General features: G+C 40.4%; 3 long non-coding RNA genes across 3 annotated transcripts; 1 reads left to right on the top strand and 2 right to left on the bottom strand.

Moving 5' to 3' along the window:
- Nucleotides 1–56,514: 56,514 nt before the first annotated feature.
- On the bottom strand, nt 56,515–57,304 carry LOC144586023 (uncharacterized). Its single transcript, XR_013540702.1, has 2 exons — nt 56,938–57,304; nt 56,515–56,877 (listed from the first exon to the last, which is right to left on the bottom strand). It is a non-coding gene; the product is annotated as an uncharacterized LOC144586023 (long non-coding RNA).
- Nucleotides 57,305–68,437: 11,133 nt separating this feature from the next.
- On the top strand, nt 68,438–73,791 carry LOC144586024 (uncharacterized). The gene is made up of 2 exons (XR_013540703.1): nt 68,438–73,152; nt 73,731–73,791. It is a non-coding gene; the product is annotated as an uncharacterized LOC144586024 (long non-coding RNA).
- A 14,468-nt stretch (nt 73,792–88,259) lies between these two features.
- LOC144586025 (uncharacterized) lies at nt 88,260–109,668 on the bottom strand. The gene is made up of 3 exons (XR_013540705.1): nt 107,321–109,668; nt 93,829–94,003; nt 88,260–88,563 (listed from the first exon to the last, which is right to left on the bottom strand). It is a non-coding gene; the product is annotated as an uncharacterized LOC144586025 (long non-coding RNA).
- Nucleotides 109,669–144,179: the final 34,511 nt, after the last annotated feature.

The raw sequence follows: 144,179 nt of genomic DNA on the forward strand, positions 1-144,179 counted from the left end.
AAACACTTTATCTAGTCTTTTATTCAATGTTCTTTCTTTTCCCCTTTTAAAAATTTTATTTCTTTCTTTATTTTTAAACTACCATTGTGATCCTGCCTAGTGGGCCCTCAGTCCACTAGCTGCAGTTATTTGATGACTGTTAACTTTCAAATGAGTGTGTGTGTGTGTGGAAATGGCATGCAAATATCAAGCTAATATATTTGTGATACATAGAAGTTCAAGCCGAAAGGTAAAGCTGCATCTTGTTCACAATGAACTAGCACAGTGCTCCCAAACTTTAGGTCACCAGATGTTCTTGGATGACAATTTCAAGAAAACCTGATCAGCACAACTAGTGGTGAAGGCTTCTGGGAGTTTTAGTCTGGGGGCCCAGAACTGGGAACTATTGAACAAACACTTCCCTACTTACACCTCTTTAGTTTTTATCTCCAGCTTCCCCAAGTGAAATAGTCTTGCTGCATGGCTACTCAGAACTATGTACATCTTGTACAGTGGTACCTTGACTTAAGAACTTAACCCATATAGGGACTGCATTCTTAAGTCAAAACATTCTTAAGCTGAAGCACCATTTCCCATAGGAATGCATTGAAAACAATTTATTCCATAGCTGCTGTTTTTCCTTCTTAAGTCGAGGCGCTATTCTTTAGTCGAAGCATTAGTTCCTACGGTTAATCCATATTTACCACCAGGGGGTGAAATTTTTTTCTTCTTCTTTTGACCTAAGGTGAACTTAGGTCAAAAAAGGGCAGGAAAGGTTTTTTCTCTCTCTTTTTGGTTCTTATGTTGAGGGTCTGTTCTCAAGTTGAAGCAACTTTTTGCAAACAGAGCCAATCTTAACTCAAATCATTCATATGTAGGGACATTCTCAAGTTGAGGCACCACTGTACTCTACTTGGTCCAAGGACAAATAAGAGAAAGCATGGCACTTCTGTCCAGTTGCAAGCTCTTTCAGATTCTTTAAATCCTTTAAATTTTATAATTAATGACATCCTTGCCTGTTAGGAACCCAGCTCTCCTAACTTCAGGGCTTAAGTGAACCCTTCTACTAGTAAACTGACTGTAATAAATAAGCTTTAAGCGTTGTGATTAGCTTTTGTCATGCTAGTTAGTATCCTGTTGCAGAGCTATGCCAGCATAATTGGAAATGAAGCCACTGGCATAGGCAAATTAACACTAATGAAGGAGTCCTTGCTTTGATGTTGGTTGCATGCAACCCAACATTGTGTTATGATTTGGCTAGTGGCAATTTGCTGCCATTGGTGATGTCATGTCCACAGTGTATGCACAGTTATGCAACAATCATTGATATCAATGGGTAAGCCTTAATTTAAATCAACTTGTTTAAGTGTAATTATGGATCCAAATGACTGCCTTGTGTTTTTACTGCTGCAGATTCCACTGTAAACTTTTTCAGTGACACTGAAGTCTGAAGCAAAGCTTTCTTCTTTTGATACACACAGTACAATCTGTGTGACAGGACACCCCTTTCCATAAAAACTGCACCGTTATCCAGTACACCTTTCTGCATTAGTGCATCCTTCCATACACTAAAGAATTCCAGGTTTCTATCATTTTCAGAGACAAGAGATACTAACAGTTCTGAATTTTTCTACTGTAGAGAAAAGAAAAGCTTCATTTGAACTGTACAGGTAAAAGATTTTTTAAAAACTACCTTCCACTTTGGAAGCACCATGATTAAAGATTTTTCCCCTCCTGGAAAGCAGAATGGTGGGTTAAAGAAATGACCCAGAGAGGATCAGAAATCACTGTTTACCAGCAATTATAAGTTATTTTTTTTTTTAAAAAAAAATAAGTCTACCAAGGATTCAGATAGACCTTGCACACTGTAAAAAGAGTATATATGGAAAAAATATGATTAAAGACAGCAACACATGACTCAACATTAGATAAGAAGCTCTGAAACTCTGTGACACTCATGTCTGATCTCTCTAGGAGTTTGTATTCATTCCTCCAGATTAGAATTCATCTCTGGGGGAGAGGGGGAAAGATCAAAATATACCCCCCACATACATTTGAAATCATTAAAGATTTAGAATCATAATTGATATGGGGATATCATAGTCATATCATAAAGAGTTAAGTATTAAATATATCAATTGATGATGAATTTATATCACATTAATTTATGCATAGACCTGTATTTTATTCTGCTTTGCTTCAATTGGTCTATTTCTGCTTCTGTATTGTCTATAACCAATGAAGAAAAACAGTGTGGAATGGGCAACTTTTTGGATGTCTGTCAGTATGGACCAAACCAATGCTGAATTGGTGGCAAATGATTGCCACTGAAATTTATTGGCATTGTGGTGCCTTGTCATGGTATATTAAGATTCTAGATGTCATTATGCACCATGCAACTAGGCACTACCACAGAGTGGAGGGTTCCCTTCCTGAGGTGAGAAAAAAAAAGGAAATGGAAGCAAGGAAGCTGCTACAATGTCAGCTCTGTAAATATATTGATGGTGACAGCATATACTGATTCTGCACCAGCAAGGGTGATGTGGAATGACTAAAGGGTACATGCAGTCCATAGTCCAAATGCTGACCCTCCCTAAATTAAAAAGTTAAGAGGATTTAAATAGTTTCTTCGGAATTCATAGCATACGTTCCTGTCTTCGGGGGAGTTGCTGGTAACATCTGCCGTCCCCAGGCACTGGGTGAGAGACAGTGCCTGGGAGTATTTCTGGCCTGCACTCCCCTACCCTTCAGGACCGGGACCCTGCTGCTGCTGCTGCTGCTGCTTTGGGCAAACCCACCCCTTCCTCAACACCAGCCACCTGGCTGGGAGGGGAGGGAAGCTTTAAAAGCAAGAAGCCGGTGCCAGGGCTCTCTGAGAGCAACGTTCCTGTCTTTGGGGGAGTTGCTGGTAACATCTGCCGTCCCCAGGCACTGGGTGAGAGACAGTGCCTGGGAGTATTTCTGGCCTGCACTCCCCTACCCTTCAGGACCGGGACCCTGCTGCTGCTGCTGCTGCTGCTTTGGGCAAACCCACCCCTTCCTCAACACCAGCCACCTGGCTGGGAGGGGAGGGAAGCTTTAAAAGCAAGAAGCCGGTGCCAGGGCTCTCTGAGAGCAACGTTCCTGTCTTCGGGGGAGTTGCTGGTAACATCTGCCGTCCCCAGGCACTGGGTGAGAGACAGTGCCTGGGAGTATTTCTGGCCTGCACTCCCCTACCCTTCAGGACCGGGACCCTGCTGCTGCTGCTGCTGCTGCTTTGGGCAAACCCACCCCTTCCTCAACACCAGCCACCTGGCTGGGAGGGGAGGGAAGCTTTAAAAGCAAGAAGCCGGTGCCAGGGCTCTCTGAGAGCAACGTTCCTGTCTTTGGGGGAGTTGCTGGTAACATCTGCCGTCCCCAGGCACTGGGTGAGAGACAGTGTCTGGGAGTGTTTCTGGCCTGCACTCCCCCTACCCTTCAGGACCGGGACCCTGCTGCTGCTGCTGCTGCTGCTGCTGCTTTGGGCCACGCCACCCCTTCCTTAACACCAGCCACCTGGCTGGGAGGGGAGAAGGGGCATTAGAAGGGGTGTGGGTTTGTTCTTGTTTGTTTTAACTGTTAGTATTATTAATTGCCATCAGGTTGTATAAAGACCCACAGTGGACCTGATGGAACAGGAAGGGGGGAGGGCGTTGGAGGGGGCAGCCATTGAGGTGGTGCTGGGTAGGGGAAGGAATGGCGGTGGGGGTAGAACACGCCCGCGTGGGAGAAGAGAGGTTAGATATCTTACATCTATCCCCTCTTCTAGTCCTACCTCCAACCAAATGGTATCAGGCGACCATATCAGCAAACCCTCGAGCCACACGGTGCTGTTGATGAACGCCAGGTCAGTACAAAATAAAACTGCCCTCATCCATGATGTAATTCTGGATGAGGGTGCTGACCTGGCGTGCATTACTGAGACCTGGGTGGGAGAGGAAGGTGGTGTCCCCCTCTCCCAGCTGTGTCCTCCTGGGTACTCAGTCCAGCACCAGTGTCGCTCGGAGGGTCGGGGAGGGGGAGTTGCTATAGTCTATAGGAGTTCTATCTCCTTGACCAGGCTTCCTGTCCCTTTGAGAGGAGGTCTTGAGGGCCTGTATTGTGTGTTGGGCTTACGAGACAGATTAGGGATTCTGTTGGTGTACCGCCCACCCTGCTGCGTACCAACGGTCTCCCTACCTGAGCTGACGGAGGTTGTCTCGGACCTGGTGTTGAGGACTCCCAGGCTGTTGGTGCTGGGAGACTTCAACATCCATGCCGAGGCTGCCTTGACTGGGGCGGCTCAGGACTTCATGGCCGCCATGACAACCATGGGGCTGTCTCAATGTGTCATCGGCCCGACACATGAGAAGGGCCATACCTTGGACCTGGTTTTCTCAACGGGACTGGAAGGTGGTGATTTGGATGTGGAGGGGCTGGTTGTGACCCCATTGTCATGGTCAGACCACTTCCTGGTCAAGTTCAGTCTATTAGCTTCTTCTTCCCTCTGCAAGGGTGGGGGATCGATTAAGATGATCCGCCCCCGGAGACTAATGGATCCGGATGGTTTCCTGAATGCTCTGGGGGATTATCCGTCTGATATGGTCGGCGCTCCTGTCGAAGCTCAGGTCACCCTATGGAATAGGGAGATGACCCGGGCGGTTGACACGATTGCGCCTAAGCGCCCTCTCCCTGCTCGCCGAGCCCAGACAGCTCCTTGGTATACTTCTGAACTGCGGGCGATGAAGCGAGAGGGGAGACGGCTAGAGCGCAGGTGGAGGAAGTCCCGCTGGGAATCCGATCGAACACGACTTAGAGCCCATTATCGGGCCTATTTCGTGGCAATACGGCTGGCGAAACGGCAATATTTCTCCAGCCGCATTGCTTCCTCAGAATATCGTCCAGCAGAGCTGTTTCGGGTGGTCCGGGATCTTCTTCAACCGGGAAACCTGGTGGAGGTCCCGGACTGCTCATCAGCTCGCTGTGATGAGTTTGCTATTCATTTTGAGGAAAAAATCGCTCAGATTCGCAGTGGGCTGGACTCCACTGTTACTGCAAAATCGGAAGATGTGTCCAGTGTGCCATGCTTAGGTCAAACTTTAATGGATGAGTTTCAATTGTTGAGACCCGAGGATGTGGACAGGGTGCTTGGATCTGTCCGTTCTACCACCACGCCGCTCGACCCTTGCCCATCTTGGCTAATTGGAAGATCTGCCAGGGGGGTTCGCACTTGGGTCCAGGAGGCCGTGAACGCCTCTCTGAGAGAGGGAGTGGTCCCTACCGCCTTGAAAGAGGCGGTAATTCGACCACTCCTTAAAAAGCCTAACCTGGACCCAAGGCTGGTGGTCAACTACCGACCAGTGGCGAACCTCCCTTATTTGGGCAAGGTGTTGGAGCGGGTTGTGGCCGGGCAACTCCAGGCGCTGCTGGATGAAACGGATTTTCTGGATCCATTTCAATCGGGTTTCAGGCCGGGTTTTGGTACAGAGACAGCCTTGGTCGCCCTGTATGATGACCTTTGCCGGGAGAGAGACAGGGGGAGTGTGACCCTGTTGATACTCCTGGACCTCTCAGCGGCTTTCGACACCATCGACCATGGTGTCCTTCTGGATAGGCTGGCTGGGTTAGGAGTTGGGGGCACTGTTTTACGGTGGTTCCGCTCCTTCCTAGCTGACCGTGTCCAGAAGGTGGTGCTGGGGGACAGTTGCTCTGCCCCATGGCATTTATGTCATGGGGTTCCTCAGGGCTCGATACTGTCCCCCATGCTGTTTAACATCTACATGAAACCGCTGGGAGAGGTCATCAGGAGGTTTGGGCTGAGGAGTCAGCAATATGCTGACGACACTCAGCTCTACCTCTCGTTTTCCACCAATCCAGGTGAGGCGGTTTCTGTGCTGAACTCGTGTCTGGACCTGATAATGGACTGGATGAGGGTTAATAAATTGAAACTCAATCCAGACAAGACGGAAGTGCTGTTAGTGGGTGCTTCGCCGGACAGGTTGGAGGGCCATTTCCCTGCCCTGAATGGGGTTACACTCCCCCTAAGGGACAGGGTCCGCAGCCTGGGGGTGCTCCTGGACCCCAGTCTAACTTTGGAAGCCCAGGTGGACTCGGTGGCCAGAGGCGCCTTCCTTCAGCTGCGGAAATTATACCAGCTGCGGCCCTACCTGGACGAGCGGAGTCTCATGACAGTTACACACGCACTGGTAACATCTCGTATAGATTATTGCAATGCGCTCTATGTGGGGCTGCCTTTGAAGACGGTCCGGCGACTGCAACTGGTCCAGAATCGAGCTGTGCGGCTGGTGAGTGGTGGAGCCGCTAGAGATCACATCAAGCCAATTCTGTTCAATTTACATTGGTTACCAGTTGCTGCCCGAGCCCAATTCAAAGTGCTTGTTTTGACATATAAAGCCCTAAACGGCTTGGGCCCTGGATACTTGAAGGACCGCCTCCTTCCATATGAGCCTACCCGGCAGTTAAGATCTAGCCAGGGGGCCCTTTTGAAAGAGCCATCCCTCAAAGAGGTAAGAGGGATGGCTTGTAGACAAAGGGCCTTTTCGGCAGCTGCCCCCAGACTATGGAACGCCCTCCCAACTGAAATCCGTCTGGCGCCGACGTTGATGACATTTCGGCGCCAGGTCAAAACCTTCCTGTTCCAGAAGGCTTTTAATTGAAATAACAACTGTGGGTCCTGATGATGGCAATTTTAATTGTATTTTAATTGTATTATAATTGTATTTTAATCATCTTATTGTATTGAATTTTAATTATTGTAAGCCGCCCAGAGACCTCTGGGTAGAGTGGGCGGCATATAAATAAAATAAATAAATAAATATAAAATATGTGTGGGCACAAATTTAGAAATAACTATACTTTAAACAGAAACATATCACATCTCAGCATAATGAGGTAGACTGACCAGGTGATCCATATGCTTGATCAGACTATAGTCTAAGGGCTAACTATGAGTTAGCATCAAAACTCCTACTGTCTCTCATGATGGTCCTTTATATTTAAACTAGCTTTGAGCTAGACAGTTGTCCAGAGATTGCCTACTGTAAAGCAGGCCACATGGCCTCTCTAGTATTCGCAAAGTGCTTCAGATCATAACTGAATTTAACACAACCATTGTCCAACTATATAAAATAGCCACTGGCAGGATAGCTTACTGAGTTGGGATACCTGACTGCCAAGCCAAGGATTGGGAATTTGATTCCACGTTATGACTCCCTGGAGAAGAGTCAGGCTATGTAGCCTTCAGAGTCCCAGTGCTCCCAGATGAAGGGAATGGTAAACCATTTCTGAGTGTTCTATACTTAGAAACCCCTGGGAATGGTTGCCATATGTGAGGACTGACTTGATTGATTAGTAGTAGTAGTAGTAATAGTAGTAGTAGTAGTAGTAGTAGTAGTAGTAGAAGAAGAAGAGGAAGAAGAAGAAGAAAATAAGTTGTAGTTGTTGTTGTTGTTGTTGTTCTTCTTCTTCTTCTTCTTCATTATTATTACTATTATTATTATTATTATTATTATTATTATTATTATTATTGATGCCTGGTGTGGTTTAGTGGATAGGGTGAGAGGATTCAGGAGGCCTGTGTTTGAATCCCCATTTGACCATGGAAACTCAAATGGGTATGGAACTGGTAATGCCATTTTAAAAATATCTCACTTATCTTGAAAGGACTATTAGGGATGTCGTAAGTCAGGTCCAACTTGATGGCACATAGCAACAACTATTATTATTAGAGATGGGGACGAATATAGAAACGGATTGGTTTTTCCAATGAATATAGCAGATTTGTTAAATATGCATCAATCTGTATTTGTGGGTTCCAGAGACCCCAATGAATATGAAGGGATGAATATTTACCCAATTTTATTCATCCTTCATATTAAAAACAAAACAAAAAAACCCCACACCATTCTGCCTACCGGCCGCCGATCAGCTGATCGGAGGCAGAAAGGCAGCCACTCCCCATAGCCACCTTAGGCCCCACGCCACCCCACTCCACCTCCACCCTCTTACCTTAATTGCTGCTGCTGAGGTCTTCTGGCCTCAGAGCCATGCATGTAAAAATGGAGACTGGCTGCCCTTTGCAAAGATGGCAGCTGCTGCTTCATTTAGGGTAGGGAAGCTGCAGCTGCCATCTTTGCAAAGAGCAGCCTGGATTCCCTTAGCCTGCCTAATGGAGACCTGGCAGCAGCTATTAAAGTAAGGGGGTGTCAGTGGGAGTGGGGTGGGGGCTAAGATAGGGAAAGGAAAAGGGTGCGGGGATAGGCTGTTGGGGTGGCTGGCTATTGGCTTCTGATCAGATGATCGGCGGCCAGTAGCCAGAATAGGTTTCTGTGCCGTGCAGTAAACTCTCCTGGGAGGACCCAATTTGACAGCTATGTCACTGCCAAATGTGATTTTGCTGAAAACAAACTCTACCTCAATGCTTCGTGTTTCTGTGTGCCTGCCAGAGACAAATCATACTCCTTTAATGTCATCTGTTTCTGTGCCACGTAGTAAACTATCCTGAGGGCACCCAATTTGCGGGTGAATAACTTGGATGTCCTCTATCCAATTTCCACCAACGTTAGCAGGCATGTTGGGGAAAGACATAGGAAGCTCCGTTGTGATTCTGGAGACTGTAAGTATATGGGGGGAGCTTTTCTGGGAGTGTTCTCTTTGTGACTATATAACTCAGGGATCCATAATCCAATATTCACCAAACTTTCAGAACTAGTAGTAAAGCCTCCGAGGAAGCGTCCCTGCAAATTTGGTGTCTCTAAGTCACCAGGAGCCAGTGTTATAGTCATTTAAAGCGAAGACAAATTGACAGATTGATTTGTCAATTTGTCAAAGAATATTCGTATATTCGTATTCATTGATCCGTTAACCTTGATGAATAATGGATCAAAACGAATCACAATTTTTATTTGTCCCCATCTCTAATTATTATATAAAATAGTGATGTAGAGGAGCCTACAAAATCTCATGGATGTTTTAGAAATAGAGAATTTTTTCTAGCCTCAGAGCCAAATTCTCATTTGGAAAGAATTTCAGGGCCAATATTTCATTGGTGGGTGGGTCTAATGATACAAGGTAAGACACAGCAAAGTAAACAAGCAAAGTAATTCTTACTAGTTTCAGCACATTCCTACTTGCCACTCAATGCATAGCTCAATTCCATGTCTACACATGGGTAAGACCTCATGTAACATACTTGAAACATGCGAAGCACTGTGTCACTCTGTGCATTTCTACTCAGGAGAAAGCCCTAGTGCCACTGTTTCCTGTGCTACAAAGCATGGCTTAATGGTATGCAGCAGTCTTCCTAAACTGCAAAGCAGAGTTCTGTGAAACTGTATTGTGAACTGCAAATCATGACTCGAGCCTATGCAGCAGCTTTCCAGGCAGCAAATCATAACTCAGTTCCATACAATAGCTTCATTGGCTTTAAATTACTATCTTAGCTTCTGTTAGAATAACAAAGCAAGCTATTGGGCTGGACTGATATTGTAGAAAAAGTCACAGACTTCTTTGATACTATTGTTAGGAGATGAACCATTGTCCCTTTAAGGGTGTCTCACACTTTTCTGCCCTCTTGATGACTATACATGTAGTTACCTAACAAACCACCATGATTGCGGCCAATTTTTACTTACACCAATAAAGGTTTTATCTATCTATTAGGCTGGATGAGAAACCTCATTTTCCATCTTTCTAGATGGGGTGTGGTTTCACAGGGTATTCATCAGGGGTCTTTCAGCAGTTTGCTCCTTGAGATCCTTTTTCACTTAGGCATTGGGGGCTATACCTAGGATCTTGTTTGTAATCTAAACATGTACTCTATTCCAGGCTGTGTTCCTTCACCATGAAATGATACTTCTCAAGGTTAAGTACTGTTATGAATCAGCTACACCACAGCAAGAGAAAATTTATAAGATCAGAATGTAAGATACTTGGCATGGGTTCTCAATCTCATGTTTTTCCTACTCTGTCTACTGGAGTGTGCACTGGGTGGTTCTGTAAAATACCACAAAGATATCAGTTTTGTGTTTCCTTATCTAGAATAGTGGTGTTCTTGAGGGAACAGTTGTATACATGATAGGAAAGCCATGTCTCATGTATGATTAATTCAATAATCTTGTAGGCAGTCTCATGTAGGTCAGCATCAAAACTGGAAAAAATGAGGTTAAAAACATCTATCTTTTGGTTATTGTGAGACCAAAAATTATATGATGTAGCCAGCAGTCCAAATGCAGCTGCTTTCAGCCACTTTTAATTTTGAAAACAAACAAAATACAATAGGATCACAGGGATAGATTTTGAATATCTGGGGAAAATCAGCTTGCTTGTGTTCATCCTCTTACCTTCAGTTTTATTTCTAATGAGTCAAAGACTATTGAGTTGCCATATGAACTGAGTGGGGTATTGTTTTCTGCTGCTCCTGAACAATAAGATCTAAACAATAGATTCAAATGACATGAAAGGAGAGGATGATTAAAATTTGGAAAAAACTTGTGTTGGGTTTCTTGCATTGCTTTGAGGTTGGGTCATATGGTCCTTGTATCCCCTCTAAATCTAGAGTTCTATTTTCTCATGACAGAATGCCATAGGGATTCTGGGAATCTTAATCCAAAAATCAAATATTTCTCTTGTGTATGAGTGGTGTGCTTTGAAAAACACTATAATCAAAATCTCAATATGAACTTTTAAAGAGCCCTCTCTGCTGATCATCCGTTTCAAAGAAAATGTCATCCTCTACAAAAGGTGCTGGTGCATTCACTGGCATCTGGACATCTCTCTTAATAGCAAAATACACTTTTGTACATATAAGAACATTTTTCTCACATGACAATGGAAGCATGGAAATTATGCCCTTATGCTCGTAAATGAAAAATGTGTGTATATATGCTTCCTGCTTGGCATTACCTGCATATACATTGTTTCCCTATTAGAAAATAAACATCTCTATAGAACACAGGAACTCTTAAAAATTAAGCATTACTCACATGATGGATTATAATTTAACCTGTGGCTCATTTATAATCATTTTGCCCAAAGCTACTGATGATAAGCCATCAAGATAAGACCACATAGAGATACATCATAAGCCATTGTGGCAACATCATAAGTGCAAGGAACAGCTCTGTTGACTTATCAGTCAAAGCATGCTGTCAGAGTACCTTGGAGACAGATTTTAGTAAAAGTGTGCCTTGACATGTCTTACATTAATAATTTGTGAAATGAGAGCAAGGGAGAGAGGGAAATGGATTTACCACTTAACACTTTCTTTGCTATTTTCTCTGACATTTCTCTTGCAGCTTGTTGATCCACTGCACTGCTAAAGAAAGGTTACACAAAGATTTACAGCAAATAAAATGTTTGGATGAAAGGCAGATGCTGTTCAATCAGTAGCCAACCATCTTTTATTGCTCTAAGAGCAAATTTGCCTTGGAATTCCTGTGCCTTCACCTAGAAGTGAAGGAAGGAAGGAAGGAAGGAAGGAAGGAAGGAAGGAAGGAAGGAAGGAAGGAAGGAAGGAAGGAAGGAAGGAAGGAAGGAAGGAAGGAAGGAAGGAAGGAAGGAAGGCTAATAACTGATTATAATTCTTCATTGTTGAGACTGTGAACAAAAGTGTGCACACTTCTTTCTCTTTTCCATCACTGGGAGGAGTTCAGATGCATTTTTTCTTTGAATTTTGAACACATCTAGTAGAAGGGAAAGGTTTTAAAATGGTACATGAACAAAATGAATCTTAATAAAAATGTTTTAAGAGCATGCTCACTGGGAAAAGGCATTTGTCAAAATATGTACATATTTCCATTGAGGAAGAAACCTGATCCCCAAAACACCTCACAATCCAATTCAAAATAAAGTCAAGAAGAAAATGCAGGCGGGATGCAAACTGTGATAGATATTTTCACATTCCTACCATCCTCCCACCTTTTCTTGGTCTGATACCCATTTTCAGCTATGTCCTTCAGAAAACTGAACCACCCCCACCCTATTTTGGGATTTTGTGCTGCTGGTACATGAGAGCCCATTTTAAGTGATATTTGAGGAAAGTTTGCTTTGTCCTATACTCCTGAAATATTTCTAGGACAAAAAAGGGCAACTTTTGCATAAAAGATCACTCCTCTCACTAATGCAAGAACTCTGAGAGCATCAGGAAATTCCTGGCTGTCTTTGCCAAAAAGGAGGAGAAAGTTACAGTTTCCCTTCCTCTTGTCTGAGGAGAAAAGAAGCAAGGATTTACATCTTTAGTTGGATTCAAAGGAACGGACTGTGACTCAATGGCACAGCATGTATGTTCTACACAGTGCACACGTGTTTCATGAAGACCATCCTGGTTTCAATGTCTGGCATCTCTAGATAGGAAAGAATCTTGCCTGCAACCAAGAAAAGCAGCTGCCATTCAATAGCATTACTGGGCTAGATGGATTAAGGTTTTGACTAAGAAGAAGGTAACCTCCTAGGTTGCTATGGATTGGGAAGAACCTCTGCACTGGGGTGGGAGTGGGAGAGAGATAATAATGAGTCAAAACTGCTTATGTCTGCAGCAGCCAATGTTATTACCTATCAAATAGTGTAAAGAAGGCAAATGCCACTGGAATACCATTACATTAGTGCACTGTATGAGAAATTTTCATATAGAAAAGGTGATGATAGGCCTATAACCATTGTACTTTTTTCTTGGTATTTTACTGAAACCATAGCCTGAGTATACAGTGAAGTATACTGAATTGTGAATTTCGTTGTATGTGTATATACTTACAATGACAATAAATTATTATTATTATTATTATTATTATTATTATTATTATTATTATTATTATTATTATTATTATTATTATTATTATTATTATTATTATTATTATTATTATTATACCTGTGCAGCTGTCCCACCGTTTGTTCCAGAGGTCTGCTTAGCACTTCAGACCAGATCCCAAATTAGTCTGAAGAGATTCAGCTCCCATTTGACTTAATTCATAGCCCAAATCACAAGCCCTCTCATTGATAGGCACTGGAAAACTGAAATCACTATATATCTCTTTGTTTTATGTTTTCACTGATGTATATGAAATACCATGGGATGGTAAACCTTAAACAGGGGAATAAACTTGTCAAATTTCAGACAGTTTGTGGGGTTCATGTACTAGGCTCCTTTAATGTTTGCTGTTTTAAAACAACAACAACAACAACAAAAACAACAGAATATATTTCTCAAAAGCCTGTACAGTCAGTTGAGTTCTTGGTCCTGTCTTCATGCTGCTTGTGTCCTCTCACTGTCTGCCTTGTACTGAGATCATTTCCTAGAACCGTTAGAAAATCGCCAAGGTTTGCAGCTGAATAACTGCCTCAAAGAAAAACCAGTTCTAGAACAAGTGTTAGACTGGGTTAAAGTCCTGCAGCAAAAAGGCAACACAAGACTCATTAGATCAGCAGCAGTGCTTAACAGAGGTGGGCAAGCACAAAAGATGTGTGGCAGGTATCTGTATCAAAGACAATTTTGCCAGGTGGGCATAATTCACTTGGTGGTGGTGGGTCACCATATAAGAACTCTGAGGAACATGTCTAGGTTCAGAGGTGAAAGACGTGTCAAAGACCAAATGGAAAGTCATACCTGAAGCTGCTGTAGTGGTCACTGGATGGAGGGAGGCACACAAACAGTGGAATAGTTCAGATCAATAATTGGATGCATCTTCACCCCCAAGCACTGTAATCACACGAACCACAGCGTTGGGAGGTCAGAGGAGCTATACATGACCTGTGATTGTGAGGGGACTCACTGAAACCTGTTCTATCCACACTACCCACCACAGCATAGGGACTAGCAATGCTAAGTCCCATGCCCACCAACCAACCTCCAAGGCTTCATAGGCAGGCCCCCCTGGATGTCCTTAATATATAAATCCAAATCTCTGTCTGAGAGGTGTACTCTATCATGCTACAGAACTCCAGTTGAGCCATGCTTATTTCCTGGTGACGATTCACCAATCTAAGGCCATTGCACAGTGCCTGATGCACTTCACTGTCAACACTCCTCCATGCATTATTAAGATGCTGGGCATTCCAAAAGAGCGTGGGCCAAACCACGTGGATCTCCTAGTGACCAATCACCGATCCATGGCCATTACATCTGGCTCTGCACACTTCTCTGTTAACACTCCTCCACGCAATGTTAACTTGCTGAACTCGGCATTCAGTTCTCCACTCAAGCCTCGGGATGGTCATGAACCATATAATACCAACTAGGGTCAGTTGCCCTAAGACGTCTGAGGTCACGTAGTACATCAAGATCAAGGACATTCAGCTCTACAGGCCTGATCATTACCTTCCAAGTATATTAACACAATTGGGAGGTAATGATCTTGGAAGTTGCAAGCCAAATGCTGCTAATCACCATAATGTGTAGTCGCCTCTCCATCACTACTGGACCTGCAACAACAAAAAGAACCAGGCACCTGCCCAGATATGAGGGAGTGTTCTGACATATTCACAATAAACTATTGAACAACCACTGTCCAAGCCTTTGAAAATCATCAGGATGGTAGACTAGGGCAGCTGCAGTTGAAACAGCACCTATTCTAGCAGAATGTGCACCAAACCTTCAACCTTGAAATTGCCACTTAATGCAATGTGCTTCACTTAATGCAGTGCCATGTCTATGATCTTCCATGACTGGTATTCTGTTAAAGGAGAACGTCTTAGTGCACAAAGAAGTAATCCTGTCTTTGCCTCCTGGCTTCTAAATATGCACCTTCCGCTCTTGCCGGGCACAGGTCCACCATAGGACATGGTGCTAAAATAAGATTAGCACCTCTACCATGCTTTTTGGCCTTGGATCAGCGAATGTGTATCCCAACCATACTGTCCTCTCGCCTAGCATTTTGTCATTGTAATGTTCATTTGGTCAAGTCACTCTTTTGTAGAGTTACCGGTTCACCAACCCTTAATGCGCCAAAGTATGTAAACAATGACGCTGCCCTAAATAACATTGCCTCGGATTCCTCTTTACAAATGGCAACCCCCAACGGCCAATTTCTACAATGCTGGGTACATGGGTAGCCTGTTATTCTTAACCTGACCCCTTTCTTTAAACCATTCTGTAATCTCTTCCTGTGCATAAATCAGAGGTGTGATCTTGATATCCCCAAATCCTTGTGTGGTAATCTATGCTGACATCCTGTCCCTTATAGATCCTGGCAATAGTCCTTTCCTATGTGAACAACTATAAACTACCACAAGTGCTCCGCCAGAGCAGGCCAAATCATTTCCAAGTCCATTAGGTTCTCAAACTCCTGCAATAATACTCACCACCAAATACCTGTTTCACATCCTTGGGGTTGGGCCACAAACCTAATGCTCTTCCCGCATCAGTATACCAATTTACCAAAGCTTGTGAAAGAGTCTCGGGAATTCATTGACTACTCCGATTCGCTTCTGTCATATATATGGCACCATTATTTTAAAAAATTAGCTAAGCTGGTAATAAGGCCAGGAATGTGCTTCGCTTAAGCTGTCATACCGTAAAGCATGCAATGTAAATGTGCAGACTAATGCCATAACTCATTTAAAGAGCAAAGTGGGTTGTTTATTGAAACTCACCCTTTGATTATGGCCCTGGAAAGAACTACACAGTTAGCCCAAATGTATGTCCATGACCACCAAGTACTTATTATCGTAAAATGTTAGCAATGTAGGATTCCTGGTGATACCCTGCTGGTGCTATCCTTCAGGCCACCTTTCTGCACCCTGTCTACCTTGTCATTATATCCCCTACACCTAAAGAGCCTCCCATGCCTGTCAGAACTCTGAATTGGCCATGTGTTTTGTCTCAGATCTCCGAAATGACAGACTTGTACTAAAAACTAACTCCAAACACGTTCTCCTGCTTCACACCCACTATAACACTCATCCTATGGAAAGGCAGCGAGACCCTTCTCAGTATCGTATAGTCCACGAAGGAATGAACGACCCGATACCACTAGCCTACGGGCACCATTTTTTTTAAAAAAAATTAATTATTTTTATTATAAACTGCAAGTTCCTGCAGGCCTTAGTAACATTCTCCCACTTTAATATCAAACTGATTTGAACGTAAGGTCGGCTCATTTGCCACCTGGCAATCTAGAAAGCCCCCTACATAGATTGCTGCCTTGTCGTGGCAAAGGGGCTTGAGTAATTCAGAGAAGATATGGGCTATGCCGTGCAGGGACACTCAAGACAGACAGGCCACAGTGGAGAGTTCTGACTAAACGCAATCCACCTGGAGCAGGAACAGGCAAGCCACTCCAGTGCCTTTGCCAAGAAAACCCCATGAACAGAAACAAAAGGCTAAAAGAGATGCTGCTGCTGCTGCTGACGAACGACGACGACGACAGTAATAATAATAATAATAATAATAATAATAATAATAATAATAATAATAATAATAATAATAATAATAATAATAATAATAATAATAATAATAATAATAATAATAATAATAAACAGCAACCTGAGGACTGGCCAAGGCTCATCCCAGTTCGGGTTCTCCTCTTTCAAGCTCCTTATGTCCAACTTAAAAAGCTGAACAAGGCTACGTGACCCCAATCCATATTTTCATTGGTAGCTAGAGTGAGGTGATCCCCAAACAGCATGTCGTGATCTCCAAAAGGCAGAGCCTTTAGAGGGACAAAGTCGCATCCAGTGTTGGGCACCAGAAGGTAAGGCCAAACCCCCACATGTATGGTCAACTCCATTGTGCTAGAAAATTAATTTATGAATTGGGAGCCATCCGGCTTTCTACTGGCATGCTTGAAGTAGGCAGGGATTGGATGGACCCTAAACCCTTGTAGAATGTGTGTTGTGTAATGGTGTACTACTCTGACCACTGCCCAGCCAGAGCCTGGTGGCCAATGTTAGGAGGGTGTCCGGTGCAACCACTAGCTCACCTGCAGTCAGATTGTTGCTGAACTATGCTCAGCCTGGACAACTGTTGACCTGCTGCTGCCTCTGGGACTCACTTCTACTGATTTCTTGCTGCTGCAGCTAACTCTGCAACCGCCGATATCAGCCTCCCTTGTTCCTCCTCTTTGCCCTGGTGCTGCGGCATCACAAACTGATCTCCCAATGCAGCATCCTCACTTTCATCCTGCTGGCCTCTTAATTGCAGCTGATGACCAATCAACTTCCAGTGTCTGCGTCCCACACTCCTCATCCTCATTCTGGCACTAAAGCGTTACTATTGGGGCATCTGACCCCCTTCTGGAAAGCCTCAAGGCCTGCTGGTTATCCTCTAAAGCAGCAAAGTGAGACACTAAATTCACAGCCATGGCCTTTAGCCTAGCCCTCCTATGACTCTCTGCATCTCCCACTGATCGGCCTGGCTGTGGCTTGCTATGCTGTGCCACCCTTTGTGCTGGTCTTTCGGCCTCTAAGGCCAAAATTTTATCTTGTAGATGTTGCCAAGTAAGCTATGCCTCCTCATCCAAAGACGACGGAGGAAGCGAACCCTGGAGAGCTGCATGCTTTTTGCTACCTAGACCCTTCCTAGAAGCCACACCAACAACTTTAAAGTTTAAAGCAGTTTAATTCTTTAATAAGGCACATCAGAACTAACATTCACCACAAGGCGCTAGTATAATATGTCACCTTCTTCTTCTTCTTCTTCTTTAAAAAACTACCTCTTAAACAAGGTCTACCCTGCTCAGCCTATTAAGCTGCAGATAATAACGAATTAATATAAGGCCCATTGAAGCCACTCCATTGCACCATCCCTGGCTTGAATATTTTGGCCTCCTTATTTTATTGATTGATTGATTGATTGATTGTAATAAAATCAATTAAACATGGTTCTTTTTTATTATATTATTTATTTCATTTTATATTATTCATTATTTATTTTGATTAATATTGTGGGATCTCTCCAATTAATTTCAACCTTCTTCCAAGCAGGAGCAGCAAGTTCGAAATATCCACACTCACTATGAATTGAAGTTATTTATTATTAAAATTTTAGATAATTAATATAGCTATTTCTATGTATCATAAGCAATCAATAACTGCAATATGAAAAAAATTATTGTTATTAATAATAATAATAATAATTAATACTGTGATGATTGCCCCACGTCACTCCTGTCACTCACAGTCAGGATCTCATTTGCATGAGCCTATGAGAGAATTGGAGGATCAGAGTCAGAGGATATAAAAAGGTTTGGCAGGATAAGATAAGAGGGAGATAGAATTTGCAGAGAGAGAGTCAGATAGTCAGAGAGATTGTGAGAGAAGAGAGAGAAGGAACAGATACTAATAGAAATAAGCTGGTCAAGATAAATAGATAGAGGAGGTGGTGACTGGTTATGTGGCAAGATATGTGGTATTTTAATGATTTGATTGTGTACGATGAATGTCTGAAGAACATCTGTGATTATGATTAAATTTGATGGACTTCAATAAACAAGTTCTGTTGGCAGTTACCAGACAAGTGTTTGACTAAGGTCTTTTATATTGTGGATAAAGGAAATCCACTGGTGGCAGTGAGGAAAAGAGAAGACTGAACCCTTTGTGAGGACACAACACCTAGGTGTATCAAAGGAGTGAATGTCACAATTGGAGTCAGCTGGTGAGATGACACAGTGCGAGCTCTTTGTTTGGTGAAACAGGCAGGGGCCACGTGGTAAACATCATAATTGGTGTCCAGCAGCAGGATACAAAAAGATTCCAGTAAAGCCAAATTTTAAAGCGAATTTTTCTGAGTCAAGAGTGCCTTTTAGTCAGAGGTCTGTAGTGAAGAAGTGGGTGACTCCCTAGAGCTTTTGTGGAAAAGCTTAGTGGTGGGGCGTCTGAACCCAGATCTTGGGGGGACTAAAGATAGGGAATGACTCTGAGGGAAAAATTCTCTTTGAGGTTACCTCAGGATTTGAACAGACCCAGTGGGCTAGCTTACAATCCAAGGCTCCAAGAGTTAAGAGAGCGCTTGTGGAGAAAAAGTGGAAGCCAGGGTCAAAACAGGTCTGAGGTGATAGGAACAGGCAGAGGCTTGGAAAAAATCAGAATTTGTTTTGTGTCTGGAGGCAAGAAGATTGTCTCAGACCAAGGAACATCATGGCTGGCATGGTGCCAGAAAAAGTATAGCCATCTTTAGCTGCCAAGGGAGAGCTACATAGTATCACTGAAAAGGAAAAAAAGTGTTTTAAAAAGAGGCTTCACTACTCTGCAATATAAACCAGCTCTTATCCAAAGAAATACACATACTTATGCCACCTAAAAGAAGTAAAAAGCTAGTAATGGAGGTAATAGATTCTTAAAAGGCACAAGGTCTACCTCAGGAAGTGGAGGGAAACTGAGTTCCTCTATCTGTGGAACAGGAAGAGACTCATGAGGGTGCCTCAGGGAGACAAAATGATCTAAGCTCTCAAGAGTTTGAAAAATGGAGGTTACAACAGGAATTCAAGCTTAAAGAATTAGAGATCAAAGAAAGAAACAAGTAATTAGAAATTAGAGAAAATGAGAGAGCTGAAGCCAGACAAATAGAATTAAGAGAGAGAGAAATGGCATTCGAGCAAGAAAAAAGATAAATGGAATTTCAAATGGAACTGAAAAGATTAGAATTGACTGCTCAAAACATTAATAGCAATAATAACAGCAGCACTAATGAGGGAAATCTCTCAAAAATAGATCTAAAGAAATTTTCCCAATATAGAAGAGGTGATTGCCCAGAATCTTTCATGATATCATTTGAAAGAGCATGCTGGGACTTTAAAATTCAGGATAATGAATGGATGATAGTTCTGAGATCCCAAATAAATGGAGATTTAGCTGATCTCTGTTCTCAGAAGCCTCTAGAGCAGGCCAGAGACTTTGAGGCTTACAGAAAATTGGTATATTCTAGATTTGGCATCAGTGCAGAACACCTCAGGTGAACATTTCATTCCATTACTAAAAAGCATGAGGAATCTTATTCTCAAGTAGGGGCTAAGCTTAGTCTCTGTTTGGAAAAATGGATGGAGTGTGAGAAAGTCATTTTTTAGAACAAAAATGGGAGGATTATAGAGAGGATGATCCTAAGTCAGGTGTCCAATACATTGATGAACTCCTTGCAATATATGATGGCTCAGATTCTAATGCTTTGAGGTGGGGAGAAACTAGACAGGAAGTAAGTATATGACGATCCAATATGATTTTCTTGCATATACTGACCATAGAACAGTATCATGGAACAAGAGGAGGAGGTATTTAATTACAGAAAATCACGAGCTGGTAATGTCATCTGGGACCACGGATTTTTGGTAATTAAAGACTTCTGCCTCCCTTCTTGCAGCATCCATGGCTTCCATATGATGAAAGAAATTGAAACTGAATAGAAGCAGGATGTTTTTAATTGCCAAAAATCATCCCTGTTGATGACGTCATCACTCTTCTGCAGATAAATTACAGAACAGGATTTCAGTCTATAAATTAAACATGCAGTATAATCATAATAGCCAAGATTCTGTTAGTTAGTCACGCCAGTGCAAGTGCAATGATGTAAATTATAGCAACAAACTGTTAATGAATTGCCACTGTATCCCTTGTCACATTTCAACTCATGTGACTGCCAAATAACAAAAGATACAAGCAATAACTTGTTATCTAGTGGCAGTCCACTACTGCAATTTATAGAACTATAGTTGGTATAACTAACCAAGAGGATTCTGGCCATTACACGTACTTTGTGAATCAATAGTATAACATGCTTCCTGCCAGAATTTAGATTAATACACAACTGTGTGTGTGCATATATTTATGCTCACATGCATGTGTGTGAACATGCACATGCACACACACACACACACACACACAAACAATAAAGTAATAACTTGTAGAGAAAGTTTATTGGACAACTGACAACAATTAGGGACAGTGGGACAGGTGGGGGGAGAGTTTCCCTACCAAAAATATGCATATACTCACACATAAGAAACAGATTCTTATAGAAAGAAGGGCAGGCAAAGGCTAAACTATTATAATTAATGTGACAAAATACTGGAAAGTTAAGGGATGGTGACTCCTAGCAATCGATGACACTACAATTATTCTCCATTACATCTATGTAATGGTAATTACTTTACCATAGCACTGCAAAGTACTACATCAACAGCTAAATTCAACAGTTAAATGAGCAAAGTCAGCATGAGATAGCCAACTATATAACTTCAGTGACCTTACACATTTGTTTTTAATTTTAATTAATTTGTTTTTATTATTATTATTATTATTATTATTATTATTATTATTATTATTATTATTATTATTATTATTATTATTATTATTATTTATTTGATTTATAATAATAATAATAATAATAATAATAATAATAATAATAATAATAATAATAATAATAATAATAATAATAATAATAATAATAATAATAATAATAATTTATTGTCATTGTAAGTATATACACATACAACGAAATTCACAGACACCCAGAGACCAGACACATCCCCAAACACTCCCCACCCACTAAAAGTCCCCCACTAAAAATACAAACATCTACACCGCAGGCCAAGTAACACCCCACCTCTCTGGACTACGAGTCCACTCTTAATTGAGTCGTTGATTTTTTTATTTAATTTTTTTTTTTGCCACAGCCTCAGGTTCCCACATGGTGAAAAACCAGTAATAAATAAGTTGATAAACCCTGCATGATATGGAGGATGTTGAAGCCCTAAAGGGTGAATAGGAGGCTAATATGAAGGAACACATGCTTGAGAAATATTATTACTGGATTTGGATGCTCAATTTTCCCTTGAATTCATTCCAGGTATGCAGCAAGGATCCTATGAGAAATTATTAGACCAGGGTAACCTGAGAAATTAATAAACCAAACAGATAAATTTGATATATTTCTTTTCTGTGCATGAGTAAAAGATAAGCATTTCTTGTAGTACTCAATAATACCATTCCTTCCTCTGCCTCTCCCTTCTTCAGCCAGAACATCTTGAGGCTGTGCTGCTGCCATTTGCTGCAGGAGAAGGCAACTGTCAAGGTCAGAAAGGTGTTCCCCAATTAACACTTCAAATTACACTTGTGAGGCCCAAGCTTCTTTGCTTTACTCACAGCTGTCAGAGCTGCTTGGAAAAGGGCTGTCAAGGAACAACCTGCAGAGAGTTGTCTGCCCTTGAGTGTCATTGACAATGTAAATGTATTTAAAGGTGTTCAGAGGGGTAAGAACATGGTGTAAAATCTGTGGGGGTGGCTGATTTTGTTAAATCAGAACCCTTATTCCCACTTCTATTGCAGCTTTACTGTTAAGGAGAATTAAAAAGACTGAAAAATGCGCATTTTTGTTTATTTTCTGGCAAATATTCTTCTGGTCATGTCAAAACCAAAAACCACAACCTTTAAGTTATTTGGAGTTTTCTGTGCCCTTTTCATATAATTTGTCCTGATTTGCCTTCCATGTTGGGAAATGGTTGCCAAATATGACTATCTATTTATTCATTCACTTAATTTACACCCCACGTTTTTCCCTTTCAGGATCCCGGAAAATATATACATATTTTAAAAATACAGCTAAACCCCCACAAAACATCAGAATAGTAAAAAACCAACAAGTACATTAAAAAGCAACACACAATAAAGTTTGGAACCACTTAAAGCATTTGAAAACACCACAAATGCTGAAACACCTGCTATGAAATGGTCCTGTTCAGGCACCAAAGGCCTGCTGAAGCAGAAAAGCCTTTGCCTGCTGGGAGGCAGGCTAGGTAAAGGTAAAGGTTCCCCTTGACAATTTTTGTCCAGTCGTGTCCGACTCTAGGGGGCGGCGCTCATCCCGCTTTTCAAGCCATAGAGCCAGCGTTTGTCCGAAGACAATCTTTCCGTGGTCACATGGCCAGTGTGATTTAGACACGGAACGCTGTTTACCTTCCCACCGAGGTGGTCCCTATTTATCTACTCGCATTTGCATGCTTTCGAACCGCTAGGTTGGCGGGAGCTGGGACAAGCGACGGGTGCTCATTCCGCTGCGTGGATTCGATCTTACAACTGCCGGATCTTCTGACCCTGCAGCACAGGCTTCTGCGGTTTAGCCCACAGCGCCACCACGTCCCTTCTGGGAGGCAGGCTAGTCTCCCTCAAAAGGGTTCCATAGCCTAAGAGCAGGCACTGAGAAGGCCTTCCCACATGGCTAAGGATTAGGTTATTTTAGTTTGTTTACTTTTTATCTTCTCTCTTTTTGTTGATTCTATCTGTTAGAGTTGTGCATAAGACTCCTAACTTGAGCTGCCCCAGGTGTGCAGCACTGGTGTGGAGCAGGTAGCCACCCCTACTGGGCAAGAACTGAATTGCTTTTCCATTTGGTTCATGGTGGTTCGTAGTTTGTAGCTAACCACGAACCACCACAAACCACAATTTCTCAGGTTTGTGCCCATCTCTAATTAGGATGTTTCAATTATTTGCTTGTTTGTTTAAAATGTTTCTATGCCACCTTTCACCCCAAAATAATATCTGTGTTACCGAGAACCCATGTAGAATCCAATAGAGTTAGTATTTTCAGGTCCAGAAGGCGAAATAAATCACTCAGACATGTTCAGCTTCTTCCAGCACGTGTATTTACAGTATACGTACAAGTGTAGAAAGCGGCAGCATGACAGCATGGCATCATCAAATGAAGGTGGAGGGTACATGTTCTCTATACAGTGCATATATATACAGTTGATCCTCTGCTCTTATTCAATCATAGCAGGGTCATGCAATATTGTACTCAGGTTGCATCATCCAAGGCACCACCTCTCCAGAGTCACTGTGATTCAGCAAATCACACACCTGTACATCATGGTAGCTCATTATTACTTCTGCTCTTTTCTTTTCAGGCCTGTAAATTTTCAATACTCTGATAATCTGCTTCTCACCGTTTCCTGACTGACTTTGAAGGTCAGCAATAAAATAATCTCCAATTAAGAATGAACTGATTTCAGCTGTTATCCAAATAGGATTATTAGTTGTGCACCATCATGTTCCTTAAGATTTCACAACCACTACCTAAGGGAACCATTGCTCTACCAAAAGCCAGTAATTATTCAGTAACTTCTAATTGCAGTTCCTTCTTGTACTTACAGTTTAAGAACCTCGACAGCATGTGTTGTCTTGATTCAACATTCCCACCCTTCCTCTCCCTTATAGTTATTAAGGTCACAGCCAACAATTCCTTTTTTAAAGTTCAGCACTAATTCAACAGGACGGCCTCACAACTGGGGTGGGAGTGGGAACTACTTCCAGTCTCTTATGGATAAGTTTTGAAAAATATTGTTAGAAGTTTACATTTTAAGCAAATCCAACAGCTTCTAGTTTATTATAGAAGCAACTAGAGTGTGTGTATCTCAGACCACTAAAGTAACCTATCATGCCAGGACCCACCCCTTGCTTATATGGAGCCTTTCCTGAATGATGGGATAACCTAACAATGGCAGTGGCATGGGCTCTTAAAATCCAAGATTTTGTTCATGTGGAGAACAGCAAAGTGTGCTGTTTATATACCACCCCATAGTGCTTAAAGTTCTTTCTGGACAGTTTTCAATTTAATTATGAAGGCTAACACTATCCCTACATAGCAAGCTGGGTAATCAGTTTATTGACCTTGGAAATATAGAAGGTTAAGTCTAGGATTGAACTCAGGTGATCAGCAGAGTATTGACCACAGTACTGCAGTTTAACCACTGTGCCACGAGGCTCCAAAGCCGTATTGCAGTCTAACTACTGCACCATAGCAACATCCCCCTCTTTAGACAGCCACATCTCTGTGCTTAAAGAGTTGATAAAGGGGTGCAACTAATCTGAGAGTCTAGCTCCCTGAATTTGAGCAGTTTCCACACATCTTAGAACATGACAGAATAGGGCTGTAGCCACTGATAGCCACATTTTCAGCAAATTGCCATTGTATGAATAGGGACTTCCTTTTATATGTCACCAATCTCTCCACATTCTGCTTCAATGAAGCAAACCTGAGTGAGGCCTATCAATTTCCACGACACCATAATAATTTTATATTCCTCTGCTTTCCTTACTTGATTTCGCTGAAAGCCAATAACCAAAAAGGCCTCTCTATATGTGATACTGTTCTATGGTCAGTATATGGAAGAAAATCATATTGAATTCCTGTCTAGTTTCTTCCCACCTCAAAGCATTAGAATCTAAGCCATCATGTATGGGACCCATTAGAAGTAAACATATGTGAAAAATCAAATTTGAAGTGGATTGATTTAGTAAAGGAAGTCATAGAAGGAGGAAGTACCTATTTGAGCACAGAGGGCAATCAAGGCACATACCTAGCTGTCTATGACAGGACTAGAAATGGGCATGAACTCCTGGTCTGTTGGTTTGTGCTGGTTCGTCCTTAGTATGAAGAGATGTTCAGCTCTTCCAAGCCCTACCTCCTTCAGCAGGCGCCCACTCAGAGGAAGCCAGGCAGGAAAGCTGGGGCACTGCCTCTGTGTGGCTGCTTGCCAGAGAAGGCAGGGCTGGGAACCGCTGAATATTTGGTCATCCAAGGGATGAACTGGCATAAACTGCCAGTTTGGTGGTTCATGCCTATCTCTGAACAGGATACAGTGGTGCCTTGCTAGACGATGATAATCCGTTCCACTGAAATCGCTGTTTAGTGAAATCATTGTCTAGTGAAAAGCATTTCCCCATTGGAATGCACTGAAACCTATTTAATGTGTTCCAATGGGGAAGAATCGTCGTTGTCTAGCAAAGATCGGCCATAGGAAAGCCGCTTTGCGAACTGCCGATCAGCTGTTTAAATCACTGTCTTGCAAAGCTTAGGTCCCGAAAACACCTGTTTTGCGAGCGCGGAGGAAGCTGTCAAAATCGTCATCTAGCGAAAATCGGTTTGCGAAGCAGGGACCAAAGATTGTCCAGAGAAATTCCCCCATAGGAATCACTGTAATGATTGCAAAAAGTCAATGTCTAGCGAAAAACCTGTCATGCGAGATAACTGTCTAGCGAGGCACCACTGTATTTTGGAGGTCGCTCATTCAGAGGGTCACCATGAATTAGAAGTGACTTGTTGGCACATAACAACAATTGTTGTGACAATCAGATCCAACTCTTCTATGCAGCAATGTTATTCCTCTGTTAAGCATCCCTTAAGGCTGAGAGGCTCAACAGAGGAATAACATAGGTAACACTGCATAAGAAAATAGGATCTGATTTCCTACACCATTTTTGCAAACACGTCATTCATACATACATACATATATACATAATTTTAATGGCTCAGTTCTATCTTATGTTGTTCTTGCTTGGAGCCTCTGTCTGACCCATATCTAACTATAAGATGTGTCTTTGAACACAGAGGTGGGGGAAATCAAGGAACATATCGAGCACTTAAAGATCAAATCCTAACCCAGTAAGTTCATTTGTTTACATTGATGTGTATGTGGCTGCTTTTGTGTGGTTTGGAATTCAAAATAGCTGTAAGGATTCTTTTTTTAAAAGTAGAATATTGTTGTGTATAACAGGATAAATGTGCAAAGCTCAGGGTTTTGTTGGAAATTGTGTTGCAGTCCCTGGACAGGTGGCATTGCATAATCTTCTGTATATAACTTAACTATAGACTGAAACCCGCTTCCTTCATGTCAGCAGAAGACAATATAGCTGAAGTGCATATCCATTTATTCGAGGGACAGGCAGACTGTATTTATTGCCTACTGGCTAAGGACAGATTGAAGTGGGAATTCAGAGGGTTTCTTGAGTAGTAGCAATTCATAGAGGTCAATGCTCAATATTCCTGGTTTTATTAATCTCGCAAGACTGATATGAAATGCTGCTGGATATTAACTTTCCCTGTATAAACTGCCTGCCTTTAACATCTCATTGTTGCAGTCCATGAAGTCCAAAGAGAAACTGATTCTCCTTGTAATATCTTTCATTCCCCTGTGAGGCTGATGGTCTCTTCTTTTGTCATTAGTTGCATAAATGCACACCTTACCTCCTGTTTTCCAGGAGATAAGGGGATACAAATGTAGTGGTGTTTGGGCTGATGCTAATGTCCATCAGATATAGCTTTGGACTTATTTCTAGCACCTTGGCCAGGAGATTAAGCCCAAGACTTTCTCAGAACCATTAAAACTCTCGTTTAACTTTATGTTGGCCCAAAGTCATTAAGGTAAGCTCAGGTGATAGGAACTGTTTTAATCTATTTGTTTTAGCAATAGATTTTATACATCTATTAATTCTGTTTTTATCTACCTTTCACTTTCAGGATGTAATCAACAGAAGCTAATGAATAATAGAACCCAATTCAGCCATGAATTCATTGCATGAAGATCTTACTGGAAATTATATTGTGAAGGCCTATATAAGTTTGCCTCATACAAACACCCCTGTACCTGTTTGGAATTGGGTGGAGTTACTCACACAGCTAGGGGCAAGTATTTGTGTAGATATATCAGGCAAAATAATAATAATAAAATAAAGAAGACAAAACCACTGTGGCACCTTAAAGACTAACTGCTATTGTGTTCAGATGGTGAACACAAAACTCATTTGAATTTTTGTGGGCAAGTCCACTTCCTCAGCCACAATGTTTCTGTCTTTATTTTGTTTTTATCTATTATCCTAGCACAGACTAATATGATTACCTCTTCTAAAACAACTATACGTACAGTGGTGCCTCGCATAGCGATCGCTCCGTATAGCAATGAAATCGCTTTGCGATGGACTTTTTGCCATCGCAAAAGCGATAGCTTTGCAATGGTCCCTATGGGGAAATTTCTCTTTGCGATGATCATAGGGAAGCGATCATCGCAAAGCCTTCATTTTTGGCCAGCTGATCGGCAGTTTCAAAATGGCCGCCGGGTAAACAAAATGACCACCCGCTGTGTTTCCTCGCTTAAGAGGCACCGAAAATGGCCGCCCCTATGGGGGATCTTCGCTTAAAGGTGAGTTTTCAGCCCATAGGAACGCATTAATCACGTTTTAATGCGTTTCTATGGGCTTTTTATTTTTGCTTAGCAATGTTATCGCTAAGTGAGACACTACTGTATGTGTAAAGTATCACACAATTATTTCAAAGAATGAAAGAGTTAGGCCTCTAAATTATGTCTGTTTGAAATTTGATAGAATTCATGCCTTCAGAATGCCTGCAAATGCTTCCTTTTTTCCTTTGATCTCTCTTGATACTGGTAGGAGCCTCAGATTGGGGATTTGGAGCCCAGGTTAAATCAGGTTGCATTGAATCAGTCTGAAGCAAATTGGGAACATCTAAACCACACTGACTCTTTTTATCTGTGCTACCTTTCATTCTCTCCACAACTCTTCTTCTCCGATAAAAGCAATGCAAAGGGAGATAAAGTATCTTCACTATCATAATTTGAGCCAGTATACATTGCTAACAGAAATTGAATTACCAGTTCACAGAAGTAGGTTTCCATACTTGTTCCTTTGGAGTGGAAAATCTGCCAAATTCATTTTCTCTTGCAAGTTCTTTATCTCTGAAATACATATGTGATCTGATAATTTGAGCAGATTTTCCAAAAGCAAATAGAAACAAAATTTCCACTCATTTGCATAGGCCAAATCGAATAAGAATATCTACTCTCAAATTCTAGTAGAGAATATTTAGGTGTTCACCAAGATTAGCAGGTGGCTGGGCTGCTTAGTGGTTTAGGTATCTGGCTGTAGAACGAGGTTGGGAGTTGAATTTCCCCACTATGTCTCCTACGAGGACAGCCAGTCTATGTGGCCTTGGGCACACTGCATACTCCCATGATGCCCCCAGAAGAAGAGAATGGTAAACCACTTCCGAGTATTCCCTAACTGGAAAACCCTGAAAATGGTTGCCATAAGTCAGAATTGACATGACAGCACATGATGATGTTGATAAGCACCCATTCATAAAACAGAGGCGGAGGTGGCGATTAAGTCATCATTAACATTAGTCCTATTCAGGTGTTGCTTATCCATCTGGTGAACACAGAATCACCTAACCCCTCCCCCACTGTCATCAATTCCTCCACAGGAAAGGTGACGTGCCTGTAAAGGAGAAGCTGCTGCTTGTGCATGTCGGACTAGTTATTTCATCATTACTTTCTGCATGTAAAAAAATCCATCTTTAGAGAAGAGGGTCCTACTTGTGTGTAAACTTTCTACGGGAGTCAAACTTGTGTGTAGATGTGTCTACAAAGTTAGAATAGGTCTGTTGAATCAGCAGAAATTTGGTGAGTAAATTCCTCTATAAGTTCCATTGATTCAGTTAGCCCACTCCAGTTACAACTTACTCTGAGTTTCAGCCATAATGGCTACACTCAAGTAGAGACATCTCAATTTCTCTGGGAGAAAATGATAATGGCTTCTAATGGAGGGCTAAGCATTCTCTGCTCATATGATGGATAAAGGTAGGGTGAGTAACACTTGAATAGGGCGAGGCCTAAAGACTTAAAACACTGAAAGACATGGCCGGCATAAATTAATCTGTCAGTTTCAAATTCTTCTACATTCAGTTTGATTACATGTTCCCCAACCCATCTTGAGTAGGAAGAAATCATGAGTTCTGGTATTCTGAATTGAGTTAGTGTATTCCAGGCTATACATGATCTTATTACTGATCTTAAAAGAAAATATATTTGAAAGGAAGGAAGCATACCATATTTTTCTCTGTATAAAATGACACTTTTCCCTAAAATAATTAGAGGAAAAATTGAGGGTAGTTTTATACACAGAAGTATGGGGGGAAGGGATCAAAGCACTTTGATCCCTGCTTTCCCCCTCCATGTTTTGCAAAGAAAGTGGAGCGGGAAGCAATTGCTGCTTTCCCCTCCACTTCCTTTTTCCCTCCATGTTTTGCAACAAAACTGTAGGAGGAAAGTGATTCCTGCTTTTCCCCCTCCACTTTTGTTGCAAAAATCTGCTTTCCCCCTATACTTTTGTTGCAAAAAGTGTAGGGGGGATGGAGCTTTTTGCAAAGAAAGTGGAGGGGAAAAGCAGGAATCAAAGTGCTTTGATGCCTTCCTTCCTCCTTCACTTTCTTGCAATGAAAGAAATTTTGAGTTAGAAAAGTGGGTGGCGTCTTATACATGGGAGTCTTATACATGGAAAAATACAGTATCTACGAGATCTCTGATTGTTTTCTTAAAAGAGAATACACTCAAAAGCACAAAGTGAATCTACTGTAAAGGAGGAGACCTCTGTGACTATTATGTCCCTACATCACACATTCATTGAGCTACTCAGACACAGTTGCCAAGGGCATGGGGTCACCACAGTACAAACATAAGTATTCTTTTTAACTTACAACTTTCTCGAACAATTTATATAATATATTTGAACTAGAAAAATTGGGTTATATGTTTGTTTAGTTTCTAGAACTGCTGTGAGCAGTGCCTCTGTAATGCAGAACATTCATCGTACATCTTCTGTATATGATGGCACAATCAATGGAAATAACTGTCATGAAACTGTTATGTAAAAATCATTTCTTGCTTACTACTTTTAGCTGGTAAGCCAGATTTCTCCAAAGTGGGGTCCTCTGGGTGAATTATTGTACATTTCCCTTTTGTCCTCAAATAGAATAGACATAGGCTGACACTAGACAATACCAACTAGGGGCAAAAAGTCCTCTAAGACATTATGAGTTGCCAGCAAAATCTTGAGGGCTATACAGTATATAGACAACTGTCAGGGCAAATGCATCTGAAAATGCTGTGGTTCTGCAGTAAGATTTTAAGAGCTCTGCCCATTTGCTTAGATTCATCAAGTCTCTTCTTAAAACAGTATGAGTTGAGACAGACTGTGATATCTTAAAACTAGGCATGTGCACTGACTTTGGATCAAATGAACTGAATCAAGATATGTGTGTATTTCTGAGATGACTATGCACTGGAGCAAAGAACCATTGGTCACACATAGATCCCTTGTATTATATCCTACATTCATGTAGTGATTAGAAGAAGAAAAAAGAAAAACTAAGGATTACAAAGGAGAGCATGTTCTTTACCTTAGAAGGAATCTTTTATTTTGCAAAATCAGTGGTTACATTACTAGGTATGGGGTTTTCAGATTGCCCCCCCCATGCACATATACACACACTGCTATCAGAATTGAGCAGGAATTTCCTCTGCTAGAATTCTGGTAGCTCTAACAAAAATAAATAAATAAATAAACCCAAATTCTCGGAGGAGTTCAAGAACCCTGGTATGTTTTCTTCTGAAGTTATGGTCACTTACTGTAAGCCACCCAGAGACCTCTGGGTAGTGCGGGCGGCATATAAATTGAATAAATAAATAAATAAATAATAAATAAAGCATGGGGAAGGACATGTGTGGAGCTTTCTAAGTTCGATGAGAACTGCAAAGTATTAGCAGACTAGTAGTTTTTTGAGAGGCACCTTTTACAAAGCCTCATGAGCAAAAGGACCACAAACCTCTAATAATTCGGAGTTTCCCCATTTTATTCATCCTTCATAATTAAAAAACCCATTCTGCCTACTGGCCACCAATCATCTGACCAGCAGGCTGATAGGCAGCCACCCACCCCCACAGCCTACCCCCACCCCTTACTCTCCATACCTTAGCCCCCCCCACTGACACCCCCATAATCACTGTTATCATGAAGGTCTACATTTGGCTTCCACAGCCACAGTGTGTAAAAAGGGAGACTGGTTGCCCTTTGCAAAGATGGCGGCTGTGGCTTCATTTAGGGTAGGGAAGCTGCAGCTTGCATCTTTGCAAAGGGCAGCCTGGATTCCCTTAGCCTGCATTAAGGGAATTCCCATCTCTACCCACCACCTTCACAGGTACTGGGGGGGGGGGGAAGGGACTTCCATACATGGATTTAACAAATAGTAGTTCTGGGGGAAAAATGATTCCTATAGGGTACATCAAGTTCTGTATGAGCTGACTTTCCTTGGCCCCTGCTAGTACTGTGACAACAAGCAAATTACTGGAGGGTGTGGGGCAAAGAGTCACAAATTCATTCATTCATTCATTCATTCATTCATTCATTCATTCATTCATTCATTCATTCGTTTAATTTATAAACTATCCCATTAGTGGGATGCAGTATTCTGGGCTGGGCATATACTGTTGGGCTATAAATAACCATTAAGAGGTTAAAAACATGAGATAGAATAGCATATGAGAAAAGGGAAATGTTGGATAGGGATGATAAAAGCAAGTGCAGATGTTCTATATGATCTAGGCAAGTCTGGGTCGTGACATTAGAACGTTCAAATATGTGTGTCCATTGGAAAGTCCTATTACAGAAAGGAAGTTACTTAAAGTGCTTTATAAAAGCATGCCTGTTTCTTTGTGTTGCTGGCCCTTGTATCTGGGACTGTATTGACACAGGTAATCAGTGCATTGCATACACGCTCTAATATTAAAGTGAAATGCTCTTAGGTTAAAATGAAATTAATACCTGCAAAGAAACAGTCTTTGTTGATTATTACTCAAAAATATTATTAGCAGTACATTTGGTGAGGTCCTTTTTAAAGAGAAAGGTGGGGTAAAAGAAAGAAATAAATGGCCACTGCTACAGAGATCCTTGTCAGATGTGTATACAGAAACTCTCTGAAAACTTTTTATTATTATTATTATTATTATTATTATTATTATTATTATTATTATTATTATTATTATTATTATTATTATTATTATTATTATTATTATTATTATTATTATTATTACTACTACTACTACTACTACTACTACTACTACTACTACTACTACTGTGTTCCCCTGGAAATAAAACAGTGTTATATTAATTTTTGCTCCACAAAATGCATTAGGGCTCATTTTCAGAGAATGTTTTTTTTTCCATGTACAATAATCTGTGTTTATTCAAATACAGTCATGTCATCTTTTTCCGGTTGCTACACAATGGTGGAGGGTGGGGTTTCACTTAACTGAGGCTTATTTTTTTGGAGTAGGTATTATATTATGAGCATCCTGAAAAATCATACTAGGGCTTATTTTCAGGTTAGGTCTTATTTTTGGTGAAATAGGGCATTATTATTATTATTATTATTATTATTATTATTATTATTATTATTATTATTATTATTATTATTATTATTATTATTATTATTATTATTATTATTATTACCAGAATTGTAACTGGCGGGAGTTAAGGCAGTTGTTGAGAAAAAAAATCCAAAAGCCCCATGCCTATAAATCTCTAAAGTCTTGTAGCTGTAGCATCACTCATTTCACGTCCAGGAATCAGGAAGTGTAGGAGCATAAAAAAGAATGGAAACTGTGGCAGCAAGTGCCCTGTGTTGCCTTTCTGACATCCCTCATTCTCTCTCTTCTTAATGTCTCTGTTAAGAAGTATTTATCCTAGTGGCAGGAAAAAGAAAAATAATACAACAGAGTGCCCCATTCTACAATCACTGCCACCCTTCTGGCTTGCCTTCAGCTTTCAATGATCTATTTGTAGGGGAATGGGATCTTTGTGAAAAATTTGGAATATATACATGTCATCACGGAGCCAGGTAAGAATTGGATCAGAGCATCAACCTGTTCTGGTGGCATTTATTTGGGCACAGAGGAGGTCACAGGGGGTGTGCATGCCCTTATTTAAAACCTCTGTAGATCATCTATCCATTACATTATCTGGCCTCTTTCTCATGTCACCTACAGCAAGGTGATTGAATATAACAGTTAGAGGGTAATTCTAGAGAATCTTATGGAGAGTTCTACCTCCTTCTGACTATCTGAATTAGCCGTCTTCAGAAGTATTTTTTGAAAGGCATGGCTTTCTACAAGGAAGATTGGGAATTGATGCCTGTCTAAGTACATGGAAATCTGAAGGAAAGCTTAAAACAAAATAAGTGACATAGAATAAAAAGGATTTATATAACTTCAGACATGAAACTAGACAGTAGTATTTATAAGCCTATAAATTTTAAAGCTCCCAGCCTAATTTGAAAGCAGTTTAGTGATACCAACGAAGGAAGACAGCATAAAGAGAAGGTTTCTTTGATTATCAGAATGTTTGCTCCTGAAAATTAGAGCAGTCATTTATCAGGTTTTGTCTCAAGGCTATAATCAGTTCAAGATATTAAAAAACCAAGGTAATTTAGCATGCTGCATGTCAATCAAGTTTGGGAGGGGGAACCAAGGCAGTGTGCAAATGTAAAGTTGAAATATGCATATGCTAAGGTGATGTGATGTGGTAGCAATGAATAATCACTCATCCAATGAGCAACAGTATCTTTAACACAACAGTTGTGTACATGTGAAGTGTAAATTGAAGGCAGATACCCACAATTTATTCTCCTGAACATTAATAGAAGCTGGACAGTGAAGTTTAATGACTTTGAAATATTAAATCACCATGAATGTCTGCAAGAAGGAATTACTTCATATACTATCAATATTCAAAGTTTAAAAAATGAGCCTGCTTCTAATGATATGCAATATTTGAGAGCTCAAAGTAGTGACCATAGCAGTTTTTGAAAACCTTTAAAGTAAGGGTGCAGTTACATGTTGAAAAAGGCTTTTATTTTTGAATCAGGATTAGCATGTTTGAACTTGATCTTTAGAATTCTGGCTACATGATGCACAGGGAAGCATGGAATATTTTTACCTGGGAAGCATGCTTTTTTGGGTTCAAAAGTAAGGTATTTTACTCAGCCACAAAAAGGTTGTTTATTTTAAGTAACCAGTGAAATCAATTTATTTTAAATCATTTTAGCGTATGTGAACACCTCTGTTGGTGTAAATTGTTTTCTGTGGAGTGTGTTAATAGATGCCAGGATCACAGTTTCTGGCTGCAGCAAAACCTTGAAGTCTGATCAGAGATAGAAAGGCTGGGTGGGGGAAGCGCTCCCTCCTTTGCAAGCTTAGAAGCTGCTAATCTTGTCAATTTATCTGGTCAATTTATGTTTGCCACTGGCTGCTGTGTCTTCCCTCTAGCCTGCTCCAGCTGCTTGTTCCCTAGCTACCTCTCCTTCTCCACCCTGTGTGTTTGTGTATGCATTCGTGTGCATGGGCACCTGTGTGTGTGCTCATATTCCTGAGCATGTGTTGGGCTGGAAGAAAACCTTGCAGTCCCACCTATTTTATTTTATTTTTCTATCTGTCATATTGAACTAGTGCTATGCCAGATTGCAAGAGATAATAAAAAATAAAAAAAATATTACAGGCAACACCAGAGAAGCAGCCACAGCTGGTGGCTGTGATAGGCAGCCAGATTGAGGGCAGGCAGGTGCAGGACAAAGTCTCAAATACAAGAATTTTAAAAGCCCATGCACTTCCATGCACTAATATATTGCACATCTTAAAATTGGATTACAAGTTGTCCCGTTAGGATGCACATACCTACAGAAAGACCATGTGATTGCCATGTGACTTTAAACCAACTTCAAAACTCCTAATCCATCTCCCGACTCATTTTCACAAAATAACCACACTGTTAGTCACTGTTATTATTCTGATACTGCAATGTCAGCTAAGGAGAACAGATCTTAGCTTATTTAAGGCAATCCAGTGAATTCATCACAGAAGTACTATTTGATACCAAACTTTCTGGTCAAGAATAGTCACTTAGATGTAATTACAGTATTGCCATGGTATTTTTCTGTCATTTGTGCTTCCTTGCAATATTATATAACAGAAGCCTTCAGATTTACATCAAGAACAATACACTAATGAAAGATGACTGCATCACCTGAACAAAGAGAAGCAATTTGCTAGTGTCATAAAAGATGTGTGGAGTGCTGTATTTCAAAATAGGTTTGTGTCTTTCATTTTTTAAAAAATCCAATAAAAAAATTAAGTGGTGGGAAAGCTGATTCCCATTGATATGTCCGAACTCTTCAAAGTTAAAAAAAAATCTATAAATAATTAGAAAATAAAGTATCATATTAAATTTAAAAGGCAAGATATGCCTGAGTCAAATCTGCTTTGTCCCATTTTTGGGCTGGGCTAATTTCAGTTTATTTGACACAGTTTTACTATCAGTTGTTTGCATAACACTGCTGACACACTTAACAGTCTTATCTCCCTCATTCCACACAAGTAGGTTATTTACTCATTTTCCTGATGAGCTACTAAAACAGAGAGATCTGCTTGTTTCAGTACTCATGGTGAGACATCTTAAGCCTGCAAAAGATGTCTGATTGCAAGCACTGAAGACTTTCTTATTGGTGGTAACATTTCATTTAAGATTCAAAATACTTGTTACTTTCCATCACTTTCACACCAGCTCCTTCATCCTCATATCACTGGGAATTAATTTTTTTTCTTGGTCTCTCCACTTTCAAGGTGGGGACACAGGACAGGGTCTTCTCTGTTGCTGCTCCAAACTCTGGAACAGCCTCCCTCAAGAAGCCTCATACTTGATGCCTTCCCACAAGCAAGCAAAGATCATTCTCTTCAGTCAGGTTTTCTCTTAGGGATTGGCTGCCTTAAAATGGGACTGTTGTTTTTTTGTTGTTTTTAATGTGTTTTTAGTACTGTTTTTATCTACTAATTTAAATGTTATACCTTTTCCATCTCTTTAATAATCTTATAATTTATTGTTCTTATCACTGAATACTGTTTTTTTAAATACTATAAGCTGCCTGGAGTCCTTTTCAAGAGAAAGGTGAGATATAAATCTTTTACATAAATAATAAACAAATACAAGGAAAAGATAACTTCAGCATTGCAACCAGTGAATAGTTTATGGCAGAAAAGTGCTTAAATAATGTGTGGAATCAGGGACCAGCCTTTGATGGATGGTGATTCCTCCTCATTTGTCAGGATCCCCATCATTCTATCCCATTCCATCCAGCAGTAGGAATAGCATTTCACGATACAGGAGACTAGAAGGAGGGGATGAGGGTTACACACACTTTATCAATGTGGGATCCCACCCATAAACAACCTTTTATTTCAGCTACACATTCAGCTGCCATTCCATTTCTGGGCACAATTCAAAGTGCTGATTTTAACCTATAACACCCTAAGTGGCTTGGGTCCAAGGTATCTAAAAGACTGCATCTCGCTCTATGAGCCTGCCCAGCTATTAATATAATCAGAGGAGGCCTTTCTCAATCCAGCCGCCCTCACAGGTACACTTGTTGGTGACACAGGAGAGGGCCTTCTGAGTTGCTGCTCCCAGGTTCTGGAACGCCCGCCCACAGGAGACCAGGCTGGCCCCATCCTTGCTGTCCTTCCACAAGCAGACAAAGACTTTTCTCTTCAGGCAGACTTTTTCTTGTTGATTGGCTGAGATGGATTTTTTTTTCTTTCCAAAATTGGATTGTTTTGCTCTGTTGCTTTTAAACGTGTTTTTAGTATTGATTTCATTTACCATTTTAATATGATACTTTTAAAATTATTTTTAAATTTGTAGAGTGGTGCCTCACAAGACGGATTTAATTCATTCCACAGTTAATGTTGTCTTGCGAAAAAATTATCTTGCGAAACATGTTTTCCCATAGGAATGCATTGAAATCTAATTAATGCATTCCTATGGGCAAAAAAAGTCAGAACAAAGTCAAATGTGGTTTACAAAGGGTTTATTAAGTGCTCTTTAAAGCCACACATATTGTGCAGATGATTTAAAAAAATTCAATCACAAAACTTTAACTTTTTAAACATCATAGAAAAACATTTAAAAATCAGCAAACATGAAGCAGGAACAAAAAACGGAAAACATTCTTCTTGTGAAGCACAGCCATAGGAACATTTGTCTTGTGAGTCATCAACACCATTGCCAAAACCATTTGTCTTGCGAGTTTTTTTGTCCTGAGAGGCATTTGTCTTGCAGAGCACCACTGTATACTTACTGTTTTTAGTTTTTAAATATTGTCCTTTTAATGATGTAAGCCACTTTGGGTCCTTTAGGGAGAAAGGTAGGGTAAAAACAAACAAACAAACAAACAAACAAACAAACAAACAAACAAACAAACAAACAAACATAATACTGTTTGACTTCAGAGTCTTTTTTTTAAAAATTATTATGCAGAAAATAAATGAGCAGAGCTGCATCTTTGAAAACTGGTGCATTTTCAGGGAGACTTGGTTTTTTACTATGCTTGCTGGATTCTTTCAGTTCGACCCCAGCAGTAAATCTGGGATGTTCGACTTTACTTTCTTAACCCTATTGTTTTGAGAATCCAAAGAAGAAAAAGGCCAAGCTCAGTATCATCTCAGCTGCTTCATGCCTGAAAAGGAAATGCTGTTTTCCTTAACAGGACATTAGGTTGGTTTCTTCTTAATTGTGGGAAGTAAATACAAGTGAAAAGTGTTATTAGCATGTAGGTAACAGTTTGCTTCTTCCAAAAGCTTCATAGACATAATTGGAAGTGACAAGCAGAGGGGTGAGGGTTATGAAAAGAGCACCCAGGCAAAACTTCACTTCATGCTTCCTTTCCTCTGATGATCTTTTCTAAATAGTTTAACAACTTTCAACATGCAGAACTGGGGAATGTGTGCAGAACAAAACTCCTAACATATTTGTAAGGAAGTGCTTCATTAAGACAGTGCTAAATGAATGGATGCCAAGCTGGGGGTCAAATTGCTTGGCCATCCTGTATATATATGCAAATATAGCATTCCATATTTAGCCAGTACTGTTGAAATGGTTTCTCAGACCATGAAACCACAAAATTCAGTTTCACACACTGCTTGGAACAACTACTGTGTTCTATAGCTGGCTTTCATTCTCTGTCTTTCATTCAGTAGCCTTTCTTAAAAGTATGGAAATAGGTGTAAACAGAAAGAATTGATGGAATAAGTCAATTATTCTTTTTTTTTTAAGTGTTTTGTCTCTTTTTAAAAAAATACCACATTCCTAACTATCATATAATGACAACATTCAAAACCCAAGAATGGCTTCAGATATTAGAACGATATGTTGCCAGTGGGGTGCCAAGCCATTCCAAACAAACATACACCAAAACATCTGCAGAGGCAATTAGCCTCAAACAACTTCAAAACTTCTGAGAATGAAAAATTAAACAGCACTTTATATACGTGTAAAAATGAATTGGCTCAGCACAGACGAGGCTTCAGAACATCTTTGTTTTTGGGATCTCTTGTTTTTTATTTGTTTTTATTTATTTATTTATTTTGTGTGTGTGTGTGTTCAAGGCTGAAAATAAACACATCTGGTTAAATAAAGAAGTGTGGTTTCAGGTTTTGTTTGATGTATGAGTTTCATCTTCCAGCACAGGTCTATGTGTATGCCTGTTTATGAAGAGAGGGGGAGATTTGCTCATTTCCATGTTACTTTGCATTGTCTAAAATCCTGTTTGTGATGTTATCAGCCAGGGTTGTTGTGGGTTTTTTTTTTTGGTTTTTTAATTTTTGTTTTAAATTAGACATTTCCCTCTCCTGTCCTTGGGACCTTGCTTGTCCCAAATAATCCCCTTTCATAATCAGGAACCTGTGGTAGCCATAGGAAGTGGGGGAGTCTTTATTTTCAAAAAAATAAAATAAAATAAAAAAATAAAAACTCAGCCGCTGGCAAAGTCATCCTTGCACTGGTGTGTTTGCTAAATTAAAGATTGCCCTGCAGCTCTCAATGACCTCCCAACAACAAAAGGAGACTGGGGGCAAGCTCAGAAATATTTGTTTCCAAAAAATTGCTGCTGCTGCTGACCTCATCAGCCTTATGTGGGATAGCTGCATGAACACTGGATTTAAGCTAGTGCGTACAAAATGTCCTTGTTGTTGCTGCTGCTGCTGTAGTTGTTCTTGTTGTTGTTTTTATTTATATACCACCCACCTCATATTGCTAAAGTGCTCTCTTGGTGGTTTGCAACATATTTATGCAAATGACACTGCTCCACCGAGCTCAGTATGGCAAACCCGTGTACTTCACAAGAATACAGAACTTGGCTAGTCTTGATTTATTTCAATTCAATTTGTGCTTCAATTTCAATGTCCTAATGAAAGTGGTTGTAACATTTTAATTGTTTGAAATGTTTAAATTGTTAACATCCTTTCAGGGATTGCATAGTTTGTAGTGGGAACTGCAGAATGAGATGCATGGTTGTTATTTGCTCATAGCTCAGAAAACATTTTAGGGACATAAGACAAAAACCAGAAATATGTACATACCTTCTGTAATTAACAGGTAGTAAAACACAGAGTTGACGAGATGTATGGATTATGAACAACTTTTCTTTTTGCCATTAACTGGTATACAGTGGTGCCTCGCATAACGATTTTAATTGGTTTAAAAAAACGTTATGTGAAACATCGTTATGCGAAACACCATTTTCCATAGGAATGCATTGTAAACCGGTTAATCCGTTCCAATAGGCATGGATTGCCGTCCTTAAGCGAAAAAACCCATAGGAAACATCGTTAAACGATACAATGTTTCCTCCATTTGAATGTATTGAAGCTGACTCAATACATTTCAATGGCTTTGCGAAGTCAATTTTTGCAAAATTAAGTGTGTCATAAAATGGTCAAAAATGGTTTTAAATGCTTGGATTAGCTTCTGCACCCTCTAAAACGGATGCAAAAGTTAATTTGGCTTTGATCTGACTTTTCGTTAATTAATGGTGAATTTTTCCCCCCAACTTTTGACAGCTGTCAAAATCTGACAGTTCCATTATTTCCTATGGGGGAAGAAAAAATTCACAAAAAATTAATGAAGACTCAGAAACTGTTCTAAATGCTTGGATTCGTTAGAGGACCCCCTAAGTCATGTGCAAACCTGATTTGGCTTTGATCTGAACTTTCGAAGTTTATGGCGAATTGTTTTCTCCCCCACAGGAAAGCATGGAGCTGTCAGATTTTGACAGGTCCATTGGTTCCTATGGGCCGGAAAAAAAAATTAACCATAAATTAACGAAAAGTCAGATCAAAGCCAAATCAGGTTTGCACATGACTTAGGGGGTCCTCTAACGAATCCAAGCATTTAGAACCGTTTTTGACCCTTCTAAGACACTTTTTAAATTGAAAAAAGAAACATCGTTAAGTGAAGCAGGGGACCTAAAATCGCATTCGTTATGTGAAGCATGGTCCCAAACTTCGCTAAGCGAAAATCGCCCATAGGAAACATCGTTATACGGTGCATATTATTTTCTAAAAAAACACATCGTTATGAGAATTCATCGCTAAACGAGGCAATCGTTAAGTGAGGCACCACTGTACTGGACAGCTCCCTTTATTTGCTGCAGTCCAGGCATGAAATTGACCTGTTGGACTTTCAACTCAGATTTAAGATCAAGTACGGCTTCCCATACGCTCAAACCCTTGACTCTAAGAGGCACAAAAATCTGCAAGCTATATTTCTCCTTCCAATAATTACTTAGGAGGAAGTGGGAATTCTCCACACTGTTTTTGGAAAATGCAGTCAGAGGCTTGTGAATATTCTACATTAATTATTATAGAGTGGTATGCATGCAGACAGGTTTATTTTTCTACTAATATACTCCAGATAGTTACTGAGAGAGGTTCACTAAACTGGATCAGAAACCAGCAAGGTTGTATAGATGTATTTAAGACCTTGACAACGTTTCAATTTCCTGAGAGATACTTCCATACATATCAAAGTTTTATTTACTCATCTATTCAAGAGCAGATGAATCCACCCGTCGGAATCAGTATATAAAAATATGTTACAATTATTAATAATCGGCCTCTTGGTTCAAAGATAATCAGCAGACCATAATTTAATAATCAGCTATTAGCATTTGCACATGGATTTGATGATTCTATGTTCTTTGTTTACAGATGGGACCAAATAAGATAATAAAGAACTAAAATCATAGGAAAATTGGTTGTTTTTTTTCCGTCCATATAGATGTTACCTAGCTATGCTTAGAATTTCATAGCAGATTATTTTTTTCAGAAGCAACTGTGGTAAAAGTGTTCCTTAGAACGGCCCTTACACGGGACAGAGAGGGATCCAGGAATGATCCGTCCCTATCTCCAGCAAAATCGGGTCCTGTAACTTTGCTCTAGGCGACTTCTCACCCTTTCGCCCAAGTCTGTCCCGATTTTAAATAAACAATGTCTAGGAGCTCTGGAAGATCTAATCTTCCTTTCATTAATTTAGGACCCTAATTTGGTAGCGTAATGTGGCCAGATCAAAACAATCCTAGTTCCAAAATATCCAATTTACTACAGTAGCTTAGTCTAAACAAGGAGACAGCTTACAGACAATTTGTCTTTTTATATTTTATTACAAAAGATATCGTTTCAACAAGCTCATTTTAACGTCATTCAGTATTTCCAAATTATTTCCAAAATAACTCCCAGCCTTAGCCACCAGTCATTTCCTCTATAAAGTGAAAATAATGAACTGTCTAACTATATCTTAAATAAGCATTCTTACGCAATCTCAAAATAAAGTCCTGTCAGCTGCATATCTCTCGGTGTGTCGTCTCTCTCCCTTCCATCTCTTCTCCGTCGCTTTTCCTCTCTCTTCGCCCATCTTTCTTAAGCCGTTGTGTCCTTGTCTGTTGGAGTTTTGATAAGATAAGGGTCAACTTGTTCTTCTTTACTTTTTTTTCTTCTGCTGGAAAAAGAACTGACCTTGTACAATTTTTTCTTCCTAATTAACACCTGGACATCAGTTAGCTTCTAGTTGTTTCGTTGCTGTAATGAAACAAAATCCATCTCTATTCTACTTTTACATTTTCCATAATCAAATTCATGACAGCAACAAATGCCAGAACTGTGTTCCAGGAACCAGTTTTAAGGGTTGTCTTGGGTATATCTATTGAAGAATACATTGTTACTGCATACAATACAAATATGGACTCCTTAGTTATTTTATTCATATCCTGAAAGTTCTCCTAGGACAGTGATGGCGAACCTATGGTACGCATGCCACAGCTGGCAAGCAGAGACCTCTCCCTGGGCACATGAGCAGAGTGCTAACCCCCCCACTTCCACCCACCCCCGCAGCCAAACCTCAAACTGCATGATTGTAAGCCACCTGTCCCTGCTACCTTCCTTGGTTGGCACTTGTAAATCAGTTCTTTTAGAGATCGGAGATAAGGCTGCTTTATTGTTTACAGCTCAGGCCAGTCAATCCAGCTTCTGAATTACTACTTCTGCCAGAGGTGACTGCAAGCAGGAGGGAGAGCTCCAATTAAGGCAGGAAGGAAGGTGCGAGAGAGGGACGGGTAGATTCATCAGCTTCTTTAAATGTAATCAGAGGAAACAGGGACATATTGAACTGATGCAAATGATTGCTGAACATTTATGGAGGAGGGAGGGAGGTTGTGTGTGAGAGAAACTGACTCTTTCGTGAAACCAAAATATGGCCCTGCAGTGTCTTTTTCTGGTAAGTATGGAAATTAACAAAAGAAGCCTAAACATGTTTGTCTTAAAACAGCCTTTGATGAAAAGATTTTTCTGCCCTCTGTACCATTTGAAATATTTAAATATCTAATATTTTATTACGTGATTATTTAATTGTTGTTATACTTTATGATCTTTTATATGTTGAATTTATTTTATACTTGTAATTATGTTTTTGGTTTGATTGTGTTGTGAACCACCCAAAATAGCCTGGCTAGATGGGTAGTGAAAGGAAGGAAGGAAGGAATTTACTTTTAACTTGGCAGCAATAGGTGAAGGTTTGAAAATTTATAGTACTATAGAAATATATCAGAAATATATCATTAGAGCTTCATCATATAAACAATGCTATCCATGTTTATACAAGTGTAATTCCCTTAGAGTCAATGGTGCTTATCCCCAGGGGGTTTATAAGAAGACAGGCTTGATAAATGATTATTCATTAATCTTTCTGGATTTTTAAAGGACAAAGTAATAGTATGAGTACTTAATCCATTAATTGGTTAAGTATAACATTCACAATGCCTCCACCTATCTTTAATTGAATTCAGTTATGCCATTTATCAGGTTCCTTAGGTGATCTTCGTTAAGATACTGATTAGATCTTGATCATCTGAGGCTTCAGCAAAGTCCTCAGACTCTGTTTTTGATTCCTAGAGTCCCCAAACTGGGAACACTGAGAAACACTGCCATGGTAGATGTGACCAGTAACAGGATACTCTGCAAAACAAACTGGTGAAGTGAAAACAAAAGTAGCTTTTCTAAAAAAAGTATACAACAGAGATAAGGGTTGAACTTTAAAAAACACTACTCTTCAGGGAGGCTTTTCAAAACAACCCTGTCTGAGTGCCTCCCATCTGGTCCTCATTATTGTGAAAATTTCTTGGTGCCATTGGCTTTTATGTTTTTGATTTGTCACTGCTGTTTCTGTTACATTTTAGTGTCCATAGTTTGTTTGTCCTGGTTTGTAATTGTCAGTAAGCTACCCAGAATAGTGCCTTGGGACTAACGGGGTGGTATATAAATTAAATATAAATAAAATAATGAAAAAAGGAACCTTCCAAACTTCATCTACACTGCATTTAGCTCTGCAATTCTTGCTGAGAACAGCAAGTACAATATTTCAAGATTCTGTTTAGATTCTAAATTGAACTGGGCAGAACTGGAATATTTAGCAGTCTCACTAACAGCAAACACCTAGTAAAAGACAACCAACTACCTCCGGGACTCCTGCTCCGGATTTTGCCTCGAGGTTTACTCCTGAAGCCTTTTCCATCAGTGGATATAGCCACAAGGCAGTGGAGGTTTGAAATCGGAATTTTCCTTCTCCTAGATGGGCTGCCTTCCAAGGCTAACGAGCACTTGACATTTTTCTAAAAGAGCTGTCAGTTGGAGGAGTCAATAAAGAACCAAAAGGACAAAATGTGTACATGACATGAGTTGTTTTTTCTAAACTAAAACCTCAGTATTCAGGTTTAATGGTAGTGTTGGCACTTCAAAATAAATAATTTGGTTTTGTGTTGTCGTTTGGACACTCAGCCTCAAAAAGTTTCGCCATCACTGTCCTAGGAGATCAGAATGGTTTCCATATGTTTTCTACTGTACATAGGGATCCATTCAGATTCTGGAAAGAGTCACCACCTTTAGTTTCAATAGTGGAACTGCAGATTTATCATGTTTGCACCAGCATCATACTGCCAATACATATTTAATGTTTCTTTCTTCTCCTGATGGGTTGGTTCCTAAAGCACAGCAATTCAGAGTTGATGCCTAGCAATAATAATAAATACAGACAGACAGACAGACAGACAGACAGACAACAATTCTAAGACCACCCACCTTCAAAACTAAGAGGAATAGAGAGAGTTGTAGGGAATAGGGGGTTATGGGGAGGAGAGACATGGGAGATTAACTGAAATTTGGTAGGCTTTTTGTTTTGCAATGTCATTGACTGAGTCTTTCTTTATATCTGATTTTTCTTCCACCACATTTGAGAGCTGCCACAGAGCATAGTGGATGCCTTCCAGAATGTTTTGGAGTTATATCATTGTGAGAGGGAGTGCCTCCACATGCACACTGATGGCAAGGGTTGTTCTCTGAATTACACTATTAAATAATAGTGTGATTAGTGATCCTGGAGAATTCCGGAAAAGGAAGAGTTTGGCGGAAGGTGATTGCTATAGAAAACTTTGTTAGTATCTATGACTGATTATAGAGGGGTAAGAACAATTGAGAAGCTACGATTGCTGCAAAATAATAACAGCTAGGGATGTGTGGAAGCCTCCCAACCTTGTCTGTGCCACAATACAGGCCACATAGATTGGAGCTAACCCATTCTGTACTCTCTTGGTGATACTCTTTTTTGGTGAGATATATCCTTGGCTATATATAGGACATAGCCAGGGACAACAGAAGACCACTATTCTTATAACAGCTATTATGGAATAATCTCCATCACTAATGGAAATTCTGATAGTCTGAGAAATGAGGAAAGCTTGAAGGACCCTTGGTACATCATATCAGCAAACTTGTTTTTTTTTTAATTAGCACAATAATATGGTAATAACTGCCAAATGCCACTATAGAATTTAAAAATTATATATCTGTATCTGAAATTCAGTGTGTCAAAAGATTCAAGACGTACCCAGAACGAAGTCATTTTGAACTTAACTTGTGTAAAAGAATTTTCTAAAGACTTTGAAACCTGCAGTAGACAAGGTAATATTGACGACCTTTACGAAGGAAGTGTCATACCCCACCACCAAGTTGTATGTCTTTGAGGGCAAGATGGCTAGAGGAGATGAAAGGATGACACAGCGATCACACACCAGATCAGATTGACAGCTTACGTCTTGTCAAAGGTCTAGCTCAAAGTCTATTCTCTTCAGTATAAAATTGCTTAAATGAACATGGGTTAGCTCTCCAGTGAAGATGTCACCCGGTTGAAAGCGATCACAGATGCGAAGGAGGAGCAATCTGGGCAGTTGAGGGCATCGGAGTATACTAAACTGCAGAGAAAAGTGAGGCACTGATGTTTTTGATACAAAGATGAGCTGCATTTAACCTTAGCACTCTACTTTTTCTTAAATAGCTATGGGATTCTTTGGCAACATTGATTTGCTTTACTGCCCTTGTATTCAGTAGAACATAGGAGAGACTTTGGGAAACACTTCAGGCATTCTTTGCCCAAGATACAATGACTACTTCAGTTACACAGTACACTGTTGGGGAACAGAGAGAAGAGGGGAGAGAAAGAGAGAGAGAATGTGTCTCTGTGCCTATACACTGAACCATTGAGAAAACTATGTTTAGTAGTTATTGTATTATACTAGGGCTCAGAAGGCCTAGGAAGGCCCTGTTCAAGGAGAAAGCTCCTTGGATTATCTCTATTATTCTTTTTCAGCCTAACTGACCTCACAGAATGGTTGTGAGAACACAAGAAAACCATATACGCCAACCTGAGTTCCCAGGGGGATGGATGAGATAAAAATGTAATTAATTAATAGATATAAAGATGTTAACATTCATCACCTTTTCTTGATGTGTTTTTAACATGAACAGGAGCTAAACATTTCTTTTGAAAGGAATCAGTTTATAACTATGGAGTAAACAGCCAACCGGCCAATTTGACAGTAGTCACAATCAAGCAATAGACATATTATCATGGTAAGGATCATGATATGACTGCAGTGAATGAAGTGTTCTGCATTAATCTGCTGTACAATGACAGATAATTTCTCCCTGTATTCCCTTTTGTATAGAGTCACCAAGGAATTCTCTCTGTTAATATTTTCCTCTTCCTCATGTTCTCTTCACCCATATGATGTATGTTGCTTTAAGATGAATGGCGTTTGCAAAGCCTCTTGGGCCACGTTCCATTTTATAACTTTTTTTTGTTAGACTGAAACAGTTGGTTAGAACAAGGGGCAATCAGGATATATCTTTATAAAATATCTATACATGCACAGTTGTTTTTGAAGTGTTCTGTGTCATTCCTATTCAAACATTTCAAAGATAATATAAAATGGGGCATTTTATCCATATGTTTCACTGTCACTTTTCAGAATTTATTCACTTCTTTAAAAAAGAAGTAGTAATGAATGGATTAGATCTCATAAATATATCTTTTGCTGTCTTTTAGTAATAGCTGTGTGAAGTTCTATTCGTTTAGAACCCGAGCTTGGAATGTTAAAGAGGTTATTTCTTAACCCTCACTCAAATATATAGGACAATTTATTTTATTTATTTATTTATTTATTTATTGTACTTATACCCCGCCTATCTAGACATTTCGACCACTCTAGGTGGCTTACAACAAATGATAACAAGTTCTAAAAAATTTATAACAATTAATTAATTAGATGATTCTATAAGATGGGAAAAATAAAAATAAATCAAATAAAGAGAGAGAAAAAAGGAAAGAGGACAGGAATTAACTGGAAGGCCTGCCTAAACATCCATTTTTTAAGTTGGTTCTTAAAAGTACCCAGCGAGGGTGCAGCGCGAATCTCCGGAGGCAGGTTATTCCAGAGACGAGGAGCCACCGCTGAGAAGGCCCGGTTTCTAGTTCGTTCTTTCCGGGCCTCCCTTGGCGTCAGGCTCCTCAGCCTCACCTCTTGGCTCGCACGGGTGACACAGGTAGAACTAGTTGGGAGTAAGCGTTCCGCCAAGTATCGAGGTCCTAAACCGTTTAGGGCTTTATATGTAAGCATTAACACTTTGAAGTCAATGCGGAAACGGATGGGCAGCCAGTGCAGCATGGCCAGAGTAGGAGAGATATGCTGGTATTTTTTCACTCCAGTAAGGAGTCTGGCCGCCGCACTCTGCACCACTTGAAGTTTCCGCATCAGCTTCAAAGGAAGCCCCACGTAGAGCGCATTACAGTAGTCTAATCTAGAAATTACGAGCGCAAGTACTAAGGTAGTGAGTGCCTCCGTGTCTAGATAAGGAGTACCTCAAACTGAACAAAATGTGGTGGGAAACGATCTTTTCACCAGCTTAGAACAGATAAAGGTCTGGCATACTTCTGCTAACAAAATACCTAATAAATATTGGCAACATTTAACAGAAAAAGACACACATCCACCTGCACCTTCTACAGCACACCAAGTGTGGGAAATCCACTTGCAAGGACTCCTGAGGCAATAATAATTCCATCATTATTCCATGATGAAGCAGTGCCATGCAGATGTCTCACTATGAAATGTGGTCAGACCATGTTCTTTTAGGTAGATGTCAGCTAGAATCAGCCTGCAGTGGTGAAGAGTTGGAAAAATAAAGACACTGAATGCCATTGTCAATTTCTGGTGCCAATCAACTCTTTGTTTATTTCATCCTTGATCTTTCAAGCCACCTCACATTCAGAGAAATTTTACAAAATCCATTCATTTCAATGGACAGTAAACTGAAGTTGACATCAACAGAAACACAAGCATACAGGCTATATAGATTTTAGTTGTTGCACTGAACAGATAGTTGGTAATTTTCGCTTTGACAGGACAGCTACTTCACAACCCCTGTTAGCTCACTGTCTTTCCACAGCTATTATTTTAATACAATTGGTTTGTATGACTCTTTAAAGGCTTCCCTAATGGGCTATCCAAAAGCACTGATTTAAACTTGATGACCACAATTATTTAGGTTTGAAAAGCCACTGAGTGCCTCAGAATCAATAGGAGTTAGCAGCTCCCACTAGCTGCATGATGCCAGTCATTGCTGACATCAGGAAATATACACTGTTTTTCCTTTCCTCGCTGTCCTGTGCCCACTGCCAAGTGTGAATGGAATTGGTGTTATTTTACCTCATACAATTGTCTTGGAAACAGTTCAAATGGAATTAAAATGATGAGACTTTAAATATTTAAACTTAATGATTTCCCATATTTCTCTTTCAAAAGCTTGGCCAAAGCTGTTGCACTGGCTAATAAAGATGAAAGTGTGAAAAGACATGCATTTGCTCTGTTTACCTTTAAACGGCTATGCCTTTTAGGGATATTAAAAGCATTTATAATCAGAGTTAAAATACTTTTTTCCCACTCTGAGACCTGAATTTTTTTTTTCTTCCAGCAATGCAGACATTACAAAAAAAAAATGCTTGAATTGAAACATGCAAATGAAGATGGCCACTTCTGGTTTAGATCCAAAGGAGAAAGTTTGGAAGGTTGGGGGTTTGTGGCATTCCCAGCCTGTCACTCTTGGACATTTCTAGGAACTTAACTTTACTCTCTCCTCCTCTCCTCTCCTTTGCTTTCCTTTCCTTCTTCAGATATGTATTACACTGCAGTACATGGCACAGCCTCAGAATCCAAGGATAAGGCTGGACCAAGTGAAGGCATGAGACTGATGGAAGCATAGCCAGAAGGGTGGTTAGATCCATGCTTAGAGGAGAGTTCTCTTTGGGAGAAAGGAGTCACTTCAAGTGCAAAGCCTTCCCCCAGAACACTTAACACAACAGTGTTTGCGCTTGAGGCTTTTGTATGGTTAGAGCACACAGCTTCTTCTACCTGTGAAGAGGGTAATATCCTGTTGTGTTTCCACTGAGCAAAAAGTTATCCCAACATAGCAATGGAGGACTGTGCCATTTGCACAAACATTGCCATATGCTAGTGGAGGGCAGGTCTTCTTCAGGAGGATCATTGCATTCAGAACAGTGATGCTCGTGCCAGTCGTACAATCCTACATTACTGTGCTGGAGTGACTTTCTGCTCAGTGGAAACTCAATAGGATGTTGTTTGAGGAACTTACAAACATACATAAAGGTCTTCAAAAGTCTATAGAGAAGTGGAATCATTACAGAAACCAACATCATTATTGAATTCAGCATCCTTTTGCAGTATTCTCTTTCTCCCGTGTGTGTGTGTGTGTGTGTGTGTGTGTGTGTGTGTGTGTGTGTGTGTGTGTGTGTGTGTGTGTGTGTGTGTGTGTGTGTGTGTGTGTGTGTGTGTGTGTGTGTGTGTGTGTGTGTGTGTGTGTGTGTGTGTGTGTGTGTGTGTAAATGTAAGACCGATGAATATATTAGACCTTGCTAAATATAGATGAGCTTAATCTGAGAACTTGAAAAGATTTTGCAAAAATCTGCATAGTAAGGTAATTACCCTCCTCCTGGTAAACTAAATTAGTTTTTTTTCCTGTCTCTAATGAATATACATATGCTGTTACTAAGCCTTCTCAACTATCTTCTCTTTGAGCTATAATTCTTTAGCATGTTTCTTCAGTAATGATTACATTAGAATCTTAAAACAGCAAGCTACATATAAAACTGTTGTTCTTTATTGAGGAAGCTGCCATAACAAATTAAAAGAATTTGAGGTGCTATTAAATTCTCAAAAGGAAAGGAATGAAAAATTGGCATCCCTTTTAATTTTTATTAGAACTTTGGCGTGACATTAGGATGTAAATTGACACCTGATCTCTGGGTGCTGCTTCGTATACAGTTCCAAGATCAGCTCCAAGACATGTAAGCACAGTTCTTATTACTGTGTACAGGCATTTGAAAATGTTAACCTCATATGACAAAGCCAAGGAGTATTCAGATTTCAGCAACAAAATTAGCTCTCAGTTTCCTAACCATCCATCCATTCATCCTAGTTATATTCTGCCTTTCTCCCCATACACAAACTCAAGGCAATTTATAAAATATTTAGCCACCTGTGCTAAATATTGAAAAAAGTATTTTTCATTACCATATAGCATGACACACACAAGATCAGCAGGTGCAAGAAAATCCTTCCTGAGCCAATGTTCACAAAGAGAACATTGACAAACATATTGAAAAATATCCTCTATCATTTTTACAAAATATGCAGCTGTGGCATTCCAGTAGTGACCTTAAGGGGAAAAAAGTCCCACTTAAAAATAGTATTACATGTTAATTCTAGTAATGCATTTCTTTCTGAAGTTAAAGCAATAATTTGCTTTCTGACTTTGCAGCTTAATCCATGGGTACAATCTAGAGAATCTGGAAGACCTAAGTATTCACGTATCTATTAAAGGGCCTTAGCTAAGATTTAGACATCAGCTGAATCCCAGTCGGTTCATGATCAAAGCTTCCATCAAGTGTCTGTAACACAGTTACTCTTCTTTGAAAATTCAAAGGAATGACATAAGCTTTGCAGATCAAATACAAAGAAGGCAAAATGAGCATTTTATTATGAAAAAGTGGATCTGTATTCTTGTCCAAACATATGGCTGCTCCATTTCTGTTCGGACATGAGCAGCAAGATAGCAAACTAAATGTTAAAAATAATATATATAATTGTAGGAAATGCTTCACAGAACTACTAACTTCTGTTCCTTTTTTCTAGTTCTTTCCTGTAAAAAGCAGAGTGAGTCGAGAAAAGGATTGAATGGGCTTGGATTTCAAGCCTGCTCTTAAATAATGAGCAGAGTTAGGTGCAAATGACATTTCACACTGATTACCAGGTTGCCTAGTTGCTGGTCTTCACAACTCAAGTGGCTTGCTGTTGCATATCATTTTATATTATCAGCACAATCTCGAGACATGTTTAGTCAGATGCTATGTCCCACTATATTTGGTTGGATTTATTGTTGGATAAGTATGCATAAGACTGTGGCCTATGTATCACTGATATGAATTTCGGGTATTCAGGATGTTTAGTAGCAATCCATTTGAACCAGAAGCCACCCATTAAGAATATATTTTAGTCATCTCTGAATATCATAAATGGTTCATGAACAAAAAAGAAAACAATTATGTCCCCTTTGTGGGTCATGGTAACTCTTGACTGTGATTAAGAACTGAGACAATGCCAGAATGTTTGTTAATGCACATCATGAATTGCACGCTCTCGCTCTCTCTGTACAACTATATCAAGAAGAACTGAAGAATTTAAGTTGAATGAGAGATACTAGCTTCTTAATTGTATTTGCCTGTTATTTTCTTCCTTATAGGTTGATGAAGAGGAATGCTTAAAATCCTCAAAGGAAGCACTGCCTGTTTAGATTCAGAACCATGAGACATTTTTGCTGACATGAAACATTTTATGCACCTTTGAGTGTTAAATAACAAACTTACATTAGGCTGAAGCTAAATTTAATTTCCTGAAATTTATAGCAGCTTAAGTGAAACAGTGCATGTGGGTGTTCATATCCGTGCATTTCTGAAAATTAAAAGACTCTGGATCTTTTTCTTTTTCTTTTTAAAGAATGTAATCCTAAACAATGCTTTCCTAACCCTAACCCAACTCTAATCCTAACCCTCATGAAAAATGTATTCATTTTTATTTATTTATTTGATTTATACCCCGCCCATCTGGCCTAAAAGACCACTCTAGGTGGCTTCCAGTACAATATAAACAATAAAATAACAGAAAATTTACAAAAATCATGCTATAACATACACAATACGAAAATAAAATAGAAAATAAATAAAGAGAGAATAAACAGAAAGATCAGGCATTAGCTGGAGGGAAGGCCTGAATGTATAGCCATGTTTTTAATTGACTTTTAAAGGTGCCCAGAGTGGGGGCCGTGCGAATCTCAGGAGGGAGATTGATCCAGAGGCGAGGAGCCACCACCGAGAAGGCCCGGTTTTGTGTTTTTTCCTTCCAGGCCTCTGTCGGCGTCAGGCTCCTCAGCCTCACCTCCTGGGTCGCACGGGTGATCTGGGTAGATCTTGGTGGGAGAAGGCATTCCACCAAATATCGAGGTCCTAAACCATTTAGGGCCTTATAAGTGAGCATTAGAACTTTTAAGTCGATGCAGAAACAAATGGGCAGCCAATGCAGCATGGCCAGCGTAGGAGAAATATGCTGATATTTTCTCACTCCACTGAGGAGTCTGGCCGCCACATTCCGCACCACTTGAAGTTTCCTCATCAGCCTCAAAGGCAGCCCCACATAGAGCGCATTACAGTGGTCTAATCTTGAGATTATGAGTGCATGCACCAAGGTAGTGAGTGCCCCCGTGTCGACATAGGGCCACAGCCGGGCAATCCGCCATAGGTGGAAAAAGGCGGTGTGGACTGCCGACGTCACCTGTGTTTCCATGGTGAGCATCGGGTCCAGATGTACCCCCAGGCTGCGGACCCTGCTCTTCGTGGCTAGGGTCACCCCCCCCAAATGTGAGAGAGTCACCCAAGCCACCAGCCATGGGGCCACCCACCCTCAGAACTTCCGTCTTGTCCGGATTCAGCCTCAGCCCATTTTCCTGCATCCATTGCAGTACGGTCCCCAGGCAGCGCTGAAGGGACAGGATGGCATCACCTGAAGTTGGTGAAAAGGAGATGTAGAGCTGGGTGTCATCAGCATATTGATGACACGATGCTCCACACCCCCTGATGACCCCACCCAGCGGCCTCATATAGATGTTGAACAGCATTGGGGAGATAATCAACCCCTGTGGGACCCCACAATTGAGACTCCATGGGGCCGATACACTCTCCCCAAGCTGCACTCTCTGGGGATGGTCCTCCAAGAAGGAATGGAGCCAGGCAAGCACCAAGCCACCAATTCCCAACTCAGAGAGCCTCCCCAGGAGGATACCGTGGTCGACAGTATTGAAGGCTGCCGAGATGTCGAGGAGGCCAACAGAGACATTTTGCCCCTATCAGCCTCCCTCAACAGGTTATCGTACAGGGCGACCAATGTCATCTCTGTACCGTGGCGCGGCCTGAAGCCCGACTGAAATGGATCCAGGGTGTCTGTGTGGACCTGAAGCTGGTCAGCCACCACCCTCTCGACCACTTTGCTCATGAAAGAAACATTGGTGACGGGCCTATAATTGCCAATTTCGCCTGCCGCCAAATTAGGTTTCTTTCTTATGAGCCTAATGAGTGTCTCCTTGAGGGCAGATGGAAACCTGCCCTCAAGGAAAGATCCATTTATTATTACTGTGGCCCATTCTGTTGTTATCTGCCTGGCTGCTTTGATTAGCCAGGCTGGGCAAGGGTCAGGGGAGGAGGAGGAGGCCCGGCAGCGATCAAGCACCTTGTCCACAGCGTCAGGCGTCACCGACTAAAAGGAATCGAAAGTTACCGGGCAAGACGGAGCGCTGGACATCTCAGCTCGACTCACTGTATTCAAAAGAGGAGAGAGCTCCCGGCAGATGGCCTCCACTTTAGATTTTAAAAAGGCTGAAAATTGTTCTGGTGAAAAACTAAGGGAAGGCCTACCCGGACCAATTCCGGATAGGTCGCACACTATACAGAATAATTCCACCTGCTGATTTGAAGCTTTGCTTATCCGGTTAGCTAAGTATGTTAGACAAGCTACCTTAGACAGGTAAAGGTTAGTAATGACCCTAACAGCTATCCAATTATAATCCGTCGGGTTTTTTCTCCACCTACGCTCTAGCCTTCTCCTAAATCGCTTCATCGCTCAGAGGTCCTGGTTAAACCAGGGTGCTGGCCGGGCTCTACGCAGGAGAGGCGTTTAGGTGCGATCATGTCTACAGCCCTAGCGGCAGCAGTGGACCAGCTGTCAACCAGAGCCTCGACAGGAGCGCCAGCCAGGTCAGCCGTAACACCTCTCATGGCCTTCTGGAATCCAACAGGATCCAGTAGCCTTCGAGGGCGGACCATAGAAATAGGTCCCTGCTCCCTGCGAGTGGGAAGAGCCATTGAGAGGTTACATTTTACCAGAGGACAGGGGTTCTGTACCTTTAGTAGGGTACAGAAAAGAAAACAGATGTAACTTGTCATGCAAGCAGTATTTGTTAAAATTATTTGTTCACCATGACTATTAAACATTCAGGAGCCTTGTCCTGTTTTCCATGTGGCCACCCTGCTCTTAGGCTTTTCATAAGTAAAGAAGAAACCAGTATGACCTTGACATATAATCCTTAAATCTGGTCTTTAAGCTCACTAGTAAGTAAGGTAGTTATTGCAATAATTGTTGGAGGTAAACTAGCAAACTGGCTGAAATCAAGTTGTTGTTGTTTAGTCGTTTAGTTGTGTCCGACTCTTCATGACCCCATGGACCAGAGCACTCTAGGTCCTCCTGTCTTCCACTGCATCCCGGAGTTGGGTCAAATTCATATTGGTTGCTTCAATGACACTGTCCAACCATCACATCCTCTGTCGTCCCCCTCTCCTCCTGCCTTCACACTTTCCTAACATCAGCGTCTTTTCCAGGAAGTTTTCTCTTCTCATGAGATGGCCAAATTATTGGAGCCTCAGCTTCAGGATCTGTCCTTCCAGTGAGCACTCGGGGTTGATTTCCTTCAGAACAAATAAGTTTGTTCTCCTTGCAGTCCAGGGGACTCTCAAGAGCCTCCTCCAGCACCACAATTCAAAAGCATCAATTCTTTGGTGGTCAGCCTTCTTTATGGTCCAGCTCTCACTTCCGTACATCACTACAGGAAAAACCATAGCTTTGACTATTCGGACTTTTGTCGGCAAGGTGATATCTCTGCTTTTAAAGATGCTATCGAGGTTTGTCAACACCTTCCTCCCAAGAAGCAGGTGTCTTTTAATTTCGGGGCTGCTGTCACCATCTGCAGTGATCATGGAGCCCAAGAAAGTCAAATCTGTCACTGCCTCCATATCTTCCCCTTCTGTTTCCCAGGAGGTGTTGGGACGACTGGCCATGATCTTAGTTTTTTTGATGTTGAGCTTTGATGTTCAACCGTTTTTTGCACTCTCCTCTTTCACCCTCATTACAAGGTTCCTTAATTCCTCCTCACTTTCTGCCATCAGCATGGTATTATCTGCATATCAGAGGTTGTTGATATTCCTTCCAGCAATCTTTTGGGATTCCTCCAGTCCTGCCTTTCGCATAATGTATTCTGCATATAAGTTAAATAAGCAGTGGGCCAATATACAGCCTTGTTGTACTCCTTTCCCGATTTTGAACCGAGCAGTAAAAAATCAAGTAGTAAGTCACAACTAGCATAGGCCCATTGAATCATTAGAATTTACAGAGGAGTTGGCTAACTAAATTCCCAGTGATTCAATGGATGTACTTTAGTTGCAACTTACTACTGGATTTCAACACTGAATGGAATTCGCAGATCAACAACAATAACAATGCACACACAAATGCTGACTCCCAGATAGTATGTATGGCAGCCACGGAACTTCCAAAAATGTGTTTTGTATTCTCAAGATTACGTTTTAGCTGGCAATCTGTAGAAGACAAAGCATTGTGGAAACTCTGAATTAACAATATCCTGCAGGTGCAGTGAGAAGGTAAGAATACTCTTTGCTCCTTTCACTTCTACTTCACAAGTTTTCAAATTGGCCCCACTGCACATTATTGTTTAGTTTGTTCAAATGCTTTGAAACTGTTCTTTAAAAGCATTTGATTAGGTATATAGCTTTTGTATTTTATTTTTGAGATATTTTCAGTTTTGGTACTTTTAATTTCAATATTTTATTGTCACTTGTAATGAGGCAATGCATTTATGAGTTAGCGTGAAAGTTTATTGCCCTATAAAGTAAACTAGAAAAACTCCTTTAAACAAATAAACAAAAACATGCATAAAATTGGAGAGGGAAACAGAATTTACTATAGATAGCGGTATTTGTAAGAACTGGTGATTAACTGAAATATTAAATCAGCACTGAAATCAAACTGCAGGGCAATCAGATTGAATCCAATAGCCAGTATACTGTTTAAATCAGTGGTTCTTAACCTTTTTGAAAGAAACGCCCCCTTGAGCCATTGAGGAAGTTATCATCGCCCCCCTCCCTGAGGTGATGATATCTTACCTACCTACCTACCTACCTACCTACCTACCTACCTACCTACCTACCTACCTACCTACCTACCTACCTACCTACCTACCTACCTAGTCTCCCTCCCCACCCGGGTGCAAGGCAGCGCTTCACGGGGCGAGGATGAGGGCCCAAGAGACCCTTTCCTTCCACCCGATCCACACTCAGTGCTCCCCTAAAGGAGAAAGGCGAGACGTGGCAGGTAGAAAGAGCTGGATCATCTGGCGGCAGCAGCAGCACCGGATCTACTGCCAGCACTGCGGCTGCAGTCGCCTTCACAGGTTTGGCTCACTCCAGCGCCCCCCTACCGCCCGCCTTCTGTTCTTTCACCCCCACACCGCCCCTTTTCATTCTACCGCCCCCCTGAAAAATGAAATTGCCCCCTGGGGGGCATTATTGCCCACGTTAAGAACCACTGGTTTAAATGACCACATGTGATAGTAGAAGTGGGTGTGACTATGTAGCGAGGTGAAAACCAGGCAATTGAACCAAATTTGGTACACACCTCCAGCCACTTTGTGCTTTTATTTGCATGCATAGTAGTTTGAATGAAGTAGTGGCTGCTGCATTTCCTGCATTCTCATTCAATGAAAGCTGATTTAGTTCATACACCTCATTTTCAGCACATCATCATCTTAGAACTACAGAGCTGGAAGGGACCCTATGGATCATCAAATCCAGCCCCTATCAAGGAAGCACAGTGGGGAATTGAATCCCCAACCTCTGGTTCCACAGCCAGATACCTAAGCTGTTAGCGCAAAAATGCGGAAGAACAGCAGGTTTAGCAGAGTATTAAACAGTCCAGGTAGTCCAGAATAACTCACACACACACCAGCAGCTTCTCCTCCACCGTGTATTTACAAGATAGCATTCAGCATAACAGGTAGCATTCATCACAAAGCAGGAAGATAGATCAACTGTTCAGTTTCACACACACGCACACACACATATACATATACAGATCTGCTTGTGTCCAGTCACATTATGTGTTGCATCATGCATGAGTCAGCACTGCTGAATCATCATGACTCAGTTTCTACACATTTGTTCATCATGGCTGCTCATTAATATACTTTATTCTGATCAGACCTGTAAATTAACCTTGACATAAGCCACTGAATTATCCAGGGTATTCAAGAAAAGCGCATGGTGATTCCTTCAGGGGTGGTATTTCTTTAGACTGCAGACCAAAAGGAAAAAAAAGTTCATACTCCCTTGAGTAAGCAAGCCTCCCATCTGTCTTCCACAGATAAACATGTTACCAGGCTGCTCCCATTTTCTCCTTGTGCCTCCACTTTGGAAAACTATGTGCCAACCAATTGAGAAAATGGCATCAGCTCTATTGGGCAAGTAAAACCTGTAAAGATTATTTTACTTGCTATTTTATTATTTTACACATTATGTACAGGTAATTTAGTCATTAGTATTGTGCCCATCTGTAATCTTCCGTTCATCTACCAAGCATCTACCACAGTTTCAGAAAAAGAGAAAATTTAAAAATCTGTTAGTATTCTGGTCAAGCGGCAAAGATAAAGACACTGAACAACTCTGAAGGTACTTATTTGGTATCAGTTCTTTTCACAGAACTCTATGTTGGTTGGGTGCTATCAGACAGCACTTCTTCCTCTTCATTTGCTTTCTATGCTACCATTTTGTTGAGCTTGTCATATTTGTAGATTCTTCAAGGGAGATGTGGGAAGTGATATTAGCTTGTCTCATGGAGATCAAAGCACACAAAAAAAGTGACTCCTCTAAGTATTCAGTCTACTTTTGCTCCCTTTTAAGGCTCTGCTATAAATGTGCTGCATAACCTGGCACATGTCACTACAGATCACGAGTAAATTGTTCAGCATTGAAAGTGGAAAAGTACAATCACAGTTAAATAACACTTGGAGATGTAAGGTTGACACTGCTTATTGTAGGAGAAACCCCCCCCCTTTTTTTTTTTTTACTATCGGTACCTCTTGGATAATGGGGGTAATTGGGGAGAGATGGATTAGAAGGCTTTAAATCAGCCAGGAGTTTTGATGGTATCATAAAGGGAGAATAAAAAAGCATGAGCAGTTTGTAATGATTCAGGAACCCTATCAGAAGCCAAAATGAACAATCAGCAGTAAATCCTTCATGCAGCTCAACATGCTGTGTTATATATACACAATTTCCTTGTAACAGCAGAATAACAAAAGAATACCTACTGGGGAGTGAGAATTGAACAGGAACTTAGGCCATGACATACCTGTAAGGAAACATTTAAGCACAACAAACAATTATTTACTAATAGACCATGACAGCAACAACCTTCCTTAGAAAGGCCAACCCTACAAATTTACCCAGATGTAGAGATGAGAAAATTGATGTTATTTTTTTCCTTGCATTCATTTTTAAACTAGAAGCCTCAAGTTCTTCTAAGAATAAATTTGTATACTGTAGCATGTTTTTCAAAAAGGAACTGAACTGAAATTCTCCCTGTCTGCACAGTTCAGTAGCCATAAATATTCCCAGTATTAAGAGGACATGGACCATGATGGCTTATTGGTATTATGCTGGATCCACTATTTTGCTTCAGCAGCGCGGATCCTCTTTGCCTCCTTCCTGGAATAACGCGAGATACAGTACTTGGAGTCTCGCAGCAGTGTTTCTGGAAGGGAGGGGGGAACGAGCGAGCTATTTAATTGGTGTCCCCCCTTCCCTCCATCCTCTTCCTTGCTGGCAAGCCACCCACTCACTCTATTCTCTAGTGTGAGTTTACCTGGTCACCTTTGGGGGCTGGATAGGAATTTTTGACCATATCCTGATTGGCTTTTGTATGTGGGGATTTTTCGATTATTCTACACTGGAGCAGGTGCGATGGCATTTTGAGAAGTGGAAATATTTGGTCACACAGGCAGGTAGTGCAGATAGAACAGTTTTCAGTGAGTCCCATCGCAATCACAGATAATGTATAGCTCCTCTGACGTCCCAGCACTGTGAATTGTGCGATTACAGTGCTTGGGAGAAAAGATGTGCTGGGGCCACACTCGGACCAAAAGTCTACAAGGAGAAGGTGACTTGAGGTCCAGGGGTGATCAAATTTGGGCCGGCTGGGTTTTCACTGTCTTCACGACCACAAGAACTTGGGGCTAGGGACTCACCCATTTGTTTTGTAAGGGGTCTGTTGAGACCACTGTGCTTAAACCTGATTTGGTTTAAGGGCCTCCCTTTTACAGAGGGCAAGATGATTATTTAATAAAGTGTGGCCCATGTTTATCCTGTAATACTTGTCTCGCATTATTATTTCGGGGTAAGGCGGGAAATTATTTTGGAAGCTCCTTGTGGCATCCACCCTTAGTTATGCATTATAAGTTATACATTATTCATGGGTTGTATGTTAATGTGGTTGTGAGGTGGAGACAACGGGGCTGCTGAAGAGGTGGAGCCTGGGAGACAAGTTCAGTCAGTCAGCGTCAGAGAGAGCAAGAGAAGGGATAGTTTTGGGGCTTTTGAGTCAGAGAGTCTTTAAGGAGTGATTAAGCAGTGATTAGTCAGAGTGTGACTTGTGTTAATTAGAAGAGGGGATGACAGAGGACGAGATGGAGGGACAGTGTCATTGAAGCTACCAACATGAATTTGACCAAACTCCAGGAGGCAGTGGAAGACAGGAGGGCCTGGCGTGCTCTGGTCCATGGGGTCACGAAGAGTCGGACACAATTTAACGACTAAACAACAAAATATAGAAGAGATTAAAGAAAAATATTGAAGCTTTGTGGAACTTTAAGAATGTGCTTAAGAATTATTCCTGAAACCAAGTGTAATCAATAAACCTGTTTCTGTTAAAAAGTTAGTACTGGATGGAACTTGGTCTTTCAAAAGAAAAATAAGTTGATAAAGAGATCAACTGGTGGCAGTGTGTCAAGAGGCGTGTTGGGATACCTTTGTGAGCTCTGGGTTTGATGAAACAAGCAGGGGCCATGGGGTAAACACTACACTCCTGAAAAAAAATATTGATGACTAAAATTATAAATCCTGAACTGGTTCCTCCAGGTGCACTAAATGAGCCAGTGGGAGAATCTCTCTCTTTGCTGCAAGGGGAAGTGGGTAGGTAAGTTGATGATCTAAGACAGTGGTTCTTAACTTTGGGTTACTCAGGTGTTTTTGGACTGCAGCTCCCAGAAGCCTTCACCACCAGCTGTGATGGCTGGGGTTTCTGGGAATTGCAGTTCAAGAACACCTGAGTAACCCAAGGTTAAGAACCACTGATCTAAGATGTACTTTGTGCATTTTGAAGACCACTTTTTGCACAGCTCCATAAGTGAGAAAAATTTCAAAATGCAACAACTGTTGTCCTGCTGGATGGGCTGATGAAAACTTAGCAGTATGTTTCTCTTTCTCATCATTCGGCCTCCTCTTTTGTTCATGCTTTGTGTGCACTTAGTGATACAAAAGAAGATACGTTAGTTCTGTGTGAAAGCATTTTGCACAAATTGCCAAACATGTAACTTTTTAAAAGTTCTTGGTATTGCGTTAGAAGTGGGAACGCTAGTAGATCTTGGAGAGACCTGAACAAATAGTCTCCAGTGTTGAGCAGGCCTGTCTTAACTGATATTTCAGAAACAGGAAGATATTTTTACATTTTTCAGTGACTGTGTTGTGGAGGGATTTTTGTAGATATATTCTGAAAGTTAACTTTCCCAATAGAGATAAGGCTTATTCTGCTGAAGTTTCCAAAGACATTCAAAACCAGCCCCACTTAGAGCAGACCATCTGGATTAAGCTTCAGTTTATCACTCCATTACAACCAAAATAGTTTCCTTGGATTTAGATGGAAAGGAGAAATAGAGTTGAATGTTACACTCATATTACAGGCATCAAGCCTCTAAACTCCAAATAACCTCTCCTAGTGCCTTTACATACATGTTAAATAGAATGGGCACAAAAGAGAACAGGACATTGAACGAGAGCCCCCCAGCACCACCTTTTGAGTTTGACTCTCAAGAATTCAGAGTGGGACTCAAGGAGGATAGCAGTTTTACTAATGTCTTTTTAGATAAACCAGAACCCTGCCTTAATTTATTCCTCATATCCACTTGACTATAAGCCATGAAAGTCACAATCTAACACACTTAGGTTGGTTCTCATTTCTCCAAAGATCCTGTTCGCATCAGGACACAGAAACTGAAACCTTTTCATTCTGACTGGACAAGCAGTGGTCAAAGTTCCATTCACAAGATGTGTCAACAATAAAATCCAAGCCAAAGCATATCTGAGTGATTTTGTTCACAAAATATTGTGCCAATTCTTCACCTATCACATGCAAAATCCCTGCTTAGACATTACCCAGACATGGGGCTGCCAATATGAAGTAGAGGAGAAGACATATACCCATTCCCTTCAACATATACATGTAGCAACCTGTACATATACCATATTTGCTGGCATACAAGATGACTTTTTGGCCCTGAAAAACATGCCTCCAAGTGGGGGGGGTCATCTTGTACGCCGGGTGCACGTCCAGCAAACTTTCCCTCTCTCCCAGAGAAGTCACTTACCTGGTAGTAAGACTGAGTAGAGCCCCGCTCCTAGACTGAGAACAGCCTGACTCTAGCGCTGAACAGCTGACTATCAGGAACAGCAGAGAGGAGGCAGCCATTTTGAGATGCGACCACATGGCTGCTGCCTCTCAAAATGGCTGCCGCCTCTCCAAAATGGCTGCCGCCTCTCTGCTGCTTCCCCACAGTCTGCTGTTCGGCGCTGATGCTATCCTTCTTCCAGGAAACCCTCGCTCTCTCCCAGCAAAAGGAACCAGAATCACGAATAAGGAAGAGGCGGTAGTCTTATACAGCAAGTATATAACAAACTCTACATTTTGAGTGGAAATGTTGGGGGGGTCGTCTTATACGCCCAGTCGCCTTATACACTGGCAAATATGGTAGCTACACAATTCACTAAATTCTTCCCTTTCCAGAGTTTAAGTAAAAGTTGCATGAAATCAGGCTTTCAAACAGAGATTCTCCATTTTCATTTACTCGTATTTAGGCTGTCTCAGCAGGACAAGACACCTGATGAAGAATTTTCAAGCACCATGAGATTCTTCATCTGAAGCATGAGAAAGAGACAATAAGTTTTTGCCCATATAGGTTTCTGCACTTTTGGTACAATATCTACACAAAACTATCCTTTGTTTCTGCAAAGCATGCATACATGCACATACATGCACCATAACCACAAATTATAGGAAGCAATCACAGAAAGACTAATCAGTAGTTTTAAAAGATGCAAGCAACCCATCAAATGCTTCAGATTTTTAAAAAATCCATGAAATAAAGCAAAGGTCATTGCCCTCCCATCCTGGAATAATGAGGCAAGACTCAATGATGGGATGAAAACAGGACCACACTTTATTAATTATATCATTTTTCAACTCTCAGGCCCTTCTTCAAAGCAAATGGGGCCTGCGGTAGTGTCAAATGATGCTGGAATTGAAGGTCTCACAGGACCCTTTCTTGACAACAATGGGCGGGCGTCCAGCTCCAAGGTAGCATGCCCCTATGGCCAAGCATCCTCGGCTGACCATAGTTTGAACACCCCTGGGCCTCTAGCCTCCTATCTCTTGGTGGCCTTTGGTCTGGAGTTGTCCCCAGCGTGTCACCCCCCCTGGACTGTAATCTTGTGATATGCGGCTTTGAGGGTTCAGATACACTATACCCACTTGAAGTCCACAGGGAACTCCCTGATCCATCTCCATTTCGCACTACCAACCACTGCACAGAACTAGCCTAGCTATGTCCCCTGCCTGCCATACGATCCAACTCCAACCACAGACCCCTTTGGAGATCTTGTAAAAAGATCTCCAAATCCATGTCCAACAAATGGACCCTATCATTTCTAAATAGTTCAGACATCAGATTTATTGCTGAATGATCAATCACTGTACCCAACTCCTTGCCTACTGCTCTGCATACTTCACAGTGAACACTTTACAGTTCACAGGCCTTATTAATGCAAGGAGTGAAGCTATCTGCCCTCCACACCATCCTGGAAATTATCATGGACCACATGATACTGGTCCATGGGTAAGCCGCCTTCCAGGCCAGAAATCTTCTGCAATCACTATACTCAATGATTTGCCCATCAGATTTCCTAGTTCATTATCATCCAGGTATAAAAACAAGACACCAGGAGGCCTGATCTGTGCATCGTCCCATGTTGCGGCCTTAAATTCCTTCCACCTCATTCCTCTTCATCCTTTCCATTCTATAAAAATGAAAGCCCCTAAACCTAAGTTAGGCCTCCAAAATGATTTTCTGGCATAACGGGCTGCCCAAAACACGAAGCTATGGCACACAATCCAAATCCTCGTTTCTCTGCCATTGGCCCCTGGACCTGCAAGACAACACAAAAATGCCCAGCAACTGATCTACACTTGTGGTAGCTTATGAATATACGACTGGTATCTGTTTGATGCCCAATGCCCCATCCTTTAATAGCTCCTGGACCATGTCCTAAAGCAGCAGCTGTCAATGCTGCTCCTCTTCTAAATGAGTGCATCCCAAAATGCCTACCCTGCAACCCCATCCATTGGAGCACAAACTCCATTACTCTCCAAGACTGATATTAAGTAAGGGGAAGGCCATCTCTACAGGAAAAGAAATACCCACTATGCTCCCCTTTCAATTGCAAATAAGCTAGTATGGCTTGAACAGGGCATATTTCAATCTTCTCCTCTGCCAATGGCAGCCCCAACTCCTTAGCCTTGTCCTAGAAGGCCCTCAATAGCAGTAAACACTGTCCAGACCCGTTTTTCCTGCATACCAGAATATCATCCAAATAATGGGCCATGCTAACCAGTCCCAGCCTGTGCCTAAGGTTCCACTCCAAAAAGGAATTGAAATGCTGAAATGCAGTGCAGGAGATGGAGCAGCCCATGGGGAGGGCCCTGTCTATTAATACACACCTTCAAAAAAGAATCCCAGCAGATCACAATCACTTGGATGTACCAGCAGCAAACAAAAAGCTGATTTAATGTCTGCCTTCACCATCTCTGCCCCCAAACCACATGCCTTAATCATGTGCACTGCAGTGTGTCACGTTCCCGGGCTTACAACAGCCAAAGTCCAATAAACCAGTCCAGGGTCAGGAATACCAAGAATGCAAAGCCAGTGTCCATAAACAAACTCACAGAATGCAGTCCAAGGTCAGAGTCCAGAGTCCAATACACAGCGTAGCCCAGGGCCAGAGTCAGGAACACGGTTCACGAAGCGTGGATGCAAACCAGAGGTTTTGACTCGTTGCTTCCACAGAAATTCTGGCTGGCTAGAATAAAACAGCTCATTGAGCTGCTGGAAACCTTTCCATCCTGTTAATACTCAGGGCTAGTTGAACGGATATTTCTGTGGACAGCCTTTGAGTGATCCTCTGACCTTTTTGTCCTAAGTCTTTCCTGAAGCCTGACCCAAAGCTTGTCTGCTGGGGAAGGAGAATCTTGAGGCGGTTCAGGTGTTTCTGATCTCTCAGCATTCTCTTCAGCTTCAGTTAACCCTTCTGGTTCCAGGTCTTCGGCTGCACTCATAACACAGTGTCAAAGGATGTATAATGCTCTGAGCCCAATTCAGAGGCTATGGTATCACTCACTGAATCACTCTCCAAGGACAGATGATGTTTTAATCTAAACTCCCGTTCTGCCTTTTTGGAACAACACCTAGAGGTGAGATCCTAAGATGAGGCACTGGTGGCTGATTGAAGAGACCCCAAATCCTCCCCTCACAAACCTCCTTATCAATCTTATTTCTCACTACATGTTCCATACCTTTTATGGACCTCAGGTTCTCAGACTATGAGCCTTTCCTTTCTCCCACTACTGTTGTTCTAAAACCAAATTTAAATCCTTCTAGTAGGTATGCTGCCTTGTCCTTCCTAAGTCTGTAACCACCTTTCCAAAACTGCTACCTTAATGGGGCTAGAGTCCTTTTGAAGCTATTGGCTTTCTTTGCCCTACCTCCATCCTTGCCTCCAGCTCTCTGCCCTCTCCTAAAGCAATTGGTGCTGGCATGCTGGCCCCAAGAGACTGAACATTCATGCCTGTGTTGGCATGGCTTTCGAGAGCAGCTTCCCTGGAGTTAAATTCTCAACATACAGGGGGGTTATTAGGCTGGCCTGCTTTATGCATTAGATGTCCACTATCAAATCTGTCTCACTGGTGTCATGAACTGCAACCAAAGTCCCAGTTGTGGTTCATCCCATCGTATGCTTGGATGAATCGCTGCTCTCATCTAAATGCCTGATCATAAAGCAGCCATGCATGGTCCAGGATGTCTGCGTATGACCTACAGATTACTATATCCAGATACTGAACTAATGACAGGGCTCTCCAAGGTTGAGCTTTCATGATTACCCCAAAGTAAATGAGGTAACTGGGCAACCAATTTGCCCAGGTACGTTCCAGCTTCTTATGCTACACCTTTCCTTGTTCCTTTCATCCTCCTTTTCTATCTCCTTTACATCTATTTCTTGATTTAACATGTCAAAAAGGTCCATATAGATTCCTTGTCAAATTTTTTCTTTTGTGACAGGAGTCAGGTGATCACCCAGGGGCATGGCATAATCACCAAATGGCAGCAACTTAAGTGGCTCTGAGTTGTAACCTGTGTGGGGGTCTGGTGCCAATGGGTATGGCCAGGCCCCCAATCCTGAGGTAAGGCCAAGTGGACCTGGGAAGGTGGGTAAGGGGCACTCCATGTCCCTGCTGCTCATCCTTGTAATGGTAATGCCTGTTGCTGACCCACAGAACTCCACAGGCTCCCCACTCCATACTGCTGTCTATTATGTGTTTGCACCTTATCCATGCCCGGCCAAGACCAGATAACCAGTGCAGGGTTGGTGTCTGGAGCAACCGCTAGCCCACCTGTGAGGGGAACTGTGGCTGCATCCTGCTCCAAATACACCACATTTGTCTCCTGGGCCGATTCCATTCACTTATTGCACTGTCCAGCTGCACTGCTCCTACAATGTCTGGCTATGCTCGGTCCCAGCTGGTTGAAGGCATCGTCAACCTCCTCAGACCCCTCATTGACTACCAGTGATCAGGTTGCTTTTGAGGCAACTGTCTTAGATGATGCTTGCCTTTCTGCATCTAAAACAGCTATAAAAGACATAGACTATCTGCAAGTGCCTTCAGTTTGGCACACCTATGCCTCTTAGAATCCCTAGAATAATGACACGTCTGCTCATCCCCTGGCCCTGGGCAAACTTGAGCCACACGTTTGGCTTCCCAGGCCAAAATATTGGCTTGCACTACCTCCCAAATACTCCAACTCTCTTCATCTGAAGATGACCTGGGAGGGGAGACCTCCGGTGGAGCCTTGTGTTTTGCAAGCTGCTACCCTTTAATTTTACTCTGTCTCTTCTTGGGACCCAAAGTGGCTTTTGATACCCTTTGTGTGCACAGATTAGAACCCTCGTTAGGTAACTCAACTAACCTTAATTCTTCCGCTGCCTCCTTCCTATATCTCTAGATAAGGACACCATTGACTCAGTACTGAGACAATACTATTGAAGGTTATCCGCAACCTTGTTTTTTTTTTTTTAATTCTGGGTGGGAGGAGAGGTACCCCACCGCCTGGAATAAATTGAACAGCGACCTCTCTCAGTTGTTGTTGTTGTTATTATTATTATTATTATTATTATTATTATTATTATTATTATTATTATTATTATTATTATTATTATTATTATTATTATTATTATTATTATTATTATTATTATTATCATCATCATCATCATCATCATCATCATCATCATCATCCCCCACTCCAAGTAGTATTTTACTATTTTATTTCAACAATAATTCCTGCCTCAATCTCTTTTTCAGTCACACTCTCTCTTTTATTTATTTATTTTTAGTTTGTAATTATTTATTTATGTTTTCTGTTTTTATCTATCTATCTATCTATCTATCTATCTATCTATCTATCTATCTATCTATCTATCTATCTATCTATCTATCTATCTATCTATCTATCTATCTATCTATCTATCTATCTATCTATCTATCTATCTATCTATCTATCTATCTATCTATCTATCTATCTATCTATCTTTATTCTGTTCTCTCTCTCTCTCACTCCTTTTTTTATTATTATTGTTTTAATTGCATATGTGTTCCCTTAAGGGAGGGGGCTTGAGCCTGCTGCCTTCCCAAAGGGATTGGGACCCCTGTTTGTCGTTTTCCTGTCCCCCCTAATTAATACTCATGAGGCACAGCACTCCAATCCATGGCCTGCTGCTGCCCCTTAGCTGGGGTAGAACCCCTTAGTCCCACTGGCCCTATAACTCCCCCTCCCTCTTTGATTGCTAATACCTAAATTAATTAAAGCTATGTGAGAGCTAAAGATACAAGTCATGCCACTATCCTTCTAATTTGGTATATATGACTGCTATGGCCCAAGAAGTTTTTCCCATGACATGGAAAATGTGAGGTAAGATGCAGCCATGTTATACACATGCAGTCATACTGAGAATGGCTTCTGTGACAGTGCAGGAATTAAAGTCGAGTCTTGGTGCCACAACAGAAGTGGCAAGTAGTAAAGGAACAACATTCTTGTAATGAGTAAAGTGGTGGAAGTGGAAATGAGGAACCTAAGTTCAAAAATACTGTTTTCTTACTGCACTCTCCAGATGACAATTGTCCAGTAACTGTTCCCCAGTGTTCCATGTTGCTAACATAAAATGCAACTGAGCAACACCTCTAAAATGCAAGATGGAATGATTCTCCCCTTGGTTTGGTACTGGGAACCTGCCACAGCCACAATGAGGTGGTCTCAGGATTCAGAGTCACTGAGTCAGAATTGAAACAAGGGGAAAATTCCAAGCAAGCCACAGTATATGAAAAACATATTCTCAAATGATTAGAAGACTACTTTTTCTGATTAAGATTAACATGTGATCAGACTGTAAACATATTCTCAAAAGACCTGAGCTGACATGTTTTTTAAAAAATTTGAGAAAACCTTTTTTAACTGCTTTAGAAATCAGGTTGAACTGAGAAAACAGTAATCATATCCTAGATCTTTTGATCTTCAGACCATATACTGAGTACACTTTTTCAGAGTAGCCTTAAGGGCTTTACATATTAGATTCTAGAGGTCAATGTACAGAAAATCAAAATGACATGAGTATCTCTCTCTCTTTGTGTTTCCTTTCCCATTTGTATAAGTACCTGAAGGCCAGGATGTAAGTATTTTAAAGTAGGATGAAAACAGAAAACAAGGCAATGGCTTTTATCTATGGGAATTGTTTCAGCAAAGTTACATGGAGTCTTTTGAAAGTCAAGGTTATAAGCATTTCAGTTAAGATTACAAAATTGAGGTTTTGCAAAGCCCTGGTTGTTCATCCATAGTATAACATTTAACTTGGATGATACACATATTTATGCATATTGGCAAGCTGCCTAATGCATGCATGCATTTGTGGGTGAATTGGTTTATGAGGTAAACATTGCTATCTTGGACCATTTAAAGGAATGGAATTATAAGTGGTTTTCAGTGCTGCTGTAAACAATGCTTAATTCTTTCCAACCCTTGGGTCTGCTTTCAAAAATCATCACTCACTTGCTTTCAAATAATACGTTTTCAGAAAAGCTTCAGAAATTACTTTGAAGCATCTAATAGGGCAAAGACAAAGCAAGGTCATTTCTGCCATTATTACTATTATTATTATTTCTGTCATTATTACGTGTATATGCAATGTGAGCTAAAGGTTAGATCCTAAGAAAGAGTGGTCCTGGGACACAGTCACAGTAGGGTTTTTTTTCTCAACCATTCCTCTCATTAGGACCAATATCTATGGCATTGTAGTGTGTTACATATAGTATTTTGATTCCTTAGATGCCACTCCTTTTGCCTCCATGACACCTTTAATGCTCTTCCAGGTCTCATGACAACTGGAGCAGATTTTGAGGCAGTACTGTGGATGAGACCCAGCTCTATCTCTCCTTCCACCCCTCTGCAGAGGATGGTGTTCTGTCCCTTGCCTGGACACCATGGTGGGTGAGGGTTAATAGAATGAGGCTGAACCTGTACAATACAGAAGTCCTACGGGTGGGTGACCCTTGTGTTTGGAGATTGGGTGCTTCCCTCTCCTTCAAGGGGACTCTCTCCACTAAGGATGAGGTTTGCAGCTTGGGCATACTTCTGGACCCAGTGCTATCAATGGAGTCCCAGATAGTGTCTTTGGTTCGCTCTGCCTATTTTCATCTAAGGCAGCCAGACTATTGAGTAGTGTAAAGAAATACCAATATATTTCCCCTTTCTGGGTGCTCTGTACTAGTAACCTGTTCAGTTCTGTGGCATTTTTAAGGTGATGGTGCTAACTTACAAAACTCTAAACAGTTTGGGACCATGATACCTGGAAGAATGCCTTCTCCCAACAATATCTTCCCTTCCTGCATAGGGTTGCCAGATACATGTGTACGAAAAGGAGGACATAGAAAGCCAAAAAGGAAGACAAAGGAGGACATATTGGGGAGGCTCTGTGCATGGGGTGGGGTGGGGTGCATGTCACTTTTAGAATTAGGTATTGGGGAAAATAGCTGTTTGATCATGGGGCAATACCATAATCATTCAAGGTCAAGACTGGGAAAGTTACATTTTTTGGACTACAAAACTCAGAATCCACTGGCCACTCTGTTTTTGTGTTTTAAAAAATGTTTAAAAATAAAAACAAAACAAAACAAATCTACATATACACTTACTGGGCTCCCAGGACCAATGGAGACAATCTATTCCTTCTTTTAATGGAGACCCATCCCCCTTGTTTTATTTATTGATTTTTTATTTTAATAAAAGCATAATAAAGTGAAATAAAAAGTTTAAAAAGTTGTGTGACAGATTTGAAACATTTTATGAAAACCAGGAAAGAAAACAGAAGGCGTGGATTTCTCTTAGCTTGAGAAATGCAAAGGGTGGAGAAAATGGATTTGCAGGCGTGTGTGCGTGCGTGTGCACGTGCGCGTGCGCACACACAAAGCCATTTTCTCCACCCTTTGCAATTTCTCAAGCTGAGAGAAATCCGCTTGTGTGTGTATGTATGTGTTCCAGCTCCCACAAGCATAGGGGATAACTCTGCATATGCTCCTGAACCTGGAAACACACTCTGCACATGCCCCAGGGTTGGGGGGGTCAGGGCAGAAGGGGGGGATAAAAGTCCCTCCTGTTCCCTGGCTTTAGGAGGAAGGAGGGACCGGCCCAACCCCTATTTCCCTGGCTTTGAACCACCACCACCCGAAACCCCAGAACAGCTTCCCCTCCAGCAGGCAAGCAAGTGCACTCACTTCCCTCCTGTCCAGGTTTCCATCCAGCTCTCTTGCACCTTCCTGGCTTATTCAGCTCCCAGGCAGAAGCAGCCATCCACAAGCCCGGGATAGATTGCCCGGGGCTAGAACAGCCCTAATCTATCAAGCCGCCTTATCTCCCTCTGATCTCTCTGCAAGAACCAGAAGATTTACAAGTGCCCCAATCAAGGAAGTAACAGGGAGAGGTTCGGCTGCAGGGGGTGGGGTGGAGATACAAAAGCTGGACATTTTGGAGTTTTTTAGCTTTGCCTGCCAGATGGAGGACATGCTCCTCAAAAGTAGGACATGTCCTCCTTTTGCTGGATGTCTGGCAACCCTATTCCTGCATGATCTTCCCAGGCCAGGTGGTTGAGAGTATTGACCCTGAGAGAGGCCCAGAAAGAGAAGACTAGAAGATGGGCCTTCTTAGCAGTCGGTCCCCAATTCTGGAACAACTTCCCACCTGAAATCCACTTGGCCCCTTCACTGGGAACTTTTAAACAATTTCTAAAAACATGGGTTTTTAGATAGGCCTTTCCAGACCTTTTAAGAGCTTAAAAGAGTGGTTTTAACATTTATACTATAAGTCCTGCCACCTTGCTCCCATATAATTTTAATTATTTTCAGTTAAATTTGTTGGTATGTATGTGTTTCATTTTGATTCTATAATAATTATGTTTATTGTTTTAAATTCTGGTTTGATGGTATATTTGTTTAATGTGTAAACCACCCACAGTAGCCTTGGCAACCAGATGGGTGGTATAAAAGTCAAACAAACAAAGAAAGAAGCAAACACATACAACTATAACAAATGAGAAGGATGGACAAAGTTTATGAGAAAAAAAGGATTTGTCTTTCTTTGTAATTTTTCTGGGTAGTAGGATGTGCATCTTTCTCCTAAATGAGAAGGAATAGGAAAAGGTATGAAAATTAACTTGACAGTAGTGTGACATCTTCCATTATTGTTCTTCTTGTGGAGATCCGTCTCCAGAAGAGCATATTTTGATTTTTAAAGGTTGAGAAATATCTGGCTACCATACAAACTTTTTTCTTTAATTTTTCTTTTTCAGTAAAATCCAAAATTCAGCACTTCACTTGAAAGAGAAAGAGAAATTCATCTTTTTCTGTCTCTTTCAACAGAAAGAAAATCCCATTTATCTAACTGATCTTAGTAAAAGAGAAGGAAGATTTTCCTGCATGACAGGATTCCTTGTGAATCACAAAGATGCACGGGGGGGGGGGGAGTTCTGAAGGAGGCTGTTTCCATATATTCTAATGGGCACGAACTCACCTGCCCATGCACCTTTGTGGGTCTCAGGGAATCCTTGCAACTCCCACTGTGCAATGGGGTGCTCTTCTTACCGTCTGAAAAAAGAGCCACGAGAATGACATGGAGTAGAGAGGAGAGCTCTAATTCTTCAGTTTTTTTGGGGGGGGGGGCTTTCACTCCCATACGTTGGGTCTTTTTAAGGAGGAATGTGGGATAAAAATATTTGAAATAAATAAATAAATGACTTTGCCTTGTGGGTTCTGGCTGAATTATAGGAGTTAAGGTCCTGGGGTTTGAAAAGTCCCATTCCCCGAACTGCAGTTCCCAATCTTGGGTCCCCAGATGTTCTTGGACTATAAGTCTCATAATCCTTCCTCACTAGTTGTGCTTGCCAGGATTTCTGGGAGTTGTAGTCCAAGAACATCTGGGCACCCAAGGTTGGGAAACACTGCCCTAGAAGCAATCTCACACACAAAAACCAAAAGTTCCTTCTGAAATATTTACAGAGATAAGTGGGGTTGCTAGGGCAGAAATCCATGGGGTTGCAGCATGGATATAGACGGAAAAAACACTATATTTCTTTTTTTCTTTTTAATCAGGGCTTGTGCCAGAAAATATCTTGATAGGTTGTGCTTAAGAAGACACTGACTGGATTCTGGACTGTGAAGATAAGCTCTGGATAACATCTCACTTTGAGGTACACCATCAAAGGGATCCAGCTTTTACAAAGGTCAATCTTTGCTATTTAGGACAAAATATCTTAGCACTTGGAACAGCTTTGCCATTTGAAAACTATACGATGGCTTCCTATCTGCTCAATTGCAGGCTCTTTTACTCCAGTACTTTCGCAATTTGCTCCTTTTCAAGCACATTTTTTTTCATCAGCATCCCATCTCATCTCTTAAGATCAAACCTTCTCTAGTGACCCATATCCCAAAGCCCATCTCTCCCATCAGCTCCATCTCAGCACCTGCTCTTTAGCTTCAGTAGCAAATTGATTTCTCACATGCTTTTCTGATCCACAAACCATGCAAAATTCTTTGAAGGCTTTAAAGTTAGATGTTAAGGAGTCTGAATTAAACTGAAGTTCCACTTCAGGAAAAGACATACAGAGAGAGAAAGTGGGGGTGAAGGGAAAGAAACATTTATAGCTACTGATGGACTAGTGTCTACAGTTCTTTGCTTCCCATTTATTATACTTGCTTGGAAATCTTAAGCATGGTTAAACTATATTACATATTCAAATTTTCTTTTGTGCTTTCATCACACTGTTAGGGAGAATGAAAAGAAAAGAATGAAAAGATCAGCTTTCATCTGGTCAAGCTAACTTTCCATGGCACTCAGACAAAGGTAGGAAATGACTCCCACCTTGCAATATTTGTCTTTGAAAGAATTTTTTTAAACTAAATCAGGCAGTGTTAGGATAATGAATTGGCTGATAAAGGAAAATAAGAGCCAATTGTCATTTGATGCCTTAAAATAATAATTTTGATACTTTAAAAATAATAATTTTAATGTGTTTGTGTACAGCAGATGCTTATGCCATAATAAATTTGTGTCATGGGACTTCATATATTGTTGAAACTGGTATCATAGATTAATGTAGTTCTGGGTGAGGATGAAGTGAATTAATTGAACATAGACAGATATGGAGTACAGTGGAATCTGCTGAAGGCAGCAGTCAGTTTTCTAGCTATAAAGTTCAAAAATTAGCTGCAGCTATATTACATGTGATTCTCAGTGTGCTGTAGTGGGTAGAGCCTCTGGAAACCAGAGTTCGAATCCCCACTCAGCCATGGAAACTGATTGGGGGAGTGGGCCTGGTAAAATCACTTCTTAAATATCTCACTTACCTTGAAAGCCCTATTAGGGTCACTATAAGTCAGTTCCAACTTGATGGCACAGAACACACACACACACACACACACACACACACACACACACACACACACACACACACACACACACACATTCTTTACTGCTCAATCTCCATGTAAAATATATCATACAGAAAGCTAGACTATCTTTGGATAAAGGAGGACTGAAAATTGGTGGAAGAAACATCAATTATTTAAGATATGCAGATGACACCATTTGTCATGATGATGGGATATGTAGTCAGAGAAATGTAAGATGGACTCAGACAGGTTCTGTGTGAAGATGATTTGAGAGACATTGGAATGAGTTTTTTTTTAGTGCCATGAGAGTGTTTTTCTGAAGACCGTTACAGCCTGGTTCGAGATAGCGCTGAAGGTCGAACTGAGAATCCGTGGAAGACTTAACATTCCGAGCTAATTGGAGAAGAGATAACACACCTGGACTCTCATGGGAATCAAGGGAGGAAGAAGGTGGTACAGCATCTCGAGGCTAACTGGATAACAGCCAGAATTGTCAAAAAGAAGGGAGGAGTTAGAGAAGGTAGAAAAATGGACGATTATGTGGGTTATGTGAAAGTAGCTGAATGGAGATTCGAGCATTGTTCTGATCTGGATTCGATTCCATTAAGGAGAGCGGATGTAAGTAAAGGAGAAAGAAGAAGGTGGAGCTCGCCCACTATAGCCCACCTTAGCCTAGCTTATTAGTGTTTATTATTTTAATGGGAAATAGTTATTTTATTTAACTGCAATGATCTTTGAATGTGTTCTTTATGCTAAAGCTTGTGCAATATAAACCTATTCTAATGAGACTCTATTTTTCTAATAAAAATAATTATAAAAATTCTTACAAAAGGACTGGTGTCTTGAACAGCAGGGTCTGCCTAAACTCAGGAGGATGGAGAGGGCCACAAACTACCTATATTTGAGAGTCGTACCTAACTGAGCTGTTGTTAGTTCTAATGAATCATAAAGCCCATGTGTCCGTACTTGCATAGTACTGGACAAAAGTAAAGTGTTCTTTTAAGGTCAGACTTGTTGAAAAGGCTTATGCAATGCACTGCTGAGGTTGGGACTTGCCCAGGACTTAGGCAAGGCGGTGGTAAGTAAGCCGCCTGTTGAGCTCTCTGACCGAGTGCAACTTGCCCCTTAGGGGGATCTGGTGCACCACACCATCTTACAGACAGAAAGCAGCAATTACATGAAATGATTTTTTTTAGTGAAAGTAAAAGAAGAAAGTGCCAAAGAAGGAGTGAAGTTGAAAATTAAGAACACATCCATCATGACAATGGAAGAACTATACAGCTTTGACACTGGCAATGAAGAAACTGAAATAGTTTGAGACTTTGTATTCCTTCGTCCAGTCATCAATCCAAATGGAGACTGCAGCCAAGAAATCAGAAGACTGAGACTCGGAAGGGGAGCAATGTAGGAATTAGAAAAGATCATCAAGTGTATGGATGTGTCACTGGAAATCAACACCAGGATCATCCGCACTCTTGTATTTCTAGTCATCATGTATGGGCGAGAAAGCTGGACAGTACAAAAAAGCTATCAGGAAAAACTGGATGCATTTGAAATATGGGGCTGAAGGAGAGCTTTGCAGATACTCTGGACTGCAGCAAAGATGAACAAGTGGTCCTAAATCAAATCAAACCTGGACTATCTCTAGACGCAAAAATGTCAAAACTGAGGCTGTCCTACTTTGGGCAAAATTTTCTGGAAAAGACAATGCTGGGAAAATGTGAAGTCAACAGGAAAAGAAGAAGACCAAATACGAGGTGGACTGAGTCCCTAAAGGGTGCCACAGGCTTAAGTTTGCAAAAGCTAAGCAGGGCTGTTGAGGACAGGAAAATTTGTAGATTTGTCATTCACAGGGTCACCATACGTTGGATGCAACTTGGCAGCACATGGCAACAACAAAATATATACTGGTCATGGAACATGCCAGTTTTACAAATATACTGGTTTTGTATCATTTTAAGTATTGTGGGTTTCCACAAAGAATCAGATAACTTATTTATTATGGTAAAAAGACATTTGTGTTATCTTATCTTGCTGCATCAAATCATCTTTTTCAGAACTCCACAGAGAAAATCAATCACTGTTATGTTCACTTCAGTGCATAATACAGATTCATTTTCTTACTAAAATATTTCAGAATACTACAAAAGAGTGAATAGCATTGTGTTCACTTGTGCCTTCTGTGTACTGTCATTTATGGTTCCTCCAGGGGCTGACTGGAATCAGGACAGAGATTCCAAAGAAAATGAATGCCTTTTGTGGGATAGGTCCTGCTCCCCTACTGATGAGAGTGGACTTTCCACCTCCCCATGAGTAAGGGCAAGATCCCCAACTCATGGTTCACCTGGGCACTGGGCAGTGAAACAGATGATGCCATAGAGGCCACATGCATGGAAAGGGAGGCTTGGAGATTAAAGGAGGACAACAAGGGAGAAGAGGAAGACCACTGGGCAGACAACATCAAGTGGGAAGTGTTCAAGGCCCAAGATGTAGCCAGAATGCTCAAAGACCAGTTGAGAGATGATTTGTCACTGGGATCCCGACACCAGGTGTTTGGAGGAATTCTTTGTGTGGCTGGAGGAAGCAGCTCGATACACTGAGATGAGGCGAGATAGTGGAAGGTGAGGTGACTGAAGAACCATCATAGAGCATGCTAGTACTAGAGGAAGCAGCCGGGACAAGCCACCCTATCACCAGGAGCCTGAGGGTGGTATTCCCAGAGCCAGCCAGATGGTCCTCCTGCTCCTATCCAGCCTTGTTATGGGGATGAGCTCAGCCATATTCTCATAGACTTTGGCCAAGCCCCCAAGGAGGAGTACCACATATATGAGACAGCTACTACTAGTGGTAATTACAAAGGAGTAGCTGGGAAGGCTACTCTTCTCCAGGGACAATTGAGTGCCTTTATTCAACACTCCTGTTGTGGCACCCTCTGTTTGGCACACTTGAGGAATATTTTGAAGCTGGTGGAGAAGGCGAGGATACACTCCTCCTGGCAATAGAAGCTCTGGCGAACTGGTCCCAGTGACCTGAACTATTTGGGCATGCAGTTAACTCCCCGGCACCCATAAAATTATCTAAGGTGTGCTTATAATTTCCTGTATTTCAATTAACATTTTTTGGTGTCTTAATGAAAGGTGACAAGAGGGCTGCTCACAGCCTTCCAATAGTTATTGGATGAACAGAGGAACAACAGTATGTATGAACTCCTGGTGGGGTCAGGAACACTGCCTGGTGCCTTGCTCCTTGTCAGAGCTGGATAAAGTTATTTTGCTATCTGAAGTGAAGGGCAAGATGATACCCCATCCCTGGCCTACTTTCAAAAGCTTACTTTTCTGGCCATTGAATTTGGATTGGAAGTCTAATCTTCCCCCAACAATGGGGTTGGGATTAACATATCTGCACCACAGATAAGGCTAATTCAAAGGGGCTAGGGCGAGTTGCATGTCATACACAACTCCGCTGTTCAGTAGAGAGAACAGACAGAGTTCAAGAAGAGCAACTGGGAGATAAATTTACAACTTCTGAACATATGCCGCCTGTGATAGAAAACAGTGCATGACAAGATCACCCTGTTTTCAGGCACTCTGAGACTGCTCTTAAAGCAGTAAATCAAAAGTATTTTGTTATCCTTTATAAGGTGGTCTTAAGTACACAGCATGCTTGAGACTATACTTCAGGTTCCTGATTTTATGTCATTCTTTCAGGATTGCTGGTAATAAATGCTGTAAAGACTGCATGGGGCAGAATCTGGTAGGAGCATCTCCTTAGAGACTTCCACCTACAGGATGCTCCCTCATTACACTCAGAGAATGTTCCCACCAGTGGAAGGGGGAAACAATATTTGGAAGTAATTCACGCACCATGATAAAATATTGTCCTACAAAAGGCCTGTAATGCTTTGACTACATTTTTAGGGAGTCAAATGTAGTAAACAGTAAACATCACTTTCCTCTTCTGCCAGTACAGTCCTTCTCTGGATCAGATGCTTTACATGGATGGAAGCAGCCTTGCCATTGATGTAGTGCAGAATCACAGGCCATGTTAGCTGGTGTATTCTGGAAATTGTAGGTGCTTTCTCCCTCTCCAAAGTTGTACTGTGTCAGTATGCACATATTTGAGCTAAATTTTTATAACCCAAGGCAGCAACAAATAAATATAATTCCAAAGGAAAGTTTAGGCATACGTGGTGAGATGTGGGAAGTGCAAAACACACAGTAAAAGGATGGATTTTTGATCAGACTTTATAGTTGCAGTAACATCTTCAATTAAGCTATTTTGACTGATAGATCTGATAAAATTGCCAGGGGGGGTGACAGGAGGAATAATAAGCAATTTGCAGTCTTAGGAAATAAAGTGTGACTCTCACTGACAAGTCTCCAAAGCCTGAACTGGACAAACAGTTCATTATTTAATGGTTGTTGTGGGTTTTACAGGCTCTTTGGCCGTGTTCTGAAGGTTGTTCTTCCTAATGTTTCGTCAGTCTCTGTGGCTGGCATCTTCAGAGGACAGCACAAAAGAGCCCAAAAAACCCACAACAACCATTAGATCATGGCCGTGAAAGCCTTTGTGAATACAACTTTATTATTTAACTTATTGAAGACTAGTTGCTGTTGTTTAGTCATTTAGTCGTGTCCGACTCTTCATGACCCCATGGACCAGAGCATGCCAGGCCCTCCTGTCTTCCACTGACTCCCAGAGTTGGATCAAATTCATGTTGGTAGCTTTGATGACACTGTCCAACCATCTTGTCCTCTGTCGTCCCCTTCTCCTCTTGCTTTCACACTTTCCTAACATCAGGGACTTTTCCAGGGAGTCTTCTCTTCTCATGAGATGACCAAAGTATTGGAGCCTCGGCTTCAGGATCTGTCCTTCCAGTGAGCACTCGGGGTTGATTTCCTTCAAAATAGGTAGATTTTATCTCCTTGCAATCCAGGGGACTCTCAAGAGCCTCCTCCAGCACCACAATTCAAAAGCATAAATTCTTCGGCAGTCAGCTTTCTTTATGGTCCAGCTCTCACTTCTGTACATACTACAAGAAAAACCATAGCTTTGACTATGTGGACTTTTGTTGGCAAGGTGATGTCTCTGCTTTTTAAGATGCAGTTGAGTTTTGTCATCGCTTTCCTCCCAAGAAGAAGGCGTCTTTTAATTTCAGGGCTGCTGTCACCATCCGCAGTGATCATGGAGCCCAAGAAAGTAGTATCTGTCACTGCCTCCATATCTTCCCCTTCTATTTCCCAGGAGATGATGGGACCAGTGGCCATGATATTAGTTTTTTTGATGTTGAGCTTCAGATTGTTTTTTGCACTCTCCTCTTTCACCCTCATTAAGAGGTTCCTTAATTCCTCCTCAATATCTGCCATCAGAGTGGTATCATCTGCATATCGGAGGTTGTTGATATTTCTTCCGGCAATCTTAATTCTGGTTTGGGATTCCTCCAGTCCGGCCTTTTGCATGATGTACTCTGCTGATAAGTTAAATAAGCTGGGGGACAATCATACTCCTTTCCCAATTTTGAACCAATCCGTTGTTCCCTATCCAGTTCTAACTGTTGCTTCCTGTCCCACATATAGGCTTCTCAGGAGAAAGATAAGGTGGTGAGGCACTCCCATTTCTTTAAGGACTTGCCATAGTTTGCTGTGGTCCACACAGTCAAAAGCTTTTGCATAGTCAATGAATCAGAAGTAGATGTTTTTCTGGAACTCTCTGGCTTTCTCCATAATCCAGCGCATGTTAGCAATTTGGTCTCTAGTTCCTCTGCCCCTTCGAAATCCAGCTTGTACTTCTGGGAATTCTCGGTGCACATACTGCTGAAGCCTACCTTGTAGGATTTTGAGCATGACCTTGCTAGTGTGTGAAATGAGTGCAATTCCACTTCATTAGCTCTGGAGCTACTTGTATTTGTCCTCTGCTCTTCCTCAGTAACATGTTGGACGCCTTCCGACCTGGGGGCCCCATCTTCCAGCGTCATATCTTTTAGCCTTTTGTTTCTGTTCATGGGGTATTCTTGGCAAAGATACTGGAGTGGCTTACCAATTCCTACTCCAGGTGGATTGCGTTTAGTTGGAACTCTCCATTATGACCTGTCCATCTTGGTTGTCCCTGCATGGCATAGCCCATAACTTCTCTGACTTATTCAAGCCCCTTTGCCACAACAAGGCAGCAATCCATGAAGGGGATTGAAGACTAGTAAGAATCTCCAAATAGAGGAGCTTTCTGTTCACAATGTCAAGTACAGGGCCAATTATATAATGACATTCAAGATGAAGGGTTTTAACCCAGTCCTTTACAGTGGTAATCTATAGAAAGCCGCATCCCTCTTTTCTTTATTCAACAGTAACCAGGTAACCACCACTAAACATTATCCACTATTTAGAGCAACACTGTAAGCAGATAATTGTTCAACATCTTTTAGAAGGCTTTGATGATATTCTAAAGGCATTAGCATCTAATGATATCTTGTTAAAGAGCAGGTAGGATTGGAATATGGACAGCACCCATTAGGGTAAGCAGGCAATTCATGGCAAATAATTTATTCAAGGAAGTTTGCATCTTTGCTGTGTTCATTGATCCTTCTTACCTAACTTTGAATTTTAGCAAATCTATCAATGTCTTAGAAGTGCTTGCCTAAGATTTAGAATGGATAAGCAGTGCAATTGTATGTGAGTTTGCCCAAAGGAAGTCCTAATGACTAAGATCCTCAGTTTTTGTAGATTACGCAGTGCAATTTTATGTGGGTTTATTAAAAGAAGTCACAGTGGCTAGGATCCTCAATTTGTTCCTGCTAGGAAGACCTCTAATTTGAGTGCTGATCGTGGATGTTTCCACCAGCAGATGTGGGAGCATATAATGGGTCAAAGCCCAAAGACATGTTATTATACTCCTAAATTCTCTCTTGTTCTAAAGAAAAGATCACTGCACTGATCAATCATCATGAAAACAGAAAGGAAATCTAGATAGATTATTAGTGTTATGCATTCCACTATATAAATAGATCTGTATTTGAGAAGTCTAGATTTTGGTTTAGTGTACAGATCTCTTCAAAAACATTTAAGGAATATTTCTGTCCCACAGCTATAGGTAACAACAAAATCAAGCAAATAAGTTAGACTTCCTAGTAGCTAATCCCATAATATAAGTCTATATGAATTTTAGTAGTTTGATGAGGTGGGAGGCAGATTAGCATAAACATGCATATCACTTGTCACTTTTCATCAGATGATGCCTTGTCAGATGACAGCCTCCACTGAAAAGTACCCTGGTCTTGGTGATGTGAAGTGAGATGAAAATGATTTCAGTGCTTGTTGGATCTCTGTTGGCAGCTTGCCACAAGGACGTCACCACTTTATGCTGCATTCTGAGTGATGAATGTGTGTGTGTGGGTGCATGCAAATTCACATTTAAACAGTATAACAGCTTATGTTCTATACATAGCATGCAGTTCTCCTTCAGTGCAGGGTCCCACTGTACTCTTTTCTCTCTCCTCCAAAACCTAAATGGGTTTTTAGAAAAAATAAAAGTATATTTCTGCCCATTTTGCTTTTGGAGACCCGTGCAGCCTGTATTGAGTTCTAGGCTATATAAATTGCCCACCAAACCTCTGGAGATTGTCCATCTCTGTTTTAGTGTCAAATGTACAGAGAGAGCTGTTATGTTCTCTTTCTAATGTGACATGTCCTATGAATGAAGGTGGCACTGGACCATTTTGTGCTTTCTCATAAGAGTGAGCATGGAAAAGACAGTGATTGAGAAGATAAGGTTGAAAGCAACATGAGGCAGTCAATGCAGATGCCTCTCTTTCCTCTTAACCGGTTTCCTCACTGCATCCGTTTCTTTGTATCTGTCCTGAAGGCAAGTATGAGACGGCAGGCAGGTGCTGTGCAGCTCAAAAAGTACAGAGAAGTACCTGTGGGCCAGTTTGTGATGGCTAAAAGCAAGACTTTACAATACTTTTGGGAATGGTCAGCACAGACATCTCCATTAAGGTGATGGAAATCTGCCATCTTTCCCCCCCTGAGGTGACAAATGAGTTTTGACAAATGACACACATTAACAGAATGTTGTAGGAGAAGTGACACTTCCGCAATATTTTCTCCAGTGAATAAAATTGACATTTTGAGCTCTTGTGCTCTCAAACTAAAAAGTGCATGCAACATGCATGTACATACCATTTCCTACTTTTCCTGCATGTTCAACTACCCTTTTCTTGAGCCCTTTCCCCCTCTCAACATTTTACTTGTATTAAATGGATTTAAGTCATAGGCATCAGAGACTGCAAGACATGGACCAAAACCTTGTTTCATAACATACACTGGTATAGGAGGAGGGATATCACTGGCAGTGACAGATAGCTACTAATTAAGGAATTCCTCCTTTAGTTCTGGGTCATGGGAGACTCACATACAATGAGGGGAAGTTAAAGCAATGAGAAACTGACACTGGGCTCTTCAATTAGCAATTAACTGCCACTGCTGGTGACATAATTTTCCCTACACTGGAGTAAGTTACACAAGATGAGAACAATGTTATCTTCAAGCAAGCCTTACTGATGATGGTATTCCATGACCAATTTAAAAAAAAAGGTCCTCTATTTTGTTGTTACCAGCTTAACTTTCTGTAAAGACAGACCTATGAAAGTAATTTAAGAATGCATGTGGAAGAAGACCATAGTGTTAGGTCAACACTTTTAGAGATGAATATGCCAATTAGGTTTCCAGTTCTATTTAGGTGGTCAGGATACATTTAAACATGTGAACAGACAGATGAAGTAAGCCAGCTCTGCTTCTTCCCTCTCTAGTTGTGGAGAGCTACATCTGAAGAGTAAGCTGGGCTCAACTTAATATTCTGTTTGGGAAATTCATGCAGGGTCCCATGCTGCCCCAAATTTATTTGAAAAGCATGCAGCTCCATTTAATGAAACTGATTCTGGCTTTCTTGATTATATACGGACCTTTAGAGTGTCCATACCTCTGACAGTCCCCAAAATTACAGCAGTATGGTACATACACAACAGTTCCAGTCTGACCTATTTTCACATGTTAGGTAAAGGTAAAGGTTCCCCTTGACAATTTTTTGTGTTTGACTCTAGGGGGCGGTGCTCATCCCCATTTCCAAGCCATAGAGCCAGTGTTTTGTCCGAAGACAATCTTCCGTGGTCACATGGCCAGTGCGACTTAGACACAGAACGCTGTTACCTTCCCACCAAGGTGGTCCCTATTTGCATTTGCATGCTTTCGAACCGCCAGGTTGGCAGGAGCTGGGACAAGCGACGGGCGCTCACTCCATCGCATGGATTCGATCTTACGACTGCTGGTCTTCTGACCATGCAGCACAGGCTTCTGCGGTTTAAGCCGCAGCGCAATTGACATTATTGGGCAACTGAGAAAAAATTGGGAAGAATCCCCTTCTTCGGGATGTTTTCCTGCTATGGTATTTCTTTGTGTAGACAATTGACAGGTTAAGATGAGAAATTTTTATCAGTTCCTAGACTAGGTATAATTTTCTGAATAGCAATATTTATAACTGCAAGTGCTTCAGTTATCTCCCTCACTATAGGACATGTTTATAACATAACTATGTGAAGAGAAAGCCACAATATTTCTTTACCAATAGTTGTGTTTAGTTAGGTATAGGAATGCAAGGTACAGGAATAATGAAACAAGGATTCAGATCACCCTATTTTGTTTAACAAATGGAAGGTGGTCTTAGCATCCATATGTGGTATACCTACAATTCTTGAGATGCATTCAGCAAAAAATGTATGTCTAGGACAAAAGGTCTCAGTGAATCTTCTTATCACTAGCAATACAATACTCACCTGATGTATCTCTTATGCTCCTGCCTGGTTCTTTTGGGGAGAAAGTTATTACCTGTATTAATTTTGTACTGGGTTATTCTCTGACTTTGCTTGATGTTTATTTGCTTTTAAATTACTTGCCTATTTCACGGAAATTAATTACTGATCATTGAAAATGAACTCCCCATGCTCTTACTGTGACTAAAAGACTTATATTTTAACAGAGAAAAGATAAATGTCCTTCCCCTGTCATTGGGTGGAATTTGAGACCCTTGCAATGCTATCAGCATATGAATGTACAGTATATATAGATGACAACTCTGGATTGATATCTTCTTAAACATTTGGAAGCCTTTTGTATGTATGTATGTATGTATGTATGTATGTATGTATGTATGTATGTATGTATGTATGTATGCATGCATGCATGCATGCATGCATGCATGCATGTATGTATGTATGTATGTATGTATGTATGTATGTATGTATGTATGTATGTATGTATGTATGTATGTATGTATGTATGTATGTATGTATGTATGTATGTATATTTATAAACCAGGATTCATGATCATGCAGAGATAGTGTACAAGTGGAGAGGGGTCTTGTAACAGGCAGGCATAACATTACATGTCCGTCACAGCTGGGCAGTGAGTCATCAGCCAATGGTGTGACGGAGGGTGGAACTTAAGGGGAGATGCCAGTATAAAAAGGGGGGGGGGTGAAAAGTGTGTGAAGGAGATAGAGTTGGAGATGAGAGCTTGTGCTGAGAGTTGAAAGTGATTGAGAGTTATAGTGAGTGAGAGAGCCTGTCAGTGTGAAATAGTCTGTGAGAGCCAGTGATTTATTTATAGTGATTGACTTATTGATTCTTTACCAGTTATTTACTATTTTTATTTCCTGTAATCAATAAACCAGTTTTTGTTTTTCAAAGTTACACTTGTCCTTCGCTTGACTTCCAAGGATAAGTTGGTGGCAGCAGAGTTTAAAGTGAAGTAGCAACCACTCCTTGAGGTTTGAGGGTGGCTGTTACAGGTCTCTTCTTCATATTTATCAAAAATTTGTAAAACCAGGATTCATGATCATGCAGAGATAGTGTACAAGTGGAGGGGGGGGGTCTCTTCTTCATACAGTATTTAGCTCCCCAAATCCAAAAATTCAGAATGGAAGAGGTGAAGTGTGTCTGCGCACTCATCTCATTAATTTAGATTAACCTTTGCACTTAATGCCATAATAAGTCTTCTGTTTCTTATTTATGCTAGGCATCCAGCACAGTGCAGTATTCAATAAGAGCCAGAGCACTACAGAATTGGCAGTGTAAATGGAATTGTGGAAAACTGGAGGAGAAGATTTCACTGGCTGAAACCTGGTTGCTTAGCATAGTAAATTGCAATAGAATAGACCCAGTGGGAATTTAGTGAGTCAACAGTTCCATAATTTTCATTGATTCAAATAGGCATGCTCTAGTGGCACTCTTCTTGGATGCACACCATATTTATTTCATGTGATTCAGATGAAGGAGGACTGGATGTTGGTGGAAGAAATATCAATAATTTAAGATATGCAGATAATGCCATCTTACTGGCAGAAGGCAGCAGTGACTTAAAATTACTGTTAGAGAGAGTGAAAGAAGAAAGTGCCAAAGCAGGACTGTAGCTAAATATTAAAAAGACAAAAATAATGATTGCAGAAGAACTTCACAGCTTTAATGCTGGCATGAAGAAATTGAAATAGTTACAGATTTTGTATACCTTGGTTCAATCATCAATCCAAATGGGTACCACAGCCAAGAAATCAGAAAAAGACAGAGACTCAAAAGGGCAGCAATGAAAGAATGAGAAAAGATCATCAAGTGCAAGAATGAGTCATTGGAGACTAAGGCCAAAGTCAATGCCTGTCCATTATGTATGGGTGTGAAAGGTGGACAGTGAAGAAAGATGAAAGGAGAAAAAAATCATTTGAAATATGGTGTTGGAAGAGAGCTTTGCGGATACCCTGGATTGCCAGAAATATGAACAAGTGGTTCCTAGAGCAATTCAAGCCTGAACTATTTCTGGAAGCAAAATAATGAAACTGAGGCTGTCCTACTTTGGGCACATCATGAGAAGCCAGAGTTCTCTGAAAAAGACACTCATGCTGGGGAAATGTGAAGGGGGCAAGAAAAGAGGAAGATCAAACATGAGATGGATTGACTCCCTAAAGAATGCCACAGGCTTGAGTTTGCAAGAGCTAAGGAGGGCTGTTGAGCACAGGACATTCTGGAGATAACTTATTAATAGGGTTGCCATAAGTGAGAGGTGACTTCATGGCATGTAACAATAACTCTAGTTACAACTTACTGTACTAAATTGACTAGAGCAGGCCCATTAGAATCAATGGATCTTAGAGAAGAATTGAACCACCATTTTATTGATTGATTGGTTGGTTGGTTGGTTGGTTGGTTGGTTGGTTGGTTGGTTGGTTGGTTGGATTTTTATCCCACCCATCTAGACCAAAGGTCTACTCTATCCCCTCCATATGCCCTCTTATTCAAGGGACTTTTTGTAGTGCACCTTACAATGCTAAGCAACAGTATTTCAGCCATTGCGTCTCTGAATGTAAACAATTGGATCCAGAAAAATGCTGGAGAAAAGGTGACAGTTGAAGATTGCTTTGCTCTCCTGCTCATCCCCAAGCAGCTTCCTAAATGTCCTGAAAAGACCCTGCAGTGCAGCCAATGTTGCTTACTGGATGCTGAAAAGAGCAAGGGAGAGGGTGAAAGTAACTGAGAGGATAGGATGAATCAGTGTTCTTTGGTATATTTGGGAAGATGCCATAGATATGAGATCAGTTCTCCTGGTAGTAGAGAGATTATTAATAATTTACCCTCCTTTTTTAAACAAGCAGTTTTGTATTTTCTGAGGGAAAGAAAACTATTTGTATTTGTAGCATATACCTACCATAGGAGTTCCTCTTTTATATTGATCTTCATTCTAGGCAATCTAATTAAGTACTGTACTTAGTTATATTCCAAAGTAAGCACAGAAGCTACAGACTGGGGAAAGAAGCAGACATTGGAGAGGGTTCATCATTGGAGCTGAAAGAGCATTGGTTTTGCAATCAGACTTCAGAAGACTCATGTGCTTAGATCATGAAGAGAAATCACCAAACTGAACAAACTGCTCTCCATAATACTTGAGGTGAGAGAAACTCCAGCTGTGACATTCATATGAACATTGGTTAAACATTTCCCTCTCTCAGTCACTGGTTATTTCCAATGTTCTTTTCTCACATGTATTATTGTAGCATCATGGCTGTCCATGAAAACCGTTTGGAAGTTGGTAGAATATAACAGTCTGACTTTTAACAGGTTTTAGTTAAACACCAAGTATGTTCAGAACTGCACCAGATCCCAGTTTCAGCTGGGCCATGTCTGAACTTCAAAGCCATGTTCGATTTTTGCTTGGGCTAAGAGGTCTCAATCTTCTGTGTACCTACCTGTACCTACTTTATTCTGTAGGTCCCCACCTGGGCTTTTAAATCTTTTGGGAATGTTGTTCTGGGTTAAGTAGACATCTGTAAATATTAACAGTACAACAGTGCCTACATGCTCAGAATGATAAGTCCCCTAACAGGTTGCCTCATTTTCTTACTTTCAACATTCAGTGTTTGTCTCTAATTAATACTGTTACATCACATCACCTCCACCTTCCACAGTGTTCTGTCAATGTCAGAAACTCAACCTATGCCAAGCTGCTACTTATAGATTAATTTACGAAACCATCTGTCTAGTCTTTTTACTTTCTCCTCTCTCTCTCTCAAAACTAAGCATTTGCAGTTGTATAGTACTGCAGCAAACTGTTGGCTTTCAGTTTCAAACATTAATTTAATCTGTGAAAGATGAAATGATTTGCCTACAAATTCAAGCAGGATTAATGAAGTCTCAGTGCTGCCAGGCAAATGATCTTTTGATCCATAGAGAAGGGAGTAATCCTCTTTTTATTATCCTTATTTATGCTTTTTCCTGTATTTCATTGCTTTATTACAACATTTTAAAAAAGTATTTGCCCTCTCTCCCTCTTCTTATGATACTTAAAGCACCAGAGAAAAAGTTTATTTACACTAAAATAAGATGTTTAAGACATTTATTCTGATGGAATCAAGAGAACTCTTTGAGAATATTTTGCAATTATTTCTGTACTAACATGCAATCAATATCAAATCAAACACATCAGAGGGAAAAGAAATTTGTCCTTAAAAGATCTAGAGACAGTACATAAAATTAGAATGAACCATCAGATGGCACACAAGAAATGTACAGTTGCATTCCATTTATCCAGGGGTAGCTGAATTGGCCTACTTTCAGTATTTGACCCTTTCTCATAGGTTCCCCTCCAAGTCCATTCTGTCTTCTTTATGCATTTCCAAAAACCTACATGGAAATTCAGGAAAATGAATGAAACAAGAGTTCAGCAATAGATATTATGCAAGGCAAATCAACATTCCATTCCAAAATGGGGACAACACAAACAAAAAATATACAGCTTTTAAATTGGAGTTTTAAACTGGATGAGCATGAAATTTGACATAAAGGTAGCAGACAGTCTGTTCCCATTCTGTACTAGATGTGGGGAAGTTTTGGCAAGGAGTTTTCAAGCTACAATTTTTAGATTTTTTCCCCCGTTCACAACTAAGTAGTTCTCAATGTCCCCAGATTTGAAACAGATCACATAAATTGAAATGCCCAGTCTTGCTTATCAAGAAAGGGAACAATTGGCCCCACCCCCTTTTTTAATTTGGGAAGAATCCAGACTTCAGGGGCTGAAATAATGATCGGCAAAAGAGACCTTTCAAAAGTGGGGGGGGGAGTCACTTTGTTATAAGACTGAGCATGTGTGATACAGGCCAGCCAGGAAGAGCTTCCCAAAATGAAACATTAAATTCCTTTTTAGGTGCTGAGCAAGCCTCCGGAAGCCTCTTAAGAGCCAGACGATCAGCTGTTAGGTGGGGAGAGGGGGGCAGGAGTGGAGAAGAGCACAAAATAGCTGCCAGGCTCCCAGCTTTTAGCTGTTTGGTGCTCTTTTTCCTGCAGTTCGGGGGCTACCAAGGCCTGGTAAGTGACTTTCTTTTATTTATTTTTAAGTTTCTGGCCTTTTTTTCCACTCAGTTGAGAGGCGGGGAGGGAGGGGGGCACTTTTTTCTGTTCATAACTGGAGGGAAGTTCACATGTTGGGTTCCCTATTTCTCTATCGGAGCAGTTTGTAAGTTGAATTGTTCACAAGTAGGGCAGTTCGTAAGTCGAGGGTTGACTGTATATAAACAGCTCTCAGATGGCTGGAAGTCCATGGAAGCAACAAGTCAAACCTGTGGCTTGCATCCACGCTCCTGACAACTTTGAACCTCATTCTCTGGACCCTTGGCTTTGGACTCTGACCCTGGACTACGTTGTGCGTTTTGGCTTTGGATTCTGACCCTAGACTACGTTGTGTGAGTTGGCTTTGGTATTTGGATATCGGCTCTGCATTCTTTGAGTTTCTGACATAGGACTGGCTTATCAGACTTTGCTGTTGTAACCCCCAGGAATGTGACACCCAGCACCAACAGCCTGGGAGTCCTCAACACCAGGTCCAAGACTACATCCGTCAGCTCAGGCAGGGAGACTGTTGGTACGCAGCAGGGTGGGTGGTACAACAACAGATTCCCCAATCTGTCTCGTAAGCCCAACATACAACACAGGCCCTCAAGACCTCCTCTCAAAGGGATAGGAAGCCTGGTCAAGGAGATAGAACTCCAATAGACTATAGCAACTCCCCCTCTCTGACCCTCCGAGCAACATTGGTGCTGGACCAATTACCTAGGCGGACACAGCTGGGAGAGGGGAACACCACCCTTCTCTCCCACCCAGGTCTCAGTAATACACACCAGGTCAGCACCTCCATCCAGAATTACATCATGGATGAGGGCAATCTTATTTTGTACCAACCTGGCATTCATCAACAGCACCATGTGGCTCAAGGGTTTACTGATATGGTCACCTGATACCATCTGGTTGTGGGTACGGCTAGAAGAGGGGATAGATGTAAGATATCTAACCTCTCTTCTCCTACATGGGCACGTTCTACTCCCACTGCCATTCTTTCCCCTACCCAGCATGACCTCAATGGCTGTCCCCTCCAACATCCTCTCCCCTTCCTGTTCCCTCAGATCCACTGTGGGTTTCTACTTATTCAACCTGATGGCAACTGACAACCCAATCACAATAAAACCCCTTCTCCCCCTGAGCCAGGTGGCTGGTGTTGAAAGGGGGGGGGGAAGAGCAGCTAGAAGGAATGTTAGTCCAGCAGGGCCCTGAAAGCAGCTCTGGCTTATAAACCTCTTCTTCCCCTGAGCTAGGTGGGTGATGTTGAGAAGGGGGTAGCAAGGGCCCAGTCCTGCAAGGCAGAGGGAGACTGGACCAGGCTCCCTTGGAAAAGCTGGCAGCCAACTGAAGCCCAGCCACACAACCACACTGTCTCTCGCCCAGTGTCTGTGGGTGGCAGATGTTATCCGACTCCCCCGAGCACAGGAATGCTGGTTCGGTCAGCATATTCAACAGTTGCTGATTCCATTGACATATACTTTTTCCAAAAGCAATGAATTTGTAGCAGCAAGCTATTAGACTAGGCCAAGATTAAATAGGTGCTTCCTTCTGGCTTGCAGTGTTTTGAGTACAGTGCAATTCTCCAAACTTTTTCCCCTGTCAGTTTCTTCATTCTAAGAACAGAGCTGTTTAATCCTCAGTATGATTAAATGAAAGATAATATGAACTTATTGGGAGCTGTTCTCCTCTCCACCACCATGCCCAGGTTGTAATTCTCAGTACTTGACCATTTCTTCCATACCTTGTTTCTTCATCTTCAAATCTTACATTATATCTTTTTTGTGTGTGTTCAGTTCAACAGCTATCCCTCCCCTCTCTTTTTTCCCCATCTCATTCTGAAGCACAGCTTGATATTGGGAACAGCAATTCTATGATCTTTTGAATTAGCATCATTGAAATAAATTTTACACTTCTTTCTTTTTCCCTTTCACATACATTTCCTTCCTGCTTTCTCTGTTGTGAATGTAATGGATGCAAACGAAATTCAGAACTTTTTTAAAAAAAGGCACCTTGCAGAAATGATACCTTTGCCTCTGTGAGCCTTTTGAAACAGCAGCAACAGGAGGTTCTACCTTCTTTGTTCATTTCCAGGTGATTTTTCCTCTTTTTCCTCTCTCTTTTTTTAATTTGCTTTTTGTTAATGTTTGAAATGGCTACTCTTACTTTCCCCAGGAGGGAACAAATAACTGCAGTAGTAAAGAACCTGGAGAACATCATGCCTAAAATATAATGGCATGACCCATGTATAAATACATTTCATCTTCAGAATGTAATTATGGGAACGTAATGGGAATAAAGCTCAAATTAATTGCTTTTTCTATTATTCTTGGTGTCCTTGAGGGTTCTTCATGTGGTATTAATGGCACAGTGAAGAGAATTAATTACTGTAGTTTTTCAACTGGCCCTTTTTTCAGATGACTTCCCATAGAGGTTCTTTCCTTTTGTGTATACAGTCTATCACAGAGCTCTTGCTACTGCCCAGTATCAGTTGTTGCCAATATTTTTATGCTGCTTTTTATCTTCTCTTTCTAATCGTGTCTTGACCAGCTGTCTCTTGACCACAGATTTGCTGGTCTTCAGAATGGCAATTCTTGTCAATGCCTGCAGAGGCCCTTTGCTAGAGGAAACCCTCAGTGCATGTAGTGAGGGAAGAGAACCAAGGAACAAGAAATGATCCTTCAGACCACTTTTACATGTGGTGTGTGTGCAATGGCCTGCACGTATCTTTTACCTTTTCTGATTACGACACCTTAGGCAACTTGATTCAGAGCACATTACCATAGTCTCTTGAGACTGAAGGATGCCTAAGAAGGTAACTTGAATGGATGCAGTGGCAATTTTTCTGACCCTGGTATTCTCTAGGGATCACATAGACCACCAAAAAAGTTAAAGTAAAAGAAGAAAATAAAACCCTGAAGTGGCCAGGAATACACTTTTAGCTTTCAAATATTACTATTTCTTTTGGAGCTTAACACTGCCACATATTTAAAAGACAAATCATTTCTCCTGGGGCAGTGGCAACTCACCCATTTTTTTTTAAATGACAAAACCTCCCCCTCACTCAACAAGGAATGTTGATGTGCTGGAAGGCCACAAAAACACCTCTGGACTGTTTGTGCCCCAATTACTGTTTTGTCCATAAACATGTTTTACTCCAGGAGTGCCTCTGGTCCAGCAAACAAAAGCTTACCAGAGCATAAGGTAAATCAGGTGTAAGTGACCTCAAACCAAAGTCCATAACTATAGGTCTTCTACAGAGCAGATTATTATATATTACAAGTCTCCCTCAAATATACCAGCCCATATTGTTAGTTCGCTTTGTCTCAACTGGCAATATATTCTCAATAGATTCAGACTCTGGTGCTGAGAAAGAATAGAAAATGTTTCTATTTTACTCACAAATCTTCACATATATCAGAAAAACAAAGACATATTTACTTGTTACACAACATGAGATCTTAACTAGTTAACTTCATTATTTTTACTAACTGATTGGTTTCATGAACACTTCACTCAGACTCCAACTATTGACTCCATCACTGTCACTGGTAGATCACTAACAGAACTTGCACATTGTTAGCTATCAGAACCCTGACTGAGTAAAAAGGCAAGAAAATGAATCTGAGGTAGAGTGGGAACAATTGGCTGCTACTGCGATTGACATTCAACCCCAATGTATGTCCCTCCCTCTCTCCCCAACTCCCATAATATGCAGGTTGCTGAATTCTAACAAAAATTGGCTCTATTCAAGTGTAACTCTGTCCACATGTCATTTACAGTGTAATTACAGGAAATAGCCTCCAGTTTCCAGTCAGTAAAATGACTGACCAGCTTAGAGTGTATGGTTGCAGATTATACCACCAAATATTGCAACAGCAGAGCTACATTGCTTCTCCACTTAAATCCGGCAATCATCCAGCTTCACAGAAATTCCATTTTTCAGTGTCATCTGAGCAGCATATGTTTGGAAATACATGACAGAGCTGGCCCAATTAGAACTTTTGAGGTAATGAACCTCCCTCCTCACTAAGGAGGTGGCTTCCAAGAAAGGTCAGTTGGGGGGGGGCTGCCCAAGACCTTAGGGTTGTTCTCATCTCGCACCTATTAGAAGAAGCCCTTCTGCTTGGCCATGGTCTGGTAGTGAAAGCTATCTCTTCTCATTATGGTCACAATCATCAATTCCCTGTTGCTCTCTTTTTCTCTCTCCCTCCTTCTTACATTGCAAAAGACAGGAGGAAAGGGGGTAAGGAACTGTAAATGTAGAAGGCCATCATTTAATAACTATCTTCCTCTCTTCCAGATAGATTGCTTTCAGTCTGGTGAAGCTGTTTAGGGAAATGTTACTGAAATGTTGAATTTATCACAATTGGGGCACAGATGAGATTAAACAAAACCAAACAAACAATTATTTGTCACATAAAAGAGGGAACCAACCCTCCTGGGTTATTAGCCAGTACTCTACCAAAAACACTGTGGCTTACGTGTGTGAAAGGGAGTAGATTCTGATACTCTCAAACTTTGCAAATGTACAGATCTTTTGATCCAAGCACTACATACATTTTGTGGTGGCAGCTGAGAGCAAATTGAAGGCTGTTATGGAACCAGGACAGGATTGACCCACAAACATGTGAGTCATGCACCATACTGTTTTGTTGTATCAGAGCTTCACCACTTGCCAAATGTCCCCTCTGTTCACCTGCATTGTGCCTTCTTTTGTGTTTTCAAAGGGTTTCTGGGAAGGCAGAGAAACCATTGATGAGTTTCACAAAATAGGGTGGGGGGTTGTATATGCTTTCATGTAGCAGCCCAACTCTGTTGGCAAAGAAATCATATATATCTCTGTTAATAAAAACACAAAATTATTGTAAAACGGATAACCGTCTTATCCCATTTTGATTTACAGCTATAGCTACAAAGAGCACCAATTTCACAAGGAGTTAGTTTCCAATCATAACATTTCTGAAAGTGAAATTTTAAAGAGTGAGAAACCAGATGCAATAAGCAAAAAAGTGATGGGAAGGAGAGAGACCTGTTGAATCTGGCCCCCCTCTCCCATCCCCCCTTTTCCCCACAAAACTGACCTAGGAAATTAAATCAAACTAATAAATTGTCAGCAAGGACTTCAGTCAGGCAGAATATTCTTGCTAATTGGGAAATAAGGTGTCTTAATTAGTTATCTTGAAAATGCAATAAAAAGGGAACTCTGCACGCTTTTATTCAGCCTTGCATAAGTACCTCATTACCACAGGGGCAGGTAACTTAACCCAGCATGTGTTCTGCTATATCTGGAAAGTTGATTCATTATATTCTATTAAACAAATTAGAAAGCTAGGTTATTGGATGAAATATGCCTGATTTATGATTTAAATCATGTTTAAAATGTCTACGTTTTAACCTCTCACCCAGGACCCCCAAATGCATTATTTTATTTCTGAGTTAGTCTATCACTGCTGTGCTTATTAAAACCACCATCACACTACTTTCTCAAGGTTATCCAGACTCAAACACCTGCTCTGTTTGAGGTACTAGGATCAAGAAATGATAAGCACTCGTTGGACATCTCAGATATACACAGTGCCTATTTTATTTTAGATCCTTAACACGTTGCAATGGCAACATGTCTGAGGGGTTCTAGAAGGATGCCTAACTAAATAAGTGTTACAAGATAATTTCAATGTCTAGGCTAAACACCCTTTTTTTCTAGATATGAAGTAGTCACAAATGAGTTGCCAGACTCCCCCTCCCTTCTAGTGTGCTCTTAGACTCTAGCTTCTGCAAGGCCACACAAATGGTAAGGCACGTAATCCCATTAGCCACATATATTCCAGGTCACTTTGGCTGGGAGGCACAGAGGTGAATCGAATTCTGATCCCCTGGCTGTGGCGGGAACGTAATCTCACTGAGCTATATCAAGTAAATACTATGAACAACACCTCTAGGGAAATCTAAATGTGCTTCATATTTAGCTGATGATTGTGAGTACTAACACAATAACTGCGCCTTGTATAGTGCTCTGCCCAGTCAACGCATATTATTTCCTCATGTTTCAGTTGCCTCCATGCAACTGAAGAGAACCTAAGGAGGACCTATTAATTGCTGTTTTTAAAAAATGCTGAAGGCTCACACACTTTGAAAAAAAAAATCTCCACAGTACATTTGTGCAAAGTGGTGTTCTGCTAATTGTTCCATCACTGAAAAGTTGCAGTTATCTGTCAGCCTTCAAATATAATTGGACTCATTGCTATTTTAAGGTCTTCTTTCCATTTGTATGGAGTATAGAATTGTGCAGTGTTGGAAGAAAAATGCTCTTCTAATTGAATCATTACTTACAAAGACAAGGCAGTGGGGCTCATTTTATATAGCACTGTGTACATTATGCTCCTATAGCTTTCATTTTTTTCCTTCACATGCTTTTATCCTACTGATGGAAACCAGCTTTGGGCAGGGGGTTGCTTTTTCAAATAAACGGACTGTCATAAGAGCAAGGCTATTTAAAAACTTTGGGTTTCTGTTCATGTGGCGATTTGCAAACTGAGCTCTGTGGGTAGGATAGAAGTCATTAGATTGAACCAGAAAACTTAGGGATCAACTACGAGAGCTAGCAGACGATATTTGGCTGACTCTCTCCCTATACAAAATGTAATAACAGCCACAGATGTTTTTTATTAGAAATAGTGCAATGGTTAGAGTACTAGATTGGAGAGTCTAGCTTAAAATCCCTGTTTGGCCATGTAATTGACTGGGTGGCCATAGAGCAGTCACTGTGTCTTAGCATATAGCATCTCACACAGATCTAGAAACATGGGAATGAGCACTGTGGAAAATGCCCTGAGGTAACTTCAGATTTTCTGATTGGACAGTGTGTTGGCTTTCCCTAGATTATTTTCTTAGTCTATGTCAGCTCAACAGTTATGATGATGATGATGGTGGTGGTGGTGATGATGATGATGATGATGATGATGATGATGATGATTAGTAGTAGTAGCAGTAGTAGTAGCAGTAGCAGCAGCAGCAGCAGTTTCCTTTCTTTATACAAAGCAGGCCTAAGATAGCCTGGAAGATACGGTTTGTTCCAGGTGAGTGAAATAAAGGAGCATACTGTTTCTCTCATGTCTAATTTGATCCTAAACTATTTATTTATTTATTTATTTATTTATTTATTTATTTATTTATTTATTTATTTATTTATTTATTTATTTAATATCCTGCCTATCTGGTCGGGTCAGGACCACTCTAGGCGGCTAACAATATTTTCAGCCTTTAGATAGAGCAGGGGCTCTCCAAAGGATGGCCCATGGGCCGCATCCAGCCAGCCTGGCCTTTTTATCTGGCCTGTGCATGTATGTGGGTGGGTGGGCAGGAGTGCAGGTGTGAAGGTCTGCAGGCATGTGTCATGTGTGCAGGAGTGTGTGTGTGTGTGTGTGTGTGTGTGTGTGTGTGTGTGTGTACGTGTACGTGCGTGCGTGCTGGTGGGCAGTAATGCGTGTGGGTGGTTGGGTGGGAGTATTTGTGTGCATACACATGTGTGTACACGCATGTTCCTTCAGCCCTCAAAATGATATAGAAAATATTTTATGTGGCCCTTCATGTGAAGAGTTTGGAGACCCCGATATAGAGCTACAGTGATGCCTTGCAAGACGAATGCCTCGTGCAACAAAAAACCCGCAAGATAAAGCAGTTTGCGATTTTTTTGGTGACTCGCAAGATGAATTTTTTTTCAATCCATTCCTATGGGAAATGCATTGAAATGCACTCCTATGGGAAAATTTGCACAACGAAATTTTCGCAATACGAAATGACTCACGGAATGAATTATTTTCGTCTTGCAAGGCATCACTGTATTTCAATAGGTATATATATTCTAGTGTGCAGAGAACTATGCTAGCGAAGCCTACTATGTAGCTGTTGAAAAAATATGGGTGAAATAGTGCTGTTCCTAATTGAACAGCACAAACATGATAAAATGTAGAGATTTGTGAGAAATGCTCACAACCCTTGTTACTTAATACAGTAACCAGACAACCACGAATTCAAGCAGCTGTCTTTTATTAAAAAGAATTTTTGCAAAAGCACATTACCTAAATGGATAGGAACACCCATCAATACAGGTAACATGATATTTATTCCATATTCCCAGCAACATGGTACTTCCCTTGTTTCCCCATTGGTGTACAGGCCATATGGTACCCCTAAACTGATCATGTGAAGTCCCACCCTTGTTTACATCTTCCACTCCTCTCTTTACCTAGACCCCAGACTCTTATTTATTTATTTATATCCTTATTCGGCATATATTCCCTTTCCCTAACCTCACAGCGTTCATTCTAACTGACCCATTAAGTTCCTTCATTATTCGTGAGGCCTACGCACTTAATCTTTTTGTCAGTACAACAGGGTACCTCCCTTGTCTGTACTTTCTTCTATTAGTTTCCCAAACCTCCCCTAAAATTCCTTCTGTCAGCTAAATAATTCACAAATACATATACTAATTGGTTACAGAAGCAAGTTGTGTAATCATTTTGTTCTTGCAGGATTTTGCAAAAGCATTACTGATTCCTCCTCTTCTCTCAGGATTCAAATCTAGTTATTTTAACAGCTATGTTTTCAAAACCTTGAGCTTGCATGCCTAAGTCAGTTTCACTCCTCCCACCCCCATAGATTCATGCTTATTAAAGACCAAATCCTTTTTTTTTTTTTTTTTGAATTTCTGAAGAAAATTGTCAAATTTGAGGATTTTTCTTACAAATCAAAACAAAAGAACACCTTTTAGGCTATTTTTTTTAAAAAAATTCAACCCCATTAACAGAGCTTTTAATCACAGAAGGAAGACTGAATTGATGGAAGGGAACTTTCCACTGTAATAAGGTATGCTTATTACAGTTGTTCTTCTGTGTTCTTGATACTCATGGAACAAAAAAAATTAAGACCTAAGCTATTATATAAGGAATTTAAATGAAATCTAACCACTTGAAGACAATCTTTTCTTGTGACTGAAAGAGAATGTTGCATTACACCTCAGTTACAATGTGCTACACTCACAAAGAGAACAATAAAATGTGGGGGGTTGAGGGTGGAATCTGTCTTACAGTCTACCCATCAAAGTTCACTGAGCCTGTTTTAACAAGTCAGTCACATTACCAAGGATAAAATGTGGTATCCTAGGAAATATATCTGTTTTCTTTGGACATGAGAAGAAAGCCCCAGCTATCCTGTAACCCATGATTTCCTCTATAACATTTTTTTTTAAAAAAAGTGTAGTTATTGATGCATTCAGCAGTTCAAGACAACCTGAAGGGTGGATGGGACCTTTTGATGAGTGACTGCCTTCTGAATTCTTCAAAAGAATGGAAAATGTGGAGTGCTATCTGTTAGATCCCTTGAGGAAACAGAGAGATGGCAGGAAGATCAGCAATAATATTGAAAGAAATTGGTATTTGCCTCACACTTTTTCCCTATTCTACTATCACTTCTGTCACTCAAATAGGATAGACTATAAGAGAAGTGCTTGCAAATTATCATTGATCAGACAGGTGGTAGACAGTTCTCAAATAAACAATGCATATTCATAAATAGCATGGCTCAAAATGGCATGGAAAAGTCACTGCCCAAACAACTTGTGATAAATGAGATTTTCCAGAATGCAAAGCTTGAACTAAGCATATTTTTTCTTAGTTCTCTTCAAGAACAGGAGAAAGAAGAAAATGAAGATGAGGACCTTAGTTTTTAGTGTTTGAAGACTTACTTCCTTTGAAATTGTCATAATGTTTAGTAATAATGGCTAGTAATGATTGTAATTAGTAATAATGGTTAGTAAATAATTGCGATAATGGTGATAATGGTTAGTAATGTGTTATCATTACTGTTACCATCACTGTTATCATTGCTGTTACCTTTACTGAAAAAAAAATCAAAGAAAAGCTTTACAGTTCCCCTAAGAAAACCTGTCAAGCACCTCTCCCTATGTCTTACAGTAAAAATTAAAAATACAAATTATGAGCCTTGACAAATTCAACAAAAATTCACAAATTGAGTACAAATTACCCTTTCACAACACTGTGTTACTCAGAAACATCAAGATACTTCTCAACAAGAAACTATTGATACCTAAGGAAAAGACCTGAATGTATTTCCCACAGTCTTGTGTGCCAGGTAATCTTTATGGTTTTTTGCTCTGTGTGATGTATGTGAGGAGAAGAAGATATTTTACTAAGCCTGTACTGAAGTAAATCCCATTGAATTCAAAAGAAGTGTGACTTGCTATTCCCTTTGTATGACAGTATTTTACTGAGGCCTTAAACTACAATCCCACCCATTCTGGCCCTGTTGGCTTACTGTAGGTCTTAACTATCCTCAGTCCATTACTTTTGTTCTCTCTTAATAAAGAAGATGATTTGCTCTGACATACAATTTGGAAAAGACATAGATGAAAAGAGAGATACATTGGTGCCTCACAAGACAAATTTAATTCATTCCATGGTTAATGTTGTCTTGTGAAAAATTCGTCTTGCGAAACCCGTTTTCCCATAGGAATGCATTGAAATCTAATTAATGCGTTCATATGGGCAAAAAAAGTCAGAACAAAGTCAAATTTGTTTTACAAAGGGTGTATTAACTGCTTTTTAAACCCATACATATTGTGCAGATGGTTTTTAAAATTTCAATCAAAAAAACTTTAACTTTTTAAACATCATAGAAAAACATTTAAAAATCAGCAAACATGAGGCAGGAACAAAAAAATGGAAAACATTCTTCTTGCGAAGAATGATGAAGATCCATTAAATTCTATAGAAAATATTAAGTGACATTTAAAAGTATTTAGAAGTAACAGGGCTAAGAATAAACTGGAGTAAATCAGAATTTATGCTTGCAAATTATGATAATAAAGGGAGAAGTGAACTGAAAGAGAAATTTGAGGATAAGTTTAAAAATACTTGGATAGTTATGGATAAATATTTCCTGGAATTTGCAAGAACATATTAATGAATTTGGATAAAGTGAAAAAAACCAAATTAAGAAACAAACTAAAAAAATATTAAAAACTGAAGTTACCTTGGTTTGGAAGAATAAAAATAGTAAAAATGGACATAATCCCTAAACTAATTTTTATGTTGTATGTTACCTATAAATATAGGTGATAAGGAATGAAAAGAATGACAGAAGCTGATTAATTGTAATGAAAATAAAAGGGCAAGGGTAAATAAATAATTATAGTATCATCCTCCAAATAATGGAGGTTTGGGTATACCTGCTATTAAATTATATTATATAGCTCATCAATTGAAACATACCAGAAATTATAGTAAACACTAAAGGGATAAGATGGAGATAATATGAAAAAAAGTTTTTAAAGGAAAAATTAAAGTATATTATTAAAATGTTTTATATGTTGCAATGTTGGAAGAATTACAGAAGAATATTGAGTCCAAAATGTCCTTATTGAAATATGTGGTGGAATTACATAATTTTTGATAAAACAATAGTTTTGAAAGCGATATGGTAGGGAGATTTAAATAAAGAAATTAGTGGAGGAGCAAGGAAGATGATCTGGGGAAAAAGAACAATGAAAAATATGTTAGGGTAAAGGAAAATTATCGCAAAGTATTATAGAGACAGTATTTAGCACTAACAAATTGAACATAATGAATAAAGATATGTCATTTATATGTTGGAGATGTAAGGAAGAAAAGGGAACAAATCATCATATGTGGTGGAGATGTGAAGAAGGTCAGAAGGATTAGATGATTGTTTTCAATGGAATTAAAGAAATTACAGAGATAGATGTACAAAGATGTCCAATGACAGCTCTGTTAAATATATTTGGAAACAGTTAATTAGATAGGGGAAAAATGGAACTGATTATTATTATGTTAACAGCAGCAGGAATGATATTTGCAAGGAATTAGAAAAATAATAATCTATTGTTTGGAAGAATGGTGTAATGAGATGTGGCATCTAGCTATTAATAATAAATTAACTTGCAAATTGAAATTTAGAAAGGGATTATTGAAATAAAATATTTTAATGCGATCTGGAATGTTGTTGGTTTTTTTTGAATATGTATTTACTAAATATAAAGGAAAGAATATAAAGGTAATCAACCCCAAGTGCTCACTGGAAGGACAGATCCTGAAGCTGAGGCTCCAATACTTTGGCCATCTGATGAGAAGAGAAAAGATCCTGATGTTGGGAAAGTATGAAGGCAAGAGGAGAAGGGGATGACAGAGGACGAGATGGATGGACAATGTCATCAAAGCTACCAAAATGAATTTGACCAAACTCCGGGAGGCAGTGGAAGACAGGAGGGCCTGGCATGCTGTAGTTTTTTTTTTTTTTTTTTTTTTTTTAAAGATGAAGAGAGACATAATGATGTTGGTCCAAAAAGAAAGAGAGAGACAGAGAGACAGAAAGAGAGAAGGGAAAATGAAAAAGAGAAAGAGAAAAGGATGGGAAAAAAGAGTTTAAAAACAGCAAAGGGCTAAATATTGTGGCTCCTTAAAAATAAAGAGATTTGTTTCTATGACTTTGAAGAAATAGATTTTCATTCAAAAAAGCTAGGCTTCTTTCTTTCTTTCTTTCTTTCTTTCTTTCTTTCTTTCTTTCTTTCTTTCTTTCTTTCTTTCTTTCTTTCTTTCTTTCTTTCTTTCTTTCTGCCAATGTGCTGAGAGAGATGACCATGAAAGGCACGGGGATAGGGTCGATCTGATAGATATTGTTATTTGCTGTTCTAAATTTGTTATAGCCTCTCAGGAAGTCCTTGGAAGCCAACTTTCACAGGATAAGAAGTTATCCTTGGAATCAGTAACAGATTGAAGAACAAAAGGCAAGAAGTAGAAATAAATTGCCGTAATGAAAGGGTGAGAACAGTGGAGCAGGACTAGTGCTTACTATTTTATTCTTAAATGTCAGCTGTTTGAATAGGAGGAAGCTATTGTTCTCACACCCTCCTTATCAACTTCCCCTAGGCATCTGGTTTTCCACTGACAGAAGAAAATGAAGATGGGCCTTTGGAACAGATATTCTTAGGTTTTTAAACTCTCAAGTGCTGACTGAAATAATCAAGAGTATCTCAGACACAGGAGTCAACTTTTAGCCATTTCCTTGTACTGTACATTGTTTTTTTCACAAGCAGCCTTAGCCTACCACTGAAACTAATTTGTTTCTGAGAAACCAAACATGTGGAATTTAGAGACATGGCTAAGATCAGGTTTATATATACAATCTATATAAACATTTATTTGAATTATATCCCATTTTGGGACTTTCTTCTGAGTACACAGAAAGAGAACAAACAAGCCTGAAGAAGAATTTTATAGGAAATGGAAGACTGCTTCTAGTATTATCTAGATTAGTTTGTCTAATAAAAGGTGCAGCCTTGATTGCATTTCAAATGTACTCATTAAAAGATCACAGACTCTCTAAATGAAGGTGCAGTGAATAAAGTATAACATATTCTCTTGATATATTACAACATAAAAATCTAAATAAAACATTTTAGTATATAGAAGCAATTTAACTTTACTAAAATTTCAGTGCTGTATATCTCTGTAGGATGTATTAAGGGTCATGTTGATCTACCACACAAGATAGCACTAAGGGTTTTACTACCTCCTTGCATCAAGATCATAGTATTCCTTTAAATTACTTTTCTGACTGCATTTTTAGCTCATAAATTCTCCAGACAGGGATAATAGAAAAGTTCTATGCGTATAAAGCACGCAAAAAACAAGTGTCACAAATAGTGGCCAAAATCCTACTATGTTTCTTCATTGGCATAATGCAGTCAGTGTACTCATCTCCCTTGAACTGCACAGGTCTGAGCAGTAAAGTTTTGGTTATACACATTTTTTCAATAAATACTGTGCTACCATTCATCTCCAGGAAGTTGTCTAAGGCCAACCTGTTGGTGATGGTGCAGTAGCCCCTGGACAAATAGTGGTGGCCTAGCTGGCCCACTCTCCTGGCATAGCAACTCCATATGGCAGCCAGGGAGAGTGCTGGGGCCTGCTGGGAGGCTAACACTGATTGGGGGAGGTTTCTCTCTCTCTGTGTGTGTTTTAATAAACTGTTTAGGCTTTGTAATTATGATTTTGGGGGTTTGAGAGTTATACTCAGATTTTGAACTACATGGAGGTCTGTTGCCCCTAATCCCGGCATTTTTGAAGGTAAATCTAGGTAGAAATTCAGAGCAAGCATTTTCTATTCCATATTGAACCACATGACTCAGTTCAAAGCAACAAACACCTATGCTGACTTCTCAAGGTGTAGCAATTTGCTACTAAGATTTATCCTGATTTCATTATACCAACCAGCCTAATAGGACTTCCATGGTTTTTTTTTTTACTATAAAAAGAGTATATAGTAGGGTGTACTCTGACCCTCTCTCACACACTTTTGACAATGATTTGTCTCACATAACAAACAGTTGTTATGTAGCCGCTCAGAGTGGTACCGACCTACCAGATGGGCGGGATATAAATCAAATAAATAAATAAAATAAATAAATGTTTGTTACACCTTTCAGTGAAAAATTGCTTTTTCTCTATGAAAAATATGACCTCAAACGTACTGAGTGTGGACTTAACATAAGAGGCTTGTATATATTTGAGCAGTAATTCTATAAATAGAAAAGGATAATACTAATGAAGATATCCTGTCTGTCCCTGTTCAAGCGGAACTCTGTTGACAAAAAACCTTGATCCAGTCCCTATATTTAATTTCAAAGAAATATTTAAATAACCTAAAATATTAAATTAAGCTATAGGTGACATCAAGTCTAGATTTAAAATAGTTTGCTTAAAGTAGAGGCCTCCAATAGCTGACAACTAATGTTTACGGCCTGTATATTAAAATAATTTGGGAAAGGTGTTTAAATACAATTCTTAAATTTTTTTACATAATATCAGCTAAACCTGAAGTACAATGTAAAGTTGACTGGAAACTTAACCCCAGGGAAAAGGGAAAGCATAATGGCCTGAATCCTTTTTGTTGAGGTACTTGCATAAATATGCCTCCCATTTTGCCCAGCCAATAAGGATTGCACAGTTTGATTGAGTAATCATTCACGTAGTTCCCATTTTGATGGATTATGCAATGTACCTCTGGAAGTGCTTATGAATAGCATTTCTGCCTTTTACAATGAGCAGTATGACTTGCATAACACTGAGTTATGCAAGCATAGTTACTGGCTAGGATTTCAGCCAATGTAATCTATAGTAATAGCTGATCAAATTTTATACTAGCTGAAATGATGCTACAGAACATAAGACTCTAAAAGGGGAACTAATAACAGATAATTAATTAGTGAGAAAACTAAATACATATGCTAGATGGAAATGAATGTGGATGAATATAAAATTAACCTAAAATATATAAATAAATCTAAATTCATCTCAGTTTGCTAATGACAGCAATTCAATCTGAATTCATGGGCAACAGTTCTCGGGGAAATATTTAGCAGGAACTTTGTCCATAATGATTATGTAAAATTAGAAAGGTGAAGTTCAATAATATAGGTAAGTCCTAAATATGACAAAACTGGTAATCATCAGCACAGAGATAGGGTAATGCAATCAATGGATAATGTTACTGGAATTCACAGATGTGGTGATTGCAAGCAAGAACAGAGGAATAAGGTGTATCATAAAACAATAGTAGCTGATCAATGGTCAAAGAAATATGCAAAATAGCATGGTTGTAGAGATGGGCATGAACCATCGGTTTGGTGGTGACAAATCAATGTGACAACCCCAGACCTACTGGGATATGCCACAGTTTCACTAAGCTGCCACCAACCATTCCCTGTAAGGAGTCACACAGACCAGGAATGGATTTTTAACAAACAAAGGAATAAGGTTTATTTAAATAACACACAGGGAAAAATAAAATGATCAAGTGAATAAGATACAGTAACGTGGCTTAGTCTCAATCCTACATACACCAGTTTGGTTCACACAGAACACCTTTAAATAAAGCACAGACCCTGAACCTATCAGTTCTGGCTACCCATACAGACACCTGAACCTATCAGGTTGGTACTGACTGACACACAGTAGTACCCTGTCTGACACACAGACTCCCACTCCAGCTTCTTCTCTCAGCTCTCCTTCAGCTCTCCCTCAGAATCCCTATTGTTATTATTGTTCTGGTTCATCAGTTCCAATTTTCTTAACTCAAACGCCATTTTCTCTCTCTGCAATTCCAATTCAAATTGTCTTTGTTTCTCTCGTTCCCTTTCCTCCATTTCAAATTGCCTCATCCTCAGTTCATGCTGTTGGACTATGAGCATTTTTCTGAGTTCTGGGTTCTGCTCTCCCGTGCTCTCATCCTGCACTGAGCCAAATTCCTCCTCAGAACCTTGGTCCACCTGGTTCTGAGGTCAGTTTGTTTAGTGGCCAAAGAGATGTTTGATGCTTCAAAGCCCCACCTGGCTCCTTCTCAAGGCAGCAGCCTGGCTTCCCTGCCCTGCCTCTTCCGGGCACTGCCTCTAGATGAACCCATACAAACTGCTGAAGCAGCAATTCGTGCTCATTTTTACATGGTTGTATTTCAAATGAAGCAACTGAACTAAGTGATCATCAGTAAATGTTGTAATATTAATGGTAATTTAGGTGGGTAGGAACCACATGGTAGGAAATGGTGGATGATCATCCGTTTGACACATGTCAGCACTCCCATATCTTGTCCTGTAATAGAAATCTTAGAAATGCCTGCTGTCATTAGAAGACAAATGTTCCCTTTCACATCTCAGTGAAATGTCTTATTCCCATTTCTTGTGTTCTGACAAGACTGGAACACACTGAAAAATAGCAGGCTTTCTAGTGTAATATAAACCTGCAGTGTGATAGCTGGTAAAAGAGATGTCTTTTCCCCTTCTCCCCTCCAAAATATGGAGATCTTTGTAGTGCTATAAAGGTAGGAGTGGAGAATAACTTAGGCTGCTCACTTTGGAATTAATATATATGTACATATTTTACATTTGAAATGGCAGATGGTGTTTGGATCTAATTGGCTATGACCAGCACCTGGATAAAGTCCAAAGAAAACAGACCACACATAACATTTTTTAAGCTTGGTTTTAAAAGATAACCAACTGTTTGGACAATTTTCTTTGCCTGCAATTTTTGTGTTTCTCCTGCTCCTCTGATTTCAATTCTAGATTAACTGTGTTTCTTCAGATCTGTAGACCATGCTCTTCCGTTATACTGGTCATCTGGATGGCTTTGCTCTACCTTAACATTTGTTAATCAGCTTTTCTTTTCTTGGATGTACCTATCATTCACCAATGGCCTTTGAAGGATTCTTAAGAATTCTTAAGAATGCCAATAGATTTGTACTTGTTGTCTACTACCTCCCAGGGATGGGGACTAGAATTGTAGGACTCACTGTTGCCAGCAAAGTCAATTTCCTAAGAAATTGCTCAGCCACGGGCAGAGAGGTTCCAAAGTAAATCGCTCCTTTACCAGGCAAACTGGGTCCGTAAGTTTTGCCTTAGGGTAGCTAAAATTTACTCTGGTACCAAGTCTGACCAATTTTATTGAGAACCAACCCACACACATGAGTACCAGGGAATTCCATCCTTCTAGCACTCCTAAATCAGTTGGACCCAAATTGGTAGCGTTAAGTTACATGGCCTTGTAAAATACATCAATTTGGATAAGCCAATTATTTATAACAGCTTGTGTCTATTCAAGAAGCTAACTTACAGAGCTTAGGCATATTCATTTTTATTAGAAAAATATAGTTCTTTGAAAAATCAGTTTAAGCAAAGCACAGCAAAACATATTTACAATTTCCAATCCCATCCCCATCGATAGGAGATAGAATTCCTCTGAAACAAACAAAAATAAGAAAACGTCTAGCTAACAAAAAAGAAAAAAAGGGGGGGCAGACCTCCCCTCCGGCTTCAGGAAAAACTACATCTTAAAACATACTACAAGTCCTAGTGTCCATCATCAAAACAACATTCCATCAGGCTTCTGGAAAATCCAAAGTAAACTTTCTCAATAGGAAAAACTCAGGCTTACTGTCCTTTGGATTAGATAGTCCATACCGAGTTCTGTATGTTGGCATCCATCTTCCGTCTCCCTCGTGGTAGAATCTCTTCCTTTCTTGTTCCCATGAGGCTCAGGGAAAGTTGTTTAGTCTTCCTCACTTTGTACTAGCCAGGTTGCTTAGTTACGTGATAAGACCATGCTGAACAGTACAGATGTACAGCTAGGAATCAACTTTGGAAATTTCCACTCTCAACTCACACACAGAAATAAGATGAATTCATTCTGGCTAACTTTGTGATCACAAATCCCATCAGTAAATTATTCCATGAACTTTCATAACCAAGCTTATCACAGCTGTCAAGTCAGACTTAAGCTGCAATGGTGACTCAACTCAGACTCAGCTCCGTTTTTTATTTAATGATTCAGACTCAACTCGTGAGTTGGAAACCACCCACTACTCTATTTTTCTTGGGGGCGGAGGGAGGGAACTTGTTTTTAATAAGGATGTGGACTTGAGGCTTGGGACTTATGGCTTAGTACCAAGGACTTGGTCTCAGATTTGTGACTCGGACACAAAGACTTGCCAACATTCCTGCTACTTCCCCAGCCAAACACTTAACAGTATTTGCTCCCTTAGCAAACACTGTTAAGATAATCGCCGTACTGAATTGTTGACATTTTTATTACATTTCACATGCCTCTCCTTCCCAATCACAAATTTCTGTTTGTTGTTGCTATCTTCAATCATGTCCTTTCTGATTCATGGTGACCCCATGAATTAGTGATCTCCAAAATGTCCTCTTATTAAGAGCCTGCTTAGCAATTATAAACTCAAGGCTGTGGCTGTGATTCCTTAATGGGATTAATGCATCTCTTCCTCTTTTTGTGCTGCCTTTTACTTTTTTCCCCCCAGCATGTCTTGTCTTCTCATGATATGACCAAAGTATAATAGCCTCAGTTTTTTTTTGTTTTTCTTTTGAGAGGGAGTTTGGGCGTGATGTGATCTATGTGTGCATAATGGGTAAATATGGGAGCTTTGTCTTAATCTCTGGTGGAAGACAAATATGAAGGCTGCCAACACAAGAGTCCCAGCAGTCCTTCCCCATTGACTCCCAGAACCAGTTTGGTCCACTTACTGGGCTCCTTGTTGTGCACACACCCGGTGGTGGTGACATCATGCCAATCGCTGCCCTGCCTCTCCTCACAGCTGACCACTCCAGAGAGGAGATGTGAAGACAAGTCTCCCCTCTCAGCTGCTGAGCAGTTGGCTGTAGGGAGAGCTGGGGCAGCACAAGCAGTACTACCTCTGTAATTGGCGTTATGTCAGCACTGTCGGGCACGCATGTCACAAGGAGCCTGGTAAGTGGACCAGGCTGGTTCTGGGGGGCAGGGAAGGACCACCAGGACACCTGTCCTGGCAGGCTTTGTATTTGTCTCCCTCAGGAGATGAATATGAAGCTCCCATATCTAATTATGAGCCCTCAAGCTGCAACTGATTTATAGCATTCTTACTAAAGCTTTCTAAACTGAGATGGGTGGTTTTGCCAGTTTTTGCTAGTTTTGCTCTGTGAGTTTCCATAGCTAAGTGGGCATTTGAACCCAGGTCTGTCATTCTACACCATTATACTACACTGGATGTGACCCTGATTTGAACTAGGGCCCACTTACTGGTCTTTCTGGTTGTCCATGATATCTGTAAAGCCCTCCTCCAGCACCATGTTTCAAAAGAATTTTTTTCCCCTGTCAGCTTTTTTCATTGTCCACGTTTCCTGTCCATACATAGCAATTGGATGTAAAGTAGTGTGGGTGATCCTGGCATTTATCTCTAGTGCCATGTCGTTACACTTGGTGATCTTTTCTAGTTCCTTCATTGCTGTTCTTCAGCGTCTTAGCCTTTGTTTGGTTAGTGAGGATATATTCCACATATCTCAAAAAGTGAGCTATAGTCTATGAAAGCCTGTGCCAAATAAAGCTGGTAAGTCTTTAAGGTCACAGGATTGCTCATAAAGTCATTATAAAAGTTTGGTTAAATGTTTTTTAAAACATAAAAACCCATCTACCATAGACTCATATGAGCTTCAAAAAGCTACTTTTTAAAATACAACTCCCAGGACCTCCTGGCTGGCAAACTAAGTTTTGTTATTGCTGAGATTCAGCTGGTCTGCTGTATCTTCCAGTCTCTGAGTTTTCTATTCCATGAGGCCTACTTCACTCATAAGCTTTATATTGAAAGATTTTAAAAAAAAATCTGCTATTTAAGACTGCAGTCAAGGCTATCTCATATCAGCTTAAGCTCCCAAAAGCTAGCAAATTGGAAGTTAAGCCTAATGCCTTAACAGATGTGTCCAATGATGAAGAATGTGCAATGTCACATATGGCATTTACTTAGAACTTACCACCCTTGCCCCCACATGCTGCCTTGATTTTCAGCCCCAAATTCTGATGGGGAACATGGAGTGCCTGTCTGACCATTTGTTGGAAGGGAAAGAAAGGGGGTGGAAAATTGCTGCCATTTGTAGCTTTTCTATGATATCGGAATGGGAGACTGTAGAGAACTGCCAAGATTCTAGCTTCGGAATAAGGGCCAACTCTGCACAGTAAAACTTTGCCAGTACTATTTCTCATTGTGTTTAATGGTGCATAATAAAACCATAATTACTTTTGAACCACTGTGCAGAATTTCATGAAACGGATCAAAATTGTTTCTTCTTTGTAAGGCTGAAAGAAGTACTTCACTAGCTTTTACCCAAAACAGACAGAAATACATGATATGCCCATTAAAAAGGGGGAAGATAAAAATGATCAGTTGTGTTGTGGCTAAAGCAATCGTTATTGGACTCATTTATTAATCATCACTGGATTTTGCTTCTGTCTGTTTTTATGAATGTGTATGTATGTTTGGAAATTGATTGGCAGCATGTTTGTGGACTGTGTGCATACCTGTGGTATAATAAGTATTCCTGCAATTTTCATGCATTAGTCGGGTTGGCAAATTTTTATCTCTTTAAAATCAGAAATATGGTATGAATATCCAAATGTTATGAACAGGTGTCCAGTCCTTGTACTTAAAATTACTGCAGACAATACATTAATTACAGTTGTACTCAAATCAATCTGTACATCCCACCAAGAAATTCCAGGGACCATGATGATTACTTTTGGGTTTCTTTTTTTCATTGGTTGAGTAGCTAAAGAAGCTTAGCTCTACATAGTAATAATTTTTGTTGAGGAATAATTTAAGAATGAGTGAACTCCTTCATTCACGGATTGCTGCCTTGTCGTGGCGAAGGGGCTTGAGTAACTCAGGGAAGCTATGGGCTATGCTGTGCAGGGACACCCAAGACGGACAGGTCATAGTGGAAAGTTCCGACTAAACGCAAGCCACTCCAGTATCTTTGCCAAGAATGCCCCATGATCAGAAACAAAAGGCTAAAAGATATGATGCTAGAAGATGGGCCCCTCAGGTCAGAAGGCGTCCAACATGTTACTGAGGAAGAGCAGAGGACAAGTACAAGTAGCTCCAGAGCTAATGAAGTGGTTGGGCCAAAGTCAAAAGGATGCTCAGCGGTGGACGTGCCTGGAAGTGAAAGGAAAGTCCAATGCTGCAAAGAAAAATACTGCATAGGAACCTGGAATGTAAGATTTATGAACCTTGGGAAGCTGGATGAGGTCAAACAGGAGATGGCAAGAATAAACATTGATATCCTGGGCATCAGTGAACTAAAATGGACAGGAATGGGCGAATTCAGCTCAGATGATTATCATATCTACTATTGTGGGCAAGAAGCCCATTGAACGAATGGAATAGCCCTCATAGTCAACAAAAGAGTGGGAAAAGCTGTAATGGGATATAATCTCAAAAATGATAGAATGATGTCAACACGAATCCAAGGCAGACCTTTCAACATCACAGTAATCCAAGTTTATGCTCCAACCACCAATGCTGAGGAGACTGAAATTGACCAGTTTTATGAAGATTTACAACACCTTCTAGAAGTGACACCAAAGAAAGATGTTCTTCTCATTATAGGGGATTGGAATGCTAAAGTAGGGAGTCAAGAGATAAAAGGAACAGCAGGAAAGTTTGGTCTGGGAGTTCAAAATGAAGCAGGGCAACAGCTAATAGAGTTTTGTCAAGAGAACAAACTGGTCATCACAAACACTCTTTTCCAACAACATGAGAGGAGACTCTATACATGGAAATCACCAGATGGGCAATACCGAAATCAGATTGATTATATTCTCTGCAGCCAAAGATGGAGAAGCTCTATACAGTCAGGAAAAAACAAGAGCTGGAGCTGATTGTGGCTCTGATCATCAGCTTCTCATAGCAAAATTCAAGCTTAGACTGAAGAGAGTAGGAAAAACCACTGGGCTAGTCAGGTATAATCAAAACCACATCCCTTATGAATACACAGTGGAAGTGAAGAACAGATTTAAGGAACTAGATTGGGTGGACAGAGTGCCTGAAGAACTTTGAATAGAGGCTCATAACATTGTACAGGAGGCAGCAGCAAAAACCATCCCAAAGAAAAGGAAATGCAAGAAAGCAAAGTGGCTGTCCAACGAGGCCTTAGAAATACCAGAGAGGAGAAGGGAAACAAAATTCAAGGGAGATAGGGAAAGTTACAGAAAATTGAATGCAGACTTCCAAAGAATAGCAAGGAGAGACAAGGGGGGCTTCTTAAATGAACATTGAAAAGAAATAGAGGAAAATAATAGAAAAGGAAAAAACAGAGATCTTTTCAGGAAAATTGGAGATATTAGAGGAACGTTTTGTGCAAAGATGGACATGATAAAGGACAAAAATGGGAGGGACCTAACAGAAGCAGAAGACATCAAGAAGAGGTGGCAAGAATACACAGAGGAATTATACCAGAAAGATTTGGATATCCCAGACAACCCAGATAATGTGGTTGCTTACCTGGAGAGTGAAGTCAAGTGGGCCTTAGAAAGCTTGTCTAACAACAAGGCCAGTGGAGGTGATGGCATTCCAGTTGAACTATTTAAAATCTTAAAAGATGATGCTATTAAGGTGCTACATTCAATATGCCAGCAAGTTTGGAAAACTCAACAGTGGCCAGAGGACTGGAAAAGATCAGTTTACATCCCAAACACTAAGAAGGGCAGTGCCAAAGAATGCTCGAACTACCACACAATTGCACTCATTTCACATGCTAGCAAGGTTATGCTCAAAATCCTCCAAGGTAGGCTTCAGCAGTATGTGGACTGAGAACTCCCAGAAGTACAAGCTGGATTCCGAAGGGGCAGAGGAACCAGAGACCAAATTGCTAACATGCGCTGGATTATAGAGAAAGCCAGAGAGTTCCAGAAAAACATCTACTTCTGCTTCATTGACTATGCAAAAGCCTTTGACTGTGTGGACCACAGCAAACTATGGCAAGTCCTTAAAGAAATGGGAGTGCCTCACCACCTTATCTTTCTCCTGAGAAAGCTATACATGGGACAGGAAGCAACAGTTAGAACTGGATATGGAACAGCTGATTGGTTCAAAATTGGGAAAGGAGTACGACAAGGCTGTATATTGTCTCCTTGCTTATTTAACTTATATGCAGAATACATGATGTGAAAGGCTGGACTGGAGGAATCCCAAACGGGAATTAAGATTACCAGAAGAAATATCAGCAACCTCCAATATGCAGATGATACCACTCTGATGGCAGAAAGTGAAGAGGAATTAAGGAATCTTGTAATGAGGGTGAAAGAGGAGAGTGCAAAAAACGGTCTGAAGCTCAACATCAAAAAAACTAAGACCATGGCCACTGGTCCCGTCACCTCCAGGCAAACAGAAGGGGAAGATATGGAGGCAGTGACAGATTTTACTTTCCTGGGCTCCACGATCACTGCAGATGGTGACAGCAGCCACAAAATTAAAAGACGCTTGCTTCTTGGAGGAAAGCAATGACAACCTTGACAGCATCTTAAAAAGCAGAGACATCACCTTGCTGACAAAGGTCCGAATAGTCAAAGCTATGGTTTTTCCTGGAGTGACGTATGGAAGTGAGAGCTGGACCATAAAGAAAGCTGACCACCGAAGAATTGATGCTTTTGAACTGTGGTGCTGGAGGAGGATCTTGACAGTCCCCTGGACTGCAAGGAGAACAAACCTATCAATTCTAAAGGAAATCAACCCTGAGTGCTCACTTGAAGGACAGATCCTGAAGCTGAGGCTCCAATACTTTGGTCATCTCATGAGAAGAGAAGAATCCTTGGAAAAGATCTTGATGTTAGGAAAGTGTGAAGGCAAGAGGAGAAGGGGACGACAGAGGATGAGATGGTTGGACAGTGTCATCAAAGCAACCAATATGAATTTGACACAACTCCGTGAGGCAGTGGAAGATAGGAGGGCCTGGCATGCTCTGGTCCATGGGGTCACGGAGAGTCGGACACGACTGAATGACTAAACGATAACGAACTCCTTCAGTTCACTTCAGGATGACTTTATCGTTCTCAGAGAATGTATCTTTGGGAAATGTAGTATCAATTGGTTCTCATTTTAACCATGAGAAAACACTATCAAAGGATTCAGCTGTCTTTCCTGGAACACTCATTCCAATACATGTTCAGGATACAGCCAAGTTTTAAATATGAAGGGAAGAAAAAATGTGACAAATCAGGAAAGTAAATGTAAGGAAGAAATCAGACACACAACCACTGCTCTAGTGCAAATGAAGATCATTGCTAAAAAATAAAATAAAAAAGAGGGGCTGCTTGGTTGGCTATTTTTATTATGTAATTCTCAGAAATAAATGATAGTTTAATCAAGATTAGAGATGGGCACAAACCAGGAAAATTGTGGTTTTTGATGGTTCACAGTTCAACATAATTCACAAACTACGAACCACAAAATTTCTGATGAAATTAATTGTTTCATGGTTCATAAAATTTGGGACTTCCAGGACAGTAGAACAGCCCCTGCATGAGTTAGGACACCAAACTCACCATGAATTGTTATATGACTCTCCTTCCCATCCCCTCCAAATTTGATGACGATTATAGCCCCCAAAGCAGATTCCCCCAGGAAAGTGCTCTTTAGCAGCTGGCTTGGGCAAAATTAAATGAGTAGTTAACTTGAGGGAACTTGAACCACAGTGTTGCTCATCATGAGGTTTACTGGGAGCAAAGAAGAAAGTGGACAGGGTGAATAGAGTAGCTAGCTAAGCATCGTCTTCTCATGCCAGCTGCTACAAAAGTGAAACCATCCACTGAGCTGCCAAGGGTTCAGCTCCTATGACAAGTTACTTCCAGAAAGTGGAGTTTGAGCTTCGTGGTTGGCTTCCTGACCAGACAATCAATCCTACACAAAGTTTTTCTCTAGTTCCACCCTAGGAAATTGATTGAGTGGCACCAGACTGTCTGGACAGGGGCAATACACCCAAAAATGGAATGTACGGATCAGCAAACCCAATAATAGTTCTGCATTTCATTTTGTTCTGAGCAGTGTCCCAAAACTAACCAAGAAATGTCCTGGTTCTATTTTTCTCTGTTCTTTTGCTTTGTGGTTCATTTTGTGCCCATCAAGAACATTAGATCTAACAAAAAATCTAAAACACAACTGACTTTATAGTTCCTACAGCTTGTAATCCTGTTGCCTAGCATAGTATAGGCAGAACTAGAGTAGGCCTACTGAAACAATGAGGATTCGATAGGTTGACTCCTTCACAGGCTCCTTTGGGTCAGTAGGCCTGCTCTAGTAGTGACTTATTATGCTAAGCAACAGGATTCCAGACTTATTTTCAGCGTGATCTAAGAGTGCTATTTCTTTAATAGCAAGAGGACAAAATGAAATCACTTTCTGTGCATGTATTTATTAAGCATTTTGGTCTGTCTGAATGTTTGAGTATACATGACATTTTATTTAATTTTACTTTCAATGATGTTCAATTTGTAATACATCTAAACATTATGTACTGGACAAATTTGTATTCTGAACCAAATCCTTATGAACTTTGTTGACATTATCCAATAAAAAACAGTATAAGACCAAACAACAGTTGTTAAAAGTGTGCAGAGAAAATATAACATGCTTATTTGATGGCCTGCAGTTCTGTCTATGAAAATGCATACCGCAATCAATTATTCTGTGAAGTGCTACATGGCTTTTTAATATTTAAGTTCCTTTTGCACACATGGACCCCTCTGGATTGCAGCCATAACTCTGAACTACTAGCTTAACATAAAATCTTATTCAGTGCACTTTAATTTCCGAAGTCCTCTTTTAAAAGGTTTGTCACAGTGGACAGTGCAGTGGTATAATGTATGATATTAATGAAACTGTTCCTATTAATGTAAATTGAGTGTGAGCTGACATATCTATAAATTTCCTGAGCACAATAAAATCCTAAGTTTGTTAAAGCAAAGCGTGCTGCTTAAACAAGAGTATTGTTAGTCTGTGGAACTCCTTGCAACTGGATGTGGTGATGGCATCTGGCCTAGATGCCTTTAAAACCAGATTGGACAGATTTCTGAAGGAAAAGCCCATCACAGTTTACAAGGCATGACAGGGATGCATAGTATCCAGGCTTAAAAGGAAAGTACCTCAAAATCCCAGGTGTACAGGAGGGGTATCAGGAGACAGGTATCTAGTTGTCTTGTTGTCCCAGAAGCATCTGGTGGGGCCACTGTGAGATTCAGGAAGCTGGACCAGATGGGCCCTTGGCCTGATCCAGCAGGGCTCTTCTTATGTTCTTATGTTAAAGAATGCTTTGTTTGCTTGTTCTAAAATGTTCATAACAGATCAGTTCAGTATGGATATCATTCCACATATTATTTTGTTTTGGCAGAAAATTACATCTCCAACATTTTGTGTAAGCAAAGTCTTTACACAACTTTCTACAGTGTTTCCATCATTCATGAATCACTTCACTGTTCTGTCAGTTACATTACTCCTTTTATACACTACCTTTAAATTGGTTGTTGTGGGTTTTTCGGGCTTCTTGGCCGTGTTCTGAAAGTGGTTCTTCCTAATGTTTTGCTGGTCTCTGTGTCTGGCATCTTCAGAGGACAGCAAACCTTTAAATTGCTTGATATTCTCCATAATTTATGTTAATTGTTCCCCTTGCATGCACACCTGTATGTTGTGAGGTGTGCCCGGAGGTTGAGAGCAATATTGTTAGGAGGCTAGACTCCATTATGAGTCTGTTATCCCAGCAAAACTGAGACACCAGGTGCCTCTGCCCTCTTCTGGATTAAATGTAAAATCAACAGAAGTGAACTTATAGTTTCTGTCAAGATTACTGTGGGTCAGAGAGAACCACAATAAGAGCTCAGCCACACTATTCTGAGTTTCCTGTGAAGGTAAAATCCAGGAGGGTGAAATGTGATGATGGCTGGAGGAAGTTTTCTTGCCCAGTACCCTCCCAACACCTGACTAAGCAATGGTTCCAGGGAATTATTGAAAATCCACAAGTTTAAGTGTTTAATTTAAGAGTGTTTTGGCTCTCACGCCAAGATAGAAATAACAAAAAATACCCACAAAATACACAGGGACCTGGTAGATGATTAAGGCAAGCCTAGTATTATTACTAGCAACCCTCTTAATTCAAAAGAATTTAACAAATGTTAAAAAATATTTTACTAGAGGAGAAAATCAAAAGTAGCAAAACTTCAGAACAGTTTCAAGAGATACATAATAGTCAAAAGGCTTCTGAAGCCAAATAAGCAATCAAAAGGTTTTCAGGCAAGAACAATTCCAGAACATTTCCATAAGAAAATAAGAAAGCTAGCTAACTAAAGCTAATACTTAATAGCTTTTGCATACTTCCAGAGTACATGCAGAGTATAAACTGAGTAGCAGAGGAGCAGATGTTTTCCTAAGAAATAGCTAGGATAAAATAAGAAATTTCTGCCCCCATTTTTATATTGAAAATTTGTTTCCAGACCCTTCCAGAAGATCTGCCAATCAGGCATTGAGTTTCCCCAAACTTCATGACATGGAGAGTAACTTCTTCTCACCCCATTTCACTCAGCTGAAACCCTTCTGCTACGCACTATTATATTTCCAATCCCTGTGAGGTTTTTTTGTTTTTGTTTTTTGCAGTTTAACAAGCTCTCTCATCAGCAAGGTAAGATTCAGTTCTTTAAAAAAAACCCTCCAGTTTATGAATATGGGGTGTAGTGCTTCTGTACCCACAACTTAATTTTATTTATTTAAAATATGTTTATCCTGCCTTCCTTCTTAAAATGGGCCCACAGTTCAAAAGGCCAGAAAATGGTCTAATATTGCTTCACAATTTTGTGCCCATGTTGCCAGCAGGAAAAGGGTGCCAACATGTACATATCAAAGGGCAACCTGAATGTTGACAACACCAATGACAACAGTCAAGATGGTATACATGGTATTATATGCTCACTACCATCCACACTTGTTGAAAAATAGCCATGACAGTTTCTTTGGTTTGGATGAGAAGTGATTAACTCATGGAAAAAGAGTCTGCTTCTGGGATTTTCCCTTGCATGATGTCACTTTATGAATGCTACTGAGCTGCAACAGAACTTCAATTAAAAGGCTTTTGTTCCTCTGCCTGTGTGGCCACTTAAATAAAAGAGAAATGTATGCCTTGATGTGACTTCACAGTGAGAGAAACTGAGTTAATTTGCATTTCTTTCACAGTGTAGTTCCATCAAAATTTAGGGACATGAAAATTGGTTTCATTCTCATTGTGTTTCTCCATATCCTTTTTGTAAATTAGTATCTCATTCTTGGTTCAAATCATGTCATAAAATTCTGTCTTTTTCTTCCCCTTCTTGCAGCAGAATTTGCTTGTAGTTTGTGCATAAATTTTTGATTTTTTTTTTAAAAAGTGAATCCTCCTTCCCCAGACTAAAACTTCTTTCTGCATTTTCAATTGTATGCATTTTTTCACAATTTAAAAATATACACAAAGTTTGGTTACTTCTTATCTGAAATGCACCACTAGCCTTGCAAAACTGCATATTCCTGTGAAAAGAACTTTGTTTTATAATAAGTCCCAGGAATTGTACACTGAATGCTTTTGTTGGCAATTTTCAACACAATAAATCCTTTCTTACACCTTTGCAAGTATCACTGTATTTGATAAGTATTGTTCATCGCACAATGATCAATGAAGTCGCTTTGTGTGTGACTATCAGGTTCCCACAAGTCTGCTGAAATGTAAACTCTGAGGAATCAGAAGGAGGCCCACTCTTCCATGACAGACATTCCTCTCCACATGGGAGAGTTTTGTTTTTTGTGTTTGGAACTCAGGCAGATCTTAGCACTTTCAAATATAATGCTTCATGACAGATAAAAATTAAGAATTTCCTGACATTAAGAGCTGTGCAAATTAGCTACCTTGGAAGGTGGTAAACTCTCTTTCTGCATAGGTTTTTTTAACAAATGTTTTGTGGCCATCTGCAAGGCATACTTGAAAGATACCCCATGCTGGAATGTTCTTAATGAGTGTCATATCAGACTAGATGATTCTTGGATCACTTTGGTCTCTATAATCTGTAATTCTGTATAAGGGCCTAGCTGAACCTTAATACATTCAGTTAAACGCTGCCAGGCGGGAGAACTGAGAGACATCCTTGCTCATACACCTTAAAGGAGTGTCTGTTGAAATAATTATGCCAACACTAAAATAGAAGGGCCAGTCACCTGATTTGGATTGCAGGAGTTTTATAGATTAACATACAGACACATGCATACACGAGCTGATTACAGTGGGGTCTCGACTTACGAACGACCCGACTTGCAAACAATTTGAGTTACGAACCTGCCCTATAGGGAAAGTAAGGACTCGACATGCGAACTTCCCTCAAGTTACGAACAGGGAAAAAAGTCCCCCCTCCCTCCCCTTAGAGGCTTCTGGAGGGGGGGAAAGGGTCAGAAACTTAAAAATAAATACTGTACTGTTAAATAAAGTCACTTACCAGGCCTTGGTAGCCCTCAAACCACAGGAAAAAGAGCAGGAAAGAGCTAAAAGCCGACACCCAGAAAGAGCCTGGCAGCCATTTTGTGGTTTTCCCCGCTCCTCTCCCCGCCTAACAGCTGATCGGCTGGCTCTGAGCAGGTTTCCGGAGGCTTGCTCAGCACCTAAAAAGCCTGCCTGAGTGCCTTTGTGCTGAAAAAATCAGCACAACATGCTTTAAAACATTATTTAAAATTGGCTTCGTTTTTTAAAAAAAGAGTTCTAAAGTGCTGCCTTTAGTGTTCCCTGCCTTCCCTGAACCTAAGGGGAAAAAAGAAAGAAAATATCCCCCTCTAATGGCAGAAGGCAGAATAGCAGCTTCCCATTAGTTTCTATGGACAGAAAAGAGCAGATACGGATTAAATGATTTTCAATGCATTCCTATGGGAAATGCAGATTCGACTTAAGAACTTTTCGACTTGAGAACCACCTTCCAATACGGATTAAGTTCTTAAGTCGAGACCCCACTGTACTTTATATTATTTGATGCCATGGCAGCTTCACACCGACTTGAATGCTTCCAAGAGATGCCTGTTAGAAAAGTAATGGATATCCCCACTTTCTTTGGTCACCTCTCAGTGACAGGAATCATTAATTATTTTCCTTCTCAATGATTATGCCTGCTTCCAACTAATAGCAACTGTTAATAGCAACTGTAACACACACACACACATACTCTAAAATAATTGTCTACTACATGGTGATATATGACAGCTCAAAGTATGTAATAAACCAAGAATTCATCCATTAGAATGACAAATTACTTACAGGGCAGGTTGATAGATATTCTCTTTGTAACTTATTCAAGCTTTGATGTGCATTTGTGTGGCTCAATAGAAGAGACATGACAAATTAAAACATGTGGAGAGGGAGGAAAGAGGCACAATAAATTTCAAAACCTGTCTAATTTATGCAAAAACTGCATTTTGCAGCATGAATGGAGTATACAAAAAAAGAAAATAGACAAGTGGCTGTTTTGCATTCATGGATCAGGGTGCTCATTTAGATCATTTAAAACATATGGTACAACAAAGAACTAAGAAGCAGTGCAAAAGAAACTGGTATATATGATTCTTTCACTTCTTTTCTGGAGGAGTAAAGTGAAGGCACAAGTATATGCACATGTAATAAATGGGAGCAAAGGAATCTGCAAATATACAGCTGTCATTCAATATTAGGAAGAAACCGAGCTTGACGGCAGACGATATTGGTAATTATAGGCCCGTTGCCAGTGTTTCTTTCCTTAGCAAGGTTGTTGAAAGGGTGATGCTACAGGCTCTTCTGGATGAAACCAATGCCCTGGATCCATTCCAGTTGGGCTTCAGGCCGCACCTTTTTCCAACAACAGTGGATGCTGTCTCATCTCTTGAGTGCTGCCTGGGGCTGTTCAGCAATGGATGCAGGAGAAGAGACGGAGGCTGAATCAGGCAAGACAGAGGTCCTTTGGTGGGTGCCCCAGACATCAGTGGTCTGGGAAACTCCCTCTCTTTTTTTGGGAGGTGACTCTTACCATCAAGAGTGAGGTTCGCAGCTTCGGTGTACATCTGGACCCGGCGCTCACCATGGAGACCCAGTGTCCTCAGTGGTCTGTTCCGCACACTTCCACCTTTGGCGGATTGCCCAGCTGCGTCCTTATCTTGATGTGGGGGCACTCACCACTTTGGTCCATGCATCTGTAGTCTCAAGATTAGACTATTGTAATGCACTCTACGTGGGGCTGCCTTTGACATTGACGCGGAAACTTCAGATGGTACAAAATGCTGCGGCCAGACTTCTAACTGGGGTGAAGAGGCACCAACATATTTTCCCCATGCTGGCCGCCTTGCATTGTTTGCCCATTCGTTTCTACATTGATTTCAAAGTTCTTATGATTATTTATAAAGCCCTAAATGGTTTAGGACCTTGATATCTGGCAGAGCGCCTTCTCCCACCCAGTTCTGCCAGATACAGTTGTTCTAGCCAGGCCGGGTGACTGAGGGGCCAACGCCGAGGGAGACCCTGAAGGAAAGAATGAGGAATCGGGCCTTCTCAGCAGTGGCCCCTCGCCTCTGGAACAATTTAACCATAGAGATCCACCTGGCTCCCTCTCTGGGTGTCTTTAGAAATAAACTTAAGACATGGCTATTTAGGCAGGCTTTCCCTCCTGCTGTACATTTTTACATCTTGGATTTTTTCATGTTTATTGTTTTTGTTGTTTTTAAATTTTGTAATGCTGCCCAGAGTAGACCATTGGCCTAGATGGGCAGGGTAGAAATCTAAATAAATAAATAAATATCTGAATACTCAGAAGCTTTCGTTATCAGCAAATTCTTTATCCTTTCAGTGTTATCCATTTCTCTGTTAAAAAGTTATGTTTGCATCTGATAACTCATAAGATACCCTCAAAATATGTGAGAGCTCTTTTGAGACATCATATATTTTTCCAGATATTTTTCAGCATCTCACGTTAGCTCAGCAGGCTATACTGACGTGCTGGGAGTTAACTGTGCACTAACCCTTTAAATATCAACAAGGCTTCCAGCCTCTCTCTTCCTTTGAATCAGGATAAACTTACTACATATGGTGGAGCAGTAACAGCAAAGTGTTGTTGGAAGTAGAGATGGGCATGAAATTCAGTTTGGCAGTTCATGCCATTTCATACGTGTGGCATCACAGATCCTGCACATTCCCTTCTCCTACCTCCCTGGCCAATGACCCACCCATCAGCTGGCACATACTCCAACACTCCATTCCTCCTCCTCTTTGGCTATTCAACCAGTTTCTGACAGATGCTGGATTTGCCTGTCCTGCCTCCTTGTCTGAGTGGGTGATCAGCCAAAGACGTGGGGCACGGAAGCCCATGCTCCTGCCAGAGACTGGTCAAACAGTCAAAGAGGAAGAGGAGAGAGGTTTGTGCCGACTGGTGAATTGTGGGTCCAGCTGGCAGGCAGGGGAAGGTTTGTGCCTGTCTATAGCTGGAAGAATGGAGAAATAAATAACTGGTTATGATATAGTAACAACACTCGGCTATTAAAGGCTATTCCTCCTATGAGTAGAAACTGAAAAAGTCACCATTTTGGTGATTTTTAGAAACTTCTAGAAATTGTTTGGGCTTTTAATTCATAATATCAAAAACTGAACAAAAGTAAACATCCAAAAAAGTTTGATGAAGAGTTTCACCTACATGTGAGAGTTAACTTCCCTTTTAAAAAACTTAACCATGCATTTTTTCTTGTTGTTATGCCTTTGAGATATATGTAGGCTATTACACTTCATTATCATTTACTGTTTAATCAAGTCATGCACATTTAACTCTTTTATCTATACTCATAAATAAATCTCTCCCTCATAGCTCGTTTGGCAACTCTGAGCTCTTATGACTTTCTTAGATTAGGATGTAGCACAAAGCACAAGAGAGAGAGAATATTTTTCTAAACCATCTTTTATGGGCTTCATGAGACAACCCAGTTGCTACTTCTTGTGTATCGTTACTCTTTCCAGTAAAGTGAAAAAAATATTTAAACATTTCACAGAATGCCCTCAATAGAGCATGATCCAATTTTTATTATTGATTTATTTGTTTGTTTTTGTTTGTTTATAATTATATGCCACCTTTCTCTCCATTGATGACCCAAAGTGGCTCACAATTAAAATTGTATAATAGTAAGTCAAAACACTATTAAAAACTATAGATTAATAAAATGATTAAAGACTGGTTGGGATTAAAAACAATTTTAAAAACATTTTTAATATATAAACTTTATAAATGGAGCATTCCCTAGACCCCCCCACTTATTGCTTAAAAACTTGCCTGAAAATTTAGCACTTTTAATCGATTTGTATTTACTAAGCAAACTTTTTAATGAGCCAACAGCTCAGAAATATTTGAGCTGAAATATTTGAATAGGGGGGAAATACATAACGTAGTATAAACTGAAATAGACTTTTTGTTTCTATTTTGATTTAGCTATTATAGGCACAACCTTGGCAATTTTGTTCTACAATTTAAGGGAGCAAGCACTGAAAAACGTTGATACACAAACCTAGACACACCCAGTAAGATGAGCATGATATGCTGTGGTAGCCCATCTTCCCAAAGTATTTAATTGCATTTTACTGAGAATAGTGGGACACTTAGTTTCAGTCTTCCTACGTATGCAAATACATGGATCAGTAATTTTACTTCCATGCTGAGGCAATTTGGCATCCATTCATTGTTTCCCATGAATTTCATGACAGTTACATTTTTAGCAATTGAAAATGTTCTTGAAAAAAGTGAAGCAGTTGAAATTTCTCTGGAGAAAGTCATTTTTTGGGGGGGGGGAACCTCACAGAACTTTCTTCACTATAATTAATTGTGATAACAATGTGCTATGAAGCTGATTCGGATTTATGGTGATCCAGGGTTTTCTAGGAATAACATATTCAGAAGTGGTCTACCAATTGCTCCTTCTAATGGTGGTCTGGAACCATTCAGCTTTCCCAAGGCTGCATTGCTAGTAGGGCACTTAGTCGTATCAACAATACATGCTCTTGAGCTTCTCAGTTGGTCTCTGTCCCAGGAAACACAGTGGGAATAAGCACTCCTGAATCTTGGTTTCACATCCAGGTGCCCTTATCCGGTGACTCCATTCATCACATATGTTGATCTGCTTTTTAATGATACAATGTGCTTGTCACTTCCCAATGACCATTGAGGAACTACCATTGAGATCATTACAATGCTGTTGTGTTCACATTTCCATTCTTCTGCATTCTGTTCCCAACCCTAGGATTTGTACAAATTTCTGCCAGCTGAGGCTACAGTACACCCATCTGATTAAGTGGGCTGCATTCCACAAAACGTTATGCCAGATAAAACTGCCTTATCTTTTACTATGCCTCAAAACTCTTTGTTGTTTATACTTCATCAGACTAATATAGTTAGCAGCCCTTGAAATTTCCTAATATTTACACTAAACTTGTTTCAGCTTCATTGCATGCTGTTCATTGCAGCCAAACTCAGTTTTTAATTGACTCTATAAAATTGGATCTTGATGTATTGGACTAGGTTTCCAGATGCTCCAAATCGTTCATCTTTATATCATGGTTCAGCTCACTTTCCAGTGTCTTGCAAGAAACAACGTAAAATGACACCCTGTCCAAAAGCTGTCTGAGGCTAATATCCCGAATATCAGTAGCAATATTCTACCACATAGCTAAGAGAATTTGATGGGCAAAGAATTCTTTAAAATTCATGAAACCCTGAAGCATAAGATTTGATTATTCACTGTTATCTAAGCAGGCACATGTACAAATATTATTAATATAAAAATATTCAGCCCCCAGTTGCCCAAGGAAGTCCCAGTAAAATGTTTGATGGAAATGAAATTAAATAAGAGTGCCTTCATAATTACTTACTAAAAGAAACATTCTCAATATACTATTAACTTTGTCAGAGTTTACTCCAGAGTCCAAACATGATACACAATGTAGCAGGTACTCAGAGGGGAGGAAAATGAGCTGTATTCTTGTTTCCACAAGTAATAGGCTAAAGTGCACTCCCTCTGACTGACTTTGCCATTCCCTTAGGCCATCTAACTAGACTTCTACACAGAAGATAAAATGCTGCCTCAAATCTGTGGGATAGCCACAAGATTATATGAGAGAACTAATTTTAAATCTGTTAGAAAGGGAGGGGGGAGAGGGGAAGGAAGGAAGTATGTTCTAGTATTCAAGAACTTATCCTACAGGTCAGAATTTAACATTTAGTGATCAATCAAACTGTTCCTTTAACTGGCTCTTTCTTTCTTGGTCTCAGGAGGTATTTAGAGAAAGTCTGCCAGAACTTCAAATGAAGTGTTTATAGACTTTGAAAAAGAATTGAGACAGATCTGATTTACAGATTTGTGACTGAATTGTTTCCACTGCATTCCCAAACAGTCAATAAAAAAGGCCTGCCTTATTAGGATGCACTATTAAACATTTCATAGATCTCATTTCCCAGAAAGTAACCCATGTTTTATCCCCATTAAGTTATTCTCAGTGTTAACTAACATTGTAATTAATAAAATGGAAGAAAGGAATAGGTAATAAAGATTTCTATAGGATATTGTAGGAAACCATGGGAGGCCTTGTATCAGCACATACCCTCAGGAAAAAAAGCAGCTGCCTGGAAGACTTGTCATTTCTGATGCTGGGCCCCCATTGTTCTAGTCTAGATAATGCCTCTGTTTTCTAGTGCTGGCAACCTAGATCCAGAACAGCAATGCAGCAGACTTAAAACCATAGCATCATGTGGTCTACCTGTGCAATCCCTAATAGGATGTGGTGTATTCATCACAAGATCCCACTGAAGGCATTTTGCCCATGGCCACTGAGCCAGCCTTGACCTAAACCCATTGTTTATCTTCAGCTTTCAATTATCTTGTAGGCTGTCTGGCTACTTATACATCACACATACAGTCACATGAATTGAAATATAAGATATGCTTGCATGAAACATGCCATTACTATAATATGAATACAGTACTTCTCACCTAATGAGGAAGATGTGAACAGATCATCTGCATGCTTGTTCATGCTGTTGTCTGGCTGATGTGTTTTGATGGGTATCTTGAAGACTCATGTTTTCCAGTCTTACCGTTATTTTTCTTTAAACAAGATGGGACAGCCCTTCCAATAAAAGACTATTCCCTTTAGAGAGGACATGTTGTGTGTGTTATGTGCTATCAAATCAGAACTGACATCAACCCTAATAAGGCTTTCAAGGTAAGTGAGATATGTAAGAAAAGGTGCTACCAGTGCCACTTCCCCATGAACTTCAATGGTCGAATGGAAATTCAAGCCCAGGTTTTCCGAGTTCTAGTCCTTCACTGTATTCACTATACCACACTGAATATTACTGATAGGGCATATGGATATATGGACCCTCTATCTGTAAGATCAGAACAAAGTTTTCATTGCAAAATATATATGTATTTTGAAATATACAACTAAGTAAGGGGAGACAGCATAAATTACAGATAGAGGGTCCTGATTTGGATAGGAAATATAACAGGGAACAAAGGCTAAATGTCCATTCCTTCTCACTAGGATCAGAGCCTCATATATATTTTTAAACCGCTAGGTACAATGTCTGTTTAATGTGTATTTTGACCTTGTGTGTTATAACTAGGAGTAGATAAGAATTGTACTTGTTGATGCAAAGTGTTTGATTTTTAGTGGTCTAATAAAGGTATACCTCTCATGCATTTGTAATGTATAACACTATTTTTTAGCATAGTAAATCACAGTTAGAGTATGTTCATTTCAATCAGTAGAACTTATGGAAGAGTCAACTCACTAAATCTATATTAATTAAATGGATCTACTTTAGTGTGACTTAGTATGCAACAGGATTTTGGCAATTGTGTGATAGGCAAGTACAACATAATCATTCCTGTTCTGGCTATATTGAATTTCAAGAGTGCAGCTCATTAGTTTTTCATAAAAACTGACCACCGTTGCACATTTTTTTAAAAAAATGGGATTTAAATACTGTAATGAGATTGAAAATAGACAGGTCTGCCCACCTCAAGTTGTAACAACAACCAGAAGAAGGCATCTTAGGAAGACTATAATACTGGTGTGACTATCTTTTTGTAAGTAAATACTCCTATTTCATGACTCTTTCGAAATGATCTAGAAAACGCAGTTTAGCCATTTTGGCTCCCTAAGGATAGGTGAACTGAATGAACAAATTAAAATTAAGAACATATTTTCACCTTAAAAAGGCATCCAAGCTACCTGCATCCTGTCACCCAGTTTTTCTTGTACTGTACACAGCTACAAAGAATATTACCACATTGTAGACTAACAGAATCAATCAGCAGCCAAAATGCTAAAAACACATGAGAATAAAACCATTAGTAGAGCTGATCAGTTCCAGACATGAAGTTTACCTTACTGATGTTGTAGATCACAGATTTTGGAGGAAGTTGCATTGTTAACAGTCATACTTATTTAAAAAGTTCAACATCGAAGAATACTTAGAGAAGAAATCTGCATGAACCCTGCCTTTGGAAAATGACTGACAATCTGCAGCATCTGCTGGCATTAGAGACGCCATCATAAAACTTGCCCGAAGCTTCCCAGATGGAGTTATTTAAATCTACAGAAACAAAATTTTAATTTGGGTGACAATGTGTTCAGTGTTTATTTGCATCTGCTTAGTCCAGAAAGAATGCAAACAATTGATCTAATCTCTTAAATGGGAGACATGGATATAGCTCATATTGTGAAAGAGAAGGAATTGGTTATAGTCCAGTTCCTGCTACAATGGACATCATCACAGTCATCACCATCAGAATAGCTAGTTTTGCTTGACAAGACATATTGGCATAGTGATCTGAAACAGTGCATCTGTGTATGGCACTGAAATAAAAGTTGCCGAAAACATCACCGGCATTAATGACATGCTTGCACTGGTGAAGGTCATGGGAGCACAAGATTTGAAGCAGACTTTCCACAAAAGTACAGTACTTGCAACAACAGTGGACACCAACATTTCTGGAAAAGTTAATGCCAAATACACAACATGGGACTGCATGCACTATATTCCGAGATATATGTAAGAACTTGTTTTTATCACCACCCTCACCCCCGGAACTGAATTTAATACTGAAGAAAAATGGTTACCTATTTATTTTCAGGAAGACATAAGGGCAATTAAAAAGTATGTTGCTTATATACCAACCCACAGAGCTTGAAGCAACCTGGGAAGTTTACAATTTAATTATGCAAAGCAAAGCAAAAAGCAAAGCGTGCTGCTTATATACCGCCCCATAGTGCTTCAAACACTCTCTGGGTGGTTTACAAGTTAAATGCAGGCTACACATTGCACACACCCCCAAGCAAGCTGGGTACTCATTTTACCGACCTCAGAAGGATAGAAGGCTGAGTCAACCTTGAGCTGGCTACCTGGGATTTGAACCCCAGGTCGTGAGCACAGTTTTGGCTGCAGTACAGCGGTTTAACCACTGCGCCACAAGGTATGCAGACTACCACTGCTTTATGTCATCCACTCTCCAGACAACTAGAATAGGCCAGTTCAGTGTTATAGTGGTTCTTGGAAAAAAAACTTCCCATGTGCACATTGTTTGCTGATTTTCTTATTCTCTGCCCAAGTGCACTAGTGAATGTTCAGTTTATTCCATTGCATGGTGCTAACCTAAGCTGAGTTATTTGGTTAGTGTACTTTCTACCATCTCTAAACTGCTTTTTTAAAAAAGGTTCCTAACCACATTTTGTGGAAATATCTTTCAATCAGCGTTGTTATCACTCAATAATCAAGCTGGGCTCTCTGTAGTGTACCAGGTTTTTATTCGAGTATACGTCTGTCTTCAGAAGTTATTATATCTTAGCATCACAGCTCCATCACTCTTTCAGTCCCATTTTCTTGGTTGGCATAGTACTGTATATGATTCTGGAATGGACATTTATCTCTGAACTCAACCAGCTATTCATCATTGGTTAAATCTGTCCCTTATTGTGAAACTTTTGAAGCTGCAGTCCCATGGACCAGCACCCTAAACCTAGTCATCTCTTAGAGTCACTAGGTTAGGTATTAGCCATTGGACAACTATCTCCAAAGTATTGGGGGCAGCTCCTTTAACTGTGCTACCCAGCCAGTGCCACCTTGCCTCAGCAGGGATTTATTCTATGTTTGCTTGCTGAGTGAAAATGTTCTCATTACAGAAAATTCTGGCTGCTCCTGCATAGCCTGCATAGACAGGGGTATTCTGTTTTCCGCTTCTTGACTGCTAAATATCTTTCTTGAAGTCACACTTATAAATAAATAATGAGGGGAGTTTAATCAGGAACAAACAGAAGGGATGTACAGACAAATGAAAGGATGGGAATGGTAATTTACGAGGTGTTTAAACTGAGAAGAAAACCCAACACTAACTTTACATTTATTTAGTGTACACATACACATATCACCCCTGAGTACTTTGTTTCATCCAAACGCAAGACTAACTCATAAAAACAACAACAAAACCAAACAACAAGAAAAAAAACTTTGCACAAGGAGTGGCTAGAACTCGAGGACAGTGTTTTCAATTCTTCCAGTGACAGTAAATAAAAGGCCTACTTTGAAGGTTGAGTTTTGGTTGGATTCAGAAACAGAACATGACTCTAGGGGCTAAATGTAGAGTCTTGCCCACATGGATGAGGGTTGCGTATTAATAAAAAAGGTGATGGGATTTAGACAGGTATATATTAAGTTGTTAAATTCTACTTATAAATCCTTTGCCAAATGATCGTTCTCTTGTATGCTATCTGATTTTTTTTCAATCCTCAAAGGTTTAAGTTATTTCTGTAAGTTACAAAAATGGAACACAGACAACAATGACTAAAGATAAAAGTGTGGGAAATTTTGAATGTCTTACATTGCAACTCAAGCAAATTCCAATAAATGATCAATGCCCTGGACCAGTGGTTTCCAACAAAGCATAACCCAGATATTCTTGGACTGCAGTTCCCAGAAAACTCAGTCAGTACAGCTGGTGATGCAGGCTTCTGAGAGTTGCAATTGAGAAACAGCAGAGTTATCCACGGTTGGGAATGATTGCTCTGGACAAACATGAAAGAACAATCACAGTTTTGAAGATTCCACATGCTGAAGCTTCCGCCCTAACTTTTCTTGGTAATGTTGTTGGGGGTGGGGCAGGAGGAAGGTTAGGCTTCATTAGCATATCTCAAGTGCACACCTGACAACAATACAAGACTCAGGACAACAAAAACATATTTGGTTCTTGTATCAAAAGCTCTTTCGAAAATAGTATGAGAGCCTCTCGAAAACAATATGTAACTATATATGTACATGCATATATATATTTACATGCATAAGCCCCAAATTAAGGTAGAGAACTAGAAATGTATTGTAGGAACTAGAAGATTACTCTAGAAACACAGGACATGCAAAGATACATTTGGAACTAGGTCCATTAAAATAGAAACCTTGAAGGGTGGAGGAGGAGTTGATAAACTTATTCCACAGCAATTTACCGATGTCCATTGACTTCCAGTAAGAAGAGACATAGCTTCCTAGGAAGTAACTTAATCACTTGTTTAAATATGAATAACATATGATGCCTGGAGCCTATAAGTAGTAATTAGAGATGGGGGTATTCGTATACGAATGCCCCCACACAGCTGGAATTAATGAGGGTCTGGACTTCTAGGGCCAGACCATCCACTCATGTGTTCACTGCCGCCACTGGCCCCGCTCTTCCTTCCAATTGTTGTGGACCACCTGGTCAGCTTGCCATGCCTGGCAGAAGGAGGGAAGACAAGTCTCTCTTCCAGGTTGACTAGTGGCTAGCCAACTGGGCACTCCGGAGATGTTGGAAGGAAGAGTGAGGCCAATGGGGCTGGCATGGCTGGACGTTTTGTCCTCAGGAGCCAGGCCCTCGTTAACTCCAGTTGTGTGGGGGTATTTATATGTGTATACAAATACAAATACCCCCATCTCTAATTTTAGCATTAACAACTCAGTAAGGTCTTCCTTACCACAGAACCCCTATAAGGCAGATGGCTCCTTCTACAAGTCTTTCCCCATCTTCAAAGGAGTTAAAGCTAATCCAGATTAAAAGAATTCTGGGAGCAGCTGCAGAAAATTCCTAATCCCTATCCATAGGCCTGTAGTTCCAAGAATCTCTTCACAATGATTGCGTTTCAAAATGGTTCTGCAGAGCTACAACTTTAGACCCCCCCTAAATAATGCCAATAACCTTTATACACATGTATGTATGTATGTATGTATGTATGTATGTATGTATGTATGTATGTATGTATGTATGTATGTATGTATGTATGTATGTATGTATGTATGTATGTATGTATGTATTTGCTTTTAAATTACTTGCCTATTTCATGGAAATTAATTACTTATCATTGAAAATGAACTCCCCATGCTCTTACTGTGACTAAAAGACTTATATTTTAACAGAGGAAAGATAAATGTCCTTCCCCTGTCATTGGGTGGAATTTGAGACCCTTGCAATGCTATCAGCCTATGAATGTACAGTATATATAGATGACAACTCTGGATGGATATCTTCTTAAACATTTGGAAGCCTTTCGTATGTATGTATGTATGTATGTATGTATGTATGTATGTATGTATGTATGTGTGTGTGTGTGTGTGTGTGTGTGTGTGTGTGTGTGTGTGTGTGTGTGTGTGTGTGTGTGTGTGTATGTATGTATGTATGTATTTTTAAAATTTATTTAAAATTTCATTGCACACTTAAGAGGAAGGCATATGAGATTTCATGGTGGAACCAACAAGAAACAACATTAGCTGGCTGGCCTAGGGACCTTCCACAGAACAGTGTATGTGGGTTTGCTTCTATGGTTAATTCTAGAACTTAGAGTTCATAGAGATGTAGAGTTCCTGTGTGTCATATTGTCAAGTTCTGCCAAGTTTATTTCACACATAGAAGTGCTCCTCGGTCATTATCTGGTTGTTATCAAGAAGCTTAGAAAGGTGTAACTAATAAGGATGTGCAAATCAGAAAGTTTTGTTTCTATTGTGGGTTAGTTTCTTTTGTGGGGGGGGGCTGCCTCTTCAATTTATACTTTTTCCTTCAGGCACTGGTTGTTTCATTTACCATGAAAAGGGCACCTCTTTTGGATCACTGCAGTTTGGTCTCCCCTTTTGGCATACACAGTGACAAGGGCAAGGAAAGCTGGCCTGGCAGGAGGATAAAGAAAGTAATGGCAGTGGGAGAAAGAGGAAGAGAGGCTGAAAGGGCTATTAAGGAGCTTGGTGGTGGCAGTGGCAGTGGCAGTGGCAGTGGCAGTGGCAGCGGCAGCGGCAACAGCAAGGCAATGAGAGGGAATGGGAATCTGGGCTGGTGGGGTGACTGGAGGCTAAGGAGCATGGTGGTGGCAAAGGCCGCAAGGAAAGGAAATGAGAGGAAAACAAGGTTGGCAGGAGGATGAGAACCAAGATGGTGGTGGCAGCAGTGAGGGAAGGAGGGTGAGAGGGAAATGGGGCTAGCAGAGCTGAAAGCAGGGCAAGAGTGCACAGTGGTGACAAAGGAATGAAGAGTGAGGAGAAAGTGGGTGTTATTCAGCTGGCAGCAGCAGTGGCAGTGAGGGAAGGAGGGGGAGGAGAGGGCCTTGCAGAGTTGACAAGCTGGCAGCCATAGTGAGGTTAGAAAAATTCCTGGACTATTTGGACAAAGTAAAAATTTAATTTTTGAGGTGGATATGAAAAACACGTAGTATTTGTTGGTTGTTGTGGGTGTTTTTGGGCTCTTTGGCCGTGGTCTGAAGGTTGTTCTTCCTAACATTTCGCCAGTCTCTGTGGCTGGCATCTTCAGAGGACTGGTGAAACGTTAGGAAGAACAACCTTCAGAACACGGCCAAAGAGACGGAAAAACCCACAACAACCATTAGATCCCGGCCGTGAAAGCCTTCACGAATATAATGTAGTGTTTGTGCTTCCCTTCTTTCATTTACATGAATCTTTCAGGTTCAGGTTTATAGAAATCCATGAAAGAGCCTAAAACCAACCAACCAACCAAACAAAAACAGCCCTTTTCTGCTCCCCTTCTAGTTGACTCCCCAAACTCCATAGCTAGTGATTATTCCCTCTCCATTGTTGCTTCTCGAACAAGGACCCTGGAAAATCTGAGTTGTAGCTCACATGTAGGCCCTACATGAGAGCAAGACTTTCATCTGTTTAGATACACCATTCTCCATGTGTAGAAATCAGTGATGGAAAAGGGTGAGCTACTTGCTCTTTTCCAGACATTTTGATGACCACTGGGCAGGATCCTAATAAAATGGATAATTTGATTCTAATTGGAGGGGAGGCACTTAGATCCAGTGGCATTTTCTATTAGTCAGAATGGGAAGGAAGATGATTTTATTTGCTTCTCTTTCTTTCTAAAGCCCTTTCTCTCTAAATGCCTTCCCCCATTTACTCCAAAGAGCTGGATAACCCTTTGGAACTATGTGTGAGGTAACACTGAGAACCTGAAAGGAAAAAAAAGGGTGAAGATTTGTGAAAACTATCCCTTCCCCATCACTGTTCTGCTCAAAGAAGATGCTGCTTAATCAAAGAGCCATCTGTCAGAAGAGAGATACAATTAGTTGCAGCCCAAAATATCTGCTTCTATTCACTCAAGCTATTTAACAGAACTCCAAAGAGAAAGAATAGAAGACAAATGTAAAGAACAAAAGCCACATCAGTTTATTCATCAGGATAAACAGCATCAAATTGTTTACTATTTCCTGTGTCAAAGTAGATTCCTTCACAAACTCACATTTATGTATTTCTCCCAATAGCACAAAAATAGCAGCATTGTTTCAGCTGAAGGGGAGAAAATAAGAGAGAGCATTAGATGTACAAGAGTATTGGAAATGTAGGATACAGGCCTACTAGAGCAAATGATAGCTATCAGCCGTTTCCATGCCCTGTGGAGTGAATGCAATCTACAAAAAGGAGCTTATCTAGATTGTCAGATCTTTTATAATGTTCCCTGGAAATGAAAGTACATGTACCTTCTCAATCCCCCAGCTCTGCTTCTTTTGTTTCTCTGTCGCAATGCTACAGAGATACTGATTTAGGTTTTTCACACCCCCATAGACCATGACTTGATGCTTAAATGGTCATGTCAGGAACAATCCCAGTCTTCACGTCACAATGGATCATTCAAAGCAACTGCAAGCTTCATTGTTAACTGAGGGGAAATGTGAAATAAAGACTTCACAATATTTCCTGAGGCAGTAATTCTGAGCACACAAAGGTCTGATTCCAAAAGTAATTTTTAATCTTCATCATGTTCGTCACATGGTCCACGCTGGAGGAACTTTGACATTTCACATGTTGTGACATATAGCTCTCATCCACTTTAACCAGCATAGCTGATGGTAAGAGAACATGGTTTCTGGAGTCCAAAACAACTGGAGCATCAAAGGTATTTCATCCTTTTCATAATAATTGTATAAAACCCTTAATCTGTACCTAGATTACATAATGTAGGTACATGATTTATTTTATTTATTCATTTATTGTGTGTCCTTTATATGTTGTCTGTCTTCTGGTGAGGGGGCCCAAGGCAGCTCCCAATATTAAAATAAATAATGTTGAAAACACAATAAATTACAAATCAAAAAGTGTTTGTGTGTATATGTGTGTATTTGTTTGTCTTATATACCACCTCTTCAGCACTACTCCAGGTAATTTATAGATTAAAAGACTCCACGTGGCAATACATATGACAATGTACCCAGCAATTTACAGGTATAGATCTAAAACTCATGTCTGGATTAAGAGTAGTGGGTAAAATGGCAATTTGATTTCTGAGAAAGATTTTCCAGCGAGTATTGAAGTTCTAAACTGTTAACAACTTTATAGATAATAACTAGCACCTTTATAGGTACTATAATAATAATAATAATAATAATAATAATAATAATAATAATAATAATAATAATAATAATAATAATAATAATAATAATAATAATAATAATTTATTGTCATTGTAAGTATATACACAATATACCCATACAACGAAATTCACAGACACCCAGAGACCAGACACATGCACACACATAACATTCCCCAAACACTCCCCACCGACTAGAAGTCCCCCACTAAAAATACAAACATCTACACCTCATGGCCAAGTAACACAGTCCAACTAATTATTCACTACTGGTGGTCTTTAAGCTCATTATTAATTGCAATTATAGCTGGAGTCCCGAAAGCAGCTCGTGTCGTTCTGCCAACTCCTGCGACGTTGCTGGAACCAGTCGTATTGGCTCTTGCCTTTCCACTGGACCATTTCAGCAACGTGGAGAGGGGGGATCTGCTGCTTGGGTAACAGCCTATCCTCCATATTACCTTACCCGGGCTTCATGCTCTGGAGAGGACACTCCTCGATTCAGAGCATGTTACCATAGTCTCTCGAGACTGAAGGATGCCTATGACAATGACATATAGCTCTAGGATAAAAACTATTTACTAGCTAGCAACTTGAGCATGGAAACTGAAGATAGTGAAAGTATGCCAAGAATGGGGATATATGTTCAAATGTACTAGTCCCAGAAATCAGTCTGGCTGGCACATTTTGAGCCTGCTGAAGTTTTGGTACTGCTTCCAAGGTCAGATGTACATAAAGAATATTGAAGTAGTCTGTTTTTAAGATTAACTATATGTGGACTACTGTTACTAGGCATTACCTATCCAGGTAGGGGCACAACTGGGAAATCAACCAGAGTTGGTAAAAGACACTCATGGCCATGGCTGATATTTCAACCTTCATAGAGAGTACCAGGTCTAGGAGTAACCCAAGCTGTGGAGCCAATCCTTTCAGAAGGATGCAGAAGCATCAATGCCAGGCAGATTTCCCACTAATTGGTCTAACAGTCCTCCTAACAATAGGACCTCTGACTTATCTGGATTCAGTTTCAGTTTATTGGCCTTCACCCAGCCCATCATTGATGCTAGGCAGTGCTCAAGGACCTGTACAGCATCACCTGCAGATAAAGCTCAGGAGAGACAGAGCTGTCTGTCAGCGACATATTGGCGAATGTGAGCTCCAAATCTCTGTATGACGTCTCCCAACTGCTTCATGCAGATGTTAAAAAGCATTGAGCAGAAGTCCCAATGGATGGAGATGGCACCCACAAGCTGTACCATTTGGGTTTGGCCCTCAAAGAAGGACTGGAACCAGTAGAGAACAGATCCCCTGATCTCTAAACTCAATAGCCACAGAAAGATCCAAGAGGAACAGCAGGTTTGCACTCTCCCATCTGACTCCTTCAGAAGATTGACTTGCAGGGTAATCAGTGCTGTTTCAGGTCCATGATGTGGCTCAAACTGATTGAACTAGATCAAGAACCTGATTACAGTAGGATAAAGAATTGCAATTGAATTGGGTTTAGCATGTTTTAAATTGTTTTTTAAAAGGTGGCCACATGATCCATGGGGGAGCATAGATTGTTTTTACAGGGAATCATATTTTATTTGCATGCCAAATCAATTTATTTTTTGAATCATTTTTATTAAGCAGGCTCAAAGGATCATGTGTAGAGGGATCAATTCATCCTTCCCCGCCCCCCACCGTGGCTTTGATTGATTGAGTAGCTGAGTGATGGCTGGATTTTTCTGGTTGATTTTTTTTTCCTCCCGACTCATCACCCCTCTTTGGGTAAGGTACATCCTGTGGTTTCCCTGGAGGGATAAAAGGGTGTGAGATAGAGAAAAGAGATCTGGTTAGGTGGAGGAGATGGAACCTAAAAGCTTTTTTAAATTAAGAAAAAGTAAAGATTTTTAAAAGCTTGTTAAAAACTTTTAAATAGGGACCTGGGACTCAGACTCAAAACTTGGCACTCTGGACTTAGACCTAAAGATGTGGACTCAAATTTGGGACTTGGACCCAAAAAGTGGACTTGGACTTGAGACTTGGACCTGAAGATGTGCCAAAATCATTTATAGCCAGTGCGGTTGTTGTAGCAGGGGCGTTATATGCTCCTTAGAAATGGCCCAATCAGCAGTCTGACAGCTGCATTTTGAACCAGCTGAAGTTTTGAAACTGTCATCAAAGGCAGCCCCACATATAGCATGTCAGAGTAATCCAAATGAGATGTAATGAAAGCATGTGTTACTCTTTTTTAAAAAACCTTATGGCTGAAATCCTGCTACATCTGCCAAAAAAAGTAATTTTTTATTTTAAAACTTTCTATCCTCTTCCCATGCTTGGAGGCTCTTAGGGATTCCTTTCAACCTCGAGGCTTGGGACAAGGTGTTAAAGTCCTTCATGCCCATCAATCATCAACCACCACCCTGAGACTGGGACTGCCAGCAAAGTCTTCCCCAGTTTGAAAGGGATCCTGAGGGATCCACAGAACCTAAATAAAATAAACATCTTCATATGACGACATCATCAGGATTTCTGTGCATACAATTGCGCAACAGGATTTCAACCTATAACATGCATAAAGATCTGATAAATTCTGTATAGCTGATGTTTTGGAAATGACAGTGGCAAGGCTATTTAGAAACCAATCAAATGATCACTAGGTATATGGCATGGACCTTTCACAATCAATAAGATCAGGAACTATTATACATCAGGTTACACTAGCATCTAGCACAGTGTCATCTGCTCAGACTAACAACAGTTCCTCTGGATTACAGGTAGAATCTTCCATATCATCTGAGACCTGACCCTTTTAAGTAAAGATGCTAAGGAATGAGGTGACATTTAAGGTGATACAAGAGTCACTACTTTAAAAGGTGGTGCAGGGCTCCAACCTAGGTTTAGATATGCTCACCTTGTTCAAAGTGATCAAAGAAACAGACAAGTCCAAATTATAGTCACATTTGAAATGCAGAAAATATAATCTTGAGAAAGTGCATTTCCCTCTTTTTATAGTTTCCTCCAGGTTTCAACTGCCTAACACTCCTACATATGTTACTGTATGTGTGAATCCCTCTGCTTCTGTCAGCAGTGGGTGCTGGAAATAGAGTTGTCATGTCAAAATGTCAAAACTCCAAAAGACTGAGAAACATGGTGTCAATTCCATAGATGTATGCTATTTTGAAAGAAAAGGTGTTTATCTTGTTCAATGAGCCTGTGCTGCCTTGCAATGAGGCACATTCTTTAAATAGGATATGTTAAAAAAAGAGCTTTATTTTTCTGAGGAGGACTAGAAGGCAAGGGTAAACATTCCTTTGTCCCACCAGCATAGTTCCCATGTCATTTTAATACTAGTGTAAGATATCACATGAAGAAGTAAATCATGTAAATGGATTTGTAGTTCCGAGTGTGCATTTTACATCATTCTAATAGATATAATGGAAAATTTCTATGAACTGTTTGTGGATGGTGTATTGGGAAAATTTACTAAAAGGATGGTTTCTAGTAATTTAGTTAACAGAGGATAAAGCAGAAAACAGCAACATCACAGAAATGTAGAAATATCAGTCCAGTCTAATCAAACAAACAATTATTTGTCTGGTTTGGACATAGACTAGTATTTTGTATAGTTAAAAAAATTAAAATCATTTAAAGTAGAAAAGGGTATCTTTACTTACAGTTACCATATGTAGTTATACTCAGAAGAAAGAAATGGGTAAATGGAACCTTCATCCTTGCTACTTGAAAGATGGTCAGAGGAAGCTACTGGTACCTTCTCCTCTTTGTCCTCCTTCACCACCATCTTTTGAAACAACAGCCTGGCTTCTCTTCTGCGAGCCGGGCCACATTTTTCTGCACATATGCATATCTACCAGTCAATAGGCATGCTCATATCCTGAACCACCACAGATGGCAGCAGAGGAGGACGAAGAGGGGCCAGTGGCTGGACCAGGTAGACAGGCAATGGGGTCAACAGGAAGGGGCAGGGCAACCATTTTGTAGAAAACAAAGCTTCAAGAGGAAAAATGTTCAGCTCTTTGTTTCATTCCAGCAAAACAGGATCCCCGAACCGAACTACAATCTGAAGCACAAACCAGCCCGGTGCATGGATGTTTTCATTTCGTAGTTCAATTCATATCCATCTCTAATACCCAGTGTTAGTGCAGGATCGCTATTATCCCAACATAATGCTGCTTCTGTTGAAGGACAACATGGTAACTCCACTTCCACAAAATGCACATGTTATACGTGGCTGAAGTGCTACCTAGAATGGATTTATTCATGAATAATTCCCATTGGGAACAACAGTGAAATAAGAATTACTTTTATTGATGTGGGATGCTACACATCTGCACAAAATCTGGTTCAGTTATACATATTAAACTGAACCAAGCCTTTCTTGAAGCTTGCTGATAGGGTGGGAGAGCAAATTCAAACAAATAGATTCAACACAAAACCAATATTATTGGAGAGGGGAAAAATCCTCCATTCAACTTGGACACCCGGTATATGAAATAAATTTTGAATTCATTGTATGAAATGCTCACATCTGATTTACAAATCTGAGAAGTGCTGCTGCTTTTCCCTCTCTATAATGTATTTGTTTGCTGGAAACTAAATAACTAGAGAAAAGCAGCAGGTGGACAATAAAAAAAAACAAAACACCCCACACACACAACGCTGTTTTTAAGCTCAAAGAATGAAATTAAACCCGTAGGACACCTTTCAGATAAAGAAGCGAATCACAATAGCCTAAAAAGAATTCATTCTCTCTCAATTTGGAATTATGTTGCAGTGGATATTTTTGTCCTTTGTTCTTTTGAGGTTTAAGATTATACTACAGTGTACAAAGCTTATGCTACAAGTGTGCTTTGCTGAGGCTAATGTAACACAGGCAGTTGAAAGTATTTCCAGTATTCTAATACGTTTGTGGAGCACCATTTGCCTCTTTGAACACTTAAAACTGAATAACATGGTGAATCACATAGTATAATGGGAAGAAAACCACGATGGTCTTCTTGTTATTTTGCTAGTGAGAAGCAAAGGCACCTGCATGGACATCTAGCCATCAATTTCTAGCCGTAAAAGGAGGTGGTAGCTAATAGGTCTGTGGGATTTATGCCCTTCCTGACCACAAAACAGATGAGATTATAGAGAAGGATGCAATGGTCTATTTCTGTTCAGTTCCATTGCTTTTCCCACAATTCACCAGTATCTCCCTCCTGCAGCTCTCTGTGCACCCTAAAAACCTGATCTGGGGGCCTGGGAAACTTTTTGTAGGTTTCTGCCTACAGCAGAAGGAGAAGGGAAGAAGGCGTCACTTTTACTAAAGCTGGCTGCCATGCATTTCACTCAATCCAGCCATTGGAACAAAGAACACAAGAAGCCATTTCATGCCATCACTGTCTGTTTTCACTTTAGGATGGTGGTAATTTGGCAAAATAAGCATTTTGACTGTGTGCACAACCCGTTTGCTCTTCACTATCATTAACAGCTTCAGAGCAAGTCACAAAATGAAGCTTTCTGAAGTTGTTAATTGCAGTTTCCGGGTTTGGGCACAACTGGAAGCTATAGCTGGCAGCTTCCTTACTTTTTTGTCAGCGTCAACAAAGGGCACTGCAAAAACACTGCTTGTATACTCCCAAGTCTTATTAATACCTTAAATCACTGAATTGAAATAAGATCCTTTGAACTAATCCTGCCTGTTCCCTTTAAACCTAGACTAGTCTTGTCCTCTGTGTTTGGCTGCAGTTACCCACAATATCAGATACTGCAATTGTGGTATTTTAAACTGTGATTGGTGTGTAGGTTTTAATTGATTGTGACCTGTTTAGAGTCCCCTATGGGGACAAAGCAATAAAAACAACACAAATAAATAAATAATAAGGATGAGAACAGTGAAACAGCTAAGAATTATGCTGGAGGGGGTGATTATCGAAATATAATGTGGTTTCAGTTGAACATGTACATGAGCAAGCATCCATCCATATGTAAAGAATTCTCTTTAAACTGTGGAGAAAGAGAGAAGTAAATGAGATTCTAGCTACATGAGAAGTACCTAACAGCTTGTAATACTGAACTTTCTTATTCTTTTTAAATACTGTAATAAGTTTTACAATAAAAAAGGAAAATTAACTTGTTATAAAAAGACTGCTTTGTGCTTTAGAGATCAGGTAAATGCAAGAGTAAAATGTTCTTTTATTTTTCTTTGATATACAAATTCCATCTATTCATTTTGAAAATAGCAGCCACAAGATTTTTTATCTATCTATCTATCTATCTATCTATCTATCTATCTATCTATCTATCTATCTATCTATCTATCTATCTATCTATCTATCTATCTATCTATCTATCTATCTATCTATCTATCTATCTATCTATCTATCTATCTATCTATCTATCTATCTATCTATGCATTCCACTTGCTGATGCTGGGACACATAATCAATGCTGGATCATCAAAATAACAACAACTTTGTGTTTCATTCAAGAGAAAGGCCACCCTTACAGGTGCACTTGGTGGGGACACAGGAGAGTCATCTCTATTGCTGCTCCCCGACTTTGGAACTCCCTCCCACAGGAGGCCAGGCTGGTCCCATCTTCCTTCCGCAAGCAGGCAAAGACCTTTCTGTACAGGTAGGCTTTCTCTTAATAACTAGTGGCCTGAGAGGGATTTTTAAATGGATTGTTGTGCTCTGTTGTTTTAAATGTGTTTTAGTATTGATTTTCTTAACTTTTTAAATGTAATACTTGTTTTATTTTGTTTTCTAATATTTGTATACCTACTGATTTTTAGCTTTTAAATATTGTCTTTTTAATTATGTAAGCCGCCTTGGGTTCTTTTTAAGGTGAAAGGCGGGACGTGGTGGCGCTGCAGGCTAAACCGCAGAAGCCTGTGCTGCAGGGTCAGAAGACCAGCAGTCGTGAGATTGAATCCACGCGACGGAGTGAGCGCCCGTTGCTTTGTCCCAGCTCCCGCCAACCTAGCGGTTCGAAAGCATGTAAATGCAAGTAGATAAATAGGGACCACCTCGGTGGGAAGGTAACAGCGTTCTGTGTCTAAGTCGCACTGGCCATGTGACCACGGAAGATTGCCTTCGGACAAAACGCTGGCTCTATGGCTTGGAAACGGGGATGAGCACCGACCCCTAGAGTTGAACACGACTGGACAAAAATTGTCAAGGGGAACCTTTACCTTTACCTTCAAGCCGCCTTGGGTTCTTTTTAAGGTGAAAGGCAGGAAAATAAATAAATAAATAAATAAATAAATAAATAAATAAATAAATAAATAAAGAAAGAAAGAAAGAAAGAAAGAAAGAAAGAAAGAAAGAAAGAAAGAAAGAAAGAAAGAAAGAAAGAAAGAAAGAAAGAAAGATGTTCCTACTCTTTTAAAGATGAGTGCAATTTCAGCCATTAGCTATGGCAGTGTTGCAGCAGCAGTAGAAACATTGGCTTGTAGCCTTGTTTTGGTAAAAAGGATAATCTAGCAGATAGAGTCCCTGTTAGAAGTTAACCACCCACACCAAACCTGGCAAAGGCTTTTGGGGCTGGCTATCATACGGTGGCAGCACACATGGAGTTCAGGAAGGTGAGGTGGGTGCCACAGTCCCCACCCTTATTTACCAATGTTTTCTGGAGTTTTCATTGGGAAACTCCAAATAACATGTACATGGAATCAGCAGATTTTCGTAGCATTTACAAGATAGTAGCAGACCATCGAAGTGGCAAGCCAACACTGCTCTGGAAATTACAGTTCACCATCCAATATTAAAGTAAATCTACAGTCGAAATTATGGATCTACCATTAGACTCTGCTCCCAGTTTTAGAGCAATCCTAACAGTACCACTGTCATTATAACTTTTTCATGAGATGTAATTAGACCCTTGGATAAGATTGGATAAGATAGTGATAAAAAATCTCATCTATTCCCTCTGACTACTAATTTACTGGTTTAAAACAAGATAGCACCTGCAAAATCCCTTATTGGAAACAAATCAAGAGAATTAAGTATACTCTGAAAAGCAAATGCTAATTTTAATGACATCACAACCATGTTTATATGGGCCCTTTTCTTTATTTAGCCAAGGGAGAGAAATACTGCAGTAAAATTTGCAAATGTAAAGATGAAGATAAAAAGGTGTATGCACCTGAAGCCCTTTTCCATATAGTTAAATCAGAAACAACCAACAGGCAGAATGCTGCCTCCAAAGTCCCACTGCTAAGCAGTTGGGAGGGAGGGGGAGCATTCTCTCTTTCCAATGATTGGAGGTGAGAAGTGGGGTGATGTTTTGCACCACTGAATTATGACATTGGTGTGGGTCAAGGGAGCCTTAAAAAGGCTATCCCACACTAAGTCCTGTCTCTTTTTTACACTGTTGTCAAGCTGCCTGCCCACTTGTCATGGAAGTCACCTCATTGGGCCAGATAGGAGTTTTGGACCCAGTTGTTCTGACTGACATATTGAACAAAATACACCTGGGGGATGTTTTCTCTTGCAGGACATCATGGGCAAATCAAAGGGTGGTGTTGTATTTAAATAAGTCACATTCTGATCTGGCCAAGTGCCTCCTTCCAGTTAGATGTGCCCACCCATAAGATCATCCCAGGCAGGGCGGTTGAGAGTTCTGACCCTGAGAGAGGCCCGGAAAACAACCACTAGAAATTGGGTCTTCTCAGCGGTAGCCCCACAACCATGGAACTCTCTTCCACCCAAAGTCTGCCTGGCCCCTTCACTGGGTACATTTAGGAAGCTGTTAAAAACCTGGCTATTTAAGCAGGCCTTCCCTGAACAAACAGCTGTGTGATACAACAGTGTGGCTGAAATATCATCCATCACACTGCCACGCTTCTTGTCTTTAATATTTTATGCTTTTAACTGTAATTTATTGTATTGTACTTGTTTTACTGAACATTATGATATTTGATCTATGCCCCAATTGTATTATTATTATTTTCTATATGTATTGTTTTGTTACTCCGTTGTTTTATCTGCTGTAAACTGCTCAGAGTGGCCCTGGCTGCCATATGGGCAGTATATAAATCAAATAAAAAATAATCAATAATAATAATGGGTAGTGCAGGGAGAGAGGTAGTCGAGTTAGCCCCACAGGGTGCTATTGGGTGAGTGGGTCCCCTGAATGAATGCTGCAAATCATGGGATTCAGATGCCAAGGCAGGGATGGTCCTCTAAGACAGCATAAGGATATAACCAGCTCCTATTAGTGAGCATTAGGCTGGATGTCTCCCCAAGGAAGCTGGTTGGAACAAGGCTGGCTAGGTACAACAAGGCCCCAGAGTAAGGGACCTACCTGGCCTATGCTGGAGAAAAGCCTGGATGGTCCACCTGCTGCATTTACTAGGTTGTAAGCTCTGTCTTAGGCCCCTCCTCAGTTTACATGATTGAATTTGTTAACAAGGTTGTGACTCTAGTTGGTACTCATTGTCTCACCTTTTTAAGGAGGCAATGATGACTCAGGCTGATCCTGCTACCCTTCTTTGGACCATGTGCTCCTTGGCCTCTTGTGAACAGAATGTATGGACATACATGAACAGATCAGGGATGGGTGGATTTGTC

The sequence above is a fragment of the Pogona vitticeps genome, chromosome 1, assembly GCF_051106095.1.
Source record: "Pogona vitticeps strain Pit_001003342236 chromosome 1, PviZW2.1, whole genome shotgun sequence".
In the NCBI taxonomy this organism is placed as follows: domain Eukaryota; kingdom Metazoa; phylum Chordata; class Lepidosauria; order Squamata; family Agamidae; genus Pogona; species Pogona vitticeps.